This window comes from Salvelinus fontinalis, chromosome 13 (genome assembly GCF_029448725.1).
Source record: "Salvelinus fontinalis isolate EN_2023a chromosome 13, ASM2944872v1, whole genome shotgun sequence".
NCBI classification, from domain to species: Eukaryota; Metazoa; Chordata; class Actinopteri; order Salmoniformes; family Salmonidae; genus Salvelinus; species Salvelinus fontinalis.
In genome coordinates this window covers 29,769,303-29,885,344 of record NC_074677.1, presented here as the reverse complement: position 1 = coordinate 29,885,344, position 116,042 = coordinate 29,769,303, and the positions used below count along the sequence as shown (strand labels likewise).

Sequence of the window (116,042 nt, the reverse complement as noted above, 5' to 3'; positions counted from 1 at the left end):
GTTGAGGCACTCTTTCTCAATTTGTGCATAGTTTTGTTCGGTGGGGGTGAGCGCTCTCGAGGCAAACGCAACGGGCTGGCCTTCCTGCATAAGGCAGCATCCAAGTCCCCTTTGGTTAGAGTCGCTCTGGATTGTGACAGGCTTCGTGACGTCGTAGTAGCGCAACACTGGAATGGATGAAGCCAGAGATTTCATCTCCTGCACTGCGGCCTTGTGCTTGGGTAGCCAGTGCCATGGTGTGTCTTTATCCAGCAACCGGCGCAGAGGCTCACAGACTGCTGATAGGTGTGGCATGAACTTTGCAAGATAGTTTGCAAAACCGATGAGAGCTGTACTCCTTTTGCATCAGACGGGTTTGGCATGTCGAGGATCGCTTGGACCTTGTCTGGGTTCGGCTTCAGGCCTTTTGCTGAGAGAATGTGGCCATGGAAGTGGATGTCTTTTACCTTGAACTGCAGCTTCTTCAGGCCAAGTGTCACGTTCCTGACCTGTTTTCCATTGTTTTTGTGTGTGTTCAGTTGGTCAGGGCGTGAGTTGGGGTGGGCATTCTATGTTATGTGTTTCTATGTTGGGTTAAATGTGCTGCCTGATATGGTTCCTAATTAGAGGCAGGTGTTTGACGTTTCCTCTGATTGAGAACCATATTAAGGTAGGCTGTTCTCACTGTTTGTTTGAGGGTGATTGTTGCTGTGTCTGTGTATGTCGCACCACATGGTACTGTTTCGTTTCGTTTTGTTCTTTCATTCATTTTCGTGTGTTCCTTCCTGTTCGTGCGTTCATGTTATATGTTCTCTAGTTCAGGTTTGTTCACATTGTTTCTTGTTTTGTAGTTATCAAGTGTTCTTCGTGTTCGTCGTCTTGATTTAATAAATTCATTATGTATTCAGCACCCGCTGCACATTGGTCCGCTCAATCACCTGTAGACGTTACAGAATCACCCACCAACGAAGGATCAAGCAGCGGGTGAACGGGCAGCAGCAACAGCGCAAGAAGGAGGAATGGACATGGGAGGAAGTTTTGGACGGCAAGGGTTGCTACACATGGGAGGAGATCCTGGCTGGAAGGGATCGCCTCCCATGGGAACAGCTGGAGGCGATTAGGAGAGCAGAGGCAACCGGAGAGAGGAACCGAAATTATGAGGGTACGCGACTAGCACGGAAGCCTGTGAGTCAAGCCCAAAAATGTCTTGGGGGGGTGGCTACTAGGGAGTGTGGTGAAGTCAGGTAGGAGACCTGCGCCAACTCCCCGAGCTTACCGTGGAGAGCGAGAGTACGGGCAGACACCGTGTTATGCGGTAAAGCACGGTGTCTCCTGTACGTGTGCTTAGCCCGGTGTGGGTTATTCCACCTCCCCGCACTGGCAGGGCTAGATTGAGTATTGAGCCGGATATCATGAAGCCGGCCCAACGCATCTGGCCACCAGTGCGTCTCCTCGGGCCGGCATACATGGCACCAGCCTTACGCATGGTGTCCCCGGTTCGCCTACATAGCCCAGTGCGGGTTATTCCACCTCCCCGCACTGGTCGGGCTACGGGGAACATACAACCAGGTAAGGTTGGGCAGGCTCAGTGCTCAAAGGAGCCAGTACGCCTGCATGGTCCGGTATATCCGGCGCCACCTCCCCGCCCCAGCCCAGTACCACCAGTGCTTACACCACGCACCAGGCTTCCTGTGCGTCTCCAGAGCCCTGTTCCTCCTTCACGCACTAGCCCTGTGGTGCGTGTCTCCAGCCCATTACCACCAGTGCCGGCACCACACACCAAGCCTCCTGTGCGTCTCCAGAGCCCTGTTCCTCCTCCACGCACTAGCCCTATGGTGCGTGTCTCCAGCCCATTACCACCAGTGCCTACACCACGCACCAAGCCTCCTGTGCGCCTCCAGAGTCCTGTGCGTCCTGTTGCTGCTCCCCGCACTAGCCTGAAGGTGCGTGTCCTTAGCCCGGTACCTCCAGTTCCGACACCACGCACCAGGCCTACAGTGCGCCTCAGCCGGCCAGAGTCTGCCGTCTGCCCAGCGGCGCCTGAACTGCCCGTCTGCCCAACGCCGTCTGAGCTGTCCGTCTGCCAAGCGCCGCCTGAACTGCCCGTCTGTACTGAGCCCTCAAAGCCGCCCGTCTGTACTGAGCCTGCAAAGCCGCCCGTCTGTACTGAGCCTTCAAAGCCGCCCGTCTGTCCTGAGCCTTCAGAGCCGTCCGCCAGACAGGAGCCACTAGAGCCGTCCCTTAGACAGGAGCCGCTAGAGCCGTCCGCCAGCCATGAGCAGCCAGAGCCGCCAGCCAGCCATGAGCAGCCAGAGCCGCCAGCCAGCCATGAGCAGCCAGAGCCGCCAGCCAGCCATGAGCAGCCAAAGCCGTCAGCCAGCCATGAGCAGCCAGAGCCGCCCGCCGGCCATGAGCAGCCAGAGCCGCCAGCCAGCCATGAGCAGCCAGAGCCGCCAGCCAGCCATGAGCAGCCAGAGCCGCCAGCCAGCCATGAGCAGCCAGAGCCGCCAGCCAGCCATGAGCAGCCAGAGCCGCCAGCCAGCCATGAGCAGCCAGAGCCGCCAGCCAGCCATGAGCAGCCTTGAGCAGCCAGAGCCAGCCAGCCAGGATCCGCCAGAGCCAGCCAGCCAGGATCCGCCAGAGCCAGCCAGCCAGGATCCGCCAGCCAGTCCGGTGCTGCCCCTCAGTCCGGAGCTGCCCCTCAGTCCGGAGCTGCCCCTCAGTCCGGAGCTGCCCCTCATTCCGGTGTTGCCCCTCATTCCGGTGTTGCCCCTCATTCCGGTGTTGCCCCTTAGTCCGGTGCTGCCCCTTAATCCAGTGCGGTTAATTTGGAGAATGGCCATTTGGAGGAGGCTACGGAAGCGGGGATTGACTATGGTGGGGTGGGGACCACGTCCGGAGCCGCCACCGTGGACAGATGCCCACCCAGACCCTCCCCTAGACTTTGGTTGTGCGCCCGGAGTTCGCACCTTGAGGGGGGGATTCTATCACGTTCCTGACCTGTTTTCCATTGTTTTTGTGTGTGTTTAGTTGGTCAGGGCTTGAGTTGGGGTGGGCATTCTATGTTATGTGTTTCTATGTTGGGTTAAATGTGCTGCCTGATATGGTTCTCAATTAGAGGCAGGTGTTTGACGTTTCCTCTTATTGAGAACCATATTAAGGTAGGCTGTTCTCACTGTTTGTTTGTGGGTGATTGTTGCTGTGTCTGTGTATGTCGCACCACACGGTACTGTTTCGTTTCGTTTCGTTCTTTCATTCATTTTCGTGTGTTCCTTCCTGTTTGTGCGTTCATGTTATATGTTCTCTAGTTCAGGTTTGTTCACATCGTTTATTGTTTTGTAGTTATCAAGTGTTCTTCGTGTTCGTCGTCTTGATTTAATAAATTCATTATGTATTCAGCACCCGCTGCGCAGTGGTCCGCTCAATCACCTGTAGACGATCGTTACACCAAGACAAAGCTTAACTGATCGGCAGCGCTCCATCAGTGCCAGGAGCTTCACACCGTGGTCGCGTTCTGCTTCTTCGTCTGTGTCACCACAGCCTACGATCAGGACATCATCGGCGATGGGTTCAATGCCCTTGAGCCCAGCCAGTAACTCGTGCTGCTTGCGTTGGTATACCTCAGGCGCCACTGAGACACCAAACGGGAGCTTGAGCTAACGTTTCCGACCCCAGGGGGTCCAGAAGGTAGTCATGAAGCTGCTTTCTTCGTTAAGCTTGCATTGAAGGAATGCATCTCGGGCATCCACCAAGGTGAAAATCCTGGCCTTGGGAAGCTTATAGAGGACACCCTCTAGTGTCGGCATGATGTAGTGGGATCGTTTCAGTGCTTGGTTCAGATGCTTTGGGTCGATGCAGACCCTCAGCTTCTCTGTTTTTTTCACTATGACCATATTGCTGATCTAGTCAGTTGGTTCAGTCACAGATGTCATGTGGCCATCGGCCTCATACTTGTCCAGCTGGCCTTCACAGCCACTTTCATTGCAATGGGCACATTGCGAGGAGCACACTGGACTGGAGTGATGCTCTCATCCAATTCAAAGTGTACCTCCCCAGGCACTGATTCAACGGGCATGTTGAATACATCGTCATATCTGCTGAGTAGTTGTTCTTTGGACAGGGGTCCATGCTGGACATGATCCACAATGTCCAGGTCATTTGGTACAGTGAACTGCATCAGTCCCAGGCGTTCGCATGTAGAGCCTGAGAGGAGAGGATTTTGACTGGTTTTCACAATCTCAAACTCCAGCTTGTGTTTGCGTCCCCGAATAGCACATTCGGTCTCAAAGGTACCCATAGAGCTCATTAGCTCTCCTGAGTACAGCTTTAGTCTAGTATCGCTGGGCAATAGATGTGTGTCAGGTGCCAGATTGATTTTGTCTTTGTAGCTTATTACGTTACATGTAGCACCGGAATCCAGTTGACATTGTTGTTGCTTGTTGTGTAATCGTAGTTTTACAAACCATTTCTTCCCTCTTGAGTGTACAGTCCCAATGTATTCATGCATGTAAATGTCACTTTCACTGTTCAGCTCTGAACATTGAGTGACATCATCAACACAGTGAATCTTGCCCTCACTCACCCTTCTTTTGCTTCTGAGACACACTTTTGCAAAGTGATTATTAGTTCCACAAGCTCTGCATGGTTTTCCGTAGGCAGGGCAGTGCTCTTTGCCACGTGTGTGTGTATTCCCACAGTATTTACATGCTACGGGGCTCTCTGTGTTCAACGTTCGTGGTGAATTACTCTGCCTCGATTGGTTTTGTCTGAATGTCTGCCTAGCAACAGCGTGAACAGTATCAACGTCGAAGCGTGGGGTTTCGATTTCCATTGCTCATTCTCATGTCAGTGACTTCAGCAGTGCGGCACATTTCGATGGAAGTTACTAATGTTAAGCCTCTCTTTCTCAGTAGACACCGGCGCGTATTCTCATTTGCAATTCCCAGTACTATTTTGTCACGAATCAATTCATCTTTCAATCCCCCGTATTCACAAGTGGCGGATTTTTCTCTCAAACGGGTTACAAAGTTGTGTACTGACTCACCCTCTTCCTGTTTGCAGCTTCCGAAAACGAACCGCTCGTAAATGACGTTTCTGGCGGGTTTGAAGTAGTTCTCCAATGCATCCAATATAGCCTTTGCATCCTACTGTTGTCGTGCTGTGAGGGTGAGATTGTGCCAGTAGATATGCCTGCATTCGCTGCCCATTAAACTTCACAGAGTTGCCGCTTGTACCTCGCTGGGTTTCTCATGTAGACCGGTCGCCAGCGCATAGTCCTCAAATTCATCCCTGAAGTTAGTATTCCAGTCCCCTGTGAGAACCATGGGATTTGGTGGCGGAATGTTCGCTGCCATAGCAATGGAATAGGAGATTTCTTTGCCTTCAGTCATCGAGGTAGGTAGTGATGCTAGGTAGCCAGCTAACAACGAGTTGATCAGTGTTGTGAGTAGGAAACGGCGTGTGTTCGCATATGGAACGTAACTGCGCCTATACTGTACTTAGCTACAAAAATAACAAACGTGTGTTTTCCGAGCCACTTCTGATACCATGTTTCAGTATGATATGTTGGATAAAGGACTAAAGACAGACACCAATGTCAAGTTCAATAGCCTTGTTAAGCATTGTACAAATCCCTACGCGTGGAGTCCGGGGAACAGTCCGGCTAGTCGAATACCTATCAACTAGACTCCGTAACAACGTGGTTTCCATGTGGTTGATATATCTCCATTGACTCCATGGCAGACATTATTATGAGCCGTCCTCCCTTCAGCAGCCTCCACTGTAGTGTATGTACTACATACTGTAGGTACCCATCCGAGATCAATTTAAATGCTTTATGATATGCCTCTCTAGGCCTCCACCTCAAGAGCAGGTGCCGCCATAATATATTGTGTTGGGACCAGGGGTTGGAACCTAAATTATTTTCCAATTGTTTCGTTCTGAACAGAACCCTTATGTTTTGTTGTTCCGTTCCACTGTTCGAACCAAAAAAGTAATGGTTTATATTGTTCATTTCTGTTCCTTTTCAAACCTCTGAAATATCTTCTTTTTTATAACATTAAATTCAACATTAAATTACTTAATCGCCAATAAGTGCAGATAGTGCAGCTTGCTATGGAGCACGCAAGCTATTTACAGATGAGTGTTGGGCGCAAGATTCGACTGATGTTTTGCAGGTGGAGAGAGTGTGAGAGAGGGTGGAGGAGTAGGCCTGGCTTAAAGCACAGGGCATCTAGCTTTTATTTAATGTATTATCTGAATTATGCCCACAAAATTATACCTACGGAGGAGTGGCTTCTATGAAGCAACTTTGAATGTCTTTGAACTTGGACCAGCTTGTGTGTACAGAGGGGCACAAGAATTCAAATAAAAACGTCTTACCTTTTTGTAGTTAATAAATCCAATGTGAAATGTGGTAACTATAGTATCCTTAACGAGCATTGAAAATGTGAATCCATTCTTTAATTAAAAATCTCTGCTTAATTTCTGAATCAGGCTTGTAATGTCAACAGGCTATTAGACTATGCTTCGGTGGGGTCTACACGTGAACACACACTGGCAAAGATTTTCAGCTGGCAGGCAGACACTGGAATAAATTTGAGTGACAGAGTGAGGGCTTTGCATAGGTGCTTTGTTTTGGTTTTTGAGGGACTGGAAAAAATGCCCGGAATGTAAATGTACGTTATTAACCGGTTCCCATGGTTTTAAAATAACAGTTATATTCCGAAACAGTATACAGTAGATCACTTTATTTCGTGGTGCTGATTCTGTTCCTCCCAAAATGTTCCCTGAACTCGTTCCAACTCTGGTTGGGACCAGAACAATCACTTGTCTACTCATAATATGGGGTCAGGGAAATAATAATATGTAGTGACTTACATTGCACAATATCGGCTTCATACATATGAAGAAAATGGATGAAGACATGACTAATCCCCAAGAAAATCCAACTAAAGTGGCTTCCTCTCTTTCCTTCTTGCACTGAAGGAAATAAATTGGACAGTCGAAAGGAAGTTCCTGGTTCTTTTCCTAATTAGGGAAGATGAAGGAGAGTAAATGCGGAGAGGAAATGTGGAGAGGAAACCACTTCAGACTATGGAGATGCACCCAGAGACACCTCCAGAATGAGACGCACCTTTCCTCCAGGCAGATTGAGGCGGAGGAAGCCCCAGCCAGCCGTCTCACTGGAAAAATGGGAGCATGTTACCCGTGGCAGAGGAAAAATCAGAGCACCAAACATGGAGTCTCAGAGGAACCCTGTGACACCATCTGAGGAGGGGGGGGGGGGGGGGGGGGGTGCTAAAGTCTGTTATGCTAAAGCCACCAGAAGGGTACAATAGATTGGCTGACACGGTTATCTAGATTTTAGGCACCATAGATGAATGGCACGGTCATCTAGGCATGGCAGATTTCACACTGTTGGCATCCCTCATTAATTCCTATTTTCTCCAACAACACAGCGGTACTCTCACAATCATTATAAGGAGTGGACCAAGATGCAGTGTGGTATGGTTCCATCCTTTTATTTAGAAGAGAAACTTAAAGAACAAAAACGCGAGCGAACAAACGAACGAACGAACGAACGAACTGTGAAGCTCAGCGTAGTGCTCACAGGCAACTATACCTAGCAAGATCCCACAAAGCACAATGGGGAAATGGCTACCTAAATATGATCCCCAATCAGAGACAACGATAAACAGCTGCCTCTGATTGGGAACCATACCAGGCCAACATAGATATATAATTCCCCTAGATAACCCACCCTTAATCACACCCCGACCTAACCAACATAGAAAATAAACAGCTCTCTATGGTCAGGGTGTGACAGGTACCACAAATGAGTGCCAAATGAAGTGCACCATGAAGGGACAATATAATACAATACAGCTGAACACACATGACATTGTGCACACAATATGCACTCAGAGAAAGGTTGCAATATCAATAGACAGACATTGTAGGACCAATGACAGGCTCAGTAGGATTAATCTAAGTGTTGGTTGAATTCCCTCCATCAGATCGTAGAGAGAGGCTCTTCTTCCCAGGCCTGGATGTCGATACAGTGGAGCTTCTGCCCACAGAAAGAGAGAGCGAGCTCAGCCAGGCTCCGGTAATGGGCTCTCATGGTGGAACAGAATCAAGGCTGATTGGTCCAATCAAAGACCGAGGCTAAAATAAACTTTTCTGGGTCTGCGGGGCTACATGGCACAGTTCAGTTCCGCTCAGTTCATTGTTGCTTAGGCCAGACATTCCTGACAGGCAGTGTTTCTTCTACTACAGCACACATGCGCGCACACACACACTTACACATACAGTACTACCACGAGCCTGGGCCCAGTTTCCAAAAAGCATCTTAAGGCTAAGTTCATCATAAGAAGAGACAGAATCGTTAGATAATTTGTTTTGGGACTGTCCATATGTAGCTTGTTTTTGGTCACAGGTCCAGGAATGGCAGAAGAATTGCAACATTTACCTGGAGCTAACTCTGCAGATAGCACTACTGGGTGATTTGAAAAGTCATAGTCAATCGATCGATAATATAATAATACTTTTAGCAAAAATGTTATCTTTAATTTACAATCTGTATAAACTATGAGAATAGAAAGGTTCAGAACATTTGTGAAACATCACAGCACAGTTGAAACACATATGGCAAATAGAAATCCAAAATAGATGGTGTTAAGAGATAGATGGGAGGGGTTGAGTGGAGTTGAAGGGTGGGACTAATAACAAACAACAAGATAACTAATGTATACTGTGTCCAGAAAATGTATATAGGTTCAGAACTTTTGTGAAACAGCACAGTTAAAAATATATGGCAAATAGAAATCGAACTGGAGGGTCTTCAGAAATAGATGGGATGGGTTGAGGGTAGCAGAAGAATAGGAGTAAAAACAAACAAAAGATAACTATTGTTAAATAGATTGTGTCTGTAAAATTGATATAATATGTATACGCTTGAAGTAGGGGAGGAGTGGTAGGGTTAGTGGAAAATAATTAAGGAAAATATATTATTAAAATGTGTGTATATGTATGTATGTATGTATATATATATACAGTATACAGTGGGGAGAACAAGTATTTGATACACTGCCGATTTTGCAGGTTTTCCTACTTACAAAGCATGTAGAGGTATGTAATGTTTTTTTATCATAGGTACACTTCAACTGTGAGAGACGGAATCTAAAACAAAAATCCAGAAAATCACATTGTATGATTTTTAAGTAATTACTTTGCATTTTATTGCATGACATAAGTATTTGATACATCAGAAAAGCAGAACTAAATATTTGGTACAGAAGCATTTGTTTGCAATTACAGAGATCATACATTTCCTGTAGTTCTTGACCAGGTTTGCACACACAGCAGCAGGGATTTTGGCCCACTCCTCCATACAGACCTTCTCCAGATACAAATAAGCAACGTATAAAAGGATGCTTCAAATTAAAACAGAGATGACTGCATTCAAACATAAACAGTAGGCTATTGGCCTATTTCAATCATATTTAAATAAAAAATGTTGTTCAATCAATGAAGTTATATCATGATGTGTAGCCTAACATGTGCGCAACAAAGTGCTAAATCTGTGATTTTGTTAATTTCCTACTGTTTGAATCAACATTGTTTCCACATCATTTCAATGAAATTACACTGAACCAACGTGCAATAGACATTGAATTGACGTCTGTTCCCAGTGGGTTAGCAAAAGAATAAGCTACCGCAATATTTTCAGCCGTAGGTGGTAATAGGAGCTTATTGCCCCAGCAGGGTATGACAGCCTCTGGTCCTGTAACAGACAAAAATAACATTTGTAGTGCTTTTAATAACCATTTTGTCTCAGCTGACCATCTTTTTGGAAGAATGGTTTCTGAAAATACCTCAAGTTCCACTAGAGGGAGTCCTTTATTCACCTCTAAACAGATGGCAGAGAATAATGCACATTAAAAAAGACAATTTCACAGCATGCATACCGGCATGCATACCTGCATCCCACTGCTGGCTTGCCTCTGAAGCTAAGCAGGATTGGTCCTGGTCTGTCTCTAGATGGGAGACCAGATGCGGCTGGAAGTAGTGCTGGAGGGCCAAAAAAATTTTGTGAAAAAAATCTACAGGAGCTGATTCTCTTTCTCCCTTTCTACTGCAGCTTTCTGCCCCCCTCATTGTAGAACATTTGACCCACATGTTTTATTTATTTAACAATTACTTCTGGTGGTATTCCTAAGATCTGGAAGGCGGCGCATGTCCTCCCCCTTCACAAAGTGGGGATCCTTCTGACCTAGATAACTACCACCCAATTTCTAAACTATCTTGCCTTCTAAAAATATTAAAGTCACTGGCAAACTGTCAGAGCATTTGTTTGGGTTGGCGTCTGTTCACCGTTGTGGTGCATTAAAAGTAAAAGATCATAGGAATTATTGTGCTGCCATATTTACAGACCTATCCAAGGCCTTTGATACTGTCGACTATCTCCTACTCATGAAGAGGTTGTCTGAAGTGGGACTCGACCAGGCGTCTTGCAAGTGGTTTGAGAACTATCTGTCAGACAGGAAACAATGTGTGCTTTCTGATGGTGTCAAGTCAAGCTACCTCGATATTTTTAAAGGAGTCCCGCAGAGGTAGATTTTGGGACCTGTCCTCTTTAATATTTACTGTATATAAATAATATTGGTCTATCTGTAAAAATCTCTAACATTCATCTGTATGCATAAGACATTGTTATGTACTCTATTGCCCCTACTATTGACCAGGCTGTTAGAGCTGCAATCAGATTTTGTTGCCTTGCACAAAGCCTTGTTGATTTAAATTGGTACTTAATGAGGGAAAAACTAAATGTATGTGGTTTTCTAATTCTCATAGAAATATTTCAAATGGTTTACACATTTATGCATCGAATAGTTATTTTATTATGCAGGTTCCCGCCTATAAATATCTGGGCTTTTGGATTGACAAAAATTTGAAGTTTAAAAAACATACGGATGAACTAGTTTAAGAAGCTGAGATTTAAAGTAGACTTCTTTTATTTAACTAGATCATGCCTCTCCCTAAACAGCAGGAAGCATGTTGTACAGGCAACCTTCCTGCCAGCTTTTGATTTTGGTGACACCATTTATCAGAATGCAGCAGCCACTAGTCTAAATCCCTGGATGCAGGGCACCATAGTGCGCTTCGCTTTATCACAGGTGACAGGTTTAATACTCATCACTGCATGCTTTATCAGAAGGTTGGCTGGACCTCTCTTAATTTCCATAGATCACTTCACTTCTCCCTTTTTGATTACAAAGCTGTTCTGCACAAGCTTCCAACATATCTCACTTCTCTGTTAAAGTATACAAATACGCGGCACCAAACTCACTCACAGGGTTGGTTAACTCATAAGGGACATCGTGTCTCTACCAACCTATGTAAATCAGCCTTTAGTTTTAACGCCCCCAAATGTTTCGAATAATGTACAAATATCATTAAATCTTGGATCTCTGGTGCAGATAGGGCAGTTTAGAACACTGATGAGGGATGAATTCAATGAGGTTTGCAAGTGTTTTGGTTGATTGTGGTGGTTTATTTACACTATCGTTCAAAAGTTTGGGGTCACTTAGAAATGTCCTTGTTTTTGAATGAATAACACATTTTTTGTCCATTAAAATAACACCAAATTGATCAGAAATACAGTGTAGACATTGTTAATGTTGTAAATGACTATTGTAGCTGTAAACGGCTGATTTTTAATGGAATATCTACATAGGCATACAGAGGCCCATTATCAGCAACCATCACTCCTGTGTTCCAATGGCACATTGTGTTAGCTAATCCAAGTTTAGCATTTCAAAAGGCTAATTAATCATTAGAACACCATTTTGCAATTATGTTAGCGCAGCTGAAAACTGTAGTTCTGATTAAAGAAGCAATAAAACTGGCCTTCTTTAGACTAGTTGAGTATCTGGAGCATCAGCATTTGTGGGTTCGATTTACAGGCTCAAAATGGCCAGAAACAAAGCACTTCTTCTGAAGCTCGTAAGTCTATTCTTTTTCTGAGAAATGAAGACTATTCCATGCGAGAAATTGCCAAGAAACTGAAGATCTCGTACAATGATGTGTACTATGTGCTTTTCTTTCAAAAACAAGGACATTTCTAAGTGACCCCAAACTTTTGAACGGTAGTGTATGTTGTTGAGATGTGTAGTAGTATGGTGCCGGAGGACATGGCTGCCGTTTAACGGGCTCCTAACCAATTGTGCTATTGTGTGTGTTTTTTCAAGTTATTTGTAACTTATTTTGTACACAATGTTTCTGCCACTGTCTCTCATGACCAAAAAGAGCTTCTGGATGTCAGGGCAGCGATTATTCACCTCGTACTGGACAAAGACACAAAGGATTTACTTCAGACACCCGACAAGGCCCAAATCCCCGTCATTCGCATGAAGAAGAGACGGAGATATAGGGGATGTAGGTTGGGGTGCCTTGTAAGGATCCGACGATGTGTACGTAATCTGACTCTACCATCAGTCCCATTAGCCAACGTGCAATCATTGGATAATAAAATGGATGAGCTCCGATCAAGACTATACTACCAACGGGACATTAAAAACTGTAATATCTTATGTTTCACCGAGTTGTAGCTGAACATGTTTTTGGTGCATTTGCAGCTGCCTCCGGTAAGACAAGGGGTGGCGGTCTGTGTCTATTTGTAAATAACAGCTGGTGCACAAAATCTAATATTAAGGTTTTACTTGCCTGAGGTATAGTATATCATGATAAGCTGTAGACCACACTATTTACCAAGAAAGTTTTCATCTATATTTTTCGTAGCTGTCTATTTACCATCACAAACCAATGCTGGCACTAAGTCTGCACTCAATGAGCTGTATAAGGAGCTCCTAGTGGCTGGGGACTGTAATGCAGGTGTCGTGTCTTTAGTATCCTTAAATGTGAAGACTTATTTTATCAAATCAATTCTCTATGTGTAATTATTATTACATGTTTAAACTAATCATGTAAACTTTCATTAACTAGGAAGTTGGGGCATCACGGATGTTGAGATAACAAAGTTATAATTTTCCAAATACAACTCTTCAGATATTTTATTATCTGATCAATTAGTCTTCTATTAATGAATTATTACCTGTTACCTTCCGTCAGTCTCATCTGAACGTTGTAAAATTATTGGTTACCTGCACGAACCCTAGCATAAATTATGAATCAGTGATATACAAATTGGCTTAATTATTTATTTACTAACTAATCAAATCACAGAAATACAAAATACAACAAACAAACAGTAGGTATTATACATTGGGTTGCTACATGATACAAAGAAAAGTCCCTAACGGATGAAACCGATATGCGGCTTGGTAGACAAAAGAAAGGGGTGGGCGGTTCAAGAGCGGGAAACAGAGGATAACTACGCTCATAGAAATTGCTAATACTTTACATGAATGACCGCTCATTCGAAAAGAAATTGCAATTTATATTTACGCCCGTATGCCATTGTTGTCTTCTCTGTTGAAATCCGGTCCGTCTGCTGGAGAGTTCATCAGAGTCTCTCTCGTTGCGTTTCCCCGAAGATCAAAGTATTTTGGTTGTTAGAATGGATACTTCGGAGTACCATTCAGAAATGTTCTCATAGAACATCGGCGGTTGTCTGTATTCTCGGCGGTTGTCTGTATTCTCGTCCTAAGTTTATGTAATTTTTAGCTGCAGACTAGTAATATGTGTCATCTAGAATTTCTCACTTATTCTATAGCAAATCGATAGTCTCAGAGTTTAACCATTTCCAGCCGTGTAGCCAATGCTCCACGTGGTATAGTCTTGTCCTTTGGTAGAGTTGTAGTTTAAAACCTCTACTCAATAGGGGGAGCTGTTAGCACTTTTTCTTTTGTTGATGTTGCCAAATTAAACTGCCCAGTACTCAATTCTTGCTCGTACAATATGCATATTATTATTATTATTGAATAGAAAACACTCTCTAGTTTCTATAGCCGTTGGAATTATGTCTCTGAGTGAAACAGAACTCCTTCTACAGCACTTTTCATGACAGGGAGTGAGATTTCAGAAATCTTGGCCCCTGTTCCCAGGTCAGTTTTAAGGTCCCTGTAAATGCTATGAGGATACAAACACTGCCTACGTCTTCCTCTAGATGTCAGTAAGTGGTGACACTTTGAATGGAGTCGATTGCGCAATCAGGGCCTGTATAAAAGACCAATGACCGGAAGTACATGTCTTTTCGTCTCTGCGCCTGACGCACGATGGACGTCGGACTGGCCTCCTTCCAAGCTGTTGTTTAGCCAGTAATATATCTCCGGTCATGTTTTTACTCGTTAGAGGTGTTAAAAACATCATAAGGTAGTTAATTTAAACCGTTTTATAGCAATTTATATCCGTTTAGGGCGATTTTGTGGCATTTCTGTGTGACGCACTTCGAGGAGCTGGGCACTTTTCTAGTACATGGTGAACGTTAGTGGCCATTTCGACGGGACAAGAGGACATCTTTCGACCAAAAGACGATTAGACCGGAGAAAGGATTCATTGCCCAAGATTCTGATGGCAGTTCAGCTAATACGATTTTATTTATGATGATAAATCGTTGTTCTGTCGAAAAATGTTAAACGCTTATGCCGCCATTTACTTTGGGGTAGCTTCGCTTTGGCGCAACCTGTATTGAACAGTAAGGATAATTTAAAAAATGTAATTCAGCGATTGCATTAAGAACTAAATTGTCTTTCAATCGCTGTCCACCCTGTATTTTTTTGTCAAGTTTATGAGTATTTATGCATTAGACAAGATCACTGTCCAATATGGCGCCCGACATTTTCTGACCAGCTTGGCTACTTTTCTCATTGTATAACCACGATTTTGGTGGCTAAATATGCACATTTTCGAACAAACTCTATATGTATGTTGTAATATGATGTTACAGGAGTGTCATCTGAAGAATTCTGAGAAGGTTAGTGAAAAAATTAATATATTTTGGCGATGATATGATATCGCTCTCTTTGGCTAGAATCAGTGCTCGGGTAACGTTTGCGTATGTGGTATGCTAATATAACGATTTATTGTGTTTTCGCCGTAAAACACTTAGAAAATCTGAAATGTTATTTCAATTTCGCACCGAAATTAATGGCGGAATAGTAGGTCAACATTTTTCAACAGAACAACGAATTAACATCATAAATACTTCTTACTTTTTGATGAGCTCCCATCAGAATATTGGGCAAGTTGTCCTTTGTCCAGAGGAATCGTTGCTCGGTTGTAGATTGTCACCTTCAACTTTGGAATTAGCAGTAAACATTAGCCATGTGGCGAAGACGTGTCCAACTCACTATAACGCAACACTAAGAAATATCCGAAATTCGCAATATACTGATATAAACTGATATAACTTGGTTTAAAATAACAACATTATGATGTCTTTAACACCTATATCGAATAAAATCAGAGCCGGATATATCTAAGGCCTATAACGGGAGCTTCCCAGAACGCAATCCTGAGGTCTGTCTTGTGTCATGGCGAATGGTGAAAAGACTGCACAACATGTTCCAAGCCCATTTATATGGCCTCAGATCTGCCTAGCAACTCCATTCCAATTCTCACTATTTGCTGACATCTAGGGGAAGGCGTATGCAGTGCATCTCGACCAATAGAAGACATGCAAATTAATAAACTGACCTCAGAACAGCCTGCCTGATTTCAGATTTCTCACTTCCTCACAGGAAAATTGCTCCAACTTGAGTTCTGTTTTACTCACAGATATAATTCAAACGGTTTTAGAAACTAGAGAGTGTTTTCTATCCAATAGTAATAATAATATGCATATTGTACGAGCAAGAATTGAGTACGAGGCCGTTTAATTTGGGAACTAAATTTTTACAAAGTAAAAACAGCACCCCCTATTGAAAAAAGGTTTCCACCTATCGTGTCAGATTTTGAAAATAGGCTTTGCAACGAAAGCAATCTAAGCTTTTGTGAGTGTATCAATCAATGCTAGAACAGTTAGCCTTACATTAGCTTGGTTAGCTTGGCCACGAAAGTCAGAAAAGCAATCAAATTAATTGCTTTCCTTTGATAATCTTCGCATGTTTGCACTCACGAGACTCCCAGTTACACAACAAATGTTCTTTTTGTTCGATAAATATTACTTATATTTCAAAAAAACGCCATTTGGGTTGCGCGTTATGTTCAGAAAACCAAAGCCTCGTTCCGTTCGACGAAAATTCCAAAAAGTATCCGTAATGGTCGTAGAAACATGTCAAATGTTTTTTATAATCAATCCTCAGGTTGTTTTTAACAAACATAATCGATAATATTTCAACCGGACCGTAACCTATTCAATAAGAGAGAAAAAGAAAATGGAGAGCTCCCCTCTCGCGCGCAGGAACTATTCAGAGGACACCTGACTACTTTAGAAAAATCTCGCTAGTTTTTCAAAATAAAAGCCTGAATCTATGTCTAAAGCCTGGTCACAGCCTGAGGAAGCCATTGGAAAAGGAATCTGGTTGATACCCCTTTAAATGGAAGAAAGACTGGCCAGGAAACACAGATTAAAAAATATATATATATCACTTCCGGGTTAGATTTTCTCAGGTCTTTGCCTGCAGAATCAGTTTTGTTATACTCACAGACAATATTTTGACCGTTTTGGAAACTTTGGAGTGTTTTCTATCCTAATCTGTAAATGATATGCATATTCTACGATCTGGACCTTAGAAATAGTCCGTTTACCTTGGGAACGTTATTTAAAAATAAATAAAAAATCTAGCGTCAAGAGGTTAACCAACTCCAATGGCTCTGACTGGATGCCGTCGACTCTAACAGTCTGACTTCTATCCTTTAGATAGTCATGAAACCAACGACAGGCATCCAATCCCAGTCCTATTGACGACAGCTTACCCAAAAGTATCGCATGGTCTACAGTGTCAAAAGCTTTAGATAAATCTATGAACAAGGCGGCACAGTCCTTTCTATTATCTTGGGCATTAGTAATATCATTTACAACACGTACAGTGGCCGTAATAGTACTGTGTTTAGGTCTAAGCCAGATTGATTACTAGAAAGAGTATTGTTAACAGTTAAAAAATATTGTAGTTGCCTATTCACCAGTGACTTTTAGCCAAACAGGAAAGCTTAGAGATGGGCCGATAATTATCCAATTCACTACCATCATCTCCCCTGAGGAGTGGTAAAACAAAAGCTATTTTCCAAGATTTAGGAATCTTTCCTACGACAAATGTTTGATTAAAAATATGTGCCACTACACCAGCAATAATAGCACACTTGAGTAAATATGGACCCAGATTGTCACCGCCTAATGATTTCTTAGAATCTATAGCAGATAGTGCAGATAAGACCTCATCTTCTGTGACTTTTTGAAAATTAAAAACCGGCTTACTGTTTTCCACATCAGCTGAAGGCCGAGGGACTGAAACAATAGACCGGTCAGGATCATGTTGGCCATTTTTTCTTTCGAAAAGAAAACCAGCAGAAATAAAATGCTTATTAAAAACATCACAAATTCCAGTTCGGTCACTGATGATCCCAGATTCTGATGTAATTTGCTTCGGCAGGGAAGTCAAGGAGTTTCCTCAATCAATAAGTGCATCGATATCGTCTTCCCCACAGTGACCGTACATACATACCCCAACCAGAAGCCATGGATTACAGGCAACATCCGCGCTGAGGTAAAGGGTATAGCTGGCGCTTTCAAAGAGCGGGACTCTAACCCGGACGCTTATAAGAAATCCTGCTATGCCCTCCGACTAATCATCAAACAGGCAAAGCATCAGTACAGGACTAAGATTGAATCGTACTAAACCGGCTCCGGCGCTCATCGGATGTGGCAGGGCTTGCAAACTATTACAGACTACAAAGGGAAATACAGCCGCGAGCTTCCCAGTGACACAAGCCTACCAGATGAGCTAAATTACTTCTATGAATGCTTCGAGGCAAACAACACTGAAGCAGGCATGAGAGCATCAGCTGTTCTGGACAACAGTGTGATCACGCTGTCTGTAGTCAATGTGGGTAAGACCTTTACATTTGACCTTTGAACAGGTCAACATTCACAAGGCCACAAGGCTAGACGGATTACTAGGATGTGTACTCCGAGCATGTGCTAACCAATTGTGTTTCCACTGACAATTTCAACCTGTCCCTGACCAAGTCTGTAATACCAACATGTTTCAAGCAGACCACCATAGTCCCTGTGCCAAACTACACCAAGGTAACCTGCCTAAATGACTACCGACTCGTAGTGCTCACGTCTGTAGCCATGAAGTGCTCTGAAAGGCTGCTCATGGCTCACATCAACACCATCATCCCAGAAACCCTAGACCCACTCCAATTTGTATACCGCCCCAACAGATCCATCTATTTTTTTATGTATTTTTTATTTCGCCTTTATTTAACCAGGTAGGCCAGTTGAGAACAAGTTCTCATTTACAACTGCGACCTGGCCAAGATAAAGCAAAGCAGTGCGACACAAACAACAATACAGAGTTACACATGGAATAAGCAAACGTACAGTCAATACCCCCAAAAAAGTGTGTGCAAATGAGGTAAATTAGGGAGGTAAGGCAATAAATAGGCCGTAGAGGCTAAGTAATTACAATTTAGCAATTAATCACTGGAGTGATAGATGTGCAGAAGATGAATGTGCAAGTAGAGATACTGGGGTGCAAAGGAGCAAAAAATATATATAAAAAAATAAAGAAATATGGGGATGAGGTAGTTGGATGGGCTATTTACAGATGGGCTGTGTACAGGTGCAATGATGTGTAAGCTGCTCTGACAGCTGATGCTTAAAGTTAGTGAAGGAGATATGAGTCTCCAGCTTCAGTGATTTTTGCAATTCGTTCCAGTCATTGGCAGCAGAGAACTGTAAGGAAAGGTGGCCAAAAGAGGAATTGGCTTTGGGGGTGTCCAGTGAAATATACCTGCTGAAGCGCGTGCTACGGGTGGGTGCTGCTATGGTGACCAGTAAGCTGAGATAAGGCAGGGCTTTACCTAGCAAAGACTTATAGATGACCTGGAGCCAGTGGGTTTGCGGACGAATATGAAGCGAGTGCCAGCCAACGAGAGCATACAGTTGCAGTGGTGGGTAGTATATGGGACTTTGGTGACAAAATGGATGGCACTGTGATAGACTGCATCCAATTTGCTGAGTAGAGTGTTGGAGGCTATTTTGTAAATGGCATCGTCGAAGTCAAGGATCGTTAGGATAGTCAGTTTTACGATGGTATGTTTGGCAACATGAGTGAAGGTAGCTTTGTTGCTAAATAGGAAGCCGATTCTAGATACAATTTTGGATTGGAGATGCTTAATTTGAGTCTGGAAGGAGAGTTTACAGTCTAACCAGACACCTAGGTATTTGTAGTTGTCCACATATTCTAAGTCAGATCCGTACAGAGTGGTGATGCTGGACGGGCGGGCAGGTGGGGGCAGCGATCGGTTGAAGAGCATGCATTTAGTTTTACTAGCATTTAAGAGCAGTTGTAGGCCACGGAATGAGAGTTGTATGGCATTGAAGCTTGTCTGGGGGTTAATTAACACAATGTCCAAAGAAGGGCCAGAAGTATACAGAATGGTGTCGTCTGCATAGAGGTGGATCAAGGAATCACCAGCAGCAAGAGCGACATCATTGATGTATACAGAGAGAAGATTCGGCCTGAGAATTGAACCCTGTGGCACCCCTATAGAGACTGCCAGAGGTCCGGACAACAGGCCCTCCGATTTGACACACTGAATTCTGTCTGAGAAGTAGTTGGTGAACCAGGCGAGGCAATCATTTGAGAAACCAAGGCTGTTGAGTCTGCTGATAAGAATGTGGTGATTGACAGTCGAAAGACTTGGCCAGGTCAATGAATACAGCTGCACAGTATTGCCTTTTATCGATGGTGGTTATGATATCGTGTAGGACCTTGAGCGTGGCTGAGGTGCACCCATGACCAGCTCGGGAAACCAGATTGCACAGCGGAGAAGGTACAGTGGGATTCGAAGTGGTTGGTGATCTGTTTGTTAACTTGGCTTTCGAAGACCTTAGAAAGGTGGGGTAGGGTAGATATAGGTCTGTAACAGTTTGGGTCTAGAGGATGACCGCAGCAGCTTTCCAATCTTTGGGGATCTCAGGCGATACAAAGAGAGGTTGAACAGGCTAGTAATAGGGGTTGCAACAATTGCGGCATTTTTTTTTTGCAACTCTTTAAGAACATCAGCTATCTGGATTTGGGTGATGGAGAAATGGGGGAGACTTGGGCAACTTGCTGTGGGGGGTGAAGAGCTGTTGACCGGGGTAGGGGTAGCCAGGTGGAAAGCATGGCCAGCCGTAGAAAAATGCTTATTGAAATTCTCAGTTATCGTGGATTTATCGGTGGTGACAGTGTTTCCTAGCCTCAGTGCAGTGGGCAGCTGGGAGGATGTGCTCTTATTCTCCATGGACTTTACAGTGTCCCAGAACTTTTGGGAGTTTGTGTTACAGGATGCAGATTTCTGTTTGAAAAAGCTAGCCTTTGCTTTCCTAACTGCCTGTGTGTATTGGTTCCTAACTTCCCTGAAAAGTTGCATATCGCAGAGGCTATTCAATGCTAATGCAGTACGCCACAGGATGTTTTTGTGCTGGTCAAGGGCAGTCAGGTCTGGAGTGAACCAAGGGCTATATCTGTTCCTGGTTCTAAAATTTTTGAATGGGGCATGCTTATTTAAGATGGCGAGGAAAGCACTTTTAAGAATAACCAGGCATCCTCTACTGACGGAATGAGGTCAATATCCTTCCAGGATACCCGGGCCAGGTCGATCAGAAGGCCTGCTCGCTGAAGTGTTTTAGAGAGCGTTTGATAGTGAGGAAGGGTGGTCGTTTGACCGCAGACCCATTACGGACGCAGGCAATGAGGCAGTGATCGCTGAGATCCTGGTTGAAGACAGCAGAGGTGCACTCAACACTGCCATTTCCCACCGGGACAAAAGGAACACCTATGTGAGAATGCTATTCATTGACTACAGCTCAGCGTTCAACACCATAGTGCCCTCAAAGCTCATCAATAAGCGAAGGACCCTGGGACTGAACACCTCCCTCTGCAACTGGATCCTGGACTTCCTGATGTGCCGCCCCCAGGCTGTAAAGGTAGGTAACAACACATCTGCCACACTGATTCTCAACATGGGGGACCCTCAGGGGTGCGTGGTCAGTCCCCTCCTGTATTCAATGTTCAACCATGACGGCAAGGCCAAGCACAACTCCAACACCATCATTAAGTTTACCGATGATACAACAGCCTGATCACCAACAACGATGAGACAGCCTACATGGAGGACGTCAGAGACCTGGCAGTGTGGATAACAACCTCTCCCTCAACGTGATCAAGACAAAAGAGACGATGGTGGACTATAGAAAAAGGAGGACCGAGCACACCCCCAGTCTCATCGACAGGGTTGTAGTGGAGCAGGTTGAGAGCATCAAGTTGCTTGGTGTCCACATCACCAACAAACTATCATGGTCCAAACACATAAAGACAGTCGTGAAGAGGGCACAACAACGCCTGCTGCCCCTCAGGAGACTAAAAAGATTTGGCATGAGTCCTTAGACCCTCAAAGAGTTCTACAGCTGCACCATCGAGAGCACCCTGACTGGTTGCTTCACCACCTGGTATGGCAACTGCTCGGCCTCCAACCACAAGGCACTACAGTACACCACTGGGTCCAAGCTTCCTGCCATCCAAGACCTCAGAATTTCCCTAAAAATTGCCAAAGACTCCATCCACCCTAGTCATACTGTTCTCTCTGCTTCCGCACGGCAAGCAGTGCAGGAGCTTCTACCCCCAAGCCATAAGACTCCCGAACAGCTAATCAAATGGCTACCCGGACGGACTATTTACATTGCCCCACCCCCCCCCCCGTTTTTACGCTGCTGCTACTCTCTGTTCATTATCTATGCATAGTCACTTTACCTCTACCTACATGTACACATTACCTCAAATACCTCGACTAACAAGTGCCCCCGCACATTGACTCTGTACCAGTACCCCCTGTATATAGCCTCGCTACTGTTATTTTATTGTTGCTCTTTAATTATTTGTTATTTTTCTGTTTTCTTCTTTTTTATTTATTAATTATTTACTTTTTACTTTCTTAACACTTATTTTTCTTAAAACTGCATTGTTGGTTAAGGACTTATAAGTAAGGATTTCACTGTAAGTTGTACACCTGTTGTATTCGGCGCATGTGACTAATAAAATGTGATATCTTTGGTGTGTCTTGTAGTTTATTTTTGCTGTTTTATTGATTTATTGAATTATCATGTTGTGAGTTGTTTGTTCTCAGGGCAAAATTATGAATGAGATCCTGATCTAAATTGGGCTCCCCTGGATAAATAAAAGTTAAATAATAAAAATTTTTAAAAAATCAGTCGCCAGTGAAATAATTATAATGTTAAGGTAAGATTTGAATGGTCCCTTTTTTCCGATCCTATCAGTATCGACACATCCTCCAACGACACACTTGGAAACCGTTCTCTTTGCATGGTGTTTTGGAAAACGCATGTTACTGTCACATCTGCTCCCGCTCGCCACCCCCCCCCCCCCCGGCGCTTGAGGGCGCCAGGCTGCCCTGCATCACGCACTCCTGTCATCCATTACGCACACCTGCCTTCCCCCATCACGCGCATCAGCGATATTGGACTCAACTGGACTCACTCATCACCTGTTATTACCTCCCCAATATTTGTCAGTTCCCCAGCTCTGTTCCCCGCTGATGCATTGATTGTTTTTTGTCTTTGTTTTCATCTATTCTGACGCTGTTCCTGTCTCGTTCCTTATTCAATGTTTGACTCCCCGTACCTGCTTCGTCTCTCCAGCGTCAAATCATTCCATGTGATAGTTACATCTTCGGCTGTTGTATGAAAGAAGCATCGTTAAAAAACCTGGAAACCTAAGTTCCATCGCTATTGGGAAACCCGAGCCCTTGGCCGTGCTACGTCTATCTCCACAGCAGCAGGAGTGTAATGGAAAAAGCACACAAACGATTATGGCTCTGGAAGAGGTTGAACCCTGCATGCCAGCCCAGGGCGAGGTTTCCCGATGGTTTTGGGAAACAACTCAGTGAGTTAACAATGCTCTGATGAAGGTTCGTTCTAACAATGAACGTAGTCTTAAGATGCATTTGGTAAAACGGGCCCTGGTATAATCATCCTCACTATCGGCGGTTCAGCTGCACCTTTCAACACTCCTCGCTAACGTCTGCACTCACACACAGACCCACCACCACCACTATTGGATCTCACATGTTTGCAGAGAATATTCAACCACTCCTCCTGTTTGTACAGTATGAATTAAGGTGAAGAATTTGAGTAATTGCACTGGTACAACCTATTGAGCTGCTAGAATGGAAATAATTTTTTTAATCTACTCAATAGTGCCCTCTACTGAGATTTTACAGGAAGAGTTCCACTACTGTTTAAAGGCCCAGTGTAGTCAAAAACATGATTTGCCAATGTTTTATATATATTTCCACACTATGAGGTTGGAATAATACTGTGAAATTGTGAAAATTATGATAACACCCTTTTACTGTAATAGATGTTTGAAAAGACTGTCTGAAATTTCAGCCTTGGCCTTCCATGGTGACATCACCATGATGTAAATTGGTTAATAGACCAATAAGAAAGAAAGTTCCAAGCCTCTCTGCCAATACCAGCAAATGTTCAGTTTCCCCCTTTCCCTGTCAGACCACTTCCAGACAGTCCTACAAAATTCTTGCTTGAGAAATATCCCTTTGCTAAGAAGCAATTTTATTTGTATTTTTTACGAAAACAGTAAAGTACTGAATTGTTACCCAGAAATGATTTGATATTGAGATAAAACGGTTGCATTGGACCTTTAATATAGTTAGTGTTCAATCTAAATTAAATTCAGTGACTTCAAACCACTAGGATCTAAACAGAGAGAGAGAGAGAGAGAGAGAGAGAGAGAGAGAGAGAGAGAGAGAGAGAGAGAGAGAGAGAGAGAGAGAGAGAGAGAGAGAGAGAGAGAGAGAGAGAGAGAGAGAATGGATCACGGTGTATTGATGAAACAGAGACTCATATGAGTAGAGGGGATTTAAGATGAAATGGCAATGTCTGCCGCCCCAGTCTGTCTGTGGTAACATCACTGTGTATCCTTCTCACATATCCTGTCTCAGTGACATGATTGATGCGGAGCTAACACTGTGGTAGGAGGATATTTATATGTGACTGTGTATTGCACAAATAATATTGATGATATGAACCATCGCATAAATATAGACACAGAATGGTGGACTGGAGATAGAGCTGTTGGAAAATGTATAAGCTGGTTTAATTTAACTCATGAATTGCATTCTATCATCATTTCGCAGTAAATGTCGTGGGAATATTTTTATTAAACATTACGATTATTTGGATTCATAATAATTAATTACATTTACAGGCAGATACCTTCAGGGCAGGCATTTAACCCAGCTAGCACATAACATTCTGAGAACCATATGTTTCTTGGAATTTGGTGAGAGTGCAGTTGTCTTATGGTTATTTTGCATACAACCTTCCCACAACTTTGTGGGAATAGTGAAGGATAGGTGATTGGCTTTGGAAGCATGAGTTTTTACTCACCAATGTAACAACACATTGTGGTCAAAGACTTAGTAACTTAGTTGTAGTCACAATCTGATTACCTACAGTGCTTTCAGAAAGTATTCATACCCCTTGACTTATTCCACGTTTTGTTGTGTTACAGCCTGAATTCAAAATGGATTAAAAAAAAAAAAATCTCACCCATCTAGACACAGCATCAAATAATGACAAAGTGAAAACATGTTTTTAGATATTTTAGCAAATTTATTGAAAATGAAATACAGAAATATCTCATTTACATCAGTATTCACACCACTTTGCACACCTGGAATGCACAACATTTGCCCATTGTTATTTTTAAAGCTATTCAATATCTTTGTCAAGTTAATTATTGATCATTGCTAGATTTTCAAGCCTATTTAAGTTTAAACTCTAAGTAGGCTACTCAGGAACATTCAATGTCATCTTGATAAGCAACTCCATTGTAGATTTGGCCTTGTGTTTTTGGTTATTGTCCTGCTGAAAAGTGTTTTTGTCTCCTGGTGTCTGTTGGAAAGCAGACTGAACCAGGTTTTCCTCCACAATTTTGCCTGTGCTTATAGCCGTATTCCGTTTCTTTTAGTCTTAAAAACACTCCCTAGTCCTCGCTGATGACAAGCAAACCGATAACATGATGCAGCCAACACCATATTGGAAATATGGAGAGTGGTACTCAGTGATGTGCTGTGTTGGATTTTCCCCAAACATAACACTTTGTAATCAGGACAAAAAAGTAAATTTCTTTGCCACATTTTTTGCAGTATTACTTAAGTGCCTTATTGCAAACAGGATGCATGCTTTGGAATATTTGTATTCTATACAGGCTTCCTTCTATTTCACTCTGTCATGTAGGTATTGTGGAGTAACTACAATGTTGTTGATCCATCCTCAGTTTTCTCATATCTCAATAATTCAACTCTGTACCTGTTTTAAAACCATTGGCCTCATGGTAAAATGTCTGAGCTGTTTCTTTCCTCTACAGCAACTTAGTTAGGAAGGACGCCTTTATCCTTATAACGACTGGGTGTATTGATACACCATCCAAAGCCAAATGAATAACTTCCCTATGCACAAAGAGATAATCAGGGTCTGCTTTTTACATTTTTACACATCTACCCATCTTTGTGAGGCATTGAAAAACCTCCCTGGTCTTTGTGTTTGAATCTGTGCTTGGAATTTACTACTCAACTGAGGGACCTTACAGGTAATTGTATGTGTGGGTTACAGAGATGAGTTCGTTATTCAAAAATCATGTTAACCACTATTATTGAACACGGAGTGAATCCATCAAATCAAATTGTATTTGTCACATGGGCCGAATACAACAGGTAGACCTTACAGTGAAACCAAAAATGCAGTTAAGAAAACATACGTTTTTAGAAAGTATATACTAAATAAACTGAAGTAAACAATAAATAAATGAAAAGAAAAATGAAAAACAAGAAAATAGAAAAATAAATTATTAAAGAGCAACAATAAAATAACAATAACGAGGCTATATACAGGGGGTACCGGTACAGAGTCAATGTGCGGGGGCACAGGTTAGTCATGGTCATTTAGGTAATGTGTACATGTAGGTAGAGGTAAAGTGACTATGCATAGATAATAAACAGAGAGTAGCAGCAGTGTAAAAATGTGTGTGTGGGGGGGGACAATGCCAATAGTTCGGGTAGCAATTTGGTTAGCTGTTCGGGAGTCTTATGGCTTGGGGTAGATGCTGTTAAGAAGCCTTTTAGTGCTAGACTTGGCGCTCCTGTACCGCTTGCCGTGCGGTAGCAAAGAGAACAGTCTATGACTAGGGTGGCTGGAGTCTTTGGCAATTTTTACGGCCTTCCTCTGACACCGCCTGGTATAGAGGTCCTGGATGGCAGGAAGCTTGGTAAAAGTCATGTACTGGGACGTACGTACTACCCTCTGTAGTGCCTTGCGGTCGGAGGCCGAGCAGTTGCCATACCATTCGGTGATGCAACCAGTCAGGATGCTCTCGATGCTGCAGCTGTAGAACCTTTTGAGGATCCGGGGACCTATGCCAAATCTTTTCAGTCTCCTGAGGGGGAATAGGCGTTGTCATGCCCTCTTCACGACTGCATTTGTTTGTTTGGATCATGACATTTTGTTGATGATGTGGACACAAAGGAACTTGAAGCTCTCAACCTGATCCACTACAGCCCCGTCGATGAGAATGGGGGCATGCTCGGCCCTCCTTTTCCTGTAGTCCACAATCATCTCCTTTTTCACCTTGAGGGAGAGGTTGTTATCCTGGCACCACACTGCCAGGTCTCTGACTCCCTATAGGCTGTCTCATTGTTGTCGGTGATCAGGCCTACCACTGTTGTGAAGTCGGCAAACATAATGATAGTGTAGAGTCATCAAAGAAAATAAAATAAAATTTTATTGGTCACATACACATGGTTAGCAGATGTTAATGCGAGTGTAGCGAAATGCTTGTGCTTCTAACTTTAGTTCCGACAGTAGAGTAATATCTAAGAAGTAATCTAACAATTCCCCAACAACTACCTAATACACACAAATCTAAAGGGGTGAATGAGAATATGTACATATAAGTATATGGATGAGCGATGGCCGAGCGGCATATGCAGGTGCAATATGAGTAACGTAAGATATGTAAACATTATTAAAGTGGCATTATTTAAAGTGGCATTGTTTAAAGTGACATATACATTCCGTTCTCAGCGTCAACAAAACTATTTCTATCCTCCATCTTGTTAAGTGTGTTCAGGTGTGTTGGCCGCACCCACTAATTGCCATACCTGATTTCCCTTTAAAATGGGGTCTGTTTCAATAGACTAAAATTAATAGGTCTGTATGCGTGACATGCTAGCTCCATCTTGGTGGCGCAGTGGAGTAATTTGATGGATAGAAAGCTAAATATTATAGGTTTGAATCTCACTGAATCTCGCCGTGTCACAACAAAAAATAGATCTGTTTGCATGATTAATGCCTAAGGAAATTAATTTACATCTGTGCTTGGAGTTCAAAAAGGTTAACCCAAAATAAGCTAGCAGTGTCATTAAGTTTTACAGAAGTTATTCAAAAACCTCAAATATAACCTATAATTTCGACCTATAATCTCAGAGCATTAATATCTATAATCTCAAAACCAAAGTAAAACATTCTCAGAACCTCCCTGCAACCAAAAAATAAAAGTTCCCAAAACAGGTAAAATGTTAATTCTGTTCTCGGAATGTTTAAAAAATGTTCAGTTTTACCAGTCAGGAAATGTATGGCTTCGCTCCCAGAATGGGAAACCAGAAACGTACGTTCCCACAACTTCCAAGGAACTAAATGTGCTATCTGGGAATCAACTATACCAAGTTAAGCATTAGTCATGCAAATGACCACTTGATATATGAGCTGACATTGTGAAAGTGCTAGTGAATGCATGCAGTATAGGCTATCGGTGATATGTTGAACAGTTGAGCGTACATTTCTACTGGACAAATGAAAATAGAGATTAAAATGGACATTACAGAATATAACTGTAGCACATTGAAGCAGGCAAAACACAACATTACAGTAATAATCGATGAGTGGTTGCATGGTTTACACCAAATGGAAGAACAGTAGCAATGGAAACTAGAGTAGAATAGAGTTTGCACATGATCTACAGTTAGTAAGCTGTGCTTGAATCTTTGTATCAGTCTTCCGATGCACAATGTAATTTGTAATTGTTGACTATCCACATCTGAGGGCTTTTGCTCTCTGAGGTGTCCGTTCAAACTGCTTCAAAAACCTCTAATTGGTCGAAAGAATTACCAATAAAGAGCTACATAAAAAAATAATGTGAAGGTTGTAATGGTACCAACTTATGTTTACCTATGTGAGCATCAATGGAAGGCAGTTCTTATTTCTTCTCGCAAAGTTAGCTTAGCCATATCCCACAAGTTGCCTGCTCCGCTGCTCCTGTTTTTCGGATAGCATCTTCCCAGGTCCAGTAGAGTAAGCTAAACTGTGTGAGTTGTGTGTACTGTCAGTCTGTAACTAACAGCCTGTGACCTGTGGGTCGAAGCGCAAAATTCGCTCTCCACGGCTGTGTGAGCTCTCCCCTACTTATCCCTTTTATACAGGAGGATATCGGGCTTCCTTTTCTTGTGCTGACTTAGCCCCCCAGCTAGTGTGTGTGTTGGCCACCTTACTTCGGTGCTAACTTTGTCACGATATCCTCCACTGTTGTGCTCATTGAGGCCACTGAACACTAGTTTAAAAACGATTTAAAACTCGAATAGCCAGCTCTGCAGTAGCTAGGCTGTTTAATTTCTACCAGATAATTGTAGCTCTCTACTTTTACTGTGTATTGTGGTAGCTACTCTGTAATAGACTTTCCTGGTTTCTATTGTATTAGTTAATTGGATTAGTTTGTATATATTTGCATAATCTGTTTTTGTTGTAATTTTTTCTTCACATTCTGAGCTGAGAGAACACAGCATCACGTGATGCTGAGCATGCAAGGCTGCTCCTCTTGTGGACTACAAATAGAAGACAGTCATGACCTGTGCACCGTCTACCTAGGCATTGGTCACCTGCTAGAGTCCCTCTCTGATCCCTGCATTACCTGCCTGTGAAGGTGAGGGAAGTGCGGCTAGCCAGAGTTGAGGGCCTGGTTTCCATTGTTCACCAGGAACCACCCAGAGCCATCAAAAGAGGGAAATCGCACAAAGTGCCCAACCCTCTACTGATTGTCTGCGATTCCGCTATTATCGAGATGTTACAAAATGACAGAGCCCCAACAACCAGGATAATGTATGCTGGTTGCTGGAAATGGTGCTCAACCAGGGTGGAGGACCCGGTGTCTTGCTCCGTACCTGTCATACTGCGCTTCCTTCGGTCACTGTTGGACTCAAGTCGCTCTGCCTCAACCTTGAAGGTGTATGTCTCAGCCATATCGGAAAACTATTTAGGCATCGATGTTAAATCGGCAGGGGCCCACTACCTCGTCGGCCAATTCTTACAGGGTGTCCAGTGGCTGCATCCCCCCAGTGCCGTCCTCGTGGCATCCTGGGATCTGACACTGTATTGGAGGCTTTGACCAAACCTCCCCTTCGAGCATAGGGAAGAGCCGGACATAAAATGGTTGTCTCTGAAAACAGCTTTCCTCTTCGCTATTTAATCAGCGAAGCGTGTGAGTAAGCTCAACGCACTCTCTATGAGTCCTGTCTGCCTATGAAGAAAAACAGACAACCTAAGTGTGACCTTATGACCCAATCATGCCTTTTTGCCTAAGGTTTTATTAACCCTTCACATCAACCAAGCCATCGAGCCTACTGCCCCCCTCCTTTCCAGAATGCGGAGGAGTAAAAAGCAAATCTCCTGTGTCGTCTGTTCCCTCAAATACTATATGCAAGCCTTTGAGCACTACAAGAAGTCAGACCAGCTGTTCCTGTGCTCCGGTGAGAAGTCAAAAGGCCTTGCATTGCTCGGCTTTCACACTGGGTTGTGGATGTCATTGCTCAGGACTACAAGGGTATAGGGAAGCCTGTCATCCATCGGCACATTAATCAAAGGTTGGCAGTGCTATTCCTCACGATCTTGTTGATGTGAGTCATCCGTACTTTCATCCGTACTGGCGGTCTAAAAGGTATGAAGTAGAACGGAAGTTACATATGTAATTATGATTCTACAAATAACTGGAAGGCCGGCAGTACTTTACTGTCACTCTGAATCTTTGGGCAAGAAGATTCTCTGAGACAGTGCATGGTCTGACGTACGTTTTTATATGAACCACTGGGGAACGTCTTCCCATGCTGTCACGTCACCGGTGTGACTTTGTTGTTATTATTGCTTGACCTGCGCGGAGCATGAGGGATATAGTCCATACTTTCAACTGTACTTACGGTCTTCCAGGTATTCGTCTCATTCAAAGTACCCAGCAGACACTCTGTAAGTAATAAACTTGCAGATTCAATTAAATGTTCAACGTGACTAATGGTGAATTAATGTTTACTGGGGTTGTACGCTCTTTCAATAATAGCTCTGTTCTCTCCCCTGGGTCCCCAACATGCGTCTCTGGCTTATACAGAACAGTTTTCCTCACCATGCTGATTTGCATCAATAGAAAATGAATCCTCAATGCTTTGTCAATTGATCGCAGTCGGCTAACTCTTGCACTGTTGAGGAGAGGGACCACGGGACTCTATCACAAAAGCTTCGGAAAAGACAAGGTTCTACAGTATATAATTCAGGTTATAAGTGCACAATGCGAGACCCAGATGCAGACGGTTTGAGTCTTTGATATTTATTACATCCAAAAGGGTCAGGCAAGAGAATGGTCGTGGACAGGCAAAAGGTCAAAACCAGTTCAGGAGGTACAGTGTAGCAGGCATGCTCGAGGTCAGGGCAGGCAGAATGGTCAGGCAGGCGGGTACAGAGTCCAGAAAACAGGCAAGGGTCAAAACAGGTAGGTCTAGTAAAAGAGAATAGAAAAAGGCAGGAGCACGGGTAAAACACGCTGGTTGACTTGGAACACACAAGAAGAACTGGCCAAGAGAGACAGGAAACACAGGGATAAATACAACAGGGATAACAAGCGACACCTGGAGGGGGTAGAGACAATAACAAGGACAGGTGAAACTGATCAGGGTGTGACAGTACCCCCCCCCTCTAGAGACGCCACCTGGCGTCCTACCTGGGCGCATACCTGGTTGACCGGGGTGTCGGCGGTGGAAGTCGGTGATGAGGGCTGGATCCAGGATGTCTCTGGCAGGAACCCAGCACCTCTCCTCCGGGCCGTAACCCTCCCAGTCAACCAGGTACTGGAAACCCCTGACCCTTGGTTGAACACCCAGGAGACATCCCACCGTGTATGCCGGATGGCCATTAATGACATGGGGAGGGGGAGGGCTGGGGACAGAAGACAAAGGACTGTGAGACACGGGCTTAACCCTAGACACATGGAACGTAGGGGGGTACGGGGTAACAAGAGATGGACAGCAGTGGAACTAAGGACTATAGAGATGGGAAACGGACCAATGAAACGGGGGGACAGTTTGCGGGACTCTACCCGAAGGGGAAGGTCCTGTGTGGACAGCCATAACCTCTGCCCAATGTGGTAGCGGGGAGCTGGAGTCCGGCGGTGGTCCGCTTGTTGACGATACCTGGAGTTGGTCTTGAGAAGTGCTACCTGAGCTCCTCTCCAGGTACGTTGACAGCGGCGGACGAACATCTGGACTGAGGGTATGTTGACTTCCGGTTCTTGTTCTGGGAAGAGTGGAGGCTGATACCCCATGGAGCACTCGAAAGGCGAGAGTCCCATTGCTGAACAGGGAAGGGTGTTCCAGGCATACTCCACCCCAACCAGTTGTCGGCTCCAGGTAGTGGGGTTGGCTGAGACCAAGCATCTTAACCTCTCTGGGGTAGGGGGCAGTATTTTGACATCCGGATGAAAAGCGTGCCCAAAGTAAACTGCCTGTTACTCAGGCCCAGAAGCTAGGATATGCATGTAATTGGATTTAGATAGAAAACACTCTAAAGTTTCTGAAACTGTTAAAATTATGTCTGAGTATAACAGAACTGATATGGCAGGCGAAACCCCGAGGACAAACCACCGCCCACCAAATAAAATTCAGCTTACCACTATTTTCAGGGGCTAGTACTATAATTATAAGCCCAAGTCCTCCCAAATTGCAGTTCCTAGGGCTTCCACTAGATGTCAACAGTCTTTAGAAAGAGTTTTAGGCTGGGTTTTGGAAAAATGACCCAGAAATGTTATTTTTTCTAGGTGGCTCCCATTTTGGCTGTAGTATTTCCAAGCGCGTGGAGGAAAGCGTGTTCTTTCTTATTTATCTCCGGTAATGAACATGCTATTCTCCGTCTTAAATGTTATTGTTTATTTGCGTATTAGGATACCTAAGGTTTGATTATAAACGTTGTTTGACTTGTTTGGAAAAGTTTATTGGTAACGTTTGAGATTCATTTTGTATGCATTTTGATGGAGGGAAACTGAGTGGATTATTGACTGAAGCGCGCCAGCTAAACTGAGTTTTAATGGATATAAAGAAGGACATTATCGAACAAAATGACCATTAGTGATATAACTTGGACCTTTTGGAGTGCCAACAGAAGAAGATCATCAAAGGTAAGGCATTTTTTATGTCGCTATTTCTGACTTTTGTGTCGCACCTGCCTGGTTGAAATATGATTTTCATGTGTTTGTATGCGGGGTGCTGTCCTCAGATAATTGCATGGTTTGCTTTCGCCGTAAAGCCTTTCTGAAATCTGATAAGGCGGCTGGATTAACAAGAAGTTAAGCTTTATTTTGATGTATAACACATATATTTTCAAGAATGTTAAATATTTGAATTTAGTATTTTTGAATTTCACGCTCTGCAATTTCACTGGATGTTGGCCAGGTGGGACGCTACCGTCCCACGTACCCGCAAGAAGATATGGGACCAGGGACGATGAGGAACTGGTAGTGGCTGAAGAAGACCAGAAGGAGCTTGCCGTGGAGTCTTGTTTTGGGCGCACACCGTACATGCGGCGACGAAGGCAGAGATGTCATGAACCATTGTGGACCACCAGAAATGTTGTCGGAAGAATGCTAGGGTGCGGCGGGAACCTGGATGACAGGTTAGCCTGGAGGAATGAGCCCATTCCAGGACCGGACTGAGTTAGGGCCAAACAGCCGGTTAGCCGGACCCCCTTCAGGTCCAGGCTGGGAGCGTTGTGCCTTGTGAACCAGGGTCTCAATACCCCAACCCCCCAGTAGCCAGAGACTCTTCTATGTACTCCTCCATAGCCTTGGTCTCTGGCCCAGATAGAGAATATAGCCGACCCCGAGATCATTGGCACAATCAGAAGGATGGTGTGGGGGAAGGGAAGTGGCATGTGCCTTACTGAAAACTTCAAGGAGGTCATGGTATTCAGTGGGAATGGCAGAAACATCCAAAGCCTGGCTAACGTCCTGAGGAAGACGTCTCGGGGAAGGCTGTGCAGATTGAAGACAGTGGGAATGGCAAAACGGGCTCCAACCCAGGATGGAGCTCATAATCCAGTCAATAATAGGGTTGTGTTTTTGAAACCATGAAAATCCCAAGACAATCGGAACATGGTGAGATGCAATGAGGAGGAACTGTGTGGTCTCACTGGGGTTACCTGAACCCCATATATGAACAGGCACAGTACTATGGGTGACTACCTATTGAGAGCCGTCCAGTGCCCTAGCATCCATGAACACAGAGAGGCTGAGTGGGAATACCAAGCTCTGAAGCTATCATTGCATCCATAAGACATTCATCAGCCCCAGAGTCAATGAGCACTCAGAGAGTGCAAAGAAAAGTTGTGAACTCCCAGTCTGGCTCACCAGAGTACTTGTACCCACCAGAGACAAGGGTTTCCTAACAGGGCAGGTAGCTATATAATGTCCTGCCCGTCCACAGTACAGACAACAGTTTGAACTCAGCCTACGTGAGCGTTCCCCAACCGATAACCTAGCTCTTCCCAATTGCATAGGCTCAGGAGTATCCAACTCATCCGTCGTTGATGATTCACGAGGGAGCTCGGGTGGCTTCAGATCCTCTCGGAAAAACTGCCTTCGGGAACTTCCGGATTCCTTCGAAGGTGAGCGAGCCATAGCAGATGAACGAGTGTGCCCGAGACCTTCTCTCACTCTTGCGTTCCCTTAGGTGTCCATCAATTCTAATGGTGAGGGTGATGAGGGAGTCGAGGTCCACTGGTAATTCCCGAGTAGCTAGCTCATCTTTTACCACCTCAGATAATCTGTGAAGAAGGGTATCGAAAAGAGACTCCGGATTCCAGGCACTCTTGGCCGCCAACATGCGAAAATCAACCACGTAGTCTGCCACACTACGGGAGTTCTGACGTAATTCAAGAAGTTTACTGGTCGCCTCTCTCCCGGATACCGGAGAATGGAATACCTTCCTCACCTCTGCCATGAAGCCCTCCAAAAGACAACAAATGGCGGATTGTTGCTCCCAAACTGACGTAGCCCAGGAGAGAGCCCTTCCTGACATTAGCGTAATAATATATGCTATCGTCGACTGGTCTGAAGGGAAGGAAGATGACTGCAGCTCAAAAATAAGGGATCATTGAGAAAGAAAACCCCGGCAGGTTCCAGGATCCCCAGAATATCGCTCCAGAGGAGGTAAGCGGGGTTCTCAGGGAGCTGGGGTAGGCTGTACAAACCCACCACTGATAGTAGACAGGTTACTGGGTGGTTGGGAAATCTCGGAGGTGGCAGGCTGCCTATGAGCTAACTCACTGATTCGCTCCATGATAGCCTTGAACCCTTGGTCGTGACGTTCCGTCAAGGAACGAAGCCCTTCCAAAAGGTCCAGCAGTAGCTCCTCATGCCTCCCTGCAGAGAGACTGCGTGGCGGAGCTGGTCCAAGTCTGCTGGGTCTGTCATGGCCAGTTCGTACTATAAGGGCACAAGGCGAGACCCAGATGCAGACACGGGAGGCAGATGGTTTGAGTCTTTGATATATTATATTTATTACAGAATGGTCAGGCAGGCGGGTACAGAGTTCAGAAAACAGGCAAGGTTCAAAACAGGGAGGACTAGTAAAAGAGAATAGAAAAAGGCAGGAGCACGGAAAAACATGCTGGTTGACTTGGAACATACAAGACAAACTGGGACAGAGAGACAGGAAACACAGGGATAAATACACCAGGGATAACAAGCGACACTTAGAGGGGGTGGAGACAATAACAAGGACAGGTGAAACTGATCAGGGTGTGACACAGGTGGATAATAAATCCACTGTGAACAATTAGGTGAATGTACAGTATCAATATCTTAATTGGCCTGCCATACTGCTTGTAAGTGACTTTCCCATGCATTAGTGCTAGGAGATTATTGTCTCAGATCGATTGAGATCACCCTGCTGCTCCAAATATGAACCCCATTCATCTTATCTGCAGAACAATACAACCCACGTTCCCCCGTCTCTCTGCGATGCTGAATTGTCTTCAGCAGGCCAATATGGGGCTAATGAAAATCCACTAGCTGAAGGCTGGGAGAGGCAGATTGTTTGAGAGCTTTGGTCTGTGCACAGGGCTCAGAGCCTTAGCTCACAATACAGGAAAATATAGCAATTGGATGCAGAGGCAGAAACCACTGTAAATATCACTGCTCCCCTAACTTAGACACACAGCCAACAAAGATCTCTAGCTATTATTACATTAGGCAAAAGTGCAGATATCTGTGTACCTAGACTATTGACAAAAGACATGTGAGGAAAACAAGCATGGTATTTCGTCTGGTCCATTCTATTTTAGACTTATGAGGTTGGTTTTATTCACAGACATGGAGAGCAGCATCAAAGGATGAGAAGCTTTACAATAAAGTGGGTTAACTGGTCTAAATATATCGTTTTTAGCAATAGGCAGGGCATCGTCCACCTAGCAGGATAAACGACCCTGGTGAAAGTCTACTTTTAAATTATCCATAGACTATATGAAGCATCGTAGCTATTTTTTCCCCCCATTGACTCCAGAAATGACTGTCTAATGCTATTTATACTCTCGTTGTTTCTTCCACACTTTTAACGAGTCAATATCTCTGTGGTGATGGATCACTTATACCAACCACTATGTAGCAATACCTGTAAACACCCACCTTACACATTCACTGTCGGACCCCCTCACACAGGTGTGGCACCACCATCATCACCACCTTCATCATCCATCAACATCCTGTCCACACACCTGTTGACCCGAAGTACACAAATGAAATGCTCCTGAAACTACTCTTCCTTGATCTCCCTGCTTCTTTCATCTCTTTATCCTCTGGCATCTCCAGGGAGACCTGCATGGGCCGTGTCTCGGGGGCTGGGCTGGGGAATACATTGCTTTTGTCAGGCTCCATTTCACCTAGCAGTCTGATCTCATAGACTAGCATAACATAGTAAACATAAATCTGAGATAGTGAAATTAGAATATGTTACGTTTGGTATGGCTACATAAGACAGAAGGTTACTTAAGGCAAACAATGAAAGGAGGGTGGTTGGTTGGTTGTAACATTCTCTGTTTCATGGAAACATGGCTCACTCGGGATATGTTGTCAGAGTCGGTACAGCCACCGATTTTCTTCATGCGTCGCACTGACAGAAACAAACACCTCTCTAGTAAGAAGAAGGGCGGTGGTGTATTCCACATGATTAACGACTCATGGTGTAACAATAACAACATACAGGAAGTCAAGTCCTTTTGTTCACCTGACCTAGAATTCCTTACAATCAAATTCTGACCGCATTATCTCCCAAGAGAATTCTCTCGGATTATAATCACATCCGTGTATATGCCCCCCCCCCCCCCCTTCCCAAGCAGATACCTTGTCGTCCCTGAAAGAACTTCACTGGACTCTATGTAAACTGGAAACCATATATCCTGAGGCTGCATTTATTGTAGCTGGAGATTTTAAAAACTTCGTAGTTTAATAGCGATTGAATAAATCACTTACTTTTGAAGATCTTCCTCTGTTTGCAATCCAAAGGGTCCCAGCTACAACATGAATGGTCGTTTTGTTAGATAAAATCCTTCTTTATATCCCAAAAAGTCAGTTTAGTTGGCGCCATCAATTTCAGTAATCCACTTGTTCAACATGCAGACAAAGGATTCCAAAAAGCTACCACTAAACTTAGGCCAAACAAGTCTAACGACGTTTCTATTTAATCGTCAGGTACTCTAAAATGTAAATAAACTATAATATTTCATACGGAAAGCAGTATGTTCAATAGGAAAGGAAAATTAGTAAGTGCGCACCCTCTCCCTCGCGTGCCGAAAGACGGATTTTGTTCCGGTGCTCTCCTCACCAAACTCCAAATTCTTGCTTGTTTTTCAAAAAACAAGCCTGAAACCTTGAATAAAGACTGTTGACATCTAGTGGAAGCCATAGGATTTACATGAAACAATTGGTTTCCATTGTAAGAGCCTGGGATCTCAAAAAATATATAATAATTTGGATTTTCTTCTGATTTTTGCCTGCCATATCTATTCTGTTATAGTCTCAGACATTATTTTAACAGTTTTAGAAACTTAAAAGTGTTTTCCATCTGCATATCCTGGCTTCTGGGCCTGAGTAACAGGCAGTTTACTTTGGACACATCAGTCAGGTGGAAATTCAGGAAACTAGACCCTATCCCTAACAAGTTTTAACTTCTTATGGATAGGGGGCAGCATTTTCACGTTTGGATGAAAAGCGTGCCCAGAGTAAATGGCCTGCTACTCAGTACCAGTTGCTAATATATGCATATTATTAGTATATTTGGATAGAAAACACTCTGACGTTTCTAAAACTGTTTGAATGATGTCTGTGAGTATAACAGAACTCATATGGCAGGCAAAAACCTGAGAAAAAATCCAACCAGGAAGTGGGAAATCTGAGGTTTGTAGTTTTTCAACTCATCGCCTATCAAATACACAGTGGGATATGGGTCATGTTGCACTTCCTAAGGCTTCCACTAGATGTCAACAGTCTTTAGAACCTTGTCTGATGCTTCTACTGTGAAGTGGGGCCGAATGAGAGGGGAATGAGTCAGGTCTGCCAGCAGCCACGAGTTGGATACGCTCGTTCACGTGAGAGGTAGCTCCCGTTCCATTTTCTTTTCTGAGGACAAAGGAATTCTCCGGTTGGAACATTACTGAAGATTTATGTTAAAAACATCCTAAAGATTGATTCTATACTTAGTTTGACATGTTTCTACAACCTGTAATATAACTTTTTGGACTTTTTGTCCGTACTTTCCGCTGGACTTGCACGTGCGTCGTGAGTTTGGATTTGTTTACCAAACCCGCTAACAAAAGGAGGTATTTGGACATAAATGATGAACTTTATGGAACAAATCAAACATTTATTGTGGAACTGGGATTCCTAGGAGTGCATTCTGACAAAGATCACAAAGATCAAGGTAAGTGAATATTTATACTGCTATTTCTGACTTATGTTGACTCCAACATGGCGGATGTCTTTTTGGCTTGATGGGTCTCTGAGCTCCGTACTCAGATTATTGCATGGTTTGCTTTTTCCGTAAAGTTTTTTTGACACAGCGGTTGCATTAAGTAGAAGCATATCTTTAAATCTGTGAATAACACTTGTATCTTTTATCAATGTTTATTATGAGTATTTCTGTGATTTGATGTGGCTCTGTGCAAATTCACTGCTACTCTAACTCCCGTGATGCATACAAGGCCCTCCCCCGCCCTCCCTTTGGAAAATCTGACCATGACTCCATCTTGTTCGTACCGTCCTATAGGCAGAAACTCAAACAGTATGTACCCGTGACTAGAACCATTCAACGCTGGTCTGACCAATCGGAATCCACGCTTCAAGATTGTTTTGATCACGTGGACTGGAAAATGTTCCGGGAAGCCTCCGACAATAACATCGATTTATATGCTGACTTTGTGAGTGAGTTTATTAGGAAGTGCATTGCAGATGTTGTACCCACTGTGACTATTAAAACCTACTCCAACCAGAAACCGTGAACCACTGCATTCAACCATGGAAAGAGGTCAGAGGGAATATGGCCAAATATAAACAATGTAGTTATTCCCTCCGCAAGGCAATCAAACAAGTGAAATGTCGGTATAGGGACAAAATGGAGTCGCAATTCAACGGCCCAGTCACGAGAATTATGTGGCAGGGTCTACAAGGAAATTACGGACAACAAAAAGAAAACCAGCCACATCACAAACCCCAACGTCTTGCTTCCAGACAAGCTAAACGCCTTCTTTGCCCGCTTTGAGGATAATACAGTGCCACCGACACGGCCCGCTACCAAGCACTGCATCCCCCCCTCTCCTTCTCCATGGCCAAAGTGAGTAAGACATTTAAACGTGTTAACCCTCGCAAGGCTGCTGGCCCAGACGGTATCCCTAGCCGCATCCTCGGAGCATGCGCAGACCAGCTGGCTGGTGTGTTTACGGACATATTCAATCGCTCCCTATCCCAGTCTGCTGTCCCCACATGCTTCAATGTGGCCACCATTGTTCCTGTACCAAATAAGGCAAAGATAACTGTTCAAAATAACTATCGCCCGTGGCACTCACTTCTGTCATCATGAAGTGCTTTGAGAGACTAGTCAAGGATTATATCGCCTCCACCCTACCTGCCACTCTAGACCCACTTCGGTTTGCATACTGCCCCAACAGGTCCACAGACAATGCAATCGCCATCACACTGCACACTGCCCTATCCCATCTGGATAGGAAGTTAACATACACATAGGTTGGAGTCATTAAAACTCGTTTTTCAACCACTCCACACATTTCTTGTGAACAAACTATAGTTTTGGCAAGTCGGTTAGGACATCTACTTTGTGCATGACACAAGTCAATTTTCCAACAATTGTTTACATACAGATTATTTCACTTATAATCCACTGTATCACAATTCCACTGGGTCAGAAGTTTACATACACTAAATTGACTGTGCCTTTAAACAGCTTGGAAAATTCCAGAAAATGATGTCATGGCTTTAGAAGCTTCTGATAGGCTAATTGACATAATTTGAGTCAACTGGAGCGTACCTATGGATGTATTTTAAGGCCTACCTTCAAACTCAGTGCCCTTTTGCTTGACATCATGGGAAAATCAAAAGAAGTCAGCCAAGACCTCAGAAAAATAATTGTAGACCTCTACATGTCTGGTTCATCCTTGGGAAAAAATTCTAAACACCTGAAGGTACCACGTTCATCTGTACAAACAATAGTACGCAAGTATAAACACCATGGGAACACGCAGCCTTCATACCTCTCAGGAAAGAGACGCGTTCTGTCTCCTAGAGATTAACGTACTTTGATGCGAAAATTGCAAATCAATCCCAGAACAACAGCAAACAACCTTGTGAAGATGCTGGAGGTACAAACAGCTACAAAATATCAGCAAGGAAGAAGCCATTGCTCCAAAACCGCCATAAAAAAGCCAGACTACGGTTTGCAACTGCACATTGGAACAAAGATCGTACTTTTTGGAGAAATGTCCTCTGGACTGACGAAACTGTTTGGCCATAATGACTATCATTATGTTTGGAGGAAAAAGGGGGCGGCTTGCAAGCCGAAGAACACCATCCCAACCGTGAAGCACGGGGGTAGCAGCATCATGTTGTGGGAGTGCTTTGCTGCAGGAGGGACTGGTGCACTTCACAAAATAGATGGCACCATGAGGGAGGAAAATTATGTGGATATATTGAAGCAACAGCTCAAGACATCAGTCAGGAAGTTAAAGCTTGGTCACAAATGGGTCTTCCAAATGGACAATGACCCCAAGCATACTTCCAAAGTTGTGGCAAAAGGGCTTAAGGACAACAAAGTCAAGGTATTGGAGTGGCCATTACAAATCCCTGACCTCAATCCTATAGAACATTTGTGGGCAGAACTGAAAAAGTGTGTGCGAGCAAGGAGGCCTACAAACCTGATTCAGTTACACCAGCTCTGTCAGGAGGAATGGGCCAAAATTCACCCAAAAAATTCACCCAAAATTCACCCAAGTTAAACATTTTAACGAAAATGCTACCAAATCCTAATTGAGTGTATGTAAACTTCTGACCCACTGGGAATGTGATGAAAGAAATAAAAGCTGAAATAAATCATTCTCTCTACTATTATTCTGACATTTACATTCTTAAAATAAAGTGGTAATCCTAACTGACCTAAGACAGGGTATTTTTACTAGGATTAAATGTTAGTAATTGTGAAAAACTGAGTTTAAATGTATTTGGCTAAGGTGTATGTAAACTTCCGACTTCAACTGTATATATTTGAATGGGAAGAGATTGTCACTGGCAGACATGGTTACAGACTCAACAACAATATATAGTATCCCCTCCTTGTGAAGGAATGCACATGAGCTAATTATAATACACAAAGTCAGCAAAACAATGAAATCATTCTGTCATTACCTAAAATTATGAATAAGATACTAATGAGATAGGCCCACACCACATGACCAAAAGTACGTGGACACCTGCTCGTCTACGATCTCATTCCAATCTCATGGCGGCTGCTTGTCCATTGAAACCCATTTCATGAAGCTTCGGACGAACACTTAGTCTGCTGATGTTGCTTCTAGAGGCAGTTTGGAACTCGCTAGTGAGTGTTGCAACCGAGGACAGACCATTTTTACGCGCTACACGCTTCAGCACTCGGCGGTCCCGCGGCTAAGCTGTTGTTGCTCCTAAATGTTTACACTTCACAATAACAATAACAGTTGACCTGCTCTAGCAGGGTAAAAATTTGACGAACTGACTTGTTGGAAAAGTGGAATCCTCAGACGGTGAAACGTTGAAAGTCACTGAGCTATTCAGCAAGCCCATTCTACTGCCAATGTTTGGCTATGGAGATTTCATGGCTGTGGGCTCGATTTTATACACCTGTCAGCAATGGGTGAGGCTGAAATAGCCGAATCCATTCATTTGAAGGGGTTTCCACATACTTTTGTATATATAGTGTATATAAGCAACATAACAATTGAGATGTACAAACTATGGCATAAGGGAATGATGAGCGCATAAGAGGCAAGCCGTAATTTCGAAAAATACATTAATGAGTGAGCTAAGATGGACGTCTTGAGATGGTTTGGGATGAGTTGGACCACAGAGTGAAGGAAAAGCAGCCAACAAGTGCTCAGCATGTGTGGGAACTCCTTCAAGACTGTTGGATTCCTCATGAAGCTGGTTGAGCGAATGCCAATAGTGTGCATAGCTGTTGTCAAGGCAAGTTGTGGCCACTTTGAAGAATCTCAAATCTCAAATATATTTGTCTATCACTTTTTTGGTTACTACATGATTCCATATGTGTTATTTCACAGTTTGTATGTCTTCACTATTATTCTACAATGTAGAAAATTGTAAAAATAAAGAAAAACCCTTGACTGAGTAGGTGTGTCCAAACTTTTGACTGGTACTGTATATACTATTTCATTTTTAGCTAAACAGGTGGGGCTTGAAAAAGGTGGGATTCTTCGTAACATATCATATGTTCTGCAAATTCGTAAAATATTGTATATTTTGCAAATTCGTAACGAATATCATACAACTTGTAATCACAAATTAATAGACTTCTCAGGTTAACATACAGAATAATATGAAATGCTCCAAGACCAGGTTTCCCCTAGATGCATCCCCTTTCCCTCTCCACTCCACTCCCGTCCCCTCCCCTCCCTCCACCACCCTGGGGAAGCGAATTTAACAATTGGTTAAGATCAAGGCAGAAGGCTCCCTGTCACGACTTCCACCGAAGGTGGTTCCTCTCCCTGTTCTGGCGGTGCTCGGTGGTCGGCGGTTGGCGTCGCCGGCCTACTAGCCATCACCGATCCATGTTTCCTTTTCCGTTTGTTTTGTCTTTGGTTCATTCACACCTGGTTTTCATTTGCTTTAATTTCTGTGTGTATATTTACCCCTGTTTCCCCGCTTAGGTTTGTGCGGGATTATTTTTCTTGTTGCTTGTGGAGGCTTTCCTCAGTGTATTTCGCGTGTGGTTATTATAGTAAGGTGCGTTGTGTTTTTACGCCTTACGGGAGTACTGTTAGTTCCCATTGTTTTGGGGTATTGTACTGTACTGTGTTTTTGGACTTGCCCTTATTAAAATATACGCTACACTGACTACTCTGCTCTCCTGCGTTTGACTCCTCATCTACCTTCAGTGCGTAAACGCAACACTCCCTTTAACTTCTTTGTCTGGGCCAACTTATCTCCACCGCTGACCTATAAAATAGCTCTACAGAGTGCCGACAAACTGACTTTCTCATTTAATGATCTATTCAGCTATGCCCACTTAGGTAAAGATACTCTTGCAAATGAATGTCTTTGCTCCAGGCTGTGTGTGCTGTGTGTGCTGTGTGTGCTGTGTGTGCGTGTGTGTGCGTGTGTGTGCTGTGTGTGCGTGTGTGTGCGTGTGTGTGCGTGTGTGTGCTGTGTGTGAGTGTGTGTGCTGTGTGTGCTGTGTGTGCTGTGTGTGCTGTGTGTGCTGTGTGTGCTGTGTGTGCTGTGTGAGTGTGTGTGCTGTGTGTGTGTACAGCCGCACAGGATGCATTTGCTATTAACTGTCTTTATAAATTTGTAACTGATCCTTAGTCATTGGTTGCATATCTCAAAGTGCAGGGTGCTTGGTTATGAAAGTTAATGAGGATTATGTCCACACACACACAGAACCATTAAGCCATTTCTGGCCTGATAGCTACTGAGCAGATAACAAAAGTGAAATAATAAATTCAATATGAATATGAATATGAATAGAATTAACATGTCAGTGAACCATACACTGACACTGAACCACACACTGACACAGAAAGGAAAAGCAGACACAAAACTGTGAATATATCAAGGGATTGACACCCTTCCACAGTCCAGTGTTCATATATCTTGGTAGCACCAGCCCTCAGCTCAGTTAATGACAAACGCAAGGAGCTCTTATCTGCACATCTTGTAACTTAAACCAAGGTCACAGAGCAATAGTTACACAGAGGATTGCATTAAATCTGGAGAGACACTTCTTGTGTTTTACAATTACACAGATTCCTCATTGGCTAGACATGGGTTATGGGTCCCCACTCCCCATTTCCCTACGTACATGCGCCATGCAAAACAATTGCTATATTTTTTATGTGATGATTTAAGATATGGTGTGATTGTGACTTGACTTGCCATTTTATTAATTAAATAAATGTCATTATATTTAACCCAATTTCGTTGCCAATTTTCCATTTGTCTTTAGCTGTCAACAACATCACACAGTATCTTCCCTTTAATTTTCTGGTCAATGATTTAGAATGTCTGACAGTACATTATTAGTCATTGGAGATAGTAAATCAGGGTGTGTGTATAAAGCAACAACAATCATATATGGAACTACAAAACAAACCATGAGGTCAGAGAAGGAAAAAAATGTGACAAGGAGCACTTGTTGCCATACCTACCCCTGGTTTGGTGGGGTAAATAGGTGGAGTTTGTCCTACACCTGAAATAAAAGCTGACCTACAGGTAGCCAAGAACTCATTGAAGGAGTTTTCTTCCTTCTCTCTCCTTTTTGTTCTCACAAACTGTCCTAAATATAATTATGCCAAAGTTCAATGTGCATAAGCAAGGGCAATAGAGGAGTGGGGACATTGTGGAACTCTCCAGGAAGGGTATTACAGCAGGTTCATGTTGCAGATTATAACTACTGAGAACAAGTGAAGCCACACACCTGAGAAGGCAACAACACTAAATGTGAGTATACACCTTCCTTGTATTTTTAAGATCTAGAGGGGTAAAAGTAATTTAATGACATAATACATTCTACAAAAAGTGTTGCTGCCTGCTGAGTTAATTTACAACTTCACATAATTGCTTATTAACCCTGGAAAACAATAAGGAAAATAATATTCCTAAACTTTCCGTCACAAGGAGCTCTATTTTTGTACTTGCGGTGTCATGCTAACTGACAAATAAAGAATTTTAGATTTACAAAAATGTAATGGTTTTGCATATAATATTAGAGACCCTGTTTGAATGTACAGTAGGGAATACATACAGTATTACACAATATTTAGACATTTGAGGAAATGTTTTTGGCTCAGTGATGTACTGTACATATGTCAACATCAGATGGAGGACACATCTGAAAGGTTAGTCACATATGCTCGTTGTGAAATTAGGTGTGTGGAGATATTTTATCAATCTCCTAATTCTTGGATTAAACCAACTACCGTAGCTCCAGTGAGAATGTTCTTGTTACTGACATTTGTTCAAATGCCAGTTAATGCTTGAACTATTCCTGAACTGTGTTACCTACTGTGTCCTAGTTTGTTGCCATTGGCTAACATTGTTACTTCTTCCTTTTCACCCTCACTGCTTGCCATGCAAATAGGGTGACAAACTGCCAACCAAAGAGAACACACTTAAGACCAAGATGACCACCAAGAAGGCAGATTTCCAGCGGAGGATTGTCTCCAAGGATGGACACAACCAAGTGCGCATTGACAATGTGGAGGGCATGGTAAAGCTCTATCTCCACGACATCTGGACCACGGTGGTGGACATGAAGTGGCGCTACAAGCTCACACTGTTCTCCTCCACCTTCGTCATGACCTGGTTCCTCTTCGGCGTAATATTCTACTTCATCGGCATGGGCAACGGTGACTTCAAGGGTGAGCTGCTGTCCAACCACACTCCGTGCATCATGAATGTTGAGACCCTTACCGGCGCCTTCCTCTTCTCCCTGGAGTCGCAGACCACCATTGGCTACGGTTTCCGCTACATTACCGATGAGTGTCCGCTGGCCATCTTCGTCCTGGTGGTCCAGCTGGTCACCACGGGCCTGGCTGAGATCTTCGTGACCGGGGCCTTCCTGGCCAAGCTGGCACGACCCAAGAAGCGGGCCGAGACTATCAAGTTCAGCCAGTCGGCGGTGATCTGCCGGCATGATGGCAAGCTATGTCTGATGGTGCGTGTGGCCAACATGAGGAAAAGCCTGCTGATCCAGTGCCAGCTGATCGGCAAGCTGCTTTCGCCCAACGTGACCGAGGAGGGCGAGAAGACTCTGATCCACCAGACAGCTGTGGACTTCTATATGGACTCATGCGGGGAGTGCCCCTTCCTAATCCTGCCCCTCACATTCTATCACGTGCTGGATGAGAGTAGCCCGCTGGCAGGGCTGACCGCTGAGAGGTTGCGGACGCGCGACTTTGAGCTGCTGGTCACCCTCAACGCCACCATGGAGTCCACGGCAGCCACGTGTCAGAGCCGCACATCGTTCGTTCCCCAGGAGATCCTGTGGGGCTACGAGTTCAAGCCCGTGCTCTTCAGCACCCCCAGTGGCCGGTACGTGGCCGACTTTAACTTCTTTGACAAGGTGCAGTTAAGCAGCGACCCGACACTCCTCAGCAACAACACAGAGAAGCTGAAACTGGAGGAGGTGTACAAGAAGGAATAAGGGAGGACACTCAAACATGTTGGACACACTGGTAATAAGCATGATCCACTTTAATGGTTGTTTTACCATAGTTACTGTCTAGAAACAATTTGGAAATACACCCAGCTAGCAAATTTGGTTCCTTGGAAGTTGTGGGAACGTATGTTTTTGGTTTCACATTGGTTGTGGGAACGAAGCCATATGTTTCCATAAGTTGAAAATTTTGCCTGTTTTGGGAACATTTATTTTTAGGTTGCAGGAAGGTCCTGAGAACGTTTTACTCTGGTTCCTTTAAAGTTTTTCTGGGAGGTTTTATTAAACCTAAAATTACAGGTTATTTGGAGGTTTTTGAATAACTTCCTTAAAATGGTCACTGAATGTTTCAATAAGCCTTTTAATAACACTGCTAGCTTATTTTGGGTTAATGAACTCCAAGCTTTTCCTTAATCAATAATCATGCAAACACATTTATTTTTTAGTGTGACACAGCATCAGTGGGATTTGAACCTTTGATCTTCTCCATCCATGGAATTAGTCCACTGCGCCATCAGGAAGGAGCAAACATGGCATATTTTTTACACATACAAAGCTGTTAATTTTAGTATGCTCGTACAGACCTCATTTCAAAGGAAACGAGAAGTCATTAAGATTAGGTGTGCAGCCAACACACCTGAACACACTTAACAAGATACAGGCTAGAGAGAGTTTTGTAGATGCTGAGAACAGAATGTATATGTTTTTAAATATCAATCTTAGAACGTTCTCTAAACGTCACAAAAGTTTACTTGAGGATTTGTGTAGAATATATTCTTAACATTCTCTGAACATTTTGAGAACATGACTTTAAATATAACCATGAGGAAGCCTGTAGGAAACATTATGCTGAAGTACTGAAATTCCCACAGAATACATTTTTTTCTTAATATTCTTGGAACAATTCGAGAATGTGACTTTGAACATGACCATGTGCACCCACACATTGACTCTGTACCGGTACCCTCTGTATATAGTCTCGCTATTGTTATTTTACTGCTGCTCTTTAATTACTTGTTCCTTTTATTTCTTATTGTTATTCATATTTTTTAAACTGTATTGTTGGTTAGGGGCTTGTAAGTAAGCATTTCACTTTAAGGTCTACACCTGTTGTATTCGGCGCATCTGACTAATACAATTTGATTTGATTTGAGGAACTGTTATGCTGAAGTACTGAAATTCCCACAGAAGAATGTTGTTTCTTAACATTCTCTGAACTATTTGAGAACATTCCCAATGTCAAACCAGTTGGAGAACGTTTCTAGAACATTACCACTATTAAAATGAAATGTTGTAACTTTTAGGAAACGTTCTGTTAAAGTAATGAAATACCATGAAAATAAGTTCCTTAAATGTGCTGAGAATGTTCCAAAGAAACTATCTTGCATCAATCCCAGAAAGTTGTGGGAAGGTTGTTTCTAAAATAACCATAGGACAACCACGCTCTCAACAAGCTCTAATAACCATATGGTTCTCAGAACGTTATGTGCTAGCTGGGCATAGTACGGAAATATATATGTTTGTTTAACTCATAAACCTAATGAGTGAATGCTGACAAATTTAGGCAAAAAAAATGATGTTCCTGATCAGTGTGCATCTGGTTAATGTGCTGTGTACAGTATATTTGGCATATTGTTTGTATTTACAAGCTTTATAATAGGAGTATATGGACATGCATTCAGAATAAGGACTGTGTCTCAGGTGCTGGTGTTTGTTTTAATTCAATTTGTGGCAGTAACTGTTGCTGTATTAGAAAAAATTATGGAGGATTCCAGGAAAACAGATTCAAGATGTTGTTTATTTTTATCACTCAAGTTGTATATTTTAATGAATTATACATATTTCACTCAAAAGGTAGATGGGGATGTAACAAAACTAGTTTGAGATAATGGCTGTGTAATGCTTAAAAGCTGTGTTCCATCTTTATCTCTGAATAAACCATTGGCTTTCAAGAATATATGATCCATATACCATAATGAGAGTGATGGAATGTTTTTATCTAAAAATAGCTCTATAAAATTCCATTACCCCCATCCCACACTGCTCTACTCCTCATCTCTGTTGTTGTGGCAACACTCAGGGTAGAGCCAATGAGGTTTGTCTTTTGGTTGTTGGCACACATCGACTGTGTTGGGTCAAAATAATGGGGGCAACTCCTCTTTATACTGCATGCAGACAGGGCACAATAACACACAATCTTTCACCTTCCAAGACAAGAGAGGACAGCACTTTGGTTGAAGATACTTTATTAGAAATGACACAGTAGAAAATCTATCAAAGTATATCATTTTTATGGTCCCTTTAGTAAACAATCTCAGTATCTCAGTCCTGTTTCTCAGCTTACAAGGCTGGCAGCTTATAAGTGTTCTACCCAAGCCTGCATCCCATAAAATAATACTGAACAGGTCTGAAATTACTTGCCTGGCCGACACAAGCAGTTTTATATTAGTATATATAGTTTATGTTGTAAACTGTTTACAGAGCATAAAGTTCAAAGGCCACAACTGTTTTTTCATTGTTTACTGCCTTCTTTAGTCTATTTCAATGACATTTCTGTCACTATATCTATTATAAAAACATTGTCTGTGTCTTTGGCTGGCTGAGATCAACTCGTAGTGTATATATTGCATAAGTTATACATTTATCATATAAAAAGAAATATAACACTGACTTGTATACTTCAATCTAACAAACGCACAGCGTTCGCGACTCAGAAAAACATAATACAAAATTGGAACTTTGTAAAATCTCTTCAGCTGAACTGGGAGTTTCTGTGGTAAGTCACTGTGGTCAAGAAAACTCCTCCTTCCTTATAAAAAGATTTGAGGTCACACACAACATTTTACGAATCGTGCTTAATTCCAGTTTTTCAAAATTTCCAAAACACAGATTAATTGATTTCAAGGCACTCTCTTTAAGAATAACAGTCAAGTAAAACAATCTTCCCTTTACGTTCAATAATGCCATATGCACTACTATGTAGTATAATAATACTGATAAGACATAAGGCAGTTTATATCCAAAGGATTAATACTTAATTTTTCACATATTTCAGTGTCTTTCATGATCCGCCGTCCTCTCTGATGTTGCCCCACCCTTGGTCACAAACAGTCTGTGAGTCCATGCATGGTCATGTGACATGACCATCTAGCACACATCTACCCAAGGTGTTTCCTGCTGGTGCTTGTTTCACAGTTTACTACAGCCAAGTTTAGTACTTCTCCCTACTTCCTCTGAAGTACACACTCAACTGCCACACCACACCCCTCTCCACACTTACATCTTACTTATCTTGCCTCATCTTTACAGTCTTTGATATGTTTACTTCATTAAATAAGGTAGTTTAATAGTTTAAAAACATATATAATAAGTAACTGTTCATGCAGCTATTGTATTTTTGGGGTATATTTAGCGACCTTTATCAAAAGGACATGATCATGTTATATAATCCACTGATAACTCCCTTTTAATTCTACTCAAAGACGTATCTTTAACTGTTCTCAGAAGCTACATGTCGCACAATGCCCTTGGTCATAGTAACGTCCACTATTGCCCTTTTTACATTTACAGTTTTCCCTCCTATATCGTCTTATAGCGACATGTCTGTAGCCCTCCTCTTAATCCTTTACAGAACCTTGAGTTCCCTCACCTGCTCATGCCCTAGACTTACACCAGTTACCCTACCTCTACCAAATTTCTTCATTATTGATCCTGCCCCTGTTTTTGTTTGGTTCTGACACTATCCAAACAGAAACCCTTTGTGTTTTCCCGTTTCTTCCCGTTTCTTCCTCCAGTTTTAGCGTAGCAAGACGCCCTTCCCTTGGCAGGTCTAATAGTACGTGCCCAGGTGGGAGGGCATGTGAGCGCCTGGGTGCCGGGTGTTGGGGTAGATACCTCCGGTGGGGGAGTTCCAGTAGGGGTTGGGGGCAGCAAAGAAGCTGGAGGAGGTGACGGGTAGCGCTTGAGGGTGGGGCGTGATGAAGTTGACCTTCTGCTGGTGTGCATGGTAGGTGCTCATGTAGGACAGATCGGAGGGGTACTTGTACATGGAGGACTCTGGCGGGTGGGGCTGCAGGGCCTGGGCGATGCCGTGGAAGTCAAACTTGTAGGCGTAGCGCTTGCCGTGCACCTTGGTCATGATGTTCTTGTCGTAGTAGTAGCGCAGGGCGCGGCTCAGCTTGTCGTAGTTCATGTTGGGCTTGCTCTTCCTCTCGCCCCAGCGCCTCGCCACCTCGTCAGGGTCGGTCATCTTGAACTCGCCATTGGTGCCCTCCCAGGTGATGCAGCCGGAGTTGGTGCTGTCTGACAGGAGCTCCAGCAGGAACTGCCACAACTGTATCTGTCCCGAGCCTGCAGGCAGAAAAGGTGTCAACACAGTTAGAATTACTAATACAGGCCGGGATTCAAACCGCACTATGTCGACATCGCACTGCACTTCACTTTCAAAGGCAATTTCCTTGATGTTCACGATCGCATTCAGGGTAAACGCTGCGGATGTCAGCTCAAACATAAATTACCTTTAAAGCTCAAGAGTAGTGCGATGTCGGCGGATTGCGGTTTGTTTGAGTCCCGGCCAACGTCTGGACAGAGACAGGAAGTCAACAGGTGTAACAATTACTTATACAGTCGGGACAGAGTCAGGGAGTCAATATCGTAACAATTATAATACAGTCTGGAGAGAGACAGGTGGTCATCACCATAACAACTACATACAGACATGTTACAGTCAACACCACAACAACAATTTATTGCAACAGTCACCACCATAACAGCTGCTCATATAAATGGTTCCTTGGTTGTAATATTCATTTCTAAAATCATACATTTTATCTAATGAAGTGATAATCACTCACACCCTCCATAAAACTCACCGGGGTTTGCCAGCCTGCTGCTCGTGGGCCCCAGGATCTGATAAGGATCTAAGAAGGGAAAAACATTCACATTAGTAGGAGAAAATATTTTATTCAGCTCAATCACCATCTATTTCAGAGTACTGTTCAAGCTAATATCTTACCTAGCTGAGGCCTCTGCTCCTCTGTTTTGGTGACAATGACTGGGGAGGGCTGGGAACCTTGAGGGATAAAGTTCCCAAAATATTAGCAGGGGGTTGGTTTCCTTGAGGGCAATGTTCCAAGTGTATACAGTGGAGAAATATATTCTTATCTTGAGATATACAATTTTCTGTTCTCTGATTCTGCCCAGACTGTTTTGTTTACGTCTAGTCCACAGGCTTGTAAAGATGTACCCTCTTAAATTAATTGTGATGTACGTTGACACATTTTCCAATAGATGAAAAGCAAAGGGAGTGCCATCTTTTGACAAAGGACTGATGTACAGTACATTGTGACTCCTTACCTTTGGTGGAAGATACAGCTTGTGTAGGCCATCCAGATCTTCTGGCTGCTTCATATGCCAGGTCTGTAAAATAACAGTAATGACAAGTCAACCTGCTGCCTGCAGTTATGAACCTTACCCCTAGATGGCGCTATGATAAAAACAAAAACATGATGAGTGAGTGCATTTCAGTGGGTCACCTCATCGGTCTGAGGTAAGAGTGGTTGATTGCCAGAAACCTTCCATAATACAAGGGGCCTAAACACATAGGCACAACTGCTGCAGTCTGGAGTATTATTTTAAGGGCAGAGGATGCTTGTGTTGAATATAAACAAATTAAAGCACCTTTAAAATATATTTTGACGAACGTCTTCTAAACATACCTTTGTATATGAGTATTTTTGTACAATAATCAAAAAGTAGTACTTTGTCTGCAAGGTGTGTGGTTCCTTGTTTCTCCTTTACCCATGCACCTTGCTCCTCTAAGTGTAATTGGATGTGCTCACAATAAGCTCTTATGCCTCATCTACATAAACTTGTAGGAGTGATGAATCACCCACCTGGCCTAGCGGAGACTCTGGGGGAGTTGTCAGTGGGATAAACGGTAGTGTTGGGGAAAATAAAACTTGCACCTCCTGTGGAGAGTGAAAGAGAGGATAATTAATGAATTACGTGAATGATTATGTATCCGTAATGTCACAACTTTTCATGACACATTGACTGAACGTTCCATATCCATGAGGGGAGGGATTTCGTGCAGCACAGGGGTAATTACAGCACTATGCATCAACGTTAGACTTTAGCACATGCCTTCATCTACGCTCTACAGCCACAATGCATTAATGCACCAGCATACAGTAACTTCTGCACCACATAACAAAAACACAGAAATAATAACAACCAGTATCAGATTAGATGACTTGATGCATAATCTGATAATCATATGAATACAAAAAAAGCAGTGTGCATGTACAGTATATAAAAAGTGCACTGAATATACATAGGTGGGCACTGTGTGAGTGTGAGCATACTGTGGTGGCGGGAGCAAAGCCAAAGGTAGAGAAGGGGGGGCAGGGGTCTCCTTACCTGTGTTGCGAGCATGCATTAACCGCGGGGAGTTTTGTAAGGCTTTGTCAACATCATCGGAAGTCAAGTGAGGAAGTGGAGCTGAGAAATAAAACATTCTTTTGAAAAAGAGATGAACCAAAAAAAGAAAACAGCTCAAAACAACCTATGATGTGCAAGGAGTGATGCGTTGGGGGGCGTCAGCCATGATAAACACAGACCTTTAGCGATGCACTAAGGTAAGGGCTGCTCTCAGAACTGCCATAGAGGCAACATTCAACAGGCAAGGAGCAGTACAGGGAGATAGAGGGTGAGGAGAGGGGAAATGGAGTGGGAAAGAACGAGCGAGAAAGAGAGAGCATGTAAGTGTGGAACACATCGCCATAGTGAGAGGGGAGACAATGGCAGGGAGGACCAACCCAAATAAACAGTTAATCACTCGTGCCCACATTTGTCTGTGAGAATCCATCGCTTTTCCCAATTTTCCCTCCTCCAGAGTAAATTCGGCGAGCGTGTGTACACACAAGGGGGAAAGAGGAGCAGAAACCATTACCAAAAACAAAAGGAGGAGAGGGCATTCTTCCTTTCCCCCCATCACTAGTGTTTTTTTCCAGTCGAAGAGACCTCAAATACAAAGCCAGCCACCGTCAGGGTCTGTGAATAGTGTAGGTGTGCCTACCCACTCCCTTCAGACCATTTTACATCTAAAGCCAAACAAAAAGAAGTCTTTGGAGACAGATAAGTAGGCCTATTGGCATTTCTCTCTTATCAATTTCAAACTGCCCATAGTATTTAAATGAGGGCATGGGAACTGTTGATTGCACTAAAAGGAATGTATAAGAAAAGGTAATTCAAAAGATTTTTGTGAGACATGTTTCAAGAGAGCTTCAAGCACAGGATTGTGGAATAACACAAACAACAGCCCAGTTCAGAACGTGGTGGTACGCCACTCTAAACTCTGGACTCCTCCAGCTATCTGTCTGTCTGTGTGGTCTGTGTGTCTGGCTATCTTTCTGTATTGTTCCTCTCTTTCTCCCATCACTTACCTCATCTGTACATCTGTGGCTAAACCCTACCAAAACCGACACTGATATCAAACAAACAAAACCATTAGCAGTCATCATGAAAGGAGTAATGGTTCATTGGAAAGTTGTATGCACGATCAAATGGAACTTGGACTACCCTATTCTTGGAGAGCAGAAAGAGACAGACTATCAAAGATACACATAATCTCAAGAGTCTGACAAACCTTCTCCAATGACTATAAACAAATACGTCTCTTAAGATGGGTGTCAATTAGGACTTTGATGTAGTATATCTATTCCTCTTCAAAAACATGTTAATGATTTTATTATTGTTACACTACTGCCACCATTAATCCTACTACTACTACCCAACTACTACTACTGTCACATCTACTGCTAACAATTTAAAAACTGTGTGTGTGTGTGTGTGTGTGTGTGTGTGTGTGTGTGTGTGTGTGTGTGTGTGTGTGTGTGTGTGTGTGTGTGTGTGTGTGTGTGTGTGTGTGCAAGTGAACGAGCATGTGGATGACATGCACAAAAAAACGTGTTTGTGTAGAGGGGAGGTGAGGTGCAGTGGACAGGAAAGCAGGCCTTGGAGCAGTGAGTCATTCAGCCAAAGCAGCAGAAGCAGCAGCAACAGGGACTCCTTCACCAGGTTGCATTCTAATCTGTAGTCAAGCAAAATAGCTGAGGCCCTCTGGAGTACGTCAGTGAGAGCTCAGTTTGATTCACACTACACACAGACAGGATTACTGAGGCTCGCTACTGGAAGGCTGCAGGATCTGCCCTTTGCCATAACTTTAACAAGCTATGACTTTTAACAAGCAGACACTTTGTTAACGGAACAAGTGTATCTTGTATCTCACACTCCCCTTTCTCCTTAATAATCTAGGCAAGTCTGGTTCTAGAGAGCCACAGTGTGTACAGGCTTTGGTTTCAGGCCAAAATTTAAAGCACCTGAGGCCTGCTTACCTTATAAACCGCCCAGGACAAGTTTCCTACCTTACCCCTGGTATAGAGGTAAAGAATGGACCACCAGACTACAGCAGCCCTTCAGTAGTAGCCCTTTGTAGCATTTCTCTTTACCACCTGCCAACGCATTGTGTTGGTCAGCTGGGGAAAAGGGACAGAAGGCGGGAGCACGGAGAGGGAGGAGAGGAGAGAGGGATGATGAGGAGGAGAAGGAAGATACTAGACTCACTCTCTCTGAGGTAGTGCAGGTGGGAGAGCAGGATGTCTGCGTTGTAGCTGAGTGTGAGCCTCTGGAAGTCCTCCTTGCTCATCTTGCACAGGTCCTTGCCGTCCATGTTGTGGAAGAGAGCCACGTCCACGTCCAGCAAGCCATACTCCTTAACTGCCCACTCCAGCCACTGGCGTACATGCTCCGTGGACCAGAGTGTGGGATCTGCAAGGGCATGGACACAACATAGAAAGGGGGATGTGTTAACACTATAGAAGGGGTAAGATGCAGCGAGTAGCAACATGTAACTGGAGCAACTTATCCCACCACAGAGAAAGGAGAATGGAAACTCTCATAGTAAACTCTCACGTTTATACTTACTTCTTTTCTTACAGTTCATACTTACTCTCATTCTTTATATGATAATAGTTGAGAATACATTTGCAATGAAACTGGTTTTAACAACCAACATTTTCTAAATAAATGTTAATTTGTGCAAATACAGTCCAATTACATGAGTACTGTGTTTAGAACGATGACATTCTCTTTCCCAGAGATAAGACCACTGTTACCAAACACACACACACCTAACAAACTTAACAGGATCCAAAAAACAGCTGACAGGTACAGAAACAAACCACACTGTCGTCTGGTCCTCCGTTCCAGCAATATTTAACAGTACCTGTAACTCTGTATCTATGTCCCAAATGGCACCCTATTCCCTACATAGTGCACCACTTATGAGCAGAGCCTTATGTGCCCTGGTCAAAAGTAGTGCATCGTATAGGGGATAGGGTGCTATTTAGAACGCAGATGTAACCCTATCTCTCTGAGAACGAGACTACGAGCCTCTAAATATTTTTTTTTTTGGGGGGGGGGGGGGGGCTGGAAGCCAGAGTACTTACACAGGCTCAGAGAGCAAGGGGCAACGGTAACTCATCCCTCGCTACAGAGACACGAGGCAAGGATCAGTTGGGCGAAGGGGAGGCTGGCTGGCACTCGCTCTCCTCAGCCCTCAGGTCTGTCTCAGTGCAATATTGGAGGACTTAACCATCCAAACAATATAGTGGATGTGGCATTAAGCAGCGAATGCACTGTAATGCAGATTGAATTCAGATGGGACAGAAACTATAGAGGGGTGTAATCAAGTACTACATATTATAAACTGGGTAGTTAGAGCCCTGAATGCTGATTGGCTGACAGCCGTGTTATATCACACAGTATACCACGGGTATGACAAAACATTTATTTTAACTGCTCTAATTACGTTGATAACCAGTTTATAATAGCAATAAGGCACCTCAGAGGTTTGTGGTATATGGCCAATATACCACGGCTAAGTGCTGTGTCCAGGCACTCCGCGATGCATCGTGCCTAAGAACAGCCCTTAGCCGTGGTATATTGGTCATACTGTATACCACACCCCCCGTGCCTTATTGCTTAATTATATCATAGGCAATACACTTTTGCATAACGTTTCTGTATTCTCTCCAACAATATATTATCCTATATAGCAGAGATGTTGGGTGGGGCTCTAGGGCCTCTTAAAATGCACTAAGGGGTGCATTGTGCATCATATAGGAACAGATCTGTATGTATTTGAAGTTGAAATGCCCTCCCCAAGTCCCTATACCAAAATATCAGGAATGTGTTTCCTATACGTAGAGCAGAGAAGCCAGCTGAATATTGACCTCCCATTACATTCCGTGGTGCAGTGTGTGGCTATTGTCCTCTAAATGAACAGCAAAAACAGGATGTTCTTAACATGTCGCGTCATTGTCCTTGTCAGCTTCAGTTGGAGAGGAAGTTGCACTATGCCAGAAAAACTGTGTTGCACAACCCCCAGATAGAGAGTACAGTGCTCCGGGCCGTCAATGGACAGGTTTGTCTTTGGGAAAATTACTCTAAACAAAGTTTCTCTATGGTTATTTTCCATTGGATACATTACTGTGGGGCGGCATGTAGCCTAGTGGTTATAGCGTTGGGCCAGTAACCGAAAGGTTTCTGGATCGAATCCCAAAGCTGACAAGGTAAAAATCTGTTGTTCTGCCCCTGAACAAGGCAGTTAACCCACTGTTCCCCAGTTAGCCATCATTGTAAATAAGAATTTGTTCTTAACTGACTTGCCTAGTTAAATAAAGGTTACACTGTGACAAAGGATCTAGTTTGAGCTTCATGTACACTATGGGTCAAATGTTTTAGAATATTCAAGGGTTTTTCTTTATTTTTACTATTTTCTACATTGTAGACAAGACATCAAAACTATGAAATAACACATATGGAATCATGTAGTAAACAGAAAAGTGTTAAACAAATCAAAATATATTTTAGATTTGAGATTCTTCAAATAGCCACCCTTTGCCTTGATGACAGCCTTGCACACTCTTGGCATTCTCTCAACCAGCTTCATGAGGTAGTCACCTGGAATGCATTTCAATTAACAGGTGTGCCCTCTTAAAAGTTAATTTGTGGAATTGATTGACTTCTTAATGCGTTTGAGCCAATCAGTAGTGGTGTGACAAGGTAGGGGGGTAAACTGTAGATAGCCCTATTTGGTAAAAGACCAAGTCCATATTATGGCAAGAACAGCTAAAATAAGCAAAGATAAAAGACAGTCCATCATTACTTTAAGACATGAAGGTCAGTCAATACGGAAAATTTCAAGAACTTTGAGAGTTTCTACAAGTGCAGTCGCAAAAACCATCAAGCGCTATGATGAAACTGGCTCTCATGAGTACCGCCACAGGAATGGACGACCCAGAGTTATCTGTGCTGGAGAGGATAAGTTCATTAGAGTTACCAGCTTCAGGAATTACAGCCCAAATAAATGCTTCACAGAGTTCAAGTAACAGACACATCTCAACATCAACTGTTCAGAGGAGACTGTGTGAATCAGGCCTTCATAGTCGAATTGCTGCAAAGAAACCACTACTAAAGGACAGCAATAAGAAGAAGAGACTTGCTTGGGCAAAGAAACACAAGCAATGGACATTAGACCGTTGGAAATGTGTCCTTTGGTCTGGAGTTCAAATTGGACATTTTTGTTTCCAACCGCTGTGTCTTTGTGAGACGTGGAGTAGGTGAATGGATGATCTCCGCATGTGTATTTCCCACCGTAAAGCATTGAGGAGGAAGTGTTATGGTGTGAGGGGTGCTTTGCTGGTGACACTGTCTGTGATTTATTTAGAATTCAAGGTACACTTAACCAACATGGCTACCGCAGCATTCTGCAGCGATGCGCCATCCCATCTGGTTTGGGCTTAGTGGGAGTATAATTTGTTTTTCAACAGGACAATGACCCAACACACCTCCAGGCTGTGTAAGGACTATTTGACCAAGAAGGAGAGTGATGGTGCTGCATCAGATGACCTGACCTCCACAATCCCCCGACCTTAACCCAATTGAGATGGTTTGGGATGAGTCAGACCAGAGAGTGAAGAAAAAGCAGCCAACAAACACTCAGCATATGTGGGAACTCCTTCAAGACTGTTAGAAAAGCATTCCAGGTGAAGTTGGTTAATAGAATGCCAAGAGTGTGCAAAGCTGTCATCAAGGAAAAGGGTGGCTATTTGAAGAATCTCAAATATAAAACATATTTTGATTTGTTTAACACTTTTTCTGTTTACTACATGATTCCATATGTGTTATTCCATAGTGTTGATGTCTTAACTATTATTCTAGAATGTAGAAAATAGTAAAAATAAAGAAAAACCCTTGAATGAGTAGATGTTCTAAAACTTTTGACCGGTAGTGTAGTTCACAAAAAGTGTAGTCATTAAAACCCATATGCACATAGGCCAGGATTTTATTTATTTTTGATGCATCAAGAAGTGACTATCTAATGCAGATCTATGACTTTATATCAAAGAAAAAACTGTGTAGATTCTGAAATATTTACAAAGTTAGCACCTAATTTCAAAGGTGCTTTATTTTGGCTATTCTGATTCCTCTTTTTACCCAAAAGACACAGCACAGCCTCATGGATGTTCCAGTCAGGATTCAGTGTTGTATTCTAGGTGTGTGTCTTTGAACGGGGAACTGATAAAATACTTTTCTCCCATTTGGCAGGGACTCACATCCCCTCTCCACCCTGCTCCTTACGCCACCCTGCTCCTTATCCACCCAGTTGGACAGACACCATAGGAAACCGTCTAGACAAGGAAAAGCACACTCTGCAACAAAACGCTGGGGCTTCTGTGCTGCAGATAACAGGAAGTCTCTCCTTGTGACAGATGAATGTATGTGAGAGACATGAGGTCCCCTAATCGAAAGCAGTGAGTGACTCACATGACTGATTGGGACTGGTATTGAAGGCTCCTTTAACCGCAGAGGGCAATGCCCTGCTTCTCATTCTAAAGCAGGTCCTCTTTAGCTATGTTTACATGTGTACATAGGACACATGAGCTCGTGAGCTAGTTCACATCAGACGAGATGTGATTTTTACTATCATCTCAACTGAAGACAGGTGAGTCGACCCAAGGTAATTGAGAATATCTAACTAAGAGCTTCAGTTGTCTAAAGAAAAGTGTTCTGGTGTTCAAATCACTGTGGTGTCATTTGATGTGTTAAGTTGCTCTGTTACCTGCGGGAACAATGACACGGCGCTCATTGGTGGTCATGTTGGGGGGAGCGATGTGCTTGTCCTCCAGGTAACTGCTGTAAGTGACAGGGGTGCTGCCCTCTCCTCCACTGGACAGCTTCCCGTTCTTCCCCACGCTGCATTCGTCGGGAGAGTTTCTGTCAGGACAAAACACAGAGGGAGGAGTGGGGTTAGTCACAGGGAGGCGGAGTCATCCACATATGGGCGGAGTCAATCCCAGAGGGGTGGGGTCAACCACACCTGCAATGCTCATCAAGACTATTGGTTTACCTAACTGGTAACACTACACTGGAACATCTGTTAAACGACTGTTTATAAATCATTAGTAATTTGTTTGTAAACCATTAGTAAAATGTTTGTTGATGATTATCTATCTCTATCTATGTATTATCCCATGCATTTATGTTGACCCAAAAATCTCCCCATAACATTGCTAGTGTGTGCCTTGATGCTCAAACAGAGGAGACCGTGTAATTGTGATGTCAACTCTCTTCCCACCACAGACTGCAAAACAAAGTATTCTCAGATTGTTTGTCTCTACCATTCCAATCCATTATTCTTTCGAATATCCCAGCTATGGCTGCAACCTGTGCCCCGCAGCTCTCCTGAAGCCACATAAAAAGACGGATCTCCACTAAAATAAAGTGGAGGGAGGGAGGCGTGCCAGGGGCCCTGGGCCCCATAAATGACCCCATTCCAAATGACTCTTCTGCCATTATCATAGCTTCTGATTCCCCCGGGGCGCGGCCACCAGATGGGATGGATTACCCATGGAATGTCATATAAATTCATATCAACCTGCTGTGGCCAAGATATGAACCATTTGGAACCATTTCTTGGAATCTAAGTCATGTGTCAACCAACTGTTGGCCTCTCCTGACCCAGCCTTGATGGAGAGTATGTCCTTGCCACGGGTACAGCCCCCAGATGCATGTGATTTGGGAATAGCTGTTTCAAAGTAAAAACACATATAAGTGATTTATTCTCAGATCTGCTGTTGGAGGGATTTTTTCATCCAGTCGTATTTCAATAATCTTAGTCCCAAAGATTACAGTAACTATTTTATGGCACTATCATAAAAAGACGTTTCATACTTCTTCTCTGAATTAATTGCCTATAGTGCTGTTAGTCCCAAAGACTGTCCAATGACAAAATGTTGATGGTCATTTATTTTTCCTACAGGATTATTCTTATAACCGGAATGATCCAGTTTCCAGATTGTAATGTTAACATGAGACTTTCAACTGAAATTACCACATTGCTGCAAAGTGGACCACCTTAAATACCTTGTTTTTCACTTGGCAGAAATTCTGCCTCCCAAAGGGGGTCTCACTTGTGTCCATAAATGTTAGCAACTTGACTGCAGAAACTAGAGACCCCATTCAATGGTGTTCAGAAGGTCAACATAAAAAATCAGGTGAAAGCTTCACTACAAATATTTCCCGTGGAAGACAATAGCCGCTTTCAGCCAAACAGCACAACCTGAGTGATTGCCTTCCTCTTCCCAGAAGATGGAACTCTCATCATTAGGGAATCCATCATTAAGCCAATATGGTATCTGGATCTACGAGTTGAGCAAGGGGTGAGAGATGTCCAAGGTGTGACTTGTACTGAAAGGTCCCTCGGAATTTGTCTGATTGAAAAACATTCTGCCAGTTTGAGTTTGACCAAAAAAATTGAAAAGAACGTCTGATACTAAACTAGGCCAAAATAAAACATTAAATATGAACAGGAAGTTGGGAGGAATTCAAATGATCTTATTTACTATAAAACATACCCCCCAAAAACATTTTCTTTCGCAACACTGTTTTAAGGATCAAAACAAGCCTAGACCAATTCGTTTTATAGAACATTTGCTCATGCACAAATCATACTTCACATGCATTCCCAAAATGTAATGCACAATGCCCATACTTCTACAGTTTTTATCATATTTCATTTCAATCAATACAGAGAGAGAGAGAGAGAGGAAGAGAAAATAAGTAACAGAATTAATCTTTGCTAATTCAAAATGCATACTTTTTTCTTGCGGCCCAGTTTCAGAAGAAAAGCCAAGAATCTTTTGCAATTGGAGAGGGAGACAACGAGATTTCCTTTATGTAATCAATTTACGCTTGCTTGAGTTTAACAGTTTGGGCAGAAGATCATACTACTGCACCCTTCCAAGATTTTATTGTGAAAGTATCTGATGTTCATTTGACTGTGGAGAGCAGCCATGTCACCACATGTGCTGTTCGAAAAATATCACAAGAACTGGGGATGTTATCTATTATTGTGAAATGGATTGAGATTGTATTCAAAGGGCGGCGACAGTGGTAAACTTGAGCTAATTAGCCAAAACAAATGAACTATGTTGTGTTAGAATGTCTGATTAAAGATGAACGCAATGGGATCAATGGAAAACTAGTATATCTGTGTGTCTGAGTCTACTGTGGAAGTCTCAGTGTCTGTGTGTAGACATATGCATTTGTATGTGATGCAGTGAAGTGCGCTGCAGTTCAGCCCTGATTAGTGTGTGTGTGTATGTGTATGTGTGTGTGTGTGTGTGTGTGTGTGTGTGTGTGTGTGTGTGTGTGTGTGTGTGTGTGTGTGTGTGTGTGTGTGTGTGTGTGTGTGTGTGTGTGTGTGTGTGTGTGTCCGAGCCCATTGGACTTAAGTTCACTTACTCTATTGTTTCCCACCCAGTATGAGTCACCATCAGAGGCTTACGGAGGCCAAGCAACTGTAAACTGCTCTCCACTGGGCCCAGACACATGCTAAAACACATTCAACCCGCTATCACTGTAGAGAGAAAGAAAGAGACAGATACAGAGAAGCAAAAACTAGAGACAGATATAGAGATAAGAATGAGAGAGAGAGACAGAGCGAGGTAGACAGAAAGAACAAACAATCCAAGGGAATCCTAGCGTAGAGGAGTGCAGGCGTCTCGTCGACCTTGTCTTGAAGCTAACTTGTTCATTGTTCTCCAGGTTTGGGTCAGCTAATTAATCTGCCAAGAGGTTGGGCTCCCGGGCCCACTTCACTTCCCATAAACCCTGCTGCTGCTCACTGAGGGTACTGGGTGGGGGTGATGGAGGGGGGCATGGGAAGGGAGGTCCACAAACCCATTAAATCCAGATAATGAGGGTAGCCTCAGGACCCCTGCTAGCCCCCATGTCAACATTCCCCATAATAATTTCCATCGCTGAGGCTATCTGTCACCCAGCTGTACCCTTACGCTACCTCCCTTTTCTAAAGCTTCAGCCATAAAAAACCCATTGCCATGCCATGTAACACAATCTTTAAGATTATCAACTCTGGGAACTAGAACCAAACTCCTGGGATGTCGGAGTGCTTTGGAACACTCCGGGTTGAGCTTTGGGGCCCCAGATGCTAGCATACACATGGTGTGTGCACACACAGACACACACACACACACCTGTCCCCCCCTCCAAACACACACATACATTTATTGGCAGTACAGTAGGCCTCCCTCTAGTAGCCTAGTGATTGGAGGGGAGGATGGTGGTGTGTGCAGGAGCAGCAGTGCTGTCTGTGTTGATCTCCGCTGTAAATCTTCCTCTGCTCCCTGACTCGTCACTAATTGGAACAATCTTTCCCATGTCTCACCGCCAGATAAATAAGGCCCTCTGCCTGGGTGTCTGTGGAGAGGCCTGCTCCAAAGATGGAGATGGCTGTGTGGTGATTGGAGGGTGGCTAGATGGATGGAGGGGGGGTTCTTGCGCGTGTAAGATGTGTTAGAAATATGAATGCAGTGGCGGTCCTTCTATATTTTTTTGTGGTACAGCTGTTTTGAGTTTGGGATTCCAACAGCAGCGACTCTGTCTTGGATTGGGTCTCAGGCAGCTTTGCCAGTTTTTTTTCACCCACTGAAAACCTCAGTCAAGTTCCTCGTCTGTTTGGCAAGTAGCTTGGCTGCTAGCTGTTACTGTGTAGGCCAGGCGAGACTCTTTACTATTGATGGGCGTAAACAGCAGACGTCCCTTTTACTGACTCTATACCAGCGCATTGAATTTTCTGCCCCCGTAATTCAAAATATTTACATTACGATGTTCGATTTCAGGCCGCATCGACCCACATGTTTAAAGTACATTAATAGAAATGCAGACAATAGACAGGAAATCAGGGCCACAGGCAGCCCGGCTGCAGCCCAGTGCACAGTGGACCCCAGGGTGTAAAGCACTGTGTCACTTCGCCCCTTCTAGTGCTAGCACTCTCCAGAGCTCACACGATATGGGCCAGACATATGTAAAAGTGAAGCTAAAGGCGGACTGCTGTACCTGTTGCCGTTGACCTGTCCACTGTTGCACTCCATCTTGATGGTGACGCGGGCGGGCGGCTGGGACAGCCAGTCCTGCTGGTGCACCCTGGGGCTCATCTTGGCCGTCTGGCCGTACTCGCTGGCCGCCGCCGCCGCCGCCACCGACATCTCAGCCTTGGCGTGGTGGGGCGTTCCGTAGGTGCACTCGAACAGCGACTGGTCCTCACTCACCACCGACAATGCTTCCTGTACGCAGAAAGAAAGCGCAAAGACATATCCCTCTTAGATTTCTATTACAATCAAAGCTCCATTCACTTGGTTTACAATCAACTGGTTCAGATTCATTAAGTGTGGATTTTGGCATGAACCGAGTATGATTGATTTGTGATCCATGGGGCTCTGCTCAAATTGCAGGTAATTTGGGACCGGTCCGTGATTTAAACCCTAAGCTCTATGCACATATGTGGTGGATATAACATTAGATTGCAGTCTGATGAATACCTCCTTGTGCACTCATTGTTTTGTGGGTAAAATGGCAGACAGAATGACCCCTGGAAAACTCACCTGAAAACCAGGCCCCCTCATTATAGAGGGATTACCATGGCCAAAAGTGCTCCAGTTTCATTCACTTCTACCTGGGTTGAATTAGAGCACAGAAGTATACGCTATGATTAAACCAGCAGGGTGTCTACCAGGCTCTATATAAAATATATAAAGACCTCATTATACATGAATAATATCCACATATGATCGACAACATGGGCAAAGAGTACCAATATTAACCAACCTGACCCTCTAAACTACCACACACCCTCTTGATCATTAACGTTTCACAGTCATTTTGTCCAACTTTTTGTCTTCCTCACAGGACAATCGCTACATCCTGGCATCACAGGTCTGCGGTAAGTTCATCCGGTGCCATCTAGATGGGATAGGCCTCCTAAAGAGTCTGGGTTACTTCCTGTAATTTTTTGGGATGTTTTCCCCTCTATTTATACAGGTTATTCTCATTGAAATTAAATATATTTTACATGAGAAATCTGTTAGGTTCCCCTGCTAGCCACTGTCGCCCAAAGCCTGCTTTAGGGAGTTTACACTTTTGATTTCTAATTAAATACTCTGTGCCAATTGCATCAAAAAGTCCCAAATCAACAAACATTTCATTAAATGTTTTAGACTTTCTCAACTGTTCAGTATCTCCCTATCCCAACACCCCCAATTTAGCTGTAGAAAGACCTGAGAGTTTTTTTTATTTCCAGGAATTCTTTAGGTTATTGGGTTAGGTCAAGGCATTCTAAGCATATTCAGTCATTCTTGGGGGAAATGGAAATTGAGACTCTACTTCAACTTTCATTCGAACATACATTTGTTGTGATGTCAGGAGACCACAGTGCAGACCACACTCATGATTATCTCATCACTGGGTATACTCCCTGAAACCACAAGGTCCCCATGTGACCCCACAAGGTCCCCAAGGTCAGGTCCCCATGTGTCCTTCATCCAAGAAAGATGGAATCATATACAATACAAAACGCTTTTAGGATTTGTACATTTAAAGATTAAATGCATGTTCTAGCCAAGGAATTCATTAAATCTTGATTAGTCTAGTGTTTATCCTTCATTTATTTCAAAGCCATTCCTGTCTCCTCCCATCAACCTCAAATGAATGGGATCCAACAGTAAAAATCCATTCAACACCAATGACTAACACAAACACATATTTTCCCACAAGTGCCATGACATGGCAACCTGTCTCTAATTTTCCCAGTATTGTTCATAAAATCTCTTAGCCAAATCCTGTATTGCTACATATACCTTAGAGGGCTTCCATCTGAGTCAAACACCAACCCTTCTCTTCTCTCTTTACTCTGAGTTCATCAGCCCTTCTCAACCTGCCCTCCTCTCTCTCTCTCTCTCGTGGAAGGATTGCCCCTACAACATCTCGGTGTAAGTGACCCACCCTGATCTCAAATCACTTAGGAGGAAAAGGAAGCTGTGTCGGAAAGCAGATTAATCTAGTGGGGACTGGTCCTCCCTGATATGTCAGCTGCAAACCACATTACAGAGCAGGCTCGGCACATTGACCGTCATCTGAGAGAAGGGGGGGGGGGGGGGGGAGAGCGGGTCCAGGGGTTAGAGATAGGGGAGAGCAGAGCATAATATACACGAGGTGACCCCAGCCAGCATGAATAAAGGGCACGCACACACAGCTTTTGTTCACCCAATGCAAACAAAACAAAACCACATCCATTCACAGCTAATGTTCAGCCACACAGCTCCATACTTCCTGAGCTTTGATCCTATGGAAAAGACCATAAAGCCAGGAACTGACCAAAAAACAACCAAAAGATAGGCCACAGAGAGATCCGTCATCAATCACAGCTGGGATTTTTGATAGATGTGTAGCCATCGTGTGCCATTTTAATGCAGTCTGTTTACATTGTGTCTGGGAACAACTTACAGATTTAGGATTTTAATGTGATCACCCTGTTGCAGGAGAACTTGCCTGAAATGTAGAAAAGGCTAAACTTGTACTGTATTTTAGGTTTAAAAAGGCTTTAGAAGTTTGTAATTTCCACTATGAAAATTCAGAGTTGATTTTCCCTTATGAAAAATGTATCAACCCCTACAAAAATGTCCACTAATTATAATCCACATAATAATTCACATTTCTTGTTGCTGCAGGACTATTATTTTCCTGCTGTAGCAAAATGGATCAATTTAAGATCCTACAACTGGAAACACTGGAAACCAGTTATTATAAAATATTTGGCCATCCTGAAGCCAACAGAAATATGTGACAAAATAACATGACACTAAATACTAGATTTGGCGATCACAACATAGAGAAGATTCAGATATTCCATAAACATCAAGACAAAATGAAGCAAACATAATTCGCCTTTAGATTTAAACTAAACTAGCTTAGATCACAACAACACAAGAGTCTGGCCAGGTCTCCATCTTGCCCCAAACTCAGTACAGTGCATTCCTCTATGGTCCATTATTCCTCTTCTAAGGAAAGTGAGAGATTTTTTCACAACCTTAGTGTCATAGTCAAAGAAAATGAACACAGAATTAGGCAGGGAAGAATGAGGCTGTGCTGAGCCCAGTTTTCCTACCGAACAGTGTCCACCATAGAATAACTCATATAATGTAGACATTCAGGGAGGTCCTCTATGGGAGCGTGTAGTGGAGTTCCAGGGGCTGCAGCATGGGTCTGGGTAGGCAAATTAACTGCTGACCAGAGGGCAGCTGGTTCAAATCAGAACTTGAGCCGCTCTGAGGCAGTATAGTAAATTACCCTCCATAAATATTGAGCTTTATAAGTGGAAATTGGTATAGTACACTTAATTTCACCTCATATAATGTTGTCTATATCACATTTAATAACAGTCAAAATCATGTTAGCCTGAGCTGGTTTACAGTACTTTATGGTGGACATTTTGTCCTAAAACATTTATTCCTAAACCTGCTCCAGTGTCTCCAGGGTCATTCTGACATTATAAAGTGACATAGAGAGCCATATTCACAGTGTATGAGTAGCTCTAGGCCTGTACTCCCTCTCAATGGAGCCATTGGACCGATTCATGGAGAATGTCCCAGGCAGCCTTCCCAATGAGACATGGTGTGGTGTGGCTGAAGACAGGAAGCTCCCCTTCTCCAAGCATTTCCTGCGTTTAAAGTTCCTGATAGTGGGGAAGGGATATCGGGAGGTGGGGAGCGCAAAACAGGAAGTGCTCATCGTTGGCATTTTGATTGTGGCTGAGATTTGGAACACTAATGGAGTTGATGGCCGGATGAAGAGAGGGCGAAATAGAAAGAGAAAGAGAGGGAGTGGGAGGGAGTTCGCCCTGAAATTTCTATACAGCAGGCCATTGGGCAGTTCACCGCAGGTTGACGTTTATTTTAGTCTTGTCCTGGAGGCAGAACTGAGCAATTTCCCCTTAGATAGGCCAGCTGCAACATTGGCAATTGTAATAATTTGCTTTTTGGTCTAAAGGGTTAGGGTTAAGGTTAGGTTAGAAAATCAGATGTCATGGCTTTGTGGCTATGCTATCTAGTGACCACTTTGCAGGGCTGCCTCCAGAACAAAATGCAGTAACATCAGTAGTGCAGGTTATGGCCTTCAATCGGGGGCAACCATTCTGGATGTTATTTTAGCAGCTCCCTCCCTGATTCCACCAATTAAGACTACCTTAATTGTCATCTGGTCAGACAGGCAATATTGGGGTATCCTACTATGAATTGACAGAGACAAATCTTCCCAGTCCAAAACACAAGATCTGTTATTTTTCAAACAGGAAGAACACCTGTGTTACGTTTACACGAAAGCCATTTTGTTAGCATTGAAAAGCAGTCTGATTTGTACATGACTGCTGGAAAACATGTTTTGTTTCGCAATTGAACACCACAGAGAGAATGTTTTTGCCTCGTAGAGATCCTATGATGAATAACTTCCAGGGGCCTTGATTTGGCAGTAACACGTGTTATGGAGAAAGAGACGGAGCTGTTGCACTTATGTGTGAAACTATAGTACAGGATGAAACTTGGAACGTCAAAAGCCTGGAGAGTTTCAATTTGGAAAATGATGGGTGTTTTTATTTCCATAGGTCAATGACAAAGATTGGCCAGAGCTTCAGACCTCACAAAGACACAGAGGTTGGTTGGCCACAACTTCCTGGATCCCCCTCTGGTATGTGCATTACACACACATATACACACACTATCTGCATTGTTTGTATCAGTTCTGTCCATAGGCGGGCATGATAAAATGTTTTTGTTTGTGTCCTGATATTCTGATGTGGTTGACTCAATGAACTGAATGCCACACTCTTCATTGTGCAATTAATTGTACATTGTATTAAGTGTATTTATTTTTTACACATTTAGGACTAAAGAAGTGGCTATGGACCAGCAAAGATAACAGGTTGATCTACCAGTGAACATTTATGATTGGTAAGGGATGAGATCTGTTCTTGGATTTTTTTTCTCCCTTATGTTCTATGAACATTGCTTTCTAGGTGTGTACTAGATACTAGAGGACCCAACTCACTGACCCTAGGTGAACTGTCTAAGACGATAGACTGTCCACTGGTGCCATAATGTGTCTTCAAGCTGAGAATAGTGTGACTAGTGTGACACTATCAAAACAACATGACGCAGCTTTTCAGTCATGTTGTGTAATGCCCATTTCAGTAAAACTATTCCACGATTGTCTTGTGCTATTGTGACAGAGAGTATCTATGTCAGTTGTTTAGAATATTGATTAAAGTCATCCATAATAATCTCAATCAGGTGCAATGAAGTTCACCACCACCAACCTGTTCCACAAAAAGCCAGCCAGTGCATCGAGAAGGTGTTTATAAACAGCGGTCACTCTCCTCTCTGCCTGGGACTTCAACTCAACCACGGTCCCAGTGCCACAATATCACAGGTCACAAAGGAGCAAGCTCCCTCTCCAAACATTCGGGTTCTACTTCCATACTGTACCTGTTTACATTGAATACCAGCAAGACAGCTGATTGTGTAATTATGGCTTCCCTTCTTTTGGATTATTGCTCACACTGTGATTTGACTGTGAACATCTTGTGCTGCCACTGGCAGACGCTGAGGGTGGCAATATTAGACGCCATGTTGAATTAGGTTTGCAGGTGACTGACTCCCTAGCAGGACTCTAAATTAAAACATGTAATGCGTAGCACTGGAGCTCCCAACTTTAAAGTTAGGAGCACAACATAAAATGTAGGAGCACCAGAAAATATATATTTATATATTGATTGAGATATAGCCTATGAGTTCCAGCTACTTCTGAAGCACGTTGTGCCCTAGATTATTTGATTCTTGTAAAAAGCAAAAAATGCTTTCCTCCTCTGTCCATTGTCTAATAGGTGTTGCTACAGTAACTACACACGGGTAATTACCTGATAGACTAACACTAGGAAAGCCATGTCAAAGTATTAACTATTTACTACTACTATTTACCATTCATTTTGATTATGATGTTAACATAGGCATTGATGCAACAATAACAATAACATGATAAAATGTCTTCAGAGAATTTCAACCTCCCACTATCTCAGTTCCTTCAGCACAGGACTGCATTTTTCATTTCAAAGTATAATTTTTGCAGATAGTTCTTTGACAAATACCTAAGACTCAAAGCCCCCCCCACCCCCCCCCAAAAAAAATACCAATACATAAGAATGCAAAAAAATGGTAAAAAAAAAATCTTACTTTTTTTGTAAAGGTAAAAAATATCAACATCAAAAACTTAATAAATGTTAAACATTTTTGCCTCTCCATAATGAATAAAATGTTCAAGAAATGTAAATTCCGGTTTGTTTTATTTGTTTGTAAGACAAGCCAGGTCAAATCACTTCAGCGTCCGAAAGAACGAAATCTCAGATTTTGTTATTAACCCAAAGATTTTTGAAACCGTACAGCCCATCCGCATAGGAAAAAGGAAATTTGCAAGGAAATCTTGTCGCACCTCTATGGCAGAAGGGTGTTACCCTTCGCCTGCTTGGTCAGTGTTTCTTTAAAGTGCCACGAAAACTAAAACAATGCCCAAGCACTATGGAAAATAACCAATAAAAAGCCAAAACTTTGGCGAAAAAATAAATAAAAATGTACTTACCTTAATGGTGCTGGCCATATTTGTTCAGGACCTCTCAGTCCTGGTAAAACACACTGGTATAAATTTGAATATAATTTTTTTCTGGTCAGCAAGCTAGTTGAGGTTCCACTAAGCGGTGTTTGGAGCGGATGAGATTGTGCTAACGTTGGGAAGTGAAGTCAGCCAATAGCAGGAAGAGGTTTCTATTGGTTCTGGCCACCGCAACTCGAAGAAACAGGATATTTGGGAGAGAGGAGATAAGAAGGGCTAAAAACAATGTTGTTATTCTTGATGATGTGTGTTAGAAGTTTTTATTTTTAAGTAAGGAGGGGTAAGGTTGTAGAGGGGAGACTAACTAAAGGCTGATCTGAGAGTAGGTTCTCTACTGAGGCAGGCAGATGTGAAGTGTGTGTGTGTGTGTGTCACACACATAAACCGGTGACAGGATGCAAATGTCTGATCATACGATCCATACTTGATACGCTTGCCTGTCATGTGCCTCTATAGAGGGCTAACAGTCGAGGATGGCTACAGTGAGTACAGCACCAACCTCTCTTGCACAGAGCACTCAACACTGTTGAGAAGATCATTTCACCACTTTTGAACAAGGGGCATTTCAACATTACTACACTTAAACCATTTTTTAAAATCAGGTTTAAGTATATTCCAGTAGAAATGAACCTTTATAAACTCACTTAAATAACAGGTCACATGTATGCCTCAATTTAGTAGGCTACCTACATAATAAATAGAAAAACTGAATGTCCACACAACGAATTAATATTCATTGAATTGATAATGAGATGTGAGTGGCCCGGCCCTCCTTTCTTCAGGGGGGTCTGGTTGGGTCTGGAGACTAGAGGTGAGAAAGCAGCAAACCTGAGCAGGCCTGATAAGGAGGTGAAGTCAAGGAGAAAGTCAAGGAGAAAGTAAGAGAGGAAATCAGAGCGCAGCATGACATCCTGCTGCCAACCTCTGTCAAAACACACCCGTGACTGACCACCCCTGGTCCTGGACGTTGATTACACACACACATACAAACACAAACAGGCGAGGGCAGACCCACTACACTGTGACCTCTGACCTGTGACCACTCTCAGGTGTACAGTTGAACCACAGTTCAGACCAGAAAGCCCTCGAGGTAGTACTCCATTCAACTGACCACTGTGAGGCTCAGGGCCATAGCCATAGCCAGGGTCTGAGTTATATGTAGCTACAGCCATAGTGAGGTTCACAGCATTTGTAAACCGATCGTGGCGTGGCATCATATCATTTACAAGGAGGAATTATTTTCCAAGAAGGCGTAGTAGTAGGACGTGTGTGTTTGTCTTTGTCTTATCCCGTGTCTTATCCCGTGTAAATAGCCAGACTTTTTCGTATATATCTTAATCTCACTTTCTATCTACGAACTAAATATACTTTCCTGCAACCCGCCTCACCCAATGTGGTACGGATCTGCCTCACCCAGAGCATATCAGACTGCTTCTCTCTACCACATCACCGGATTCCTGCCACCCTGGATCATTACACCGGATCATCACAGCTAGCTAGCTGCAAACGAGTGGCTACTGTTAGCTAACGCCTCTGTCCCGAAGCAAGCACCAGCTAGCCTTGAGCTAGCCTCGAGCTAGGCCCATATACCAGCTAATTCTAGGGCTACAATACCTCCTTGCCAATTGGCCTGGACCCTTTATTGTCAACACGGAACCCCGCCGATCCATCACGACCGGACTGCCGACGTGATTGTCCGATGTGGCTTCAACAGGCTATTCCGTTACGATGTTGCCGAAAAACCATCTACTAGCCCCGGCCCGCTAGCTTTTCTGAACGCTGTGTCCCCTGCTTGCCTAGTGTAGTAGTGACTACCGAATGGCACCCTGACTCACCTATTGCTGCTCTTTTGACCCTATGATCACTCAGCTACACAGCTGATGCCCCCTGGACTGTTTCAATAACAAGGTACCTCATTTTGTTTATCTGTCGGCCCCAGCCTCGAACTCAGGTCCTGTATGTACCTAACTGACCCGCTCTGCCCATTCATCGCCATTTACCCGTTGTTGTCTTAGCTCTCCTGATCAACACCTGTGATGCTTTATGCCTCTCTCTAATGTCAATATGCCTTGTCTACTGCTGTCTTGGCTAGTTCTTATTGTTTTATTTCACTGTAGAGCCCTCAGTCCCGCTCAAAATGCCTTAGATAGCTCTTTTGTCCCACTCCACACACATGCGGAGACCTCCTCTGGCTTAACTGGTGCCTCTAGGGATGAAACCTCTCTCATCGTCACTCAACGCCTAGGTTTACCTCCACTGTACTCACATCCTACCATAACATTGTCTGTACATTATGCCCTGAATCTATTCTACAACGCCCAGAAATCTGCTCCTTCTATTCTCTGTCCCCAACGCACTAGACGACCAGTTCTTATAGCCTTTAATCGTACCCTTATCCTACTCCTCCTCTATTCCTCTGGTGATGTAGAGGTTCCCCCAGGCCCTGTAGCGCCCAGTTCCACTCCTATTCCCCAGGCGCTATCATTTGTTGACTTCTGTAACCGTAAAAGCCTTGGTTTCATGCATGTTAACATCAGAAGCCTCCTCCCTAAGTTTGTTTTATTCACTGCTTTAGCACACTCCGCCATCCCTGATGTCCTCGCCGTGTCTGAATCCTGGCTTAGGTCTGCCACCGAAAATTCTGAAATTTCCATCCCCAACTACAACATTTTCCGCCAAGATAGAACTGCCAAATAGGGTGGAGTTGCAATCTTCTACAGAGATAGCCTGCAGAGTTCTGTCATGCTATCCAGGTCTGTGCCCAAACAGCTTGAGCTTCTACTTTTAAAAATCCACCTTTCCAGAAATTAGTCTCTCACTGTTGCCGCTTGTTATAGACCCTCAGCCCCCAGCTGTGCCCTGGACACCATATGTGAATTAATTGCCCCCATTTATCTTCAGAGTTTGTACTGTTAGGTGACCTAAACTGGGATATGCTTAACACTCCGACCGTCCTACAATCTAAGCTAGATGCCCTCAATCTCACCCAAAGTATCAAGGAACCTGCCAGGTACAACCCTAAATCCATAAACACTGGCACCCTCATAGATATCATCCTGACAAAACTGCCCTCTAAATACACCTCTGCTGTCTTCAACTAGGATCTCAGCGATCACTGCCTCATTGCCTGAGTCCGTAATGGGTCCGCGGTCAAATGACCACCGCTCATCACTGTCAAACGCTCCCTAAAACACTTCAGAAGCAGGCCTTTCTAATCGACCTGGCCTGGGTATCCTGGAAGGATAATGACCTCATTCCGTCATTAGAGGATGCCTGGTTGTTCTTTAAAAGTGCTTTCCTCACCATCTTAAATATGCATGACCCATTCAAAAAATAAATATGAATTAAGAACAGATATAGCCCTTGGTTCACTCCAGACTTGACTGCCCTTGACCAGCACAAAAACATCCTGTGGCGTACTGCATTAGCAGTGAATAGCTCCCACGATATGAAACTTTTCAGGGACCTTTTTCAGGGAAGTTAGGAACCAACATACACAGGCAGTTAGGAAAGCAAAGGCTAGCTTTTTCAAACATAAATTTGCATCCTGTAGCACAAATTCCAAAACGTTCTGGGACACATTAAAGTCCATGGAGAATAAGAGCACCTCCTCCCAGATGCTCACTGCACTGAGGCTATGAAACACTGTCACCACCGATAAATCTACAATAATCGAGAATTTCAATAAGCAATTTCTACAGCTGGCCATGCTTTCCACCTGGCTACGGCTTCCACCCGCCCGCTCGTCTAGCCTTACTACTCTGGACAGTTCTGACTTAGAATATGTGGACAACTACAAATACCTAGGTGTCTGGTTAGACTGTAAACTCTCCTTCCAGGCTCACAATAAGCATCTCCAATCCAAAATTAAATCTAGAATCAGCTTCCTATTTCGCAACAAAGCATCCTTTACTCATGCTGCCAAACATACCCTCGTAAAACTGACTATCCTACCGATCCTTGACTTCGGCGATGTCATTTACAAAATAGCCTCCAACACTCTACTCAGCAAATTGGATGTAGTCTATCACAGTGCCATCCGTTTTGTCACCAAAGTCCCATATACTACCCACCACTGCGACCTGTATGCTCTCGTTGGCTGGCCCTCGCTTCATATTCGTTGCCAAACCCACTGGCTCCAGGTCACCTATAAGTCTTTGCTAGGTAAACCCCTGCCTTATCTCAGCTCACTGGCCACCATAGCAGCACCCACCTGTAGAGTGCGCTCCAGCAGGTATATTTCACTAGTCATCCCCAAAGCCAACTTTGGCTGCCTTTCCTTCCAGTTCTCTGCTGCCAATGACTGGAACAAACTCTAAAAATCAATGAAGCTGGAGTCTTATATCTGCCTCACTAACTTTAAGCATCAGCTGTCAGAGCAGCTTACTGATCATTGCACCTGTACACAGCCCATCTGTAAATAGTCCACCCAACTACCGCATCCCCATGTTGTTGTTTTTTTCTCCTTTGCACTCCAGTATCTCTACTTGCATATTCATCTTCTGCACATCTACCACTCCAGTGTTTAATTGCTAAATTGTAATTATTTCGCTACTATGGCCTATTTATTGCCTTACCTCCTAATCTTACTACATTTGCACACACTGTATATAGATTTTTCTATTGTGTTATTGACTGTACGTTTGTTTATCCCATGTGTAACTCTGTGTTGTTTGTGTCGCACTGCTTTGCTTTATCTTGGACAGGTCGCAGTTGTAAATGAGAACTTGTTCTCAACTGGCCTACCTGGTTAAATAAAGGTGAAATAAAATAAAAATAAAACAAAGAAGAGGCTGTGAGAAGAACAGTGTTTTCTCTATTTTGAAAGGAATTGGGTAATGTACCACCTGTTGACAGTTGTTTTTCAACTTTCAGCAAATTTAATTTGGGAGGGGGCAAAATATAGTACATGTAGTATTTTGTACCAAAACCAACAAACATATGATAGCACTTTTAACGTGTGTTACAAGTATTATTGGTGGGTGTGCATTTTTGGAAATGTCTTTTTTACGGTCTATGGGTGTACATTTTGTAAGACTGAAATGTTGCAATTATTTTGGGTATTGTCTTTCAACAGATGATCACAAGATGTACCCAAATAGCATTAAGAAAAATAGGAGGATGTTGTGTTGCTCAAATTGTGCTGGTTTTCACAAGTTTCTGCTGTTTGTTGTTGCATCACCAAATGAAGAAATACTATGAGGTGTGTGAGAATCTCCAACAGCCAAATTAGGCCTACATCTATAGTCTTTCATTTTATTACAGTTTTCAGTCTATCTCACTCTCTTTCTCTCTCTCTCTCTCCTCCCCCATCCATCTCTCCTGTTGTCTGACTGGTTTTATGGCCTCCTGCAGGAAGTCTGTAGGATGTGACCCCTATTCTCCTCTCACACCAAATCTAGGCCACCCAACAATGCTGACACACATGTACACACGCACACACACACACACCTCAACCATCCCAACCCTCCACCTCACCAAATCCCACCCATCCTACCTCTATTACCCGTCACCCAATACCACCATACCCCCTCACTCCCCTCCGCCATATTCATCTCCACCTTATCTCCAACTAAGCACACCAAAAGCGGCATTAATGATAAGTAATCAAATAAAGACAGCACTTCTTAAAGCCTATTTCACACCGTAGTCTGCTGAATTTGAAAGATCCATTTTCTTTCTTTTAGATTTCTCACCCCATCTCCAGCCTACTCTCCAGTCCCCCCCCCCTAGTCCTGTACCATCCACCCCATTTTCGGCATACCCCCAGTCACCCCCCTACTCTTGTACCATCCACCCCATCACCAGCAGTTCTGACCTGGAAGTGCTACCTCCACAGGGGGCTGGGAAGCAATGCTTCTCCCTCTCGTAAGAATGTCCTGTACTATATGCTCACAGACACACACACCTTTCTCTGGGACCATCTATAAATACAGCAGCCTCCGACAGTGCTGGGCTTCACCCCCTCTAGCCCTGCTCCCCACAACACATCCTCTACTTCAGAGGATCCGGAGGAGGAAGCTTCAGTACAGACTTGTGTGCGTAAAGAGACAGATTGATGGTCTTGGAAAAATGCTTGATGTCACAAGTGAATGTCTTGTTGTATGGGGGTTAGTGTGGTGGCAGCTGAACAATAGAGGAAGAGTGTGAGGTGCTTGGTCACATGCTGGGTATTTGTGGATTGTGGAGCACTTGGGCACAGGGCTAGTGCATAATCCCCTATTAACGGCTCCATCTACAGGCAGCTTGGCGAAACAGCACCCAGTACACAGGCAGGGTTCCTAAGATGTGTCTCAATCACAGGAGGTTGGTGGCACCTTAATTGGGGAGGACGGGCTCATGGTAATGGCTGGAGCAGAATCAGTGGAATTGTATCAAACACATGGTTTCTATGTGTTGCTCTGTTTCAGCCATTATTATGAGCCCTCCTCCCCTCAGCAGCCTTCACTAGTCTCAATGGTATGCGTCTCTGAAAAGTCGTCCATGTAAGTAGGTGAGGTAAAAGTGTAGCCTGAGAGAAACATATTTACATATCAGGCCGTGTTAAGCCTCTAACGATCTACCTTTCTCTCTTTCTCCCTTTATCAATGAATGACTCCCACTCTGCATCTAGCTACATAATTTATTCTCTGTTTACCTCCTACTGGAGATCAATAGGGCTTCTCCTTTGAACCTCATCTGATGTAAACTACTGTAAACAGTGGAAGGTTGCTCTCTAACGTTCAACCTAATGGCCAGGTATGTGTGCCTCCTTTGGCACAGGGATCATAAACTCCATTAACAGTTGGCTGGCTCCTAGAGCGCTACCATCACCGTCTGTGAGCGAAGGGTTGAACAGATCCCAGTCTGTGTGCTGGTAGTCTGCCTGGTGGTCTAGCTGTGCTAGCCCTGTGGGGAGGAAGGTTGGTCACGAGAGAGAGAGCAGGAAACCAGCATCCCTCCACCCTCCGACGTACACTACATGCCCGGCGGCCACCGGCTTTTATGGAGATACCTACAGCGTGGGTAGTAGTACACCCATTGTGATGCTTTATAAGCGTCTTTATGACCTATCGTTAACAATTAGTAAGGCTCCTAAGTGGCGTAACGAATTGTGTATAAAAAATGTGCAGGTTAGATTACAGTTCATGCCAAGTATTATAATTCTGGAACGGCCGACAGAGTTAATGGCTATATCATGCTAGTCTGCATTGGTTTTCCTATTTACTGTCAGTATTACTTCAGCAGCAATCATAAGGATCTAAATAAACAACATTTCAGAGAATGTGCATCAAATTTAAGAGCAGCTCTTGACTCTCGAAAGCCAATGTGTGAGAGCTTTGAGCTCAATGCATGAAATGCACTGTAAAATAAAGTTATCAATTTGATTTGCTATTAATATATAAAACAAAACTGATGGGCATGTATCATTTCCATTTAAGAACAGTATCATATTCACAATAAAATATGATGACAAATGAATTCTAACCTTTGGTTTCCCTCAGCCCAGCTCTTTCTCGGTTCTTAACCACAGTAAAACGCTGACTGAGCACGGTCATCCCGCCAGCCCAGAAGTGTTCCTTTTGAAGCTGAAGGAGTGAAAGGGGACATTTAAGGATCACTTACATCTAAACACAGCCTAGCAGTATCCTGCAGCAGCACTGCACAGATGCTCATTTAGCATTCCACAGCCTCCTGTAGCGTTGCCTTCATACAGGGGGAGGGAGGGAGAGAGAGAGAGAGAGGAGAAAACACCATATGATTTGAATTAATCACCGTGGCCAGACAGTTATATTAAAAATAACATTTTTTCCCCCTGCTTTCGGTCACAATGGCTCGTCTGTTGCTTGACAAAACACTGGCCTGAAGCTGACGGTATAATGGGCTATGGGCGCTCTCTGTTTTTTTCTGGCAACTCACACAACCGTCATGCGTTTTCTATTTGACAGGATTGGACAACACAGGGAACCAGTCACAGCAGAGGCTGTATGGACCCTGCCCCTGAAGTGATAGGATAAGGTTTTAGACAGAATACCTTGCAACTCATTCCTAATACAAACAAGGTTTTGTACACAGTATGTTTGATTGACTGATAATACAACCTTGCATGTGTCCTTCCACCTACATTGATTTAATAGGAGATATTAAACCATGGCTATTTCAAAATAAGCACAGATCAGGCTTTTCTATGTATACCCCATAAAAAGTGTCCCAAATATGGCCTTGCCGGTCACAGTGTAGGCCTGATGTGTGCAGTCGAGGAGTAATCTCACCCTAGATGTGCGGGCAAACCAGGAAGTGGTAAACCACACGACCTGCCTCTGCAGAGTCCAGGAAGAGAGAGGGTTGAGAGCTGGAGAACGTTAACTTGGTGCCATGGACCCTGTCCTCAGATTTCAAGGCCGCTTGAGATAATGACGTATCAGTGACCCAAGCCCTGCTCAGATAATCAGTGGTTTAAAAAGTACAAAATTGTTATACATGAGTAAAAGTAAAGATAGCTTAATAGAAAAGGACTCAAGTAAAAGTCAACCAGTATAAAACTACTTGAGCAAAAGTCTAAAAGTATTTGGTTTTAAATATACTTAAGTATCAAAAGTAAATGGAATTGCTCAAATATACTTAAGTATCAAAAGTAAAAGTATAAATCATTTAAATTCCTTATATTAAGCAAACCAGATGGCAAAATGTTTGTATTAAATATATTTGTATTTATTTACGAATAACCAGGGGCACACTCCAACACTCAGACGTTATTTACAAATGAAGCATTTGTGTTTACTGATTCTGCCAGATCAGCGCAGTAGGGATGACCAGGGATGTTCTGTTGATAAGTGCGTGAATTGGACCATTTTCCTATCAAAATTTATGATGGAGGGAGCATCATGGTTTGGGGCTGCTTTGCTGCCTCAGGGCCTGGACAGCTTGCTATCATCAACGGAAAAATGTATTCCCAATCTTATCAAGACATTTTGCAGGAGAATGTAAGGCTATCCGTCCGCCAATTGAAACTCACCAGAAGTTGAGTGATGCAACAGGACAACGACTCAAAACACAGAAGTAAATCAACAACAGAAAGGCTTCAACAGAAGAAAATACACCTTCTGGAATGGCCTAGTCAGAGTCCTGACCTCAACCCGATTGAGATGCTGTGGCATGACCTCAAGAGAGCAGTTCACACCAGACATCCCAAGAATATTACTGAAATGAAACAGTTTTGTAAAGAGGAATGGTCCAAAATTCCTCCTGACCGTCGTGCAGGTCTGATCCGCAACTACAGAAAATGTTTGGTTGAGGTTATTGCTGCCAAAGGAGGGTCAACCAGTTATTAAATCCAAGGGTTCACATACTTTTCCCACCCTGCACTGTGAATGTTTACACAGTGTGTTCAATAAAGACATGAAAACATATACTTGCTGATGTGCTATTAGTTTAAGCAGACTGTGTTTGTCTATGGTTGTGACTTAGATGAAGATCAGATCAAATTTGATGACCAATTTTTGCAGAAATCCAGGTAATTCCAAAGGGTTCAAATACTTTTTCTTGACACTTTACATATGAGATGAGTAATGCGAGATGTGCAAACATTCTTAAAGTAGCTTTATTAAAGTGACTAATGTTCCATTTATTAAAGTGGCCAATGACATCAAGTCTGTAGGTAGGCAGCCGCCTCTCTGTGCTAGTGGTGGCTGTTAAACAATCTGATGGCCTTGAGATATAGCTCTGTCCCAGCTTTGAAGCACCTATACTGACCTCGTCTTCTGGATGGAAGTGGGGTGAACAGGCAGCGGCTCGGGTGGTTATTGTTCTTGATGATCTTTTTGCCTTCCTGTGACATCAGGTATTGTTGTAGATGATTTGGAGGGCAGGTAGTTTGCCCCCGGTGATGCATTTTGCAGACTGCACAACCTCTGGAGAGCCTTGCAGTTGTGGGTGGTGCAGTTACAGTACCATGCGGTGATACAACTCGACAGGATGCTGTCAATTGTGCACCTGTAAAAGTTAGTGAGGATTTTTGGTGACAAGCCACATTTTTTCAGCCTCCTGAGGTTGAAGAGGCACTGTTGCGCCTTCTTCACCACACTGTGTGCATGGACCATTTCAGTTTGTCGGTGATATGTACACAGAGGAACTTAAAATGTTCCACCTTCTCCACTGCTGTACGGTCGATGTGGATAGGGGGGTGCTCCCTCTGCTGTTTCCTGAAGTCCACGATTGTCTCTTTTGTTTTGCTGACATTGAGTGAGAGGTTATTTTCCTGACACCACACTCCGAGGGCCCTCACCTCCTCCTGTAGGCTGTCTCGTCGTTGATGGTAATCAAGCCTACCACTGTTGTGTCGTCTGCGAACTTGATGATTGAGTTGGAAGCGTGCATGCGCCACAGGGTCGTCTGCATCGTCTGTGGACCTATTGGCGGGGTAAGCAAATTGAAGTGGGTCTAGGGTCGCAGGTAGGGTGGAGGTGATATGATGGTCAGATGTACCAAGAGGAGGGCGGGGGAGGGCCTTGTATGCATCGCAGAAGTTAGAGTAGCAATGGTCGAGCGTGTTACTCGCTTGTGTACAGCAATCGATATGCTGATAGAATTAAGGTAGCCTTGTTCTCAAATTAGCTTTGTTAAAATCCTCAGCTACAATAAATGCAGCCTCAGGATATACGGTTTCCAGTTTGCATAAAGTCCAGTGAAGTTCCTTGATGGCCGTCTTGGTATCCGCGTTCGGGGGGATATACATGGGTGTGATGATAACCGAGGAGAGTTCTCTTGGGAAATAATATGGTCGGCATTTGATGGTGAGGAATTCTAGGTCAGGTGAACAAAAGGACTTGAGTTCCTGTACTCAAGTTCCTGTTAACTTTGTTAACTAGGGACTGGACATTAGCAAGTAATATACTCTGAAGTGGTGCGTGGTGTGCTCGCATCCGAAGACTCACTAGAAGACCGCTCCAGCACCCTCTACTCTGGCGGCATTGTTTTGGTTCAAATGCCCTGGGAGGTACAGACAAAGGATTCGCTTTGGGAAAGTCGTATTCCTGGTCGTAGTGCTGGTTGTGCTGGTAAAGTGACGTCTTTCTGATATCCAATAGTTCTTCCCGGTTGTATGTAATACCACTTAAGGTGCTCTGGGCTAACATGTTAATCATGTGCCTATGAACCTGAGTTGTGCCTATGAACCTGAGTTATACTGTTTTGCCCTAGCAGGATGCCCACTGTGAGTAGTTCATCCTCAGCTCAAATATAAATATCGCTGTCATGTCTACCTCTGATAAGCCTCCCAGTAAAGCAATAAAAACAATCAAGAATCCCAGGAAAACACTAAAAATACCCCACATTAACATGTGTAGCCTAAGAAACAAGGTTCATGAAATCGATAACTTGCTAGCAACAGAAATCATTCATAAACTGGCTTTCTCTGAACCTCACTTAGATAATTCCTTTGATTATAGTAGTAGCAATACATCATTATAGCATCTATAGAAGAGACAGGAATGCCTGTGGAGAAGGTATTGCTGTTTATATTCAGTCATATTCCTGTAAAGCTTAGAGAGAATCTCATGTCAAATGCTGTTAAATATGGCTACAGGTTCACCTGCCTCACCTAAGCCTATTCTTGTGGGAAGTTGCTATAGACCACCAAGTGATAACAGTTAGTATCTGGATAATATGTGTTAAATGATTGAGAATGTATGTATCAACAGAGAGGTATATTTACTAGGTGACCTAAATATTGACTGGCTTTCATCAAGCTGTCCACTCAACGAAAAGCCTGCAACCTGGTTCAGGTTATCAGTTAACCTACCAGGGTATTTACAAACAGAACAGGAACTAAAATCATCCACTTGTATTGACCACATCTTTCCTAAATGCGGCAGAAATATGCTCTAAAGCAGTATCCACACCCATCGGATGTAGTGATCAAAATATAATAGCCATATCTAGGAAAAACAAAGATCCAAAGACTGGAACTAAAAGAGTGTATAAGCGATCATAGAAGTGGTTTTGCAATTATTCCTATGTTGAAGATGTGAAAAATATTTGTTGGTCTGATGTGTGTAATGAGGAACATCCTGACGCTGCACTTGAAGCATTTATGAAATTTCTTCTTCCGGTTACTGACAGGCATGCGCCCATAAAGAAACTGACTGTTAAAACGGCCAAATCCCCATGGATAGATGATGAATTGAAAAATGTAATGGCTGAGAGGGATGAGGCTAAAGGAATGGCAAATAGGTCTGGCAACACAGCTGTCACGACTTCTACCGAAGATAGCCCCTCTCCCGATTCGCTCGGCGTCGCCGGTTTACTAGCCGCCACCGATCCCTTTTTCCTTTTCTGTTTTTTTTGTCTGTGTTCATTTTCACACCTGGTTTCAATTGAGTTTATTTCTGTGTGTATATAGGGTACTTGTTTCCTGCCTTATTTCGTGCGGGATTAAGCTTGTGGGGGTTTTGCGCTCATTGATCGTTGATATTTCTTGTTCTCGTATTTACGCACGTGTAGTTTATTTTTCGGAACTGAGTTTGTTCCTCCTTGCGTTTGACAGGAGTTTCGGTTTTGTTTTCACTGATCTGCTCTATGAACTGTGAGACCTTATATAGAGGGATCTGTGCCATTTTTGTATTGGTGGACTATATATATATATTAAACACGCTTCTCAGTATCCCTGCTCTCCTGCGCCTGACTCCTACACCTCTCACCGAGACGCACCTTATCACAGAATCCCGCACCAAAAAAATATGGAGTCAGCAGGAGCAGACGCACTCCCAGGGTCCGTGGAGGAGCGAGTTCATCACCACACGGCAGTGTTACACCAGCTGGGGACCGCCATGGATCAGGTGATGGCAACGATGGAGAGATGGGAGAGAGGTGGCCTTCCCACACCTGTATCAGCCACACCCCAATCAGTACCACTACCCTCTCCTTCATTGCCTGAGCACAGTGGGATTCGACTCGTCCTCCCGAGGGAGTACGATGGGACGGCGGCAGGGTGCCAGGGGTTCTTACTCCAGATGGACCTATACCTGGCGACCGTTCGTCCGGCTCCTTCGGGAGGTGAGAGCGTGAACGCCCTCGTCTCCTGCCTCTCAGGTAAAGCCCTGGAGTGGACCATCGCGGTATGGAACGATCCTGACTCGGCGAGGGACCACTACCCAGAGTTCACCCGCCGCTTTCGGCCGTGTTCGATCACCCACCTGAGGGTCGAGCGGCGGGTGAACGGCTGGTCCATCTGAGGCAGGAGAAGAGGAGTGCTCAGGACTTTGCTCTTGAGTTCCGGACCTTGGCCGCTGGCGCGGGATGGAACGACAGGGCCTTGATCGATCACTATAGGTGTAGTTTGCGTGAGGACGTCCGTAGGGAGCTGGCTTGTAGAGACACCACCGTCTCCTTGGACCAGTTGATCGACATGTCCATTCGGTTGGACAACTTGCTGGCGACCCGCGGACGTCCAGATCGGGCTCTGTCAGTTCCATTCCCCAGCTCCACCACTCCAACACCCATGGAGCTAGGTGGTGCTGCAGCGAGGGCGACCGGAGGAGGGGGCCTTTCCTGTGCCAACTGTGGTCGCAGAGGGCACCACTGCTGACCGGTGCTGGGGGGGTCCTCCAGGGAGTCGAGACGCCAGGCCGAGCACTGCTCGGACACCTCAGGTGAGTCGGCACCAGGCTCACCCAGAGCCCCCTGTTGGTCACATGTATGTATGGATTGTTTATCCTGAATTTTCCCCTCTTTCCCGGCATAAGGCGCTAGTAGATTCAGGCGCGGCGGGGAATTTTATTGACCGCGGTTTAGCGCACAGATTAGGGATCCCCCTTGTTCAGCTTGACAAACCCTTCCCAGTGCACGCCTTAGATAGCCGACCATTAGGGTCAGGGCTGGTCAGGGAGGCCACGGCTCCACTGGGCATGGTCACGCAGGAGGGTCATGAGGAGAGAATTAGTCTCTTCCTCATTGATTCTCCTGCGTTTCCGGTGGTGCTGGGGATCCCCTGGTTGGCCCGTCACAACCCCAGGGTTTCGTGGCAACAGAGGGCTCTACAGGGGTGGTCGGAGGAGTGCTCAGGCAGGTGTGTAGGAGTTTCCATCGGTGCTACAACGGTGGAGAGTCCAGACCAAGTCTCCACCGTGCGCATTCCCTCAGAATATGCCGATTTGGCTATCGCCTTCTGTAAAAAGAAGGCGACCCAATTACCACCTCATCGACGAGGGGATTGTGCGATAAATCTCCTGGTAGGTGCTGCACTTCCCAGGAGTCACGTGTATCCCCTGTCCCAGGAGGAAACGGTGGCTATGGAGACATACATATCTGAATCTCTGGGGCAGGGGTACATTCGGCCCTCCATCTCACCTGCCTCCTCGAGTTTCTTTTTTGTGAAGAAGAAGGAGGGAGGTCTGCGTCCGTGCATTGACTATAGAGGTCTAAATTCCATCACGGTGGGGTATAGTTACCCGCTACCTCTCATTGCCACGGCGATTGAGTCATTTCACGGAGCACGGTTTTTCACAAAACTGGATCTCAGGAGTGCATATAACTTGGTGCGTATCCGGAAGGGAGATGAGTGGAAGACAGCGTTTAGTACCACATCCAGCCATTATGAGTACCTCGTCATGCCGTACGGGTTGAAGAATGCTCCAGCAGTCTTCCAATCTTTTGTAGACGAGATTCTCAGGGACCTGCACGGTCAGGGTGTGGTGGTTTACATCGATGACATTCTGGTCTATTCCGCTACACGCGCCGCGCATGTGTCCCTGGTGCGCAAGGTACTTGGGCGACTGTTGGAGCATGACCTGTACGTCAAGGCTGAGAAATGCTTGTTCTTCCAACAGGCCGTCTCCTTCCTTGGGTATCGCATTTCCACATCAGGGTTGGTGATGGAGTGTGACCGCATTGCAGCCGTGCGTAATTGGCCGACTCCAACCACGGTAAAGGAGGTGCAGCGGTTCTTAGGGTTTGCCAACTACTACAGGAGGTTTATCCGGGGTTTTGGGCAGGTGGCTGCTCCCATTACGTCACTGCTGAAGGGGGGGCCGGCGCGTCTGGGGTGGTCGGCTGAGGCGGACAGGGCTTTTGGTCGCCTGAAGGCTCTTTTTACCTCGGCTCCCGTGCTGGCGCATCCGGACCCCTCTTTGGCATTCATAGTGGAGGTGGACGCATCCGAGGCTGGGGTTGGAGCCGTGCTCTCCCAGCGCTCGGGTACGCCACCGAAGCTCCGCCCCTGTGCTTTCTTTTCTCGGAAGCTCAGCCCGGCGGAGCGAAACTATGACGTGGGGGATCGGGAGTTGCTGGCTGTTGTCAGAGCTCTGAAGGTGTGGAGACATTGGCTTGAGGGGGCCCAACACCCTTTTCTCATCTGGAATGACCACCGTAATCTAGAGTACATTCGGGCAGCGAGGAGACTGAACCCTCGTCAGGCAAGGTGGGCCATGTTTTTCACCCGATTTAGGTTTACCATCTCCTATAGACCAGGCTCCCAGAACACTAAGGCAGACGCACTGTCCCGACTATATGATACGGAGGAGCGGGCCATCGATCCTGCGCCCATCCTCCCGGCTTCTTGTCTAGTGGCACCTGTGAGGTGGGAGGTGGACGCAGACATTGAGCGAGCATCGCGTGTTGAGCCTACTCCACCACAGTGTCCAGCGGGACGGGTGTACGTTCCGCTGGAGGTTAGAGACAGGCTAATTTGGTGGGCTCACACGTCCCCCTCCTCTGGTCACCCGGGGATTGGTAGGACGGTGCGATGTCTTAGTGGGAAGTACTGGTGGTCCACTTTAGCCAAGGACGTGAGGGTTTATGTGTCCTCCTGCTCAGTGTGCACTCAGTGCAAGGCTCCTAGGCACCTGCCCAGAGGGAAGTTGCAACCCCTTCCCGTTCCACAGCGGCCTTGGTCACACCTGTCGGTTGACTTCTTGACCGATCTGCCACCATCACAGGGCAACACCACGATCCTGGTCGTTGTGGATCGGTTTTCTAAGTCCTGTTGTCTCCTCCCTTTGCCCGGTCTCCCTACAGCCCTACAGACGGCGGAGGCCCTGTTTACTCACGTCTTCCGGCACTACGGGGTGCCTGAGGATATTGTTTCTGATCGGGGTCCCCAGTTCACGTCCAGGGTGTGGAAAGCGTTCATGGAACGTTTGGGGGTCTCGGTCAGCCTTACCTCTGGGTTTCACCCCGAGAGTAATGGGCAGGTGGAAAGAGTGAAAAAGGATGTGGGTAGGTTTCTGCGGTCGTATTGCCAGGACCGGCCAGGGGAGTGGGCGAAGTACATCCCGTGGGCAGAGATGGCCCAGAATTCACTCCGCCACTCCTCTACGAACCTGTCGCCCTTCCAATGTGTGTTGGGTTATCAGCCGGTCCTGGTACCATGGCATCAGAGCCAGACCGAGGCTCCTATGGTGGACGATTGGGTGAGACGCTCAAGGGAAACCTGGGAGGCCGCCCACGGGTACCTTAAACGGGCCGAAGGGCGGCAGAAGGCCAGTGCCGACCGCCACCGCAGCGAGGCCCCTGTGTACACACCGGGGTACCGGGTCTGGCTCTCGACCCGAAACCTGCCCCTCCACCTGCCCTGCCGGAAGCTGGGTCCGCGGTTTGTGGGGCCATTCAAAGTCCTGAGGAGAATAAACGAGGTGTGTTATAGGTTACAGCTCTCCCCTTATTACCGTATTAACCCCTCGTTTCATGTGTCTCTCCTCAGGCCGGTGGTGGCTGGTCCGCTTCAAGAAGATGAGGTGCGGGAGATCCCTCCGCCCCCCCTGGACATCGGGGGGGCGCCGGCGTATGCAGTTCGATCCATACTGGACTCGAGGCGTCGGGTGGGGGGTGTTCAGTACCTCGTGGACTGGGAGGGGTACGGTCCGGAGGAGAGATGCTGGGTGCCGGTGGAGGACGTACTGGATCCACCTATGCTAAGGGAGTTTCACCGCCTCCATCCGGATCGCCCTGCGCCTCGTCCTCCGGGTCGTCCTCGAGGCCGGCGTCGTCGCGCTGCAGGAGCCGCGCGTCAGGAGGGGAGTACTGTCACGACTTCTACTGAAGATAGCCCCTCTCCCGATTCGGGCGGCGCTCGGCGTCGCCGGTTTACTAGCCGCCACCGATCCCTTTTTCCTTTTCTGTTTTTTTTGTCTGTGTTCATTTTCACACCTGGTTTCAATTGCGTTTATTTCTGTGTGTATATAGGGTACTTGTTTCCTGCCTTATTTCGTGCGGGATTAAGCTTGTGGGGGTTTTGCGCTCATTGATCGTTGATATTTCTTGTTCTCGTATTTACGCACGTGTAGTTTATTTTTCGGAACTGAGTTTGTTCCTCCGTGCGTTTGGCACGAGTTTCGGTTTTGTTTTCACTGATCTGCTCTATGAACTGTGAGACCTTATATAGAGGGATCTGTGCCATTTTTGTATTGGTGGACTATATAGATATTAAACACGCTTCTCAGTATCCCTGCTCTCCTGCGCCTGACTCCTACACCTCTCACCGAGACGCACCTTATCACAACAGCAGATTGGCAAACATACTGTACAGTAAATTGATAAATCACGTAACTAAACAAAAAGTAGAAGAAACTATACTATGGAACAAAGATATATGACATAAAAAATGATAGTAAAAAGCTCTGGCGTACCTTAAATAACTCTGCTTCATCGAGGCTGTTGGCTCATTCATAACAAAGCCCTTTGATATTGTCAACTACTTTAATAACTTTTTTGTTGACAAGATTAAAAAACTTAGGCATGAAATGCAGACAACAAATGCTGAGCCCTCATGTTCATGCATAACGGACCAAAAAATGACAGACAAGCATTATAGCTTTGAATTATGCAGTTAGTGTGGAAGAGGTGAAAGAATTGCTATCTATAAATAAGGACCAACCACCTGGAACCGACAACCCGGATGGTAAATAGCTGAGGCTGGTAGCGGAATAATTTGCGACTCCTATTTGCCACATCTTCAATGCAAGCCTTAGAAGACGAAGTGTGCCCTCAGGTCTGGACGGAGGCAAAGGTCATTCTGCTGAACAAAAATAGCAAAGCACCCTTTAACGCAACAGACATCATCAAAGTGCACAACAGAACAGTGTACTGGCTACACTCGGTTTGTTGTTTTTATGAAATAGTTTTCATTAAATTGTGTTTAATCATAGCTAAAGTTTTTATTGCTATGGGTTCCGCGACGCGGTCAGCCTTTACGGCTGGGACCACAAGTTTGTGTCCCAGATTTCTGTTAAGTAACAGTTAGCTGCTGCCATCATGGAAACGCAGCAGGCTAACGCTAGCAGTGCTAGCCCAACGGTGTTTATTTGCTTCAGGTGTAAGATGATTTCCACACAATAAAAAGATGAAGATAAGGTGGAACTGGAAAATGGACAGGGATTTGTCTGCCCTAAATGCATCACCATCAAGCAGCTGTCGTGTCTTTGGCTATGCCGGATTAAGTGATATGACATGCTATTCTATAAAATCCTTTCTCCGTAATAACTATTACCTGATTGAGCTAATCATGTAAATGTAATTAACTAGAAAGTCGGGGCACCACGAAATAATATTTATAGAGCTGTTATCTTCCGAATAAACTCTTGAAGACCTAGTAATATTTTACATCAATAGCAGTCAATATTAATCGTCACCTTAATTCAGTCTCATCTGAAAGTTGTAAATTCTTGGATATCTTCACGAACCCTGGCTAACAAGTTGAATCAGCAATACAAAATTGGGTTTAATTATTTATTTACTAAATACCTAACTAATCACACAGAATTACATATACACAGAATGAATCATACCTTGATTACAAATTACGTCATAAAGGAAAACGGCCCTAGCGGGCAGAACAGATATGACAGCTGGTTACACAAAAGAAAAGGGGGCTGGGTTTGAGTGAAAGAGCGGGAAGACTTGAGGAACCAAGGGAGAAGCCATGCTATCGTAAATACAGTATCTTATGCATTCTAAATTACCGCCCATTTGGAAAAGGAAAATGCAATAAATATTTACTCTGAGCTGCGCTTCGGTAGGTTGGTGGTAGATGGAAGGCCGTGTTGCCCAACCGAGTCCTTTGAAGAATGTCTCTGCTGGTAAATTGGATACGTTGTAGTAACGTCGTTGTGTGGTAGACGGGATACTCTGTTCTTTCCTAATTTACGTTTGCAGCTGCTATTGCTAACTCAACGTCTAGGCGGTATCACTTCTGTAGTGAATAAAAGTTCAAAGTTCATACCATTCTCAACCAAAGCTCACGCTGATGTTGGCTTAGTTCTGTAGTTGACATGTTAGTCCTTTTTAACCTAGGGACCGTCGTCCTCACATCCTCGGAACAGGAGGTTTCATTTTCGTCAAGGGCTTATATAGTGGAGGGAGAAAAGGGGTGTGTTTCATAATTTACAACCTATGTCTCTTCACGTGGGCGGGCCACTAAGTCAGGCCTAATTCACTCATGAAAACCCAATTCTCACATTTCAGAAGCTAAAATTACATTTCATCCCATCGCGAATAATTTCATATTCAAACATTTAAATTGAACAACAATTCCATGTGAATCCGATAACTCTGATGTGTAGACTTTCCACTGCAGAGTTTATGTCATTCTATCATTGATGAGAATGTGCCAGATGACAACCGAACTGACATAATATACATTAAGTACCACCACATATGTTCAATTGGTCGGATTACCAGAATATAGTTCATTTCCCCCCACCTTTCTGATGTTCCCAGAATCTCTATGTTAACAAAGGGGTTTTCAAATTTCACATCAGTAGGGTAGAGAGAGGGAAAAAGGGGGGAAGAGGTATTAATGACTGTCATAAACCTACCCCCAGGCCAACGTCATGACACAGCTTAGGGAAGAGATCCTCCGGCTGTTAGCTCGGCTGGGAGAAAAGGATAAACTGCTTTCTAAGTACACCGACCATGCTGTAACCCAGGCAAACCGAATCTCAGTTTTAAATGTCTTCTATAGCAAAGCTGTCGATCTGTTCCAATCCAACGGACCGATGTTAAGATCAACGGCGCGGCTCATGTGAGACTGGACACTTGCAAGGTATAGGAGATCAGGGAGGCAGTCTGGCCACCCATCATCTATCCAAGAAGATCAAATTCAGCTATCAAACAGCTTTGCCCCGCTTGAGACGGTCCTACCAGCCACAGGAGTCAGCATGGATCATGGGTGTATACAGTGCCTTCGGAAAGTGTTCAGACCCCTTGACTTTTTCCACATTTTGTTTAGTTAGAGCCTTATTCTAAAATTGATTAAATAAATACAAAATTCCCATCAATCTACACACAATATCCCATACATTTTTGCAAATGTACTAAATGTAAAAAACAGAAATACCTTTACATAAGTATTCAGACCCTTTGCTATGAGACTCGAAATTGAGCTCATGCGCATCCTTTTTCCATTGATCATCCTTGAGATGTTTCTACAACTTGACTGGAGTTCACCTGTGGTAAATTAAATTAATTGGACATGATTTGGAAAGGCACTCACCTGTCTATTTTTTTTTTTTTTATGTCACCTTTTTTTAACCAGGTAGGCTAGTTGAGAACAAGTTCTCATTTGCAACTGCGACCTGGCCAAGATAGAGCATAGCAGGTCGACACATACAACAACACAGAGTTACACATGGAATAAACAAACATACAGTCAATAATACAGTAGAAAAAGCCTATATACAGTATGTGCAAATGAGGTAGGATAAGGGAGGTAAGGTAATAAATAGGCCATGATGGCGAAGTAATTACAATATAGCAATTAAACACTGGATGTTAGATGTGCAGAATATATATATGTATATATATATATATATATATATATATATATATATATATATATGGAGACTCTGAGGCTGTAAAGTAACAAAATGTGGAAAAGGGGAAAGGATCTGAATACTTTCCGAATGCACTGTACCAACAGCCGGCGGCCGCCCAGTGGCACCCTCCCTCACGGCCACCGCAGTTCAGCAGGTAGCTTCCTCATCGGATGCCATCATGACCACCATCATTGTGGGCAGCTGGTGAGAGATTGTGGCCTGCCTACGATCTGTGGACCAACCAAGGTCCACTGTCAACCAGGAGCCCGTGTCCATGACATCAACTCTCTCCTCCCACGGTTCTGGCCAACTACTCCAATATTGACCTTCGTTTTAGGAAATCTGAGGAACTGAGGGAGGACTACAAAAATGTTTTAAACACCCTCGCTAGCACGGGAAAGAGAATAATTTTCTCTGGCCTCCTCCCGTGCTACCGAAGGGGTTAGGAACGTTTTATCAGACTCTTTGCCCCGAACGAGTACCTGAAGAAATGACAGGAATGTCTCTTTTTGTGACAACTTTACTGTGGGAGCAACCAGCACTTTTTAAAAGAGACGGGATTCACCCTAATCACAGGGGTTCCAGGATTATTTCCAGCAACATCGCAAACTGTTTTCGAGACTGACGGACAGGGTCTGGTAGTGCTAGTCTAGTTTTCCCTGTCAGAATATGCAACTGAAGAGTTTGAAAGCATATCAACTCCTGTAGAAATGGCACTACGGTTATTGTGAGTAACCTAATTTATGTTCCTTTAACTCTGCCTTCTAGTGAGTTTATACAAACTGTCATCTCCTACCATTCTGTTAGATTGGAGACTGTCAGAAAATGTGGTTGTAACATTAATAATTTGGTTGTTATTCCATTGGTTACCTCGAGGCAGATGCCCCAGGGGAAGAGTGGCCCACACTCATTGAATATGGCGCTTTTAAATGTTAGAGCAATCACTAGTAAAACCGTTCTCGTGAAAGACCCCATTACTGAGCGCAAAGTTGATTGCATGTTTCTCGCTGAAACATGGCTGTCATCAGACTATAGTGCCACTCTTATTGTAGCCTCCCCCCCGGACTACAGCTTTTCATACTGAGAGCATTTTTACTAATGCTCTCAACTGTAAGGACATTTCGTTTGGAAACTTTGGGTCTTTTGTGCATCATGCTATACTTTTTAAATGTCAGGCACCAGTGCTGGCCATAACCCTGTATAGGCCACCAAAGCACTGCACCATTTTTTTTACTGATTTATCTTAACTACTGTCTATTGTCCTTGAGAACTATGATAAAATCATTGTGTTGGGCAATTTTAATATTCATGGTGACAAAGAGACTGACTCCAAGGCCATTGCATTTATGAATCTTTTGAGCTCTATGGACTCTATCCAACATGTTACTGGGCCCACCCATAACCGCGGCCATTCTCTGGACCTGGTTATTACCAAGGGACTTTCTAGTGACATATCGTTTATTGTTGGCGTTGATTTTTCTTATCACCACTGTGTATTTTTTACTACCTTGCTACCCATAGCACAGGGTCATACTGAATGCATTATTAAGAAATGCTATCTTACCTCTGAAGTTTCTACAGATTTCATTGAGTGTATGAACAATACTCCACCACCTATTCTGCCTTCCTCTTGTATTGATTTATTTGATAACTTTAATAGCAAAATAAGGTAAACCATTGATGCCATAGCTCCAGTAAAGTTGTAGAAGGCCACATCCAAACGGAGGATGAGTGTCACGGCCGTTAAAAGAAGAGTACCAAGGTGCAGCGTGGTGAGCGTACATTTTCCTTTTATTAATAAAAATTACGCCGAACAAAACAATAAACACTACAAAAACAAACCGTGAAGCTAAAGGCTATGTGCCCTAAACGAAGTCAACTTCCCACAAAGACAGGTGGAAAAAAGGGCAACCTAAGTATGGTTCTCAATCAGGGACAACGATAGACAGCTGCCTCTGATTGAGAACCACACCCGGCCAAACACAAAGAAATAGAAAACATAGAAATAAAGAAACTAGAATGCCCACCCTAGTCACACCCTAGCCTAACCAAAATAGAGAATATAAGCCTCTCTATGGCCAGGGCGTGACAATGAGTGAGGAAACTAATCAATTAAAAAGAAATTGCAGAAAGGCAGAGTGGAAGTGTAGAAAGTCAAAGTTCCAGGTCCATTATGATATTCTGAGAGAGCAACTTGGCATATATAACAAGACAATTAGAAATGCCAGACGGGCTCATTTTTCTAACTTGATCACTACTAATCAGAATAATGAGAGAGTGCTCTTCTTGACCATTGATGGCCTGATAAATCCTACCCCCTCAAACCTATGTGAACTTTCCTCCACATGTAAATGTGATGAGTTTGTGGAATATTTCAGAGATAAGAAAACCAACCAATTCGGCTGGGTATTAGTCAAGGAAGACCTGATGACGAGTTTAATGATATGTGCACTAGTCCACCACGCAAAGGCATTATGGATTTATTTTCCTTTTTTCACCATAGCAGTTTTAGTGCAGTGGGGAACAGGGAGTGATTAACAACAGCTTGCACTTCTTCAGATATGCAATTAAAAACCGTTAGGAAGAAGGTGGTGAGGATATGATGGAGAAGGCAGGTAGAAGGTTTAAGTTGTGATATCCCTTTCCTGAGCAGTATTAAATATTAAGTATTAAATAGAGCCATGACTAAATGGAACTCTGCCACCCCAGGTAACTCAAGCGAGCATTAAAACCAGAGTTTCAAAAACTGATAAAAGAACATCTTACAGCACATTTTGTATTGTATTTTGCATTGTATTATGTATTGCATTATGTATGTGAAATGTGGTTGATACGACTGTGATATTATGTGGTTGTCTCGCAAAGATGAATGCATTAGCTGTGGGTTGCTCTGGATGGGAGCACCTGCTGAATGGCTAAATTGTAATGTAAATGTAGTGCTATGTATGTATATTATGTATTTGATTTGTTGTGTTGTTTCCTGTTTGGACCCCAGGAAGAGTAGCCGTTGCCTTGGCAGCAGCTAATTGGGGATCCTAATAAATACGAAAATACGAAAATGATTTTTTATGCGCTACATGCTTCAGCACTCGAGGGGTCACATTCTGTGAGTTTGTGTAGACTACCACTTTGTGGCTGAGCCGTTGTTGCTCCTAGACATTTCCACTTCACAATAACAGCACTTACAGTTGACCGGGGCAGCTCTAGCAAGACAGAGCTGCCCCGAAATTTGACGAACTGACTTGTTGGAAAGGTGGCATTCTATGATGGTGCCACGTTGAAAGTCACTGAGCTCTTCAATACGGGCCAATTTACTGTAAAATTTACTGTCTGTCTATGGAGATTGCATGGCACTGTGCTTGATTTTATACACCGGGTGTGGCTGAAATAGCCAAATCCACTAATTTGAAGGGGTGTCCACATACTTTTGTAGTGTAGATTCTTGAAAGGGAAACATTCTTCTCTACTGGCCAGTCTGGAGTAGATACCTATAAGTCTACCTGTGTTATCACAAGGGCAGAGACCCAGGCAGACTGCCTGCCACTCTGTGATATATTTCATTTGGCCACACCCAGACCACTGGCACGCTAGCCCTCCATGAGTCACGCCACAAGACTTTCGGGGTCAAGCCACAGAGCAGGAAATCACCGCCAGAAAGAATTTCCATGGCCAGGAGGGGAGAGGGACAGGATTCCTGCCTTCTCACGTCACTGTGCCAATTTATACTACATACTCAGCCAGGACCAAGTCAACAATAAACAACGGATTTAGTCCTGTATTGCGCTGAGCAGGTTATGAAGTATGATATTATAAATATGGTATGATGATGAAAGCATCAATGGTCCATTGTCATGTATCCATAGATACTTTTATATTCTGTGGCAACCTACGCATAAGCCAAATGTGCAAACAGACAATCACGTCACCAATACCAAAAGGTTCAATACATTTTGCATGTCAGAAATTATTTCTTTATAATTGTGATTTATTATTTTAAGAAATACAATTCATAAAGACTATACATGTTTATTAATTAATTACTTATAACACCTTTATAAACCCAATATAGACCATACCTTAACAGTAAATGTAACCAAGACATAAGTATTGAGGGTATGATTTGATGTTGAAGATCACACTGTAAAAAGCTCCAGCATAGGGTGGTGAGCCCTCAAACAAACAATCCATGCTAGAAGACAAGCAGCAACATAGTGTATCGGCCACAACAAAAAGCCCTTCTTCCCAACCCCAAGCAAACCCAACCAGTGGGATTTCCCAGAACCTCCAGTCCAGTCTATCCCTCTAGCTGTCTGCCGGGACACTACCAGACACTCCAATAGTAATTTGGCGTGCTGCAGGCTGGCTTCCAGACAGGGCCTCTGCCTTGGTCCATCGCACCATGCCAGGAATGAAGCACTTAATGGTTTTTAGCTGATTGGGGCCGGCGGGGCCCTGAGACACTATACACAGTGTGCTGAGCACTTGGACCCCTAAGTGGGACAGCATCAGTCATCCTGATTGTGGAAATAAACAATAATTCCTGACTGCTGCTGTTGTTGCTTCTGGTCCTAACAGACTGGCCCAGCCTGTGCTTGTGCCTATGCCTGAGCCTAGACCCAGAGCCTGCACACTGATCATAGAGAGACTCTGATGTTTATTTATGCTCTTCGCATCCATGAAACCAGAAGTTTATGCTGCCAATTAGGCAGAAAATGACTGGGAAATACCATTGTATGGAGGATGGAATAGCTACATCTAGTTGTTAACGTATAGGATTGTAGTTATTGGTCTAGTTATTCCACTGTGATTGGACAAACTGCGTAATAAATGGAGAATCCTAACTTGAGGCTCACAAATCTCCCATTGACCTCAATGAATGATATCCACAAAATGTGAGTTACTCAAGCATATCTCACACTAGGATCTATCCCTGTCTACATTTATTATCATGATAACAACTTTTTCCATCCATTGACACAAAAACATTCACAGCTACACTGCCTATGCATGCATGTCTTAGTACAGGCTACATGATAGGATCTATTTCAGAGAAAAAATAATTAGCTCACTGAAGAACTGTGGCATTAATTTGAGACCTTTTATATAGGCGACTGAAAATATCACAGGAAGCCAGAGATCTGTCTAACAGACCAGAGACTGCCTTCCAGGTCTCCCTCCGTCTCACACAGGAACAGATAAAGCAACCTGTGTTCTCTAACCAAGTGCCTTACACAGGACACACAGACTGAGAACCTTGCATGCTTGTATTGATAATGGAGAAGCCAAAGAGTCAGAGAAACAAACAGGGTGAGAGACAAAAGATGAGAGAAGAATAAGAAGAGAGATCAGAGAGGAGAAACTGGGAAGCAACTGGGAAGAGGACTTGAGGAACAGGACAAGACATGAGAGAAGAAGAAGAAAAATACATGAGAGAGGAAATAATGAGAGTGGGAACAACAAAGTAAACAGGGGAGATTAGTCGAGAGAGCAGAGAAGAGATAAAAAAACAAATCTAAGAGAGGAGGAGTGTGGGATTGGTTACCTCTGTGCGCTGTGAAGCCCTGTCTGTTTCTCTCTCTCTCTGTCTCCAGCTGCCACGCTGAGCAGCACATCTGGCCTGGCTGCCTTGCTGCCTGCAGCCGGGGCTGTGTACACATGTGAGTGCGTGTGTCAGCGCCTCAGTCACAACTTGGCAACCACTCCGGCCCCGCGCCGAGGCTGCCGGGTAACAAATGACTGAAATATCTACCCAGCTTTGCTCCACATGTCTGGCCTGCACAGAATTTAAACGAACGTGACCAGACCACAAGTTTGCCTCTACCCTATACTCCCCCTCCTCAGACTTAAACAACACACACGACTGAAAAATCCAAATACAGAAAAAAAGAGAGAGAGAGAGAGAAAGAGAAAAGGGCTATGGTCGGATCTCCGCAAAAATACAATTCCTGAATGCCAGATTTCTTGGAACGGCTGGTGTGGCTTCTGGCCCGCTCCTCTTTGTCGGAGAGTTTGAGTCCCTGCAAAACACAGGATCAACCTTTCATACAGTCAGTGTCTATGGTCTCAACAAGCTAGCAGTCCATTCAACTCAATGGAAACTGCAGATAGGCCCTATAAATGTGTACCCTGTTCCCATGTAGAATATAGTTAGTTCCACAGAGGGAGCAGATCACCTGAAGAGAAAAGAGTGGTGGAGGTGTGAGCCACACAGATCACTGGGCCTCTGTATCCACAGTCTGTCCAAGTCTGTCCCCTATTCCCACAACTCACCAGTCCTCCACTCAAACACAGACTTTGAGGTCTTTCACAGTGATATTAGACCATAGGGACCAATTGTCTCAGTCAGAGCATGTGGTGGATGAAACATTAAATGTCCAGTGAGTCACAGGCTATGAATCAGTACTATTATGGGGTCTGGAATACACTTGAACAGGCCAAAGATTCTACTGAAATAACCTAATATGTGTTTATGACAACTAACCTACACCCTTAAAAATAAAGGTGTAAGTTGGAACCGAGTAAAGTTATTGAGATCGATGCCATAGGGCAACAATTTTAGGGTCTCTGAAGAACCATAAATTAGTTGATTCTTTGAAGAACCATACAAAAATCCCAAACCAGAAATGTTTCGGCCCTGCAGGACTGGTGTGGTGATACTGATGATTTGTCTCCACAAATGATTTGTTTACATGGCAGGTTAGGATAAGTAACGTGGTAGGTTAGGATAATTAACATGGCAGGTTAGGAACACTAATACAGCAGGTTATCAGGTTAGGAGAATGAGGTTAAGGTTAGGAAAAGGCTTAGGTTTAGGCTTAGCTACAATGCTACATCTAGCAACTATGGTAGAAACGTTAACAATCTGTGACGGACAAATCATCAGTATCATAACACCGGAATTGAATAGCCTTGCTGTAGGGTTTTAAGCCTTATTTGTATATTTTCCTAGGGTGCCATTTGAGTGAATTATAGAGTTACCACTATCACACATGACTGTTTGCTAGTGACAGAGAAATTATTGTTGCATTCATTTTCAGTCCTGTGGCCTTCACCAAGTGAGATCCTAAGTGGTATTCATTTGGAAAGTTTTCAGACCCCTTGACTTTTTCCACAATTTCTAAAATAGATTCAATAAAAAAAATCGTCATCAATCTACACACAATACCCCTATAATGACAAAGTGAAAACAGTTTTTTTTTATCTTTGCAAATTTATTTAAAAAAATAAAAAACAGAAATACATTATTTACATAAGTATTCATACCCTTTGCTATGAGACTCGAAATTGAGCCTAATACAGTGGCCTGAAACGCATAGTTTACAGGTCACATCAGGCCTGCAAGTCACATTATGCTGGCTTGCAAAGTCATGTGTAATTCCTATTGGATTCCAGCAAGAGTGGGGATACCCAACAATTAGAAATTGTATTCACCCACAACCTTAATTCAGAATGACTGCCAGGGTTGGGAAGACTTAAGATATCAAATCGAATCAAAGGGTATTGGTCACATACAGTTTATCAGCTGTTATAGCGGTGCAGTGAAATGCTTTGTTACTAGCGCCTAACAATGCAGTCAAATGTCAAACAATAACAATTTTAAGAAAAATACAATAAAAAGGCAAGAAATCAATGACGGAGGGACTAATCCAATTAACAACCCAAATAACACTGTAGCAGTATCAAAATGCAATCAATACATACAGTACCAGTCAAAAGTTTGGACACCTACTCACTCAAGGGTTTTTCTTTATTTTTACTATTTTCTACATTGTAGAATAATAGTTAAGACATTAAAACTATGAAATAACACATACGGAATAATGTAGTAGCCAAAAAGTGTATTTTAGATTTTCAAAGTAGCCACTTTGCACGCTCTTGGCATTCTCTCAACCAGCTTCACCTGGAATGCTTTTCCATCAATCTTGAAGGAGTTCCCACATATGCTGAGCACTTGTTGGCTGCTTTTCCTTTACTCTGCAGTTCAACTCATCCCAAACCATCTCAATTAGCTTGAGGTCGGGTGATTGTGGAGGCCAGGTCATCTGATGCAGCACTCCATCACTCTCCTTCATGGTAAAATAGCCCTTACAAAGCCTTGAGGTGTGTTAGGTCATGTCCTGTGGAAAAACAAATGATCGTCCCAGTAAGCGCAAACCAGATGGGATGGCGTATCACTGCAGAATACTGTGGTAGCCATGCTGGTTAAGTGTGCATTGAATTCTAACTATATCACTGAGTGTCACCAGCAAAGCACCCCCACACCTCCTCCTCCATGCTTCACGGTGGGAATCACACATGCGGAGATCATCCGTTCACCTACTCTGCATCTTACAAAGACACGGCGGTTGGACAGGCTGACCAAAAGACAGATTTCCACCGGTCTAATGTCCATTGCTCATGTTTCTTGGCCCAAGCAAGTGTCTTCTTCTTGATGTCCTTTAGTAGTGGTTTCTTTGCAGCAATTCAACCATGATTCACTAAGGCCTGATTCACGCAGTCTCCTCTGAACAGTTGATGTTGAGATGTGTCTGTTACTTGAACTCTGTGAAGCATTGACTTGGGCTGCAATTTCTGAAACTGGTAACTAACTTATCCTCTGCAGAGGTAACACTGGGTCTTCCTTTCCTTTGGCAGTCCTCATGAGACAGTTTCATCATAGTGCTTGATGGTTTTTGGAACTGCACATGAAGAAACTTGAACTTCTTCAAGTTCTTGAAATTTTCCAGATTGACTGACCTTCATGTCTTAAAGTAATGGACTGTCATTTCTCTTTGCTTATTTGAGCTGCTCTTGCCATAATATGGACTTGGTCTTTTACTAAATAGGGCAATCTTCTGTATACCAACCCTACCTTGTCACAACACAACTGATTGGCTCAAATGCATTGAGGAAAGAAATTCCACAAATTAACTTTTAACAAGGCACACCTGTTAATTGAAATGCATTCCAGGTGACTACCTCATGAAGCTGGTTGAGAGAATGACAACAGTGTGCAAAGCTGTCAAGGCAATGGGTGGCTACTTTGAAGACTCTCATATTTGGATTTGTTTAACACTTTTTTTGTTACTACTGTACGTGATTCCATATGTGTTATTTCATTGTTATGTCTTCACTATTATTCTACAATGCAAAAAATAGTAAAAGAAAAACCCTGGAATGAGTTGGTGTGTCCAAACTTTTAGTAGATACAGTGCCTTCGGAAAGTTTTCACACCTTGACTTTTTCCACATTTTGTTGTTACACAGCCTGAATATAAAATGTATTAAAATGTTAAAATGTTGAAATGTTCAAATTAATAAAAAATTCAAAGCTGGCTTGAGACAATAAGTATTCAACACCTTTGTTATGACAAGCATAAATAAGTTCAGGAGTAAACATTTGCTTAACAAGTCACATAATAAGTTGCATGTATTCACTCTGTGTGCAATAAAGGTGTTAAACATGATTTTTGAATGACTACCTCATCTCTGTACCCCACACATACAATTATTGGTGACGTGTAAGGTTGGACCCAGGTGCAGAGATGAGACCAGACGAGGAATCAGTGGTTAAAGATAAACATAATACTTTACTGAGATACGGTAGCCGCAGGATCACAGTACACTTTAAAAAAATTATAAACACTAAATCAGTCGGTCGGTCGGTCGGTCGGTCGGTCGGTCGGTCGGTCGGTCGGTCGGTCGGTCGGTCGGTCAGTAACCACACACAGTAAACAATTCAAGCTCTGCAAAGGACAACAGAAAGCACACCTCTTTTAACATGGAAATCATAATGAGTAAATTGGACACACCTGAGTGTCGTTAATGTCTCTAGGACGGTCTCTGCCGCCCTCTGGTGACAGGTGGAACCATGACATAATCTGTAAGATCCCTCTGTCGAGCAGTGCATTTCAAACAAATCCAACCACAAAGACCAGGAGGTTTTCCAATTGTTACGTTCCCCAGTTTCTGTGTTCTGTTTTGTATTTGAGTGTGTGTTTCAGGAGATGGCTTCCTGAAGTACTCCCCAACCAGCTGATTGGTCAACCCCAGGCTAATTGGTGATTGGAGCTGACCCCGCCCCCTCGTCAAGAAGCAGCTGACTCTAATCACCATTGCCACCTGAAGATAAAAGCCAGTGTTCTGCCCAAGAGAGTGAAGATTGAGAGAGGAGAGAGAGAGATGAGATAAGGAGTAGAGATAAGGAGTAGAGATAAGGAGTAGAGATAAGGAGTAGAGATTTGGAGATTGAGAGAGAGAAAAATTAGATTGTGATATAGTGTGGGTTGTGTATCAGAAAGTGTGGTATGTACTGTTGTTGTTGGTAGCAGTTTTTCTATGTCCTGTGTTTGTGAAATCGTTAATAATTACTCTGTTTCGTTTGTTCCCAGGGGGGAAGGAGAAGGCACTTTGGGAGTGCTTAGGCAAGAGGCCTGCGGGCATACATATACCCGTAGTATATTTACTGTCTAGGCACACTAGGTAAGACCTGGGCGGACCACCCCCTGTATTTTGGTTAGGGCACCAGGCGGTGTTAAGTTAGGTAAGTTAAGTGGGTAGGCAGGTTAGATAGGAGAGGGGGAACTTTGATATTTACTTTCTTTGCTTTGGTTCCGTCCAGCCCCTTTTCCCCATATTACCGTGTAAGAAAATAAATTCTAGTAAACGGTAAATTCTGCTTTTGTGTCATCCTTACTCGCACCTACAGTCCATACCTCTTGCACTTCAGAGTTGAGTTGTAGCAGGGAGTTGCGTTCCCTCTTCTCAGAGGCGTGCGTAACATAATGGGGGCTCATCCGGGATTCCATTAAACCCACCGGACCCTGCTGCACTGAGCTCTCTGTGGTTAGTGATTGAGGTGTGATGGTAGATTGTGAGTTTAGATGACTTGTTTAGTTTGTGTTTTCAGTAGATTGTTGTGTACAAGATGGCTGCCTCAGCCATCTCCAAGTTCATTGAAGCGCCCTCTATTGATTGTTTGGTGAGGTTTCGAAAAGAGGACCTTATAGCTATAGCTGACCATTATGGATTTGTTATCCCTGAGAAAGCCCTAAAGGCTGAACTTTTGGTGCTAGTCAGGGAGGGTTTAGTGAGAGAAAGAATTCTCTCATTGAAAGGAGAGGAGACGGGTAGACTTTCCGATGCCAAGTCGGAGGACAGGGCAGAGGAAGGGGTTGCTCGTACCCCCTTTACATTGCCTCGATTCGATCCTTTATCTTCTGCTTCAGGTCGTTCAGACGGGACCGCTAGGCTAAAGGTGAGGCTGGCCCGGTTAGAAATGGAGCAAAAAGATAAAGAGAGACAAATGCATTTTGACCTTGAAATTAGGAAAATAGAAGCCGACAAGGAGGTGAGGATCCGACAACTGGAGATAGAAGCTGGCTCCGGTACGACTCCAAAAGCTGCTCATCATCAAGCCCACTTTGATGTAAGTAAAAATATCGCTTTAGTCCCTCCATTCCGAGAGTCGGAAGTTGATTCCTATTTCTCTGCGTTTGAGCGTGTGGCCGCTGCGCTACATTGGCCACTCGAGGTTTGGCCGCTCCTGTTACAATGTAAATTGTCTGGGAAAGCCCAGGAAGTAGTAGCTGCTCTCTCCCTGGAAGACAGTTTACACTATGATACAGTTAAAACTACCGTGTTGCGGGCTTATGAGTTGGTGCCTGAAGCTTATAGACAGCGCTTCAGGAACCACAAGAAACCCTCTCACCGTACTTTTGTTGAGTTTGCTAGGGACAAAGAGTCTCTGTTTAATCGATGGTGTTCCGCCAGCAAAGCTAACACATTTGCTGATATTCGGGAGTTGATGCTGTTGGAGGATTTTAAAAGCAACCTCCCAGATAGAATTGTAGTTCATTTAAATGAACAGAAAGTGGTGACATTGGCCCAGGCAGCGGTATTGGCAGATGAGTACGCTTTGACACACAAGACTGTCTTTGGTGCACCTCGTTTTGAAGGTAGACTGATTACGTCATCAGTGCCTCATTCAGGTCGCTTTTCCTCTGACAAGCCTTTTCATGAGATCCGTGAATGTTTTTACTGTCACCAAAAGGGTCACGTGATTGCGGACTGCCCAGTTTTGAAAAATAAACCGAAACAGTCCCAGTCACCGTCCCCAAAAAGGAAAAGTTTGGGTTTAGTCAAGTCTTTGGCTCGTCCGTTGGTCCGAGGTATTGATTCAGCATTTGAGAAACCGGATCCTGTTTATGCTCCGTTTATTTCTGCCGGTTGTGTTTCCTTAACTGGAGAACAAGCTGATCAAAAGCCAATTAAAATCTTACGAGACACCGGGGCGGCGCAGTCAGTAATTATTACTGATGCTTTACCCTGGTCTCCTGAAACGTATTGTGGCTCGCATGTTATATTACAGGGGATAGAGACAAAAACAGTACCTGTACCATTACACTGGGTCCACTTAGTGTCAGACTTGGTATCAGGACGTTTCCGTGTTGGTGTAGTGTCTACACTGCCAGTAAAAGGAGTCACATTGCTATTAGGGAATGATATTGCTGGTGGTAACGTTACTCCTGTATTAGAGGTAGTAGACAACCCAGAAATTAAAATTGCAGATGAGAAATTGGTTCAAGCATTTCCACATGTTTTTCCTGCTTGTGTGTTAACGAGGGCACAATCTCGCAAGCTTGGAGATGTGGTGGATTTGGCTAGTTCCATTTTTGAGAATATTGAAGTAGAAGACAATGCACCGAGTATTCCTTCTGCAAGTCCGACAGTTTTTACTCCTGTAAAAACTAAGGAAGGGGACTGCGAAATCGCGCCCCAATTACATGACATTCTTTTGTCTGTCACCCCTGAGAAGGTGATTGAATGTCAAAAAGGAGACACCAGTCTTCGTAAGTGTTTTGCTTCGGTAATTTCCATTGAAGAAGCTAAAACTAGAGAGACTGCCTACTTTATGGAAGCAGGAGTTTTGATGCGTAAATGGGCAGCTCATGACACCGTTAATGACTGGAGTGAAGTGTGTCAAGTGGTTGTTCCTACACCGTTCCGACAGCAGGTGCTGTCACTCGCCCATGACCAGGCGTGGTCTGGACATTTGGGGATCACAAAGACTTATAACCGGGTCCTTCGTCATTTTTTCTGGCCAGGTTTGAAGTCTGACGTGGTCCAATTTTGTAAAACATGTCACGTATGTCAACTCACTGGGAAAGCGAATCAAACAGTTCCTAGAGCACCGCTCTACCCGATTCCTGTGGTGGGGGAACCGTTTGAAAGAGTGATAGTTGATTGTGTAGGTCCGTTGCCGAAAACCAGGTCAGGTAACCAGTTCCTATTAACAATAATGTGCAGTGCTACTCGATACCCAGAGGCTATTCCTCTCCGTACTATTACGGCTAAGACTGTGGTGAAGGCACTGGTGAAGTTCTTCTCTACGTTTGGACTCCCTAAAGTAATCCAAACTGATCAGGGATCCAACTTTATGTCCAAAATGTTTTCAAATGTGTTAAAGACATTGTGTATTTCCCATCAGGTCTCAAGTCCGTATCATCCAGAGAGTCAAGGGGCTCTCGAACGCTGGCATCAGACGCTGAAGGCAATGCTACGCAAGTATTGTATGGATACCAGTACCGATTGGGATGAGGGGGTGCCCTTTGTCCTATTTGCTATTAGGGAAACGATACAAGAGTCCTTAGGGTTTAGCCCTGCTGACCTTGTGTTTGGACATACCCCAAGGGGTCCGCTGAAAGTGTTGAAGGAGCATATCTTATCTCCTACACCCAGTAGCGCCCCTAAAAATGTGTTGGATTATGTCAGTAAGATGCGGGAGAGACTGCACGCCGCATGTGCGTTGGCCCAAAAGTCTCTTTTCCTCTTCGCAAAAACGCATGAAGGTGCATTATGACAAAAAGGCTGTTGGTCGTTCTTTTGCACCAGGAGATCAAGTTTTAGTTTTGTTGCCAATTCCTGGCTCGTCTCTGTCAGCACGTTTTTCTGGACCATATCTGGTGGAAAAGAAACTCAGTGACACAAACTATGTGATAAAGACCCCAGATCGAAGGCGTTCTTCTGGTGTGTGTCATATTAACATGCTAAAAGAATATTATGTACGTGACTCTCCAGACAGCTCCTCAAGTAAGCCGGTCCAGCCCGCCGTCTCCAGTGTGGCTGCGGTGGTGCTGAAGCCTGGCTGGGACCTAGAGCAGGATAAGGAGGATGGGTTGGAGTTACGCCATACGTTACAGCAGTGTGAACGCCTATGTAATTCAGAGATGCTGAAGAAGTTACCCTCTCAAATGGAACATTTGGATAACGATCAAACTAAGGACCTTATCCTATTGATAAACAGTTTTCTCAGTGTGTTTCAGGACGTTCCAAGTCGCACGTCCATCTTGGAACATGACGTGGATGTAGGGAATGCTGCTCCTATACGTCAGCATCCGTACCGGGTTAATACAAAGAAAAGGGAGGTAATGAAAAGTGAGGTAGCTTATTTATTACAGAATGACATGGCAAAACCCAGTAACAGCTCCTGGAGTTCCCCATGTATTCTTGTTCCTAAGCCTGACGGTACGTCCCGCTTATGCACGGACTATCGTAGAGTAAATGCAGTTACAAAGTCTGATTCTTTTCCTCTACCTCGATTAGATGACTGCATTGATAGAATTGGCTCTGCTGCTTACGTTAGTAAGTTAGATTTGTTAAAAGGTTATTGGCAGGTGCCTCTGACCTCTAGAGCTTCTGACATATCGGCTTTTGTTACGCCTGATAACTTTGTACAATACACTGTGATGCCCTTTGGCATGTGTAATGCACCTGCTACTTTTCAGCGTCTAGTTAACATTGTGTTTGCAGATGTGCCAAATTGTACTGCATACCTTGATGATGTGGTGATACATTCCTCTACTTGGTCTGATCATCTCTCCACTTTGAAAAGTGTGTTTCAGCGGTTGGAGAATGCTTCTTTAACCCTCAATTTGGCCAAGTGTGAGTTTGGGAAGGCTACGGTGACTTACTTAGGGAAACAAGTGGGACGAGGTCAAGTGCGCCCAGTATCTGGCAAGGTGGAGGCAATTGTTGCTTTTCCTGCTCCCACGACTCGACGCCAGTTGCGCAGATTCCTAGGGATGGTAGGGTACTATCGTACATTCTGTAAGAATTTCTCGACGGTAGTAGCTCCCCTTTCATCTCTGCTTAGTCCCAAGGTACCATTTAGGTGGTCCAAGGACTGTAACCATGCTTTTGAGTCCGCTAAAGCGCTACTTTGTAGTGCCCCAGTGCTTGCCGCCCCCAACTTTGACAAACCTTTTAAGTTGGAGGTTGACGCTAGTATAGTGGGGGTGGGTGCGGTTCTCTTACAGGAAGATGAAGACGGAGTGGATCGGCCCGTCAGTTTCTTCTCCCGTAAGTTCAACTCGTGTCAGTCAAGGTACTCCACAATTGAACAAGAGACGCTAGCTTTATTGTTAGCCTTACAGTTCTTTGAGGTATATGTGGGATCCAGTGCCTTTCCTGTAATGGTCTTCACGGACCATAATCCTTTAGTGTTCTTAAAGCAAATGTACAATCAGAACCGCCGCCTTATGCGGTGGGCTCTGATTGTACAAGGATATAATGTACAGATAGCCTATGTGAAGGGCTCAGCGAATGTGGTTGCTGACGCTCTATCACGGGTTTACTAACTGGGGAAGCGTTGCTTTTTGTTATTACAAACTGTATTTTTGCAATTTTTGTGGTGGGCGTGTTACGTTCCCCAGTTTCTGTGTTCTGTTTCGTATTTGAGTGTGTGTTTCAGGAGATGGCTTCCTGAAGTACTCCCCAACCAGCTGATTGGTCAACCCCAGGCTAATTGGTGATTGGAGCTGACCCCGCCCCCTCGTCAAGAAGCAGCTGACTCTAATCACCATTGCCACCTGAAGATAAAAGCCAGTGTTCTGCCCAAGAGAGTGAAGATTGAGAGAGGAGAGAGAGAGATGAGATAAGGAGTAGAGATAAGGAGTAGAGATTTGGAGATTGAGAGAGAGAAAAATTAGATTGTGATATAGTGTGGGTTGTGTATCAGAAAGTGTGGTATGTACTGTTGTTGTTGGTAGCAGTTTTTCTATGTCCTGTGTTTGTGAAATCGTTAATAATTACTCTGTTTCGTTTGTTCCCAGGGGGGAAGGAGAAGGCACTTTGGGAGTGCTTAGGCAAGAGGCCTGCGGGCATACATATACCCGTAGTATATTTACTGTCTAGGCACACTAGGTAAGACCTGGGCGGACCACCCCCTGTATTTTGGTTAGGGCACCAGGCGGTGTTAAGTTAGGTAAGTTAAGTGGGTAGGCAGGTTAGATAGGAGAGGGGGAACTTTGATATTTACTTTCTTTGCTTTGGTTCCGTCCAGCCCCTTTTCCCCATATTACCGTGTAAGAAAATAAATTCTAGTAAACGGTAAATTCTGCTTTTGTGTCATCCTTACTCGCACCTACAGTCCATACCTCTTGCACTTCAGAGAGTTGAGTTGTAGCAGGGAGTTGCGTTCCCTCTTCTCAGAGGCGTGCGTAACACAATGCCTCACAAAGAAGGGCACCTATTGGTAGATGGGTAAAATTTAAAAAGCAGACATTGAATACCCCTTTGAGCATGGTGAAGTTATTAATTACACTTTGGATGGCGTCCTTCCTAACTCAGTTGCAGGACAGGAAGGAAACCGCTCATGGATTTCACCATGCGGCCAATGGTGACTTTAAAACAGTTACAGAGCTTAATGGTTGTGATAGGAGAAAACTGAGGATTGATCAACAACATTGTAGTTACTAATTGACAGAGATGGCCGACTGAGATGGCCACCTCGCTTCGCGTTCCTAGGAAACTATGCAGTATTTTTTTTTTATGTGTTATTACTTACATTGTTACCCCAGGAAATCTTAGGTTTTATTACATACAGTCGGGAGGAACTATTGGATATAAGAGCAACGTCAACTCACCAACATTACGACCAGGAATACGACTTTCCCGAAGCGGATCCTCTGTTTGGTCCACCACCCAGGACAATGGATCGGATCCCAGCAGGCGACCCAAAACAACGGCGCCGCAGAAGGGGCAGACGGAGCGGTCTTCTGGTCAGGTTCCGTAGGCGGGCACATCACGCACCGCTCCCGAGCATACTACTCGCCAATGTCCAGTCTCTTGACAACAAGGTAGACAAAATCTGAGCACGGGTTGCCTTCCAGAAAGACATCAGAGACTGTAACGTTCTTTGTTTCACGGAAATGGCTCACTCGAGACACGCTATCGGAGTCGGTACAGCCACCTGGTTTCTTCACGCATCGCACCGACAGAAAAAATAATCTCTCTGGTAAGAAGAAGGGCGGGGGTGTATGCCCCCGCCCTGATTTAACGAGACATGATGTGATCATAACAACAAACAGGAACTCAAGTCCTTTTGTTCACCTGATTTAGAATACCTCACAATCAAATGCTGATCGCATTATCTACCAAGAAAATTATCTTCGATCATACTCACAGTCGTGTATATTCCCCCCCAAGCAGACACATCGACGGCCCTGAACGAACTTCATTTGGCTCTATGTAAACTGGAAACCCCATATCCTGAGGCTGTATTTATTGTAGCTGGGGATTTTAACAAGGCTAATCTGAAAAGAAGGCTCCCTAAATTGTATCAGCATATCGATTGCGCGCCCCTGGCTGGCAAAACCCTGGATCATTGTTATTCTAACTTCCGCGACGCATATAGGGCCCTCCCCCGCCCTCCTTTCGGAAAAGCTGACCACGACTCCATTTTGTTGCTCCCAGCCTATAGACAGAAACTAAAACAGGAAGCACCCGTGCTCAGGTCTGTTCAACGCTGGTCCGACCAATCGGATTCCAAGCTTCAAGATTGCTTCGATCACGTGGACTGGGATATGTTCCGCATAGCGTCGAACAACAACATTGATGAATACGCTGATTCGGTGAGCGAGTTTATTAGCAAGTGCATCGGTGATGTTGTACCCACAGCGTCTATTAAAACATTCCCCAACCAGAAACCGTGGATTGATGGCAGCATTCGCGCAAAACTGAAAGCACGAAGCACTGCTTTTAATCAGGGAAAGGTGACCGGAAAAATGACCGAATACAAACAGTGTACCTATTCCCTCCGCAAGGCAATCAAACAAGCTAAGCATCAGTATAGAGACAAAGTAGAGTCGCAATTCAACGGCTCAGACACGAGAGGTATGTGGCAGGGTCTACAGTCAATCACGGACTACAAAAGAAAAACCAGCCCCGTCGCAGACCACGATGTCTTGCTCCCAGACAAACTAAACAACTTATTTGCTTGCTTTGATGACAATACAATGCCATTGACACGGCCCGCTACCAAAACCTGCGGGCTCTCCTTCACTGCAGCCAACGTGAGTAAAACATTTAAACGTGTTAACCCTCGCAAGGCTGCAGGCTCAGACGGCATCCCAGCCGCGTCCTCAGAGCATGTGCAGACCAGCTGGCTGGTGTGTTTAAGGACATATTCAATCAATCCTTATCCCAGTCTGCTGTTCCCACATGCTTCAAGAGGGCCACCATTGTTCCTATTCCCAAGAAAGCTAAGATAACTGAGCTAAATGACTACCGCCCCGTAGCACTCACTTCCGTCATCATGAAGTGCTTTGAGAGACTAGTCAAGGACCATATCACCTCCACCCTACCTGACACCCTAGACCCAGTCCAATTTGCTTACCGTCCCAATAGGTCCACAGACGACGCAATCGCAATCACACTGCACACTGCCCTAACCCATCTGGACAAGAGGAATACCATTGTGAGAATGCTGTTCATCGACTACAGCTCAGCATTTAACACCATAGTACCCTCCAAACTCGTCATTAAGCTCGAGACCATGGGTCTCGACCCCGCCCTGTTCAAATGGGTCCTGGACTTCCTGACGGGCCGCCCCCAGGTGGTGAGGGTAGGTAACAACATCTCCACCGAGCTGATCCTCAACACTGGGGCCCCACAAGGGTGCATTCTCAGCCCTCTCCTGTACTCCCTGTTCATCCATGACTGCGTGGCCGTGCACGCCTCCAACTCAATCATCGAGTTTGCAGACGACACTACAGTGGTAGGCTTGATTACCAACAACGACGAGACGGCCTACAGGGAGGAGGTGACGGACCTCGGAGTGTGGTGTCAGGAAAATAACCTCATACTCAATGTCAACAGAACATAGGAGATGATCGTGGACTTCAGGAAACAGCAGAGGGAGCAGCCCCCTATCCACATCGACGGGACAGTAGCGGAGAGGGTGGAAAGTTTTAAGTTCCTCGGCGTACACGTCATGGACAAACTCAAATGGTCCACCCACACAGACAGCGTGGTGAAGAAGGCGCAGCAACGCCTCTTCAACCTCAGGAGGCTGAAGAAATTCGGCTGTCACAAAAAACACTCACAAACTTTTACAGATGCACAATCGAGAGCATCCTGTTGGGCTGTATCACCGCCTGGTACGGTAACTGCTCCGCCCACAACCGTAAGGCTCTCCACAGGGTAGTGAGGTCTGCACAACTCATCACCGGGGGCAAACTACCTGCCCTCCAGGACACCCACACCACCCGATGTCACAGAAAGGCCAAAAATATCATCAAGGACAACAACCACCCGAGCCACTGCCTGTTCACCACGCTGTCATCCAGACGGCGAGGTGAGTACAAGTATCAAAGCGTCAATGCATCAAAGCGGGGACCGAGAGACTGAAAAACAGCTTCTATCTCAAGGCCATCAGACTGTTAAACATCCATCACTAACATTGAGTGGCTGCTGCCAACATACTGACTCAACTCTAGCCACTTTAATAATGGAAAAATGTATGTAATAAATGTATCACTAGCCACTTTAACCTGTTGGGGATGGGGGCGCTGTTTAGACTATTTATGCTAATTGGGTAATTTTTGAAACGGCTTCCCACAAAATCCTTGATCGTACAATATGCATATTATTATTATTATTGGATAGAAAACAGTCTATAGTTTCTATAGGAGTTGAAATTTTGTCTCTAAGTGGAACAGAGCCCATTCTACAGCAATTTCCCTGACATGGAGTCAGATTTCAGAAATGTTGGCCACTGTTCTGAAGTCAGTTAAAAGGGCACTGTTATTGCTATGACTATGCGGACACTTCTTACGTCTTCCCCTGGATGCCTTTACGTGATGACGATTCCAATGGGGTCGATTGCGCGTTCACAGGCCCTATAAATTAAAAAACCCTGTAGCTAGCAAGTCTTTCCTTGGTGCGTAACGCGCGTGCTGGACACCGACCCGCTCCTGTTCCAAGCGTTAGTTTAGCCTGTTATATTTCTCCGGTCATCTTTTCACTCGTTATAGGAGTTAAAAACATCATAAGGTAGTTAATTTAAAGCGTTTTATAGCAATTTATATCCGTTTAGTGCGATTTTGGGACATTTATTTTTGAAACGATGTGAATAGCTGGGCACGCTTTTCAGTTCATCCCGAACGCAGTTGGCATTTCCACATGGCAAGAGGACAGCTTTCCACCAAAAGACGATTACTCCCAAGAAAGGATCCTTTGCCCAAGATACTGATGGAAGAACAGCTCAAGGTAGGACATTTTTATTATGATAAATCGTGTTTCTGTCGAAACATTTTAGTGGCTTAGGACGCCATGTTTTTTGACGTAGCTTCGCTTGGCGCAAACTGTATTGAAAAGTAAGGATAAATTAAAAAATGTAATAACGCAATTGTATTAAGAATTAAATTGTCTATCAATCCCTGTCCACCCTATATTTTTTAGTCACGTTTATGAGTATTTATGTATAAGAGTAGATCACTGTCTAAGTGGCGCAAGGACATTTTCTGACCAGCTTGTCTACATTTCACATTGTCTAACCATGATTTTGGTGGCTAAATATAAACATTTGCGATCAAACTCTATATGGATTGTGTAATATGATGTTACAGGAGTGTCATCGGAAGAATTCTGAGAAGGTTAGTGAAAAAATTAATATCTTTTGGCGATGTTGACTTTTATCGCTCACTTTGGCTAGAATCAATGCTGGGCTGCTATGTGCTATGTGCTATGCTAATATAACGATTTATTGTGTTTTCGCTGTAAGACACTTAGAAAATCTGAAATATTGTCTGTATTCACAGGATCTGTGTCTTTCGATTCGTGTATGCTGTGTATTTTTACGAAATGTTTGATGATTAGTAAGTAGGTAAACACGTTGCTCTAAGTAGTTTTTCTATTCCATTTGTGACGGTGGGTGCAATTGTAACCTATGCCATCTACCTGAAATATGCACTTTTTTCTAACAAAACCTATCCCATACCATAAATATGTTATCAGACTGTCATCTAATGAGTTTTTTTGTTGGTTAGGGGCTATAAATATCTTAGTTTAGCCGAATTGGTGATGGCTACTGGTGTTGGTGGACAAATAAAAGATGGTGGATTATGCTAATGTGTTTTTAGGTAATAGATGTACATCTTTACATATTGTGTCTTCCCTGTAAAACATTTTAAAAATCGGACATGTTGACTGGATTCACAAGATCTGTGTCTTTCATTAGCTGTATTGGACTTTAATGTGTGAAAGTTAAATATTTAAAAAAAAATTCGCGGCACTGGTTTTTCAGTGGGGGGGGGGGGGGGGTGTGCCGCTAGCGCCACGCTGATCCTAGACAGGTTAAACAATGCCACTTTATATAATGTTTACATACCCTACATTACTCATCTCATATGTATATACTGTAGTCAATACCATCTACTGCATCTTGCCTATGCCGTTTGGCCATCACTCATTCATATATTTTTATGTACATATTCTTATTCATTCCTTTACACTTGTGTGTATAAGGTAGTTGTTGTGGAATTGTTAGGTTAGATTACTTGTTAGATATTACTGCATGGTCGGAACTAGAAGCACAAGCATTTCGCTACACTCGTATTAGCATCTGCTAACCATGTGTATGTGACAAATAAGATTTGATTTGATTTGAAAAGAAGGAAGCCTGTAAAGAAAAAAAATATCCCAAAACATGCATCCTGTATGCAACAAGGCAAAAAATGTGTCAAAGCAATTAACTTTTTGTCCTGAATACAAAGTGTTATGTTTGGGGCAAATTCAATCCAAAACATTACTGAGTACCACTCTCCATATTTTCAAAAATAGTCGTGACTACATCATGTTATAGGTACTTGCTTGTAATCGTTAAGGACTGGGGAGTTTTTCAGGATAATAAAGAAACGGAATGGAGCTAAGCACAGGCAAAATCCTAGAGGAAAACTTGGTTCAATCTGCTTTCCACCAGACACTGAGAAATGAATCACCATTCAGCAGGACAATAACCTAAAACACAAAGCCAAATCTACACTGGAGATGCTTACCAAGAAGACAGTGACTGTTCCTAAGGTACCAAGTTACAGTTTTGACTTAAATCTACCTGAAAATCTATGGTAAGACCTGATAATGGTTGTGTAACAATGATCAACAACAAATTTGACAGAGCTTGAATTATTTGGAAAATAATTATGGGCAAACATTGCAAAATCCAGGTGTGGAAAGCTCGTAGAGACTTACCCAGAAAGACTCACAGCTCTAATCGTTGCCAAAGGTTCTTAACAAAGTATTTACTCAGGGATGTGAAGACTTAAGTAAATGAGATATTTTATTTTCAAGAAATTAGCAAAAAAAAGTTTTTACATGTTTTCACTTTGTCATTATGGGATATTTTGTGTCGATGGGTGAGAAAAAGAATATTGATTTAATCCATGGCATTGCTGTAACACAACAAAATGTGGAATAAGTCAAGGGGTATGAATACTTTCAGATTTCACTGCATACCTGCATACCTGGGGTCCTGGATGGCGCAGCAATAGAAATGTTACACTGAAATGGAGACATCTGCAGGTTTCCATACATTCAAAAACCTTTTAGAATTCTGAAGAAGCGTAGATGCCACGTCAAGAAGCCCACATTTAATTCAAAGATACTTTATTGGGCAAGAATTCTTTCAGGAACCTTAAGAGATAAGGAATAACCATTTAATAACTAATTTATTTCAGTGTACTGTCATTCAGCACCATAATGAGGCACAGACCTATGGAGGACATGAAATCACACTTAACTTATACTTATTCATGTCTTCATGTCATTAAGTTGTTACTTGTTATGACCAAATGCTAGGTCATGCATGACAGACTTGTTAAGAGTGTGTCAGTGAGGTACAGTACATGTAGACGACGACGTAGACTACAATCTGCAGACTCAACGGTCCCGGGCCTGCAGCCAAACCAAACAGATGAAATTCTGCTCTAGACCTTTATGACAATGAATAAGTACTCCACCCTCGGGACCACCCTCATAATCACACTGGCGCAATCCACAATGGCCCTATTGCCTCCCCTAAAGACATCTCCTTGTCATCCACTGCAACACCCTCTATGGATAGCATAATATTGACTCAAAGCAATGCATTCACAGATCTAACCTAAAATGGCAAAAGGTGTTGAAATAACTCTACAATAACGTCACAATAGCGTTACACACAGGTGTGAGGGTAATAGGGAGCCCAGACCTGCAGACATTACCACAAAAGAAACGTTAACTTCAGGCTTCATTGTCTGATACTGGACCATGAAAAGCTACAATTCTGGACTATTTCCTTTTGGAGCAGTACTCTCCAGGCTGATTTGAAACCCTATCCTGTGAAAAAGATCCTTGGGGGACCCCCATCTGGCAGTCCTCTGTATTATTGAGGAGAGAAGAGGAATTTAAGGAGATAAAAAAGCGTCTGCAGCCAGCTACCACGTAGCAGTAAAATTAACGCCCAGCAGTCACACAGTACACTGTCATGGCTTTAGAATAAACAGACATAATACTGGTGGAGAGAGTCAGTTGGCTCACTCTATTCCACTGGTATGGAGAGAAAGGAAGAGGATGGGAAAAGCAGTCCAGCTCAATCATTCCCAGAAGAGGCCATGAAGTTACTCACACACACACACACACACACACAACCACACACACACACACACACACACACACACACACACACACACACACACACACACACACACACACACACACAGTGTAGGTACTACTTCCACACTCTACTCCTCTACTTTGATACACTTGTGTATATCCTCCATTCACAGTATCGAAATGAATGGAAGAGACTCGGATACACAGGATATGTCCAATGCGGTTCGGCAAGTACTCTCTCTACTAATAAATGAAAAGCAATATTTTCATGGTACAGCTGATCCAATGCAGTATGGACATGGTTTAGTGTAGAGATGTTGTCTGGACTAGTGGACTTACTTTGGTTGGGCCTGCAGGGTCTGTTCCCGTCTGAATCATGACCCCCGGCTGACATCAGACACGAGCAGCACACACAGCCTTCTACCTGAGAGAGGGAGAGGGAGAGGGAGAGGGAGAGAGGGAGAAGGAGAGGTGGGAGAGAGTGAGAAAGAGATGGGTATATTGTCATTCAATATCAATTAAATTGTTCTCATTACATATATCTTTGTGTATGTACTGTATTATTGTGTATTATAGGGACTCTTCTAATCATGATGATAATGGCCTGCATCCCCTAGCTACTGGGGGACAAAACACTCATCGATTAAAAAGGGTGTCTAGCTTTGGCAGGACCCTCATAGTCGACACACTGCTGAGACCCTGCATGAGCGCTAACCCGGGCTTGGGGAAA

At 43.9% G+C, this 116,042-nt stretch overlaps 2 protein-coding genes across 7 annotated transcripts; one reads left to right on the top strand and one right to left on the bottom strand.

The window, feature by feature from the left end:
- The first annotated feature begins 44,454 nt into the window (after window positions 1-44,454).
- LOC129868401 (ATP-sensitive inward rectifier potassium channel 15-like) lies at window positions 44,455-48,458 on the top strand. Its single transcript, XM_055942347.1, has 2 exons — window positions 44,455-44,765; window positions 45,406-48,458. Exon 2 carries the CDS (start codon window positions 45,448-45,450, stop codon window positions 46,468-46,470), a length of 1,023 nt encoding a protein of 340 aa, XP_055798322.1. The 5' UTR covers window positions 44,455-44,765; window positions 45,406-45,447; the 3' UTR covers window positions 46,471-48,458.
- A 253-nt stretch (window positions 48,459-48,711) lies between these two features.
- LOC129868400 (transcriptional regulator Erg-like) lies at window positions 48,712-115,736 on the bottom strand. 6 transcript variants are annotated; one of them, XM_055942340.1, is made up of 11 exons: window positions 115,652-115,736; window positions 63,967-64,193; window positions 59,669-59,823; window positions 55,108-55,311; window positions 52,903-52,983; window positions 52,377-52,451; window positions 51,838-51,900; window positions 51,497-51,553; window positions 51,354-51,401; window positions 51,000-51,062; window positions 48,712-50,832 (listed from the first exon to the last, which is right to left on the bottom strand). In XM_055942340.1, the coding sequence occupies exons 1-11, from the start codon at window positions 115,688-115,690 to the stop codon at window positions 50,312-50,314; spliced, it is 1,533 nt and encodes a 510-aa protein (XP_055798315.1). In that variant the 5' UTR covers window positions 115,691-115,736; the 3' UTR covers window positions 48,712-50,311. The 6 variants fall into 6 exon arrangements, with proteins under 6 accessions (XP_055798315.1, XP_055798316.1, XP_055798317.1 ...); XM_055942341.1 differs by lacking the exon at window positions 115,652-115,736 and adding an exon at window positions 70,588-70,926; XM_055942342.1 differs by lacking the exon at window positions 51,000-51,062.
- Window positions 115,737-116,042: the final 306 nt, after the last annotated feature.

Coding starts and splice junctions, on each gene's coding strand:
- LOC129868401 (XM_055942347.1), top strand. CDS start 45,448: ATGACCACCAAGAAGGCAGATTTCCAGCGGAGGATTGTCTCCAAGGAT.
- LOC129868400 (XM_055942340.1), bottom strand. CDS start 115,690: ATGATTCAGACGGGAACAGACCCTGCAGGCCCAACCAAA. Junction 55,312..59,668: donor CCGTGTCATTGTTCCCGCAG/GTAACAGAGCAA, acceptor ATGCCCTTGCAG/ATCCCACACTCTGGTCCACG. Junction 51,402..51,496: donor GGAGCAGAGGCCTCAGCTAG/GTAAGATATTAG, acceptor TTCCCTTCTTAG/ATCCTTATCAGATCCTGGGG.